Here is a 144,179-nt window from a genome sequence, read left to right as displayed (position 1 = left end):
TAGCTTTTCGCTCCTCTTCTCTGGAAAAATGACTATGGGGCTTCAGACCATCTCTGCCCCACAATTCACCTAAATTAGAAGAACTTTTCACTGCCCGAGATTTTTTTATGCCTTTTGTTTATTATTCCAAATTTGTTCTTTTTTTCTCTCTTCTTCCTCCCCATTAAGCATTAAGCCCTAATAGACATACAATGTCTATAATAAATATTCAACCCCCTTGGAAGTTTTCATGTTTTATTGTTTTACATTATTGAATCACAATGGATTTAATTTGCCTTTTTTTGACACTGATCAACAGAAAAAATTCTTCTGTGTTGAAGTGAAAACAGGTCTCTACAAAGAGATCTAAATTAATTATAAATATAAAACACAGAATAAATGATTGCACAAGTATTCACCCCCTTTAATATGGCACACCAAATTATTACTGGTGCAATCAATTGGTTTTAAAAGTCACATAATTAGTTAAATTGAGATCACCATGTGCGGTCAAGGTGTTTCAATTGATTATAGTAAAAAATACACCTGTATCTGGAAGGTCCAACTGCTGGTGAGTCAGTATCCTGGCAAAAACTACACCATAAAGACAAAAGAACACTCCAAGCAAATCTGCAAAAAGTTTTTTGAAAAGCACAAGTCAGGAGATGGATACAAGAAAATTTCCAAGTCACTGAGTGTACATTTAAGTCAATCGTCAAGAAATGGAAAGAATATGGAATTCTAGTTGTGATTCTCAGGCCTCTACAGATTCATGCATTACAGCTGAGAGTGCGGTTTTGTTCTTCCCAGCTAAATGAAATTTCCCACCATGCAGGATATAACTCTCTTCTCACTGCTGCCATCAGGAAGAAGGTACAGGAGCCTTAGGGTTCACGCCACCAGGTTCAGGAACAGTTATTATTCCTCAACCATCAGGCTCTTGAACCAACCACTCAACTTCACTTGCCCCATCATTGAAATGTTCTCATAACCTATGGACTAACTTTCAAGGACTCTTCATCTCATGTTCTCAATTTTACTTATTATTATTATTTCTTCCATTTTGTATTTGCAGAGTTTGTTGGCTTTTGTACACTGGTTCAATGCTCAAGTTGGTGTGGTCTTTCATTGATTATATTATGGTTCAAAGTTCAAAGTAAATTTTATTATCAAAGTACATACATGTCACCGTATACAACCCTGAGATTAATTTTCATAGTTTCAAAGGTACATTTAATGTCAGAGAAATATGTACAAAATACATCCTGAAATGCTTTTTTTTATAACTATCCATGAAAACAGAGGAGTGCCTCCAAAGAATGAATGACAGTTAAATGTTAGAACCTCAAAGCACCCTCCCCAGCCCCCTGCTCCCACGCATTAAGAGACTGCAAGCAACGATCCCCCTCCCCCCACCAACAAAAAAAGCATCGGCACCCACCACCGAGCATTCAAGCGTGCAGCAAAGCAACAGCGAAGACACAGACTTGCAGTACCCCAAAGACTACTTGTTACCCAGTATTTAACATACCACAGGCTCTCCCTAATAACGGAAGAAGAGGTGTATCCATTTCATAGCGAGCCAGGAAACTTATCAAACAACTCGCTGATTTACGATGTTAAAAGTCCGTTCCATCATTTTTTCTGAGCTCTGTGTCCAAAGATCTCAGGTCTCTGTGCACCCAGCCATAGATCTTCCATCTCCCGCAACATACTGATCTTCTGCCAGTTCGCCGACCTTCAATCCGACAATTTCATAGCCACAAGATCTTGGACCCTCGAAGACAAGCAAAGCTCTTAGATCACATGCTTGGCATGTCGAATAATGGCCAGTTGTGAAACCCTGAGTGCGGGTCCCATTCCTGCAAAGGACCAAAGTCAGCGTGTAACTCCAGGTCAGGGTCTTCAAAAGATCCCTGAAAGTGAAAAATAGAGATGTTAAAGATGGAAATAGAGCTGTTTCTTGAATGCTTGTAGGCATACTCAGCAATTTATAGAATAGTAACTATTCTATAGATTGGGAGGGCTTTACCTGTAATGTACAGGTCCGAATCCACTACATTTTTTAGGATTTTCTATTCAATTGCATAGATGTTCCATACCAAGCTGTGATGCAACCAGTCAATATACTCTCTACTACACATCTACAGAAGTTTGACAAGGTTTTAGATGTCATGCTAAATCTCTGCAAACTCCTAAGAAAGTAGAGGTGTTGCCGTGTTTTCTTCACAACAGAACAATTGGTGGTAATATCTGCTGTACTTGAAATCATGAAGATACCTAATGTTCACTTATAAACTTATTTCTGTCGTAAACCTACAGTATGTGGCAGTTGAATCACTTAAGTCTATAAAAGCACCAGACTTATCCTTTTGTCTTTTATCTTTCATTAGATAGAAAATACATGACAATAGCTATCCAATTTAATTGTTAATGTCTTTTAAAATGAAAAGTTGGACTTCAAACCTAACTTTGGAAAAATTAAATATTTATTTTCCTCGATAGATTTTGGCTGGTTTTGAGATTGGTTGAGCAGAGATTCATAAAATCATTCATATTTTGGGCATATGTTACCTTTTCAAGATCATTGAAGAATCAATTTTTATAGCCACATTCACCTTTACAATCCAACATTCATTATCTACATGGCTCCTCGTCTCTCATTAGGCAAGTTGATGATCCCAGGTTTGTTGATTGTCATTAAACAGGCAAATGAGAATTATTAAGGACCCCCAGCACCTGGGGCATGCCTTTTCACACTGTTACCATCAGGTAGGAGGTACACAAGCCTGAAGGCACACACTCAGCGATTCAGGAACAGCTTCTTTCCTTCTGCCATCCGATTCCTAAATGGACATTGAACCCACAAACACTACCTCACATTATTTCTGCTGTTGCACTATTTTTAATTTCCAATATGCATATACTGTTATTTATTTGTTCTCTCTTCCATATTATGTATTGCATTGAACTACTGCTGCTAAGTTAACAAATTTCACCACACATGCTAGTGATAATAAACCTGATTCTGATAAAACTTGTAAATCTAAAAATGTGTTGTTTCAGTAGTCCAATCCAATATTACATCTTAAACCAAGGACTACTTTTGATTCCCCATTCCTGCCTGACACTCACAGCTGGGACTTGTGACCCCAAGGTATCACACTGCTAACTTTCACTCGATTTTCAAAGGAGGTAATTAATGTTCCTCTACTGGCACGGGGCAGTAAATATGCACCTTAGTTAGGATTGTCAGTTCTGATTGGTTATATTTCTCCCATCCAGTTAAACATCTGTTTAATCACCCAAATCCAATGTTTTTCACTACTAGACAGGATCATTTATAGAAAACAAATTATATTATGGTTTTCAATAATCCCCTGGATTATTGAGCACCTTAAAACTGTGCCCTCTTGTGCTAGTCATTTCAGCCTCTGACTATCCACACAATCAATGCCACTCATCATCTTATACACCTCTATCAGGTCACCTCTCATCCTCCATCACTCCAAGGAAAAAAGGTCATGTTCACTCAACCTATTCTCATAAGATGTGCTCCCCAGTCCAGGCAACATCCTTGTAAATCTGCACTGCACCCTTTCTATGGTTTCCACATCCTTTCTATAGTGAGGCAACCAGAACTGAACACAGTACTCCAAGTGGGGTCTGACCAGGGTCCTATATAGCTGCAACATTACTTCTCAGCTCCTAAATTCAATTCCACAATTGATGAAGGCCAATACACCGTATACCTTCTTAACCACAGAGTCAACCTGCGCAGCTGCTTTGAGTGTCCTATGGACTCAGACCCCAAGATCCCTCTGATCCTCCACACTGCCAAGAGTCTCATAAGAGTCTCTCTTTTCTCTTTCTATAGAATGCTCCTCCTCTTTATTCAACTATTTGGCATCTCTCATCTTATGAGCTTCCATATTAGTTTCATACAAAGGTGTTCCTGTAAAGCAGTTTGGGGTGTTTTATTCTAGCAGGGACACAATAACAATTCAAACTATTGTTTATGGACAATGGCTAGAGATTATGCCTCTATATAATCATTTGTAATTTCTGGAGAATGTTCCAATAATTCAAAACAACTTGCAGAGAAACAGTCTAAAATATTTGTTCATTCATTTCTGCAAGGTCTCCACACATTGTGTGCTTCTACCAGAGGTATGCAATGTGGGCTGTGTAACCTCTACTTCACAATTACTTAACCTTGGGCTTATATATACAGTATGTGCACAATACATCTGAACTTGCTGACACTTGATAGCTGATCAAGTTATTAATGTTGATGTTGCTATAAATACGTTTTTCACTTATGCATAGAAATACTGATGCATGCAGTATATTAATAAACTCAACAGTGACTTTTAACTGTTGGAAAAACTGCAGATAAATGGCATGAGTTTGCTGAAGATACCCTTAATGAGGCACTGCCTTATGAAGGCAACATCTGTCATCAAAGATCCCCACCATTTGGGACATGCCATCATGCCACAGCTACAGTTTGGTAGGAAGTACAGAAGACTGCCCGATGATAACTGTGGAATGGCATGGTCGGAATGGTGGGAATCTTTGATGATAGTTAGCAACACCATGATCGATTTGAACAATTAGTACTAAAATGGACTTCACTGCTTTTGTGTGTTTCTTGTGAATGCTAATGATCTGATTCAATGTGCCTGTGATACTGCTATAAGTAAGTTTGCTATCATACTTATGCATAGATGTACTTGTGCATATAACAATAAACTCAACATTAACTTTGAACTAGTGGCAAAACTCAGTAATATTTAATCAAATGCATGAGCATTTGCACTTCACCAGTCTCAAATCAACATCATGTATATCTTGTGCTTCAGATATCATTACCAACCATTTGTTTTTGAGTGATCGGAAAGCTATCAAGAAATCCCTTCAACATTCGCTGATATCTAAATTATTTTCTCTTTCTTAGTCTCGCACATTCAAGGATGAGAAGCTACCACTCAAGTTTTGTGGTGCTAAAGTGCTCATTGAGGCTAATGTAGAAATCACAGACTCTAACACAGGTGACACAGGAGCTTGACAAGGTGGACAGTGGGCAGTTCCTGAGGTGAAGTTCTCTGACCCATTTCTGTGTATTCCCAATGAATAGATAAATAGCTCCCAACACCTTCCTAACTGCTATAACACACAGAATGCTGGATGAAGTCAGCAGATCAGGCAGCATCTATGGAAAGGATTAACAGACAGACAGACAGACATACTTTATTGATCCCGAGGGAAACTGGGTTTCGTTACAGCCGCACCAACCAAGAATAGTGAAGAAATATAGCAATATAAAACCATAAATAAATAAATAATAATAAGTTAATCATGCCCAGTGGAAATAAGTCCAGGACCAGCCTATTGGCTCAGGGTGTCTGACACTCCTATGGAGGAGTTGTAAAGTTTGATGGCCACAGGTAGGAATGACTTCCTATGACGCTCAGTGTTGCATCTCGGTGGAATGAGTCTCTGGCTGAATGTACTCCTGTGCCTAACCAGTACATTATGAAGTGGATGGGAGTCATTGTCCAAGATGGCATGCAGCTTGGACAGCATCCTCCTTTCAGACACCACCATCAGAGAGTCCAGTTCCACCCCCACAACATCACTGGCCTTACGAATGAGTTTGTTGATTCTGTTGGTGTCTGCTACCCTCAGCCTGCTGCCCCAGCACACAACAGCAAACATGATAGCACTGGCCACCACAGCCTCGTAGAACATCCTCAGCATTGTCTGGCAGATGTTAAAGGATCAGTTGATGCTTCAGATGGAACAGTCTTAGCCCTAAATGTTGACTGTTTTTTTTCCTCTCCAGAAACACTGCCAGATCTGTAGAGTTCCCCCAGCATTTTGTGTGCGGTGCTCTGGATTTCCAACATTGTGGAATCTCTTGTCCTCCAAAATACTTCTTCATCTGTCTGAGTAGCTATGAGCAGTGACATTCATAAATTGGTTGGTATGTTTCAGTTTAGAAGGAGGCTTTAAGAACATCTTTGAATTGTCTCCTCTGACCACCTGCTAACCTTTTGCCACACTGGAGTAGAGAGGAGACTGGGTCTGACAATGTGAACAATGTGGCCAATCCAAAGGAGCTACACAAGTACAACTACCCCCGTAAAACCAGGGACGAAGCCCTGGGAAAGTCACCACCATTGGTTTTGTAGGGACAGCTTTGATGGGGCCTGTCCAATGCTTTGAAGTTCCTGTTGCAGGATGTTTTTGTGTCACTCATGTACTGGAGGACAGGGGCAACTAAGCCTGGGAGAGCTTGATCAATGTGCCAGAGGCAGGACATTGAATGGCTTTTTATGTTGGATACCCAAAGGTCATGAAGGTGCAGTGAAAGTGATGATAAATTTAATCATCTTTGTCTGCCTTCACTGAGAAGTGCTGCCTAACATACAGGAAACGATCCATGATTCCAGGGTCTGGACATAAGACCATAAAACCATAGCATCATGGAATGTAAAAGAAGCAGGCTTGCTGAGGGCCTTTAGTTTTTGTATGTTAAGTGCAAGGATAATTCTCACACTTCAATGTGCTTCTGTGAATGAATCAATGATGCCTTGGAGTTTGGCCACAGAGGGTGCAAATATGTAAATGTCATTTACATTCAGCAGTTTGATGAATGGAGTAGGGGTGACCTTGACTCTGCAGGGAGGGATGAATGAGGTCAAACAATTTTCCATTTGTCCCATAGATTATTTCCACTCCAATAGGAAAAACAAGATTGAGTGATGATGTAACCTTGTTTGACACCATTATGCGGTGAGACCGAGCCAGTCCTGTGCAGCAGACATCAGATGAGATAAAATTCTGTTGGCAGCACAAAATTGTGAAGGTTGTACCAGACTCCTTTCAGTTTTCAATCTAATTAAAAAGGGGGCAAAACGTGGCTGCTCCCTGAATTTCATCTCTTATTGTTCCAGGATAAAGATCAATAAACATTCTGCCCTAGATAGATTGAATCTGCACTATGATTTGGGGATAACATCTTCACTGGGTATGAATCAGATGATGAGGAACCCGGTGATTATTTTCCCCATTGCAGACAGAAGAAAAACCATAGTGGTTACTTCAGTCACTTTGTCCCCATTACAGCAGCTCTGAGGTCCTCCAGTATCTCCAAGTGAGGCAAGGTTATGAACCTGTGCAAGAGGTTTCCCTTCAACAAACAATAAGAAGTGGAGTATTCCTACTGAAGTGCCTAATTCTAAATTTTTAAAGTCCATTTCATAACAGTCTGCTGAGTATAATTTCTACACTTGTTACATTCTAGGATAAGTGTATTTAATTTCCTAGATTAATCAGAATTCAGTTCTCTGCTCCTTCTGAAATTCAAGTTCAAGTACGGGTTTGGTTTATTGTCATTCAGCTGTACACATGAATACTGCCAAACAAAATCATGTTCTCCAGACCAAGGTGCACAACAATGTGTATATAACTCACACACATAACACATAAAATAATATTAACACAAATAAATTAACAACTAATAAGGTGCACATACAATACAATATATAAAGTAAACGGTATAATGCAACTGGTGCTTCATATTTGATGAGATCTGGGTGATGGCAGGGAGTTCAGTAGTCTTACGGCCTTGGGGAAGAGAATGTTTCTCATCCTTGCAGTTCTTGTTCTGTTGCTACAGTACCTCTTGCCTGATTGTAGGTGGTCCAAGATATCGCTGGATGGATGGAAGGGATCATTGACAAAGCTAAGGCTCCTGCGTATGCAGCATTCCTGATGGAAGAGAGATCCTGATGATCCTCTCAGCAATACTCACAATCCTTTGTAGGCAATGATGGTAAGATGTCTTGCAATTTCTGTACCGTATGGTGACGTAGCTGGAGAGGACACACTCGATGGATGCTCCTGTAAAAATTGGTTAAAATGGTGAGGGTGTGGGACCCTCATTCACCTCAATCTCCTCAGGAAATGGAGACGCTGCTGTGCTCTCCTAACCAAAGAGGTGATGTTGAGGGACCAGGTGATATCTTCCAATGTATCACATCATGCTGTTATGTGCCTAGACTCTCCAGTCAACACCACACAGCGGAGAGACAAGAGATTGCAGATGTTGGAATCTAGTGCAATGCACAATATGCTGGAGGAACTCAGCTAGTCAGGGATCATCCAAGGAGGGAAATGGACAGTCAATGGCTCGAGGCCTGAAACATTGACTCTCTATTTCTCTCCATACTATCTCCATGACCCTTTGAATTCATCAAACATTTTGTGTTTTACACCACTGAATTTCTGCATTTGCTAATCATTAACTCAATGATCTGTCATCAGATAAACATTAACTCTGTGCATCTCTTTTCCCAGATGCAGCCTGAACCAGCAGCAATTCCTATAAATATTTCAGAATCAAAGCATCCGCAGCATTTTGCTTTCATGACTTAAAGAATTAACGTGGACCAAAGTAATGTTAGAATCATTTAAATAGGAATTCTACCTGAACATAATGGAAATAAATGTTACCAGAAAACACACTTTAAAAATTCATCTTAATAAATCCTTCACTAGATTTTCACTTCTTTAAAATCTTCACACTACTGGGTTAAATCTACATTGTGGCTTCCAGCTGGTATTCAGTTTACAGACTGTGCTCAGGACCCATCAGAACAGTTTCACAGGGTACTTAATGGCTTTGATGACCTTACAAATATTCCAAAAATGTTCAAATTGTTGTTGGATGAATATTGAAATGTGAGCTAGCTGCTCTGCAACCAAATTAGATTATTTAAGATCCTAATCTACAAAAAAACAGTTATCAAGATAAGTTTGCAAAATCATGTTAGTAGAGGTCTGACAATAAGAGGGATGAAGTACAGTATTATGCTATTTGTTTGCAGCACCCCATGGGTTACTGTGTGGTGAATGTAATGTCTAGTTCTCAGCATTGAAAAAGGTTTACAAGTAGTGTTATTGAAGTTTTTTTTCCTTTTTTATGGTTGCTTGGGTGATTAATCACTAAGGAGCCACTGCTGCAAGGAGGCTTTCAGTTCCTGAGTTATTTGATTTTCTTCTTTTGTCCAAGTGATTTGGGCTTTCAAAGAATTCTTCCTGCATCCACCATAAATAAAACCATTAAGGCCACACAAAGAAAATGCTACAGTTCTCAGGGACTAGTTACTTCTCGATCAGAAGACTGAAGCTTTATAGATCCTACTGATCTTAGAAAACATTTCTATGTCATTATTTCATATGAAAATAAAAGAGAAAGTTCCCACCAGAGGGGAATATAATGAGTTTGTTACAACATTTGCTGAGTCCAAGGGCTAGTGTTAAAAAACAATTTCTTTCAAAGCAATCGACAAATAACCAAGTTGTAGTTTCTCCACAGTAGCTCCTTTATTACAATTTAGAAAGCACTTTATGACATATGATAAGCTACCATTTTAAGCAGATTAAATGTACATTCATACCTCACTGTAGTATTCTATAGCATTCTCCATTTGTCAATAGGATAGGTGTTATTTTAACTGAAAAATTAAGTGAGATGTTTTTACTTATGTGAAAAACTGTTAAGGATATTAATTCTTTCATCAGAATGTTTTTGTACCAGAACCCCCCCCCCCCACCTACTTATAAATGCTTCACTTGTTAAGTAAAAAGTGTAGACCATGACTGAACCTTATGTCAGTGTCAATTTATGGTAAACATTTTAAATTTCGAATTAGAATTGAATGGAAAGGAAACCTTCCTTTTTAAAAAATCCCTGGACAAATCAGCTGGACAAGAGCTTCCCCAAGAGAAGAGGGAGATGCAGATCAGTCAGGACCTGCATTTAAACCAAGATTATCTATGCTGCTTAATTTTTTACAATTGGTAGGCAAAGTTGGAAACCTGCATAAAACAAATATGTGAAACTGAATCAATAAATTATAATCCTTTGCACCCCTCAAGTCATTTGAGTGTTCTCCACCAACTCCTTTTGTTTGTGGTTTACAGTATTATTAAGGCTTTTAATTGCTCAGCATTGGATTTGGAAGAAGTGTGAAAAGGCTCATAATTCAGTAGGAATGAAATATAGGTTTCACATTCCAGCGGTGATCTTAAATGCAGACAATATGGTTATATTGGGAAGGAATACAAAGAAAAGATGACAAGGTTTGGAAACATTTGGATAATAAATCCCAGAGTTTGGGACATTGGAGGGGTCTGAGAATGTTTGAGGATAGAATGTGTAAAAACAGAAGGATTGAACCTGAGCAGCGTGTAAGAATACAAAGAACACCTCGAAGCTATGGGTTAAGTACAGAATGCTGTGAAGTGAGGTGGAAATGGTAGATTGCATCGTCGAGGCTTTCAACTTAATCTGAGTTCATTCTTCATGAATAACAGCCAACCACACCCTCCTTGGTTAACATCGAGAGATATCCATCTCAAAGAATTTATGTTCTATGGAATATATAAACTTTTAACATTAAGCTTACAAACCTGGATGACCAGACTCAAGAACAGCTTCTTCCCTGTTTCCATTAGAACTAATCACCTCTTTCACATACTCTTCCCAGTGCTACTGTTATGTTCTTGAACCGTTAATTGTACCTCTTTCATTATTCTCATTTTGGTATTTCTTTTTGCACTATTTCAGTTTGGCCTTCTATACTTTGCATCATTCTGCTGGTTTGCACTTTCTGCATTTATTGTTTTATTCATTATTACCATGTATATTATTTACTTTCTGAGTTTCATATGAGTGCGGAATTTCATTGCACCCTGATGTATATGATAATAAAATACTCTCTATCTGAATCTGTATTTCTAAAATATAAACTGAACTTACACTTATGTTAGTGGATAGTGGATGAGGAGAACCAATAGATGTGTTGTTTTACACTTCCAGAAGATGTTTGACAAAGTGCTTCACAAAGAGGTTATTTCACAAGTTATGAGGCATGGTACTGGAAGTCACATTGGCATGGATTTCAGATTAGCAATAAGCTGAAAGCTTACTGACTAATCGACGTAGGACTCATCCACAGATGAATCAAGAGTGTCTGATGGGATGGTTGATTGAGTAGTGTGCTTCTCCTGATGTTGTGGAGGATTTCCGTGATTTCTCTATAAATAGACTTGAGCTTCTCAACACTTTCCGGAATGTTCCATCTTCAATTTAAACTGACATGGGCTAGGAATTCCCTTAGTGAGGATGTTGTACATTTTCAAGGATGCTTTCTGAACAGCCTTGACTGCTCACTTCCATCCAGCTAGTAATCGTGTCCCATGACAGGGCCCCATTAAGGAGTCTGGTGTCAGGCAAGTGAATGGTGTAACCTGTCCAGTGGAAACAAACAAATATGACTTTGGCCTCATTGCTGGGGATGTTGTACTGGGGGAGGACTATGACATGGTTCACTCATCGTTCCAGTGGATATAGAAGATTTACAAAGACATCATTAATGATATCTTTTCAATACTTTGAGGTGTCAGTTGCAGGAGATTCAGGTTTCAAAGTGGATCATGAATTTGGTACCCAGCCTGAAATGTTCCCTGAGTTGGCAAAGGCTTGACTGACACATTGAAGGTGAGGTGAATTATGACGCAGATAGCTGCCTTTCCAACCCTTAAATATAGACAATTTTTCAGCATATCTAAAGTCAAATATTCTTTTTAAATTTAGCACTGCTTTTGGGGCCACTGTCTTTGGTCTGCATTAATAGAGTTCATACCATCACCATCAATTCTATCTTCCAACCCACCATCTCTGGGTGACCCAGATTATTCAAAAATAATACTTGACATCCTGTATAAATCTGATTTGAGCTTCTAGTCCCAAATACAAAATGTTTGATCTCAGAATCACAGTCCACTCCTCCCTTCAGATTATTTATTTGCTGCTGAAATTTTTCATTGTGCTCTGATGCTTCTGAAGACATTGAGCTAATCCTCCAATAGCTCAAGATTCTGGATTTAAATCCCTTGATAGTTACATTTGTTCTCTAAAACTATAGCCCCCTTTCCCACATACATTGTATTCCCTTGATTCCAACCTACTGTGAATCCTCTTCCTTTGATTCAAACGTCATTGTGGCTTTAGCTAGTATGACCCTAAATAATGGAGCTTTTGCCTTCTACTGCTTATTTTCATTTACAACCTTCCATAATGTCAAAGTCAGGTTTATTGTCATAAGTACAGTTGATGTTTGCACAGCTGCAATGAAAAATGTATTTGCAGCAACATCACAGGCGCATTCAGTAGCATCATATACACTGTATGACCACTTTATTAGGCACCTAATAAAATGGCCAACAAATGTTTGCTCATGGTCTACTGCTGCTGTAGCCATTCCACTTCAACGTTTGATGTGTTGTGCATTCAGAGATACTCTTATGTACACCATTGTTTCAACACATGGTTATTTGAGTTACTGTTGCTTTCCCGTCAGCTAGAACCAGTCTGGCCATTCTCCTCGGATCTCTCTCATTAACAAGGTGTTTTCTTCCACAGAACTGCCACTCACTGGATGTCGGTTTTGCTTTTTGCACTGGTCTCTGTATACTTGAGGGACTGGTGTGTGTGAAAATCCCAGCTCAGCAGTTTCTGAGATACTCAAACCACTCCATCTGGCACCAACAATCATTCCATGATTGTTGATTAACCAATCAAAGTCACTTAGATCAAATTTCTTCTCCACTCTGATGTTAGGTCTAAACAACAACAGAACCTCTTGACCATGTCTGCATGCTTTTATGCATTGAGTTCCTGCCACATGATTGGCTGATTAAATGCTTGCATTAATGAGCAGGGTACAGGTGTAGCAAATAAAGAGGCCACTGAGTCATTGGTCAGATTGGGTAAGGATGACTGATTTTCTTGTTTAAAAGTACACCAGATGAGTTCATAAATTAATCCAGTGGTGTGATCATGAATATCACTCTGACTATTTTTCCCCAATTTTACTTCCAGATTTTTGTTTAAATATTTTAATTTTAAACTGTCCCACATCTTTGTAAAAAAAATCAAAGATGTGCCACTGGTCTGGAACTCTGGCTGCCAGTCCATTACACCTTGTGCTCATTTAAAGGTTTAACAACAATACGTACCCTGCCAGATTTCTAGTTATGCTAATTATTGAACCAGTTATGGATATTGTGTGATTAATTTAAACGAGGTTGATTATAAAGTCTGCTCAGGTGATCAATTGATTATCTTGATAAATATTCTTGAAATATCTGTCTTTTGACATCAACTTTCTTGAAAACAATTTTAACAAATAGGTGCTGACAGGGAATGGACCATATGGATTCATTGAGCAGCAGAAAAGCAGAAGTCATATTGCAGTTGAATAGTACAGAATGAAAGAGTGTCTTTGTCCTGACATCGCCACAGTTTCTGCATGACCTGCTGTGTATTCAAGCACATTTATTTTCTTCTCCATCTAAATACCATTAAATACGCCTTGATTGCCATTCTTTTTTTCCCCAGTCAAATTATGCTTCATCCTTGTGGCTAACTTCCTATTTTTACACGTTATCTTTCCCCTTCCAGACCTTGGACAGGTTTTGAGGTTTCAACCAAAACACTGTTGCTCCCTCTGGACAGCTATTAGTCATAGATCTTTAGTTTCTCAGCCTCCAACTTGTCTCAGTTTGGTCACAAACCTCTGAGAGCTTTTACTTCTTAAACCTCAATCAGTGCCGGAACTTCCACCAGATAGGGTCCCATATTATCTACAATGTTACCAGATTAAAGCATCAATTAGGGCCTCATCTTAAAACATCTGTGCTTCAGCAACTCTTCATGCAACCTGTGCATCAACAATGCAGTTCTTCCACATCCCAACAAAACCTTCCATTCTTCTAAAATCTTCTATGCCGGATCCTTCCAATTTGCTCTATTTTTTGGAATCTGGCAGCCATAACCACTTCCCAAGCTTGATCCTGGCTTAATCCACACCTCTGCAATCTTCAACACTGTGTATTATAGTCTTCACAGAATCACAGAAACCTCACATTGCAAGGGAGGCCATTTGGCCCAATATATCTGTGCTGGCATACTCTTGCTGGCATCCTCAATAAATCCAATAACCATTGATTCTATTATGGTCATTTGATGTACTGAGTATGCCCTCGCAAAAATAAGTCTCCAAGTTGTAAATGGTGACATATATGTACCCAGCAGTGTTTGGTGTATTGGAGGCATAAAGAGTTGTAGAAACATTTAAAAAGTCAGAATTTGAGATGAGCGAGTGAGCAGTGCTTCAATTGATGGAAATATCGGACCTATCCAATATTTAACCTACAGTGCACCAGATCCTATCTCTTAAAAGTAAATATGAAACAATTCTTAGATGTGATAAAGCTATCTACAGCTATCATCTTTCTACGCAATATCGGGTCCTGTTCTTCTATACACCTTTAAATTAATCACTCCTCTAATCCTTTTATCATTAACTTCAGTGTATGTTAGCAAAGCTTTGATTTCTCAGCTATGGGCAATTATTCTTTCCCAATTACTCAAAATCCTGCATATCCTAATTAGGTCCCCTCAGCACTTGTTTCCAAGAAAAGTAACCCCAGTCTATCTTAACCTTCTTAAAATATCTAAACAACTTCCTCCAACTTCCTCATAAGTTTCTACTACCCCTTCTCCTATACATCACATCTATTCTGCAGTTTAAGAAGTATAATGAAGCTGTGGCCTCACATATAGTGTCTGCAGTTCTATCGTACTTTGCCTGATCTCATATTCTATGATCCTGCTAATGAAGGAAACCATCTCACCTTTCCTTTCAAACCATCTTCTCACTTGGCTATGCTGTCTTAAAATATCTGTACAATCACATTCCACTTTCTGTTCTTCTATACATCTTTAAAAATTTACTTGGAGATACAGCTGTTACAGGCCTTTCCAGCCTAAAGAGCCCGTACCACCCAATTAATTAACCTACAAATCCATAGGTGTCTGGAATATGGAAGGATACTGCAGCTCCTGGAGAAAATCTTTGTGGTCGGGGGAAGAACATACAAGCTCCTTACAGAAAGAGGTGGAATTGAACACAGATCACTGGTGCTGCAATAGCGTTAACTAACCGGCTGGCACAATTATTAACATCAGACTATTTACTGTTTGTCCCTTTCCCTTGATACCCCTCAAATGCATTATAATACTCTTGTCTGGATTAAGTTCCACTTGCCACCTGTCTGCCCACTGATCTGAGATATATTCACCTGAAATCAAATATATTCCTCCTCTTGGTTAACCACGCAGCTAATTACTGTATCATCTGCAAAGCTTTTTCTCCATCTACCTTCCTTTCCTACCTCTTTCAAGAAGGTAAATATTGGGATAGTGACTTTGTATGACAGTTTAATATAGAGGGTCTATTAGCAACTTAAATTGCATCTCTCCAACATTGTTTGTTTCCTTTACAATTTTCCTACCTCTTTTCCTAACTGAAGGTGGAACTAATAAAGTAATGGAATGGTAGCCAACATCTGGACCTACACTGGTTACTTGCTAAAATGGAACTGGGCAAGTTGTGTCATTACAGAAGTAAGGGTCATTTAATGTTAATGAGTGAGAAAAAGGAGCTAAGTGCTTTGCCAATGACCTGAATTGCTGATGCAGACTTAGAGATTATGAGAATTTTTTTTGATTGCATGCTATTTGCTCAGATATTATTTTTGATTCTATACATACTGTATACTCAGAGCAGTACTATCAGTGTGCCTGGGTCTCATTTCCTTTATTTCCCCTTCCCCCCCCCCACCCACAAATTTACCTTCATGTTCAATGTAGTTCACATCAGGAACTAAGCAGAGTTGTGGAACTGAGCCAGTAACCTCCTGCTCCATCGTTTCCACTGGCTCTGAACTACACATCAGATTAACCGAATATGCCAAGTTCACTGTTACAGCAAAAGAACAGAGAGTTAAACAATATGAAATATGTCCAGTGTAAAATAAAAGACCACCGCATGACATTAGCAAACAGATAGCTATTGTTTATCTACAATTCTCTACTCCTCAAGTAATAGCAAATTTAGAAATACAATACAATATTATTGTTGAGAAATTATTCTCAGGGAAAATGCAATTAATAAATCATGTGGCTTTTTTTCCCCCTTCACAGGCTAGAATAAATCCATGTACTGCAAGGTCTAATACAAGGAGCCTCAAATTGGCAGTAAAGCTTGCGACCCCAAATGACCCAAGGTCACTTAACATCACAGAGATTACTTAGGAAGGGAAACCAAACTGCAAATAAAGCACTGGCCCATGGCTGTTTCCGAGCAGTATTACATTAACCACAAGTCAGGACAAATCTGTATACTACTCAGCTGGCTTGTAGAGGAGGTCTATTAGATACAGCTTTGATCAAGCAGTGAAATGTTGCTAATAAAGGACTTTAACCCAGCTGAGCAACTCACATGTAGTCATTAAATCACTTCAAGGGAAAAAAAAATCGGCACTGATTTATACAGGAAAATTAGATAGAAGTCAAAGGAAATACGAATAAAATCAAACAGCTTCTGGTTTGCTGAAGATTTTAATACTTAACTTCCAAATAATATTTTTTGACCAATCTTTTAAATTTGTTGTATAATTTGTAAAAAAAAATTAGGGAAATAGAATGTTACATTTAACATGATTTTGCATACTCTGCTCAGAATTTTTTTTATGATTGCTCACACATACCCAGCTGTATCTTTATCGAAAAATCTCATTTCTATGACATTCAGAATGAAGCTACAGTGCAAGCGGCTTCGAGGGGCTGTTGCAGCACCTAAATTGGTCTCTGATGGCTCACTTGGTGACACCAAAATGAAAAGAGAAAATCGAAACAAGAACATTTTTGCTTCAATTTACACTGTGTGGAAATTATTGCTTTTTTTCCTGTGGTAGAAAGTTGATTGACTTGACCTAAGGGCTTCTGAAATAAGCAGGAAGAAAGTCATTCTGGAAGATCTTTGGTGGACATTTAATGAAGAGAGGATCAGGCTTAGATTTGAGTGCTGGGGCTCCTGTAGATTCAACCACTGTTTTCTGTTTCAGTTTATGCCAAACAAGATTGATCTTGAAGAAAAAATCTCTGCTGGAAACTAAAATGAGAAGAAAATTTTCTAGAACTACTCAGCAGGTCAGGTCGCATCTGTGGAAAGAGAAATTGAGTTAACATATCAGACCAAAGATCCTTTGTCAGATTAATCATGATGTGAAAATATGTTTTACAGTCCCCCGAGAGCAGTCATCACTTCGGCTCTGTTAACTAGTCTGCAGATCATTCAATGCATTAACTTCAGTAACTGAGTCTCTGATGTTTATTTTCCTCTCCCTCCCTTCTTTTTTTATCTTTGTGCTGTCAAGAGCTTTACGTTATCTTTCAGCTTTCCATTCTGAAGGAAACAAGCCAGTGGTCCATCATTGGAACCTGCCCTCTCTCTGCTGTGCTCCATTTCTTTGCTTATGGTCCAGTCTTCCAGTATTTTTTTTACTTTATTCGACTCCAGTCCCATTGAAGCAATTTTACTGTTCCTGAGCCCTACTCTCTAGGTCTCATAAACACTTTGCCAGAAACTAATGACTATCTTTGTAAGCTCTGAGGTCAGTCTATTAGAATGGACTATCTTAGCATCACTTCCTTGCATTAACCTCATATCCCTGGTTTCCTCTTTTTTTGTCTTGTATGACAAGACAGTACAGAAGGTCAGAGGAAAACATGCGATGAAACCACCTTTGGGACTAATCGCCAAACCCAACAACAAGGACTCCTGCATTTAACCTGCTGTAGAAAACATACAAGACACTAAATCAAACCCATTGCCTCTGCTCACCCTGATTAGGGCTTCAGTGGCATGTGGCTGTTGTAAACCTGATCAATATTTGGACCACATAACAACACTTTTCTCCCTTCGCAGAGTTAATTGCCATTGGCCAGGTTAACCAAAGTCAGCTGGGTTTATATTGTTCCAAGTAAACCACTGGGCAGCATCTGGGAAAAATTAGATTTAAACTATGATCAAGAATTGTGGAAATATTATTAATGGCTATGATCACAGTTTAACTTCTCTGATTTTCTGTGTTAATTTCACTAAATCTCTGAACAACCGTGTTTGCTGAAATCGGAAAATTGTGAAAGAAAGAAGCGATCAAAATGCTTGTCACAAACTGTCAGACACTTGGAATTGTTACCTTTGGATACAATCGATGTCCCACTGAGGATTATATCAAAGGATGTCTAAATAAAGTAAGGTGGGAGCCTCATCTTGTAAGCATGTTGAAGACAATTGAAGCTGGAGAGCAGTTTCTAATGTTAAAAGTTAAAAAGAACTTAAGATACTAGGGTACTTTTAGAAGGTGGGGGGGGGGGGGGCTCCTGAAAAATACTACAAGTTGGAGAGAACAGAGCAATGAAAAGAGAATTTGGAACAACACATAAGCAAAACAAGGACAAATTCACTGCGGACAAACAAACTGAAAAAAAAACAAACGTCCAACAAGTTCAATTTAGATATCTGAACCCAAGTACATTTTCTGAACTGCATTTATCCTAAGAGTCATAACATAACTTCTTAACCCAATTCACAGAAAAGAAAATTGACTGAATTAAAGACTGTAGGCTCAAAAACATTCATTTACAGGACTGATTTATTGCTTCTGGCAACAAGTTTAAATTTTGCTCCTGCTGTCACTGACAATAAATTACAGTCTATTTGGGCATTTTCAGGCCAATAGCCTTTATTTCAGAATCAGTTCTTGCCTTTTTAAAATCAAGAAATTGAGCTTATTTATGTACACCAGTCCCTACTGCATTGCTAACATTTGTGTTAACTAATCTAAACCAAAATATGGATGGAAAAGGGAACGTTCCTTCCATAAATAGTCGTCTCTAACGTTGTGATGTACTTAATCCACAGCAGTTAAATTCAATTGACGTTTGTGTTAGAGGCCTGTTGAAACAAGTCTCATGCATCAATATCTGAAATTGATTGCAACAATGACTTGGAGATGCCAACACTGGGAAAACTCTGCAGGTTAAAAGAGAAAAAAAAACAGCTTTGGCTCAATCAAGTGCTTCAGTGGTCATGAAAGGAATTGAGACATCCTGAAGCAGTGAGAAAATTATAAGTATTTTCCTTTCATTCATCCACAGGATGTGAGATTTGCAGATGAAGTATTTTAATGCCCATTTCGAAAGTGCTAGTGGGTCTTCTTTCTGAACTACTAGAGTTCTTAGGGTGCCATTTCTTTTAAATATTAAAACTGTAAATTCAAGCCCCTCTCCAGAAACTTCAGCATGTAGTCTGGTCTGAATTCTAAAGCAGGAGAGAGAGAATGCTGCACTGTCTGAAGTGTTTCCTCCAGCACAAATTGAAGTCGTTCATGCAAATCCTGAATCAACAATGAAGCATCAAGAAAGCCACAACTGATCAGTAATGTATTTTATAATTTCTGTTTTCAGAATCAGAACCAAGTTTAATATCACTGGCATATGTCGTGAAATTTGTTGTCTTTTCTGGCAGCAGTACAATGCAATAAATCATAATATTAAAAAAAGATTTACAGTATATACATAGTTAATTTAAGTAAGTAGTGCAAATATAGAAATAGAAAATGTAGTGAAATAGTGTTTATGGGTTCAATGTCCATTTAGAAAACAAATGGCAGAAGGGAATCACTGAGTTTGTGCCTTTAGGCTTCTGTACCTCCTTCTTGATGAAAATACAGCATGACCAGGGTGACAGGGCTTCTTAAGTATGGATGTCACATTTTTGAAGCATTGCTTCAGTAACATTTCAGTACATTTCTGGCTATTAATTGGCTGCTTGGAGTTTAAGTGGTATTTTATTGGCTGTGATGTGCTTTTGAGACACCATCATTGTGAAAGGGTGCTGTTTGGATTAGAATGCATGAAATATCAGGAGAGACTGAACAAATTTGGGTTGTTTACTCTGGAGCATTGGAGGCTGATCTATGGACAATAATCTATGAATGGAGGGCTCTCTGATCAACAGGCTGTTCCCAGGGTCACACACCAAGACAGACATCAGGTACTGCTGGAGGATCATCAGTCCAATGAAAGAAGGCCCAAACCCTTTAGACCTCTAGCTATCACTGGCATATTCCAAACAACATGAGTACATGCTGAATGATGCACTGAAGGTCAGTGCTGTCGATGTAAATGCTCTGTAAAGGACCTCAATTTAGTGTCTTTCCACTACCACACATGGAGGGCCGGAAGTGGGAAAGTCCGTCAGATATTGAAATGGTGCATCAACCCAGGGCAACATGAGTGGCAATAGTGCAAAGTTAACATTACTGAAAGCATTGACCAGGAACATAAAAGGTTATGTTTATAAGAATAAAGTTAATTTTTGAACTTAAAAGAAAGTCAGAGGCTGAGGAGAAACCTGATAGAAATTTATAAGATTATGAGAAAGAAGTTTACATAGATAAATTCTTTCTCCCAGGATAGAAATGTCAAATAATAGAGGACATGCATTTAAGGTGAGAGGAGAAAATTTAATGGAGATGTGAGGCATACTTATTGACTTAGCTTTTACAAAAAGCATGGCAAGTGTCTGGAATGGGCTGGAATTTTCAGCGGTAGTGGAGAAAGCAGATATGATAGTGGTAGCTATGAGATTTTTAGACATAGTAAAGACATAACTATTCAGTGACTGGGAGAGAATGGAATGTGTGCAGGCAGAAGAGACAGACAGACATACTTTATTGATCCCGAGGGAAATTGGGTTTCATTACAGCCGCACCAACCAAGAATAGTGTAGAAATATAGCAATATAAAACCATAAATAATTAAATAATAATAGGTAAATTATGCCAAGTGGAAATAAGTCCAGGACCAGCCTATTGGCTCAGGGTGTCTGACACTCCGAGGGAGGAGTTGTAAAGTTTGATGGCCACAGGCAGGAATGACTTCCTATGATGCTCAGTGTTACATCTCGGTGGAATTAGTCTCTGGCTGAACGTACTCCTGTGCCTAACCAGTACATTATGGAGTGGATGGGAGACATTGTCCAAGATGGCATGCAACTTGGACAGCATCCTCTTTTCAGACACCACCATCAGCGAGTCCAGTTCCACCCCCACAACATCACTGGCTTTACGAGATTTGGTTTAATTTGGCATCGTGGTTGGCACATGGTTGTGGACCCAAGGGCCATTCCTGCAGTGTATGTTTTCCTATATTCTATGTGTTTGTTAAATTCTTTCTTTTTGTATTTATCATTTGGATGTGCGAATCAGTGAAACTCTTTCACCCCTCCTCCATATTTCTCCTGAGGATGTGCTTATGGCATTTTCTTTGAGCCACCACAGTCCATATGGTGATGGTGCTTTCTCATGGTAAGACATGCACCCGTACTGTTTTATTAGTTTAGACTCTGATCACTAATTTTGCACCAGAACTAATTCAATGATATCGGCAATATTGTTAGATCATACTTTGGTTAGAAAAATGATAAATTATGTAGTTCCATATGAATGAAGGTATCTGTTAGTAAGAAGCTGTTGTGGCGACCCACTTTCTACGCAGGCGAACCGGCTCACAAAATGGCGCGCGCATCGGCAGAGAGGCCAGCCCCAAAATGGCGCTGGGCCTTCTTCTTCACCAGCAAGGGGAGAAAGACCGCGCACGGGAAGAGACTTTTGTAATGCACCTCTGATGACATTTCCATCCGGAGAGGGCGGGAATGGAACTGCATAAAAGCCAGTGCCACGAAGTTTGAATAAACTAGTCCCGAGTGTAACTTACAAACTGCGTGTTGTTATTTCTAACTCTGTGTGTAGCACTGTTCTCTAATTATTTGTTTATTACATAGAACGAGGAACCTTAATATGCTGGCTATAATATATGGATACTAGTAACTAATTCTGATATTATGGTATTATATGTAACATTTTGGTGGAACTGATACTCCCACTGCTGTAAGAAGCTGGAGTTGTATAATATCTTTCACATTCTCTGGAGATCCCCCAAGTGCTTGAAATGGAATTTGTTATTTATGTTTTCCAAGTCAAAACATACCAATAATTAAATGAGTAATCACACTTAACTTAAAGCCACATTTTTCTCAGAAGTACAGTTAACATAGCATGGCCCGAAGCACTTGTGTGACTTGATCAAATCATTTATGATTTAAAAGAAAGATTATAAATGATTTTCAGTAGTATTTGAACAATACTATATACATGTTGTTTGCTTAAGCATTCTTTGTTACTTAAATTATTCATTACAGGTTATATGTAAAAGTACATCAATTGTATACATCATTACATCATCACGTCACATGTGCATATCATGCTAAAATAAAAATGAAGTAGACACGTTTAACCCTGGGCTCCCCATGTTTTTATTTCCCCCAATTAGTTTTGGGGTTAAGAAACACAACAGTGGTGACATGTAAGTTTTGATATGAACCTGGGACAGCTACCAACCTGATGAAGCACGGTGAGATGTTTGAGTTTTTAAAAAAGTGAAAAATGCTTGTCTCTTTGCAAGAGGAAGAGAAAGATGGCAAAGTTAAAAAGAAAGGCAGAAAATGAATGAAACTCAGGGATTCATAAGCAGTGAGTAAAGGGTGATAATAATCATGTATTTGAAAAAAAGAACAGAAATGACTAGCTACATCAGAAAGACAGACGCATATGATTGCACAAGAGATAACTGGATATTATACTGAGCAATTTGAGCAGTATTTTGAAACAAATGAAATAGCCAATGAAAAGTGAGTACCAGTTTTGCTGCGTGCATTGGCTGGAAATGCATACAGTTAGCTTAGAGATTTGAATGCTTCAACTAGACCAGCTCAAATGAGCTTTGCTGATATCATGAAAGTAATGCAGGAACGTTTAGAACTAAAACCATTGTTGATTACAGAATGCTTTAGGTTTCATAAGAGGAATCAAAAGGAAGGGGCATCCATTTCAGGGTATGTGGCTTTAGGTAAGATGGGGACATATTTGATAGCAGTAGCTTCTAGGGGGGCCAACCAAAGGTATTATTGTCCTTTTTAAACATACTTTCTGGACATCAAGAACTTAAAAGTATTGCAGGTCTCCCCATCAGCAAGTTGGTACTTGGCAGAAAAACTGAAGCAGCTGGACTTGGTGCAATCATCAGAGAGGTGTTGGAGGAGTCAGTGCGTGAAGGCTGTGTGCAGTCTAAAGCAAGTGATCATCCAGTCATTGTTCTTGTGATCGCAAGACCCTGTTGGATATTGTTAATGTGAAATGCTGCAAGTCCAGTTCACTGATTTATTGGCGAACAGCTGGGGCACTGCACGGCCTGTGTCAGAGTGAGGACTAGGCCTCGAGCCTGTTTACAGCTTAGGTGTTACCTGTTTACAGCCGCCCAGGAGAGAAGCCTTGGAATCGGCGCATTCCATCGAAGGTAGTGTGGCACGGCATGCAAGCTGGAGTCAGTGCTGCCCCCAGTCTCCACTGAGAAAAGCTGTATTTTGTTCATCTGCAGACTCTGCAGCTTTCAGGGACTCAGGGTCTTGGACTTTTTTTTGTGTGACTACTTATATCATATATGTGCTTGCTATCTTACATGTGCTACATGTGCCTTGTGCTGCGTATGACTGTTGGTACAGTGTTTTGCACCTTGGCCCCAGAGTAAGGCTGTATTCGTGTATGGTTGAATAATAATTAAACTTGAAATTGAACTTGAACTGAAGAAGTTGTCTAAGAATTGTCAATACAGTGATGGGCTTAATAATGCACTGAGAGATCATTTAGTCTGTGGAATCTTACAAGAAAGCAATCAAAAATAGATTCTACACGTACAAACAAGCTTCATCCTGAAGAAGGGTCTCGGACCGAAATGTTGACTGCTCCTTTCAACGGATGCTACCAACCTGCTGAATTCATCCAGCTTGTTTGTACATGTTGATTTGACCACAGCATCTGCAGTGTACTTTGTGTTAAAAATAGATTCTAACTGATACACAACTCACATTTAAAAGAGGAGTTGAAATTGCTGTATCAATGGAAACAGCAGTCAGAAATGAAAGTGAGTGTGAATGAAGTTGCAGTGTGTAAACAGAAACCTGCCAGGCTGAACGAATTGTGTTACTGTGTTGGCAGGGGCTCACATACACCTGACTAATGCAGGTTTAAAGGAGAAATTTGCAGAAAATACAACAAAGTAGGACAAATACACAGACCACATCGAGCAGACCAAACCAAGTGGACTGAACAGGCAAGAGAAAAAGATAAAAAGTCAAGTTGCAACTTCCAAAAAAAGCACTAATCTGCTTGCTATTGATGAAAAATGTGATGATGAAAGTCACACAGGACTGGGTAGGCTTGATATTTACAGTGTGAAAGCTGACAAGCAATAGGCAGAATGGCTTACACCAGAAGAGAAAGGCAAATGAATTGAAATGGAACTGGACACTGGCTCAGCTGTTTCAGTCATTCCACAAAATGAGTTTGAACATCATTTCAAAGATACTGAACTGAAGCCTGCAGATATTCATCTAAGAACTTATATTGGAGAAAAGGTCATTCCTGTGGGAATGATACCCATAACAGTGAAACGCAACAACCAACAAGCCACATTGGGCTTGTATGTGGTATAAGCAGGAGGTCCAGCATTGTGGGATCATGATTGGCTAAGACAACTAAAACTTGATTGGAGATCCATCCATCATTTGCATGCCACATCCCCTGCAATAGAGTCAACTGAATGTAACATAAGAAAGGTATTAGGTGATGCCACAGCAGTGGTCAAGGATACCATTGGAAAACTCAAACATATTGAGGGTAAAATAGTGTTAAGTGGAAATTCCATAGATTTATAAAGCCCATCAGGGTGCATAAACTATCCATGATAGAACAGCCAGTTTGCCAAGGTTGAGTGGAACTCATGGGCAACATGAATGGTCCCTGTAGCCAAAAAGGATGGATCTGTCAGGATCTTTGGTGATTTTTTAGATCAACATTAACCCAGTAATCAAAATAGATTAATACCCTTGCCTAGAATAAAGAACATCTTTGCAAACCTTTTTGGAGGAAAACATTTCAGCAAAGTGGATTTAGCTGTGGCCTACGTACAGATGGAGATGAGAGAAAAGTCCGAAGTGTTTCTCACTATAAACACTCATAAAAGGGCTTTTTTTTCCATGATAGGTTATTTTTGGAGTATCATCTGCATTTTGGAAGTAATCTATGGACTAGGTACGGCAAAAAAGAACACAGTGTTCCCTGGATGACATAATCATATTATCAAGGATGACAAAGAACATCTCAAAAAACTTAAGGCAGTGTTAAAAAGATCTGAAGATTATAATCTCAGAGCACAACACAACAAATATGAATTATTTAAACCAAGCATCACTTACTGTGGTCACACCATCGATGCACAAGATTTACACAAGTCTGCTGAGAAAATTCAAGCAGTGGTGGGTGTCCAAAGGCCAACAGACGCGTCTTAGTTGCAGTCCTTTTTAGGATTTGTCAACTACTATAGCACGTTCTTGCCAAACCTGGCTAGTGTGCCCCACCCCTTGAACTCATTATTATAGATTGGGAAGAAATGGCAATTGACATAGCAGTGTGAGGTGGCTTTCTAAAAGGAAAAGGAAATGGTGATGTCTAATACTGTACTCACACATTGTGAACCACATTGTCTGGAGAAGCTTGCCTGTATTGCCAAGCCTTATGGTATAGGTGCAGTCATATCACGTATTATGAGTGAAGTGAATGCCCCATAGTCTTGCATCATGATCCCTTACTGCTGCAGAGGAAAAATTATGCACAGATTGACAGAGAGGCCTTGACTCTGATTTGGGGTATAAAATGTTCAGTCAGTGCTTGTACAGGAGAGCGCTTACCTTCATTTCATATCGTCAACCACTAGTGTCCACTTTTAATCCACAGAAGTGTGTTCCACTAACAGCAGCAGCATGAATGAAGAGATGGGCTCTGTTTCCTGGAGGACACAATTACAGGATTGAATTCAAGAGGACAACAAATCATTGAAGTGCCCTCAGATTGCCACATTTATCAGTGGAAAGGAAATACCTGTGAAATTTACAAAAGAGGCCATTCCTCAAGGTATTCTCCCTAATGCAAATCGAATGTCTCCCTACAGTAGCAGAGATGATCCAAAGGGAAACCTGAATAGACCAGACATTGTCTCAGGAACTAAGTGGCCATCCAAAATTGCTGGAATGTTGTGGTGAACTACATATACCTGTCTGGACTGCTCCTGTGGCTCCTCCCACAGACCCCTGCTGACTGCTCCTGTGGCTCCTCCCACAGACCCCTGTCTGGACTGCTCCTGTGGCTCCTCCCACAGACCCCTGTCTGGACTGCTCCTGTGGCTCCTCCCACAGACCCCTGCTGACTGCTCCTGTGGCTCCTCCCACAGACCCCTGCTGACTGCTCCTGTGGCTCCTCCCACAGACCCCTGTCTGGACTGCTCCTGTGGCTCCTCCCACAGACCCCTGTCTGGACAGCTCCTGTGGCTCCTCCCACAGACCCCTGCTGACTGCTCCTGTGGCTCCTCCCACAGACCCTGCTGACTCCTCCCACAGACCCCTGCTGACTGCTCCTGTGGCTCCTCCCACAGACCCCTGTATAAAGGCGACTGAGGCCTGTTGCCCAGCCTCATTCCCCAGGATGTAGTGTTGTTCATTTTTCCAGTCAATAAAAGCCGATACCTCGTTTCCTACGTCTTAGAGTGAGTTATCGATGGTGCATCAAATGTGCAGCAGAAATTCCAGCTTCCACATTTCTACCAAAAGCAGGATGAATTTGCCCTTGGTGGGTGTTACTTTATGTGGGGATTTGAGAGTTGTTTTACCATTCAGGCTGAGAGCTAAAGTGTTGGAGGAGCTACATTCAGGTCATCTAGGCACAGTCAAAATGAAAGTGTTGACTTGAAGTTTTCTCTGGTGGCCTGGGATAGATCAACAGATTGAGTAGCTCACCATACACTGTTCAGGATGCCAACACGTCCAGAAAATGTCAAGAGTAGCACCTCTACATATCTGGGAATGGCCTTCATTGCCCTGGTAGAGGTTTCATGTGGACTTAGCTGGACAATTCATGGTCATAAATTTCTTGCTAGTAGTGAATGCAGCTACAAAACAGCCAGAAGTGTTCCCAATAGCCTCCACTTCCGCCTCTTGAAAAGACTGTTCACAAGGACTGGTGTTTCATGACATGTATTCAGTGACAATGCACCACCGTTAGTTGTGGAAGAGTTTCAGTCATTCCTGAAAATGAATGCTATAAGATATATTACATCTGCACCATTCCACCCAGTTACAAATGGCTTGGTGGAAAGGTTTGTCAAGAGTCTAAAGAACACACTGTGATGTCAGAAGAACACATTACACTGCCACTGAATCAGGAACTCACCAACTTCCTTCTTTTATATCACGATCCTGCACCCACCACAGCCAGCAACTCACCAGCCATGTTGTTCCTGGGTTGTCCCTTGCTCTCACACTTGGATCTCCTCAAACCCAAACTCAGAAGCACAAATTGAAGGCTCGTCAAACAAGGAGGTTTGATGTTTCACTCCTGTTCAAGCAGTCCTGGCAAGGGACTACAGAGTGATCAAAAGTGAGTACTTGGAAAGATTAAGGACAGAATGGACCATTCTTCTACACAGTGGAGATTGTGTCTGATGTCATCTGAAGATGACACATTGATCATTTGAGAGCAAAGTCAATTGTTAAAGAAGAAAGGTGACCAGAATTGTCAGAACCACTTCCTGCAGTCCCAGAGTCAATTCCTACTACCACCGCAGAGGAAATCCCAGAATCCAAGATTGTTTCTCAGCCATAAGTTTCACTTGTGAAGAAATATGTTACCCACATGAGTAAGAAATTGTCCATAGTGATTTAGGATAGAATGGAACCATTTAAACAGATATTATAAACGCACACACACACACTGTATATAAGGAGATGGGTAATTCTGTATTCAGTTGGAGTTTATAGGTAAGCTGGGAGGAGGGTTGTGCATTTAATATTTCAGTAATATTTGAGTAGCATTACAAATATATTATTGATTAAGCATTCCTTGTTGTTTACATAATTCATTACAGGTTATATGTAAAAGCACGTCAATGGCATACGTTATTATGCCACCATGTCGTATGTGTCCATCTCGGTAAAAGTAAAAATGAAGTAGACACGTTTACACCCGGGCTAGCTGTGTAATTTCTTTCAAATAGTTTTAGAGTTATAAAACATAATAAGCATGATCTGGCATTAATGTTTATCAATTAATAAATACATCTAGGAGCAAGTAAATCTGAAATGCCTTTGAGTTAAACATTTAACTGAAACCTAACACAAACCAGAGTAGCCATTCTCTTGGTAAACTGACCCATATTTGCTTCTTAGCCAACAGCACCAAACAAAATTCAATGGCATGCACAAAATGCCACTTTGCCAGTGTTTAAGACAATTGCACAGGATTTATTTTTACGCAATGCTGTAGGATAAGATAATTTTCTATAAACTGGAAGCTAGACTATGAATATTTAATTTGATGATGAAAGAATCTATGTTGCTGCTTTTACATTTCCCAGCTGATTGACTCCTTTCCTTAAAATGCCGACCTTGCTGATGTAGAATGTCATAGCTTTGAGTTATTCTGCAATATCTACACTTACATTTGTTGTTCATACGAGCTTTCATGTGGCATTGTAGAACCCACTGGAGGTTAATCTATCAAATCCTTACTCAATACTCACACATCACGCAGGGATAGGTAACATTGAACAATGAGAATCCTGATAGCTTTTTCTGTTCTCTTCTCCAGCAATCCTGTCAATAATTGTAGACTATGTCTACTTGAGCAGAGAGGTCAATGTAGGCAACACAGAGCAGGTGTGTTGTTAAGATCATGCTTGTTATGTTTTGTTGATTGATTTACTTATTTATTATTATTATTTTATTTTTTTTCTCTTTTATAGTATGTATTGCATTGAATTGCAGCTGCTGCTAAGTTAACAAATTTCACGTCACATGCTGGTATTAATAATAAACCTGATTTTGATTCAGAAGTCAATACACTCTTCTCATCTTTCTAATAAAAATGCAGTTTTAGTTGCCTGAGGGAAGAATCTCTCACATTTTGTTTTCTATTATTGATTGAAGTTTATGCTTCTCCCAGGAGATTCAAAGGATTATGTGGCTGAAGAATGCAGTGTGGTGGGATTTGTACCTTCTTTTTGTGTGGGGGTGGGGGAACAGACCAGATGCTTCACATAGAGTAAGTTTGGGGCAAATCCAAAGAACCATTGACATTTTCTACCTATCATCTGACGATTGGTCAGATTAGGAGTTGACAGAGAATGAAAGTGACAGTAAATTCAGTCACACTCAGAGTCGATGACAGTATTTCACAGAGTAGTGAAGTCTTCTCTGTGGTTTAGGAGTCCATTTTTCTTGTGGCCTGCTCCAAAGTCCTCACATGAGTCCCATGCATAGAGCACACTTGTGACATCATGTTCCAGAAAACTTGCACATCACTGTCTTTGAATCCTGATCGAACTCTGACCACGTCTCCCTCTGTCCTACCCATGAGTTGTCATCTTCTAAGCTCTGAGAAGCTAAGAGTCTGAAATCAAATGAGTATATTGCCATCAAACATCATTAATACAACAACACACACAAAATGCTGGTGGAACGCAGCAGGCCAGGCAGCATCTATAGGGAGAAGCACTGTCGACGTTTCGGGCAGAGACCCTTTGTCAGGACTAACTGAAAGGAAAGATGGTAAGAGATTTGAAAGTAGGAGGGGAGGGGGAAATGCAAAATGATAGGAGAAGACTGGAGGGGGTGGGGTGAAGCTGAGAGCTGGAAAGGTGATTGGCAAAAGGGATACAGAGCTGGAGAAGGGAAAGGATCATGGGACGGGAGGCCTAGGGAGAAAGAAAGAGAGAGGGGAGCACCAGAGGGAGATGGAGAACAGGCAGAATGATGGGCAGAAAGACAGAAAAAAAAGGAGGGGGAAAATAACTAAATATATCAGGGATGGGGTAAGAAGGGGAGGAGGGGCATTAACAGAAGTTAGAGAAGTCAATGTTCATGCCATCAGGTTGGAGGCTACCCAGCCAGTATATAAGGTGTTGTTCCTCCAACCTGAGTGTGGCTTCATCTTGACAGTAGAGGAGGACTTATTTTGGTCCTGTGCAGTAGCCTCTCCATATCTGACAGTGATGCAGCCTGTCAGAATGCTCTCTACGGTGCATCTATAGAAGTTTTTGAGTGTATTCATTGACATACTAAATCAGACAGTAGAGTACCATTAATGCAACCTTCTTTCTCATTCCTTTTCCTGTGTACCTGAAAGGAGAAAGATAAAAATGTAAGGAAGTGCTGAAGGCTTGGGGGTCCAAGTAAGAGATGAATAGTTACAGATTGTAAGGTAGAATTGGAACTGGAATTGCAATTAATTGATTTTTATCATATGTACTGAGGCACAATGAAAAACTCGTCTTACATTCAGTTCATACGGATCAATTCATTACTCAGTGCATTAGGTAGTACAAGGTAGAAGTTGTGAGACGAACAGCAAGTGTAATGTTTAAAGTTCAAGAAGTTCAAATTAAATTATCAAAGTACATGTACATCACCATATACAACTCTGAGGTCCATTTTCTTGCAGACATAGTCAATGAATCCATAAAAGAACATCAGCCATAATAGAGTCAATGAAAGACCACACCAACCTGGGCATTCAACCAGTTCAATGCAATATATAATATAGAAGAAAAATAATAATAATAATAAATAAGTAAATTAATTACAGTATATTAATACTAAATAAATTTAAAATTGTGCAAAAAACAGAAATAACATATATTTAAAAAGTGAGATAGTGTTCAAGGGTTCAACATCCATTTAGGAATGGGATGGCAGAGGGGAATAAGTTGTTCCTGAATCATTAAGTGTGTGCCTTCAGGCTTCTGTATCTCCTACCTGATGGTAACAGTAAGAAAAGGGCATGTCATGGGTGCTGGAGGTCCTTAATAATGGATGCTGTCTTTCTGAGACACCACTCCCTGAAGATGTCCTGGGTACTTTGTAGGCTAGTGCCCAAGATGGAGCTGACTAAATTTATAACCCTCTGCAGCTTATTTCGGTCCTGTGCAGTAGCCCCCCCCCCCCCCATACCAGACAGTGACACAGCCTGTCAGAATGCTCTCCATGGTGCATCTATAGAAGTTTTTGAGTGTATTTGTTGATATACTAAATCTCTTCAAACTCCTAATGAAGTATAGCCACTGTCTTGCCTTCTTTATAACTGCATTAACATGTTTGGATCAGGTTAGATCTTCAGGAACTAATACCCAGGAACTTTAAACTGCTCACGCTCTCCACTTCTGATCCCTCTATGAGGATTGGTACGTGTTCCTTCGTCTTCCCCTTCCTGAAGTCCACAATCAGTTCTTTCGTCTTACTGATGTTGAGTGCCAGGTTGTTGCTGTGACACCATTCCACTTGTTGGTGTATCTCGCTCCTGTATGCCCTCTCGTCATCATCTGAGATTCTACCAACAATGGTTGAATCATCAGCAAATTTATAGATGATATTTGAGGTATGCCTAGCCACACAGTCATGGGTATAGAGAGAGTCAAGCAGTGGGCTAAGCACACACTCCTGAGGTGTGCCAGTGTTGATCGTCAGCGAGGAGGATATATTATCACCATTCCACATAGATTGTGGTCTTCCAGTTAAGAAATTGAGGATCCAATTGCAGAGGGAGGTACAGAGGCCCAGGTTCTGTAACTTCACAGTCAGGATTGTAGGACCGAGGGTATTAAATGCTGAGCTATGGTTGATGAATAGCATCCTGGCATAGGTGTTTGTGATGTCCAGGTGGTCTAAAGCTGTGTGAAGAGCCATTGAGATTGCATCTGCCATTGACCTGTTGTGGTGATAGGCAAATTGCAATGCGTCCAGGCCCTTGCTGAGGCAGGAGATCAGTCTAGTTATGACCAACCTCTCAAAACATTTCATCACTGTAGATGTGTTACTAGGCGATGGTCATTAAGAAAGTACACATTATTCTTCTTCGGCACTGGTATAATTGTTTTCGTTTGAAGCAAGTGGGAACCTCTGCCCATGGCAGTGAGAAGTTGATAATATCCTTGAATACTCCCACCAGTTGGTTGGCACACATTTTCAGAGCCTTACCAGGTACTCCATCGGGACCTTCTGCCTTGTGAGGGTAACCTCTCTTTAAAGACAGCCTAATATCGGCCTCTGAGATGGAGATCACAAGGTCATCAGGTGCAGCAGGGATCTTCACAGCTGTAGTTATATTCTCCCTTTCAAAGCGGGCATAGAAAGCATTGAGTTCATCTGGTAGTGAAGCATTGTTACCATTCACACTACAGGTATTTGGTTTCGCTTTGTAGGAAGTAATGTCAGAATTGTGGTACATCAGATGTCGCCTCCAACCTCATTCGAAATCATCTCTTCACTCATGAAATAGCCCTCCACAAATCATACCTGGTTTTCTGGTACAGGCCTGAATTGCCAGACTTGAATGTCACAGATCTAGCCTTCAGCAGACGATGTACCTCCTGGTTCATCCACGGCTTTTGGTTTGAGAATGCACAGTAAGACTTCGTGGGCACACGCTCATCCACACAGGTTTTATTGAAGTTGGTAACAACTGCAGTATACTCATTGAGGTTAGAAGATGAATCCCTGAATACAGTTCAGTCCATCGATTCAAAGCATTCCTGTAGGCACTCCTGTGGTTCCCTTGTCCAAACCTTCTTGGTCCTCACTACTGGTGCTGCAGACATCAGTCTCTGCCTATACTCAAGGCACAGAAGTAGAGCCAGGTGATCAGACTTCCCGAAGTGAGGGCGTGGAATAGCACGATAGGCATTCTTGATGGTGGTGTAATAATGGTCCAGTGTGTTGTTTCCTCTAGTATTGCAAGGGATCTGTTGATGGTAATTGCTGAGTGATTTTTTTCTGACTAGCCTGGTTAAAATCCCCTAAACCGACCGTGAAGGTGTTAGGGTATGCTGTTTCATGCATGTTGATCCCATTGCTCAGATCACCTAAAGCCTGCTTGACATTGGCCTGAGCTGAAAAGCATACTGCTACCAGAATAATCCTGAAAATCTCCCACAGTAGGTAAAAAGGCCGACACTTAACTGGTAGATATTCCAGGTCTGGTGAGCAGAATTGGGACAGCACTGATATATTTGTGCACCTAGAAGAGCTGTTCATGAGGCATACTCCTCCACCTCTGCTTTTGAGGAGATGAATGGCCAGGTGTGGCATTTTGCAGGGATAAGTGCTGGGAGAGAGATTAGTTGGAAGGGATGAATGAACAAGGGAATCATGGAAGGAGTGATCCCTGTGGAAAGTGGAGAGAGGGTTGGGGATAGGTAAAGATGTGTTTAGTGGAAAGATTGCTTTGGAGATTGTGGAAGCTGTGGAGAATGATGCATTGGGCATGTAGACTCATTGGGAGGTAGATAAGGTCAAGAGGAACTCTATCATTGTTAAGGTGGCAGGAAAATGGTGTAAGTTCAGGAAATGGAGGAGATGCAGGTGAGGGCAACATATATGGTGGGGGAAAGACAACTCTGTTGTCCTGGAAAGGAAAGCTGCATCCTGGAAACAGGTGTGACAGATGTGAAGAAACTGAAAAAAAGGTAATAGCACAGACAGGTTATTTAACATTGGCACATTGCTGTTTACAAGATTGTGCTGTTTACAAGATTAACAATCAGCAGCTTTATTTTTTTACACTAAAACTGTGACCAACATTCACATCATCTGGAAACTTACTAAAACACCCTTTCACTTTCTTATCCAAGTCACTTATAAAATTCACAAAGAGTAGGGTCCCAGGACAGGGACACTACAGGTTTATTAAGTTTGCAGGATATCTTCCATCTACCAATGCCCTATGCCTTCTGGGGGCAGGCCAATTAAAAATCTATACAGCCAAGTTTCCAAGGATTCCTTGGTAGTAGAGATATATAGGATTTTTTTTTTAAAGGTGTTATATAAATGAAAGCTTTACTTTAAAGTATGCCATCAATAACAGGTATAAAATTCTTCCATCTGGTTGTAACATTGTACAATACAAATTCCTGAATAACATATGCAGAATATCAGTATATTGGTAGACTATAATGAATGTGATATCAGAGAATGTGATGCCTGCAACATCACCAACGGAATCTAGTCTCATGGCAACAGTTATATATTAACTTCCAAATATAAGCAACAGCAGTTGCTAAAGAGAGTATATTTTCTTTTTATTGAAGTTTTAATTGTCGCACATTGAATTTATTGACAGTTTTAATCAAAGCGAATTTGAAAGGTACAGTATCAATGAAAAATAATAATATTGATTTTCATTAATGATGCAAGACCTTAAAAGTGTTAGAATTAGAATCAGAAACAGATAAAGCTTTCATCATGCTATGTCCAAATTCATTTACATTTAAGTACAAGAAGCCTTTCTTCATATTGCCACAAACAAATAGAAGCAGCTCTGAAGGGCTAATGGAGGCACTCTTTACAATTGCTTCACGTGCACCATTGCTGGTCATTCAACTCAGTGGGCCCAGCAAGAATTCATTATACAAATGCCTTTCTCATTATCTCGTGATGCTGACCCTGGACTCTGCTAGTGAACGACATCTTGTGATCCTTAAATCCAATATGCTTTTGTCAGCAATCTGGTATGCCTAACTCACATCATCCAGTTCACCCGTAACTCCAATGCTCATTGACTTATGGCATTTCAGAATGGAGCAACACTTCATACTTAAAACGCTGTTTAAAAAAAACAAGACCCTCTATGTGCTTGTTCTTCTTGTTCCTGTAACCTGCTTGAATCTTACAACCTTCTGAGAACTCTGTCCTCTTCCAATCCCATCCTGGGGCACTGCCACTTTTAAATTGTGACATTACTAGGAAACTTGTATTGGGAACTTTCTTGGCTCTCACCTGGGAAGAATGTATATGACCTTATACGATTTTCCTCTTCTCATATGATGTCAAATATCTCACCACAAACTACATTTTCATGGACTGTGCAACACGAAAACAGGCCCCAAGGCCCACTGAGTTCATGCCAACCATCAAATACTCTTTTTTGCACTCATTCCACTCTAATCAGTTTGAGATTCAGATTTGTTTTTATTGTCACTTGTACATCAAAATATATGGGCAAATGCATTAACAACTAACACACCTAAAAATGTACTGGGGGCAGCCCGCAAGTGTTGCCACATATTCTGGCATCAACATTGCAGGCCCACAATGTTCAGCAGAACCACAACAGTTACTCTCTCCATATTCCCATCAATACTTCCCCACTTCCTATCATTACTTCGCAGGGTCTATTACTCACTAATATACTAGGGGCAATTTACAGTGATATTTTTGTGATGTGGTAGAAGACTGGAGCAGGTGGAAGAAACTCCACACAAATAGTCAGAGTAGCACAGAAATAGGCCCTTCAGCCCATCTAGTCCATGCTAAATTAATAATATGCCTTGCCTGCACCCAGACTAGAGTTCTCAAAATCCCCTTCCATCCAATTTTTTTCTTAAGTTTTGAATGTGGTTTTGATTTCAAAATTTTCGCTGGCAGGTCTTTCTACATTCTCACTGTTGTGTACAGATTAAATAAAAGCACACATGCAGATATGAGGTTAACTGATGTATTCACTTTGCAGAGAAAGAAGCACAGATCAATCCGCTTGGGTAAGTTATCAGTCAATAAATAGAGCTGGGGGGGGGGTCATGGCTCGAAAAGAAATAGACCCATACATTACACTTCCTCTACCTTTAGAGTAATGTAACATAAAACAGTACATATAACAAAACATTCATTTCCCTTTAATATGCCATAACTCACTTCACTATGTTAAAGATTCAGTCTTTTGGGTGGCGCTCTGTTTCTTTCAGGAAAGTGCCTCTGGAGGTGACATCAGGTTTGGTTGGTGTCTTGTCAAAGGCAACTTTCTCTGTTGCATTGATCGGTGTGGTGACTGTAGTGTGCCCATCTTGTTCGATGCAGTCAGTTCAGGTGTGTTCTTTGGCTCGGTATCCAGTATCTGCTCCACATAATGTCTCCATGTACGATCTCCAACATCTACTGTATACATCAGCGGTCCGATCCTTGTAGCTATCCTATCGGGTGTCCACTTGTCTGCTCGGTAATTATACGCTGCGACTTCCTGTCCAACCTCGAAGCTCCTTGCTGATTTACTTGGCAACTGGCTGAACTATTTATTTTGAACATACAGGCAGTTGGTCTCACCTCACCTCTGCAATCATAGGATTATCATGAGTAAGCCATCCTTGTATGGTGAGGTCATAGACTTTTGAGAATGTCGGGTCATTCCTTGTTCCTCTTTATTTCTGAATTTGTTACCGGCAGCTGGTTCACCAATGCTGTGTGGAATGCATCTGCTGGGTCAAAAAGTGAAGACTTTTCTTCTTCAGTTGACAACAATGGAAGACGTGACAAGCCATCAGCATTGCTGTGTTGCTTGGTACCATTGAACTCTATGTAATAAGAGTGAACTCCTAGGAAAAGTGTCCTACATTGTAACTGGGTAAGAGCCATCATGTGGATTGCCTTCCTGGGGTTGAAAATGGAAACAAAATGCTCGTGGTCTGTCACTGGAGTAAACTTTTATCTGTAGAAGTAGTGGAGGAACCTCTTTATCCCCTGTGGTGAACTACACATACCTGTCTGGACACGCCCCCTGCTGACTGCTCCTGTGGCTCCTCCCACAGACCCCGGTATAAAGGCGATTGAGGCCTGAGCCCGGCCCTCATTCTCCAGGATGTAGTATGGTGGTCAACTACTGCTTGTTCTTTCTTCCAGTCAATAAAAGCCGATATCTCGACTTCACGTCTCAGAGAGAGTTATTGATGGTGCATCATCCCCCATACCAGATTAAAGGAGTTTCAGTTGATCTCTGTGTGCATCAGTGATCTTGAAACAAATGCAATTGGATGCTCAGATGCATCTTTCATAATGTGTGACAAAATGGCACCAATGCCATACTGGGAGTCGTTGCACACCTGTCTGATAGGCAGAGATGGGTCATAATGGGTGAGCAGTTCATCTGATGTTATTGGTCTGTTTACTTCAATGCTCTTTCACATCTTTCTGACTATTCCTACTTTGTTGCTGTCTATAACCATGCATTCAATGGGTGCAACACTGTAGCAATGTTTGGGAGAAACCAGTAATAGTAGTTTACAAGACCAAAGTATGACCTGAGTTATGACACATTTTCCAGGTTGGGTGCCTATAGCACTGCTGTAGTCTTCATTTGTGATTTGTGTAAGCCATGGCTGTCAATGACATGTCCACAATATGAGATTTCATTCTGGAAAAACTGACATTTCTCTCTCTTTGCACACAGACCGTACTCTTAGCCAGGTAAACAGTCTACCAAAGTAATGGAAGTGTTCTTCATCATTTTTTCCAGTCACAATGGTGTCAGCAAGGTAACATTGTGTTCCTGGGATATCTTGGAGCATTTAGCCTGTTGCTCTTTGCCAAACTGCTGTAGCTGATGCAGCACCAATGATGAGACGATTATGCTGGAACTGTCCCTGTAAGTGTTGATTGTGCAAAACCTCCTGCTTGATTCATCAATCTCCATTTGCAGATGGGCTCGTGACAAGTTAATTTTTGAAAACTTTTCCCTGCCTGCCAGAAAAGCAAAAATGTCTTCTATTAGAGGCAGGAGATACTGCACAGTACACAGCACGGGGTTGATGCTCATGTTAAAGTCCCCGCATGTGTGAACAGCTCTGGTCATCCCTTTCTTGATCACTGAGACTATGTGCATGGCCCAGTTGCTCTATTCAGCCTTGGAGAGAATATTCCAGATGCTTGCAGGCTTTGCAGTTCAGCATCCATTGTGTCCCAGCATCCGTTGGGACATAGTGCCTAAGACACTGGATGTGCTTTATGGAATCTTGGAGTTGCTGCTTCATTCAGTTCAATTCTGGACTTCATGCCATTTGAGTTTCCCAATACCTTTCTCAAAAACCTTCTCATTAGCAGTAAGCAGATGTGTCAGTCTCTGGTTAGTTCTACCATTAAGCTGCAGTTGCCTGTTGATGACATGTTAAGAGCATCAATTGTGTGCCAGTCCAGTTGGAATTTTCTCAACCATTCCCATCCAAAAAATGCTGGCCCTCCACTTTTCAACACATAAAGCTTCAACTGCTGTGTTTTACCTTCATACTTCACATGTTTTTTCAAATTGCCTTTGGGAGACATTTTCTTGCTTGTGCTGGTCTTTAGCACCATTGAAGTCCTCTCTAATGGTAGCTTAGAAAACAGTCTGTTGTAATCAGCCTTGGAAATTACAGACAAATCTGACCCAATATCCAGCTCCATTATCGGTTTTATCACCAGACATATTTATTGTGATCCATATGATTTTGCAATCTGCTTCAGTAATACCATTCAGTTCTATGCATGACAGCTCACCTTTATCAGACTCTGTGTTGTCTGATTCAGTTTAAAATTCAGTCATGTTGAGAATTTGTTTAATTTTGTATTTGAAACTTTTCACCGTGTGGCTTTTCTCTTTCGTTATGTTTTTTGTCTGACTTGCACACTCTACATGGCCTTGTCTGTGACACTTTCTGCAAACTTTTTCTTTGAACAATCATTTGCATCATAAATGGATTTGCCTCATTGATAACATTGTTGATTTTTTTTTGCATCATTCATGGACAATTTGTGCATTTCACATTCTAAACTCTTTTTCTGTAGTTCTGCACCATCCTTTTCTGTAGTCTCTAATGAAATTGCAATGATCATTGCTCGCTCTAAGATTAGGTCTCTTTCTGACAGTAGCCTCTTTTGAATGCTTTGACTATGCGTGCCACGTACAAGCCAGTCCATTACTGCATCAGAAAGTGCATCTCTAAAGCCACAGTATTGGGAAAGTTTGCGCAGTTCTGCAATATATTCAGAAATGCTTTCACCCTTTGACTGGTTCTTTTTTGTGAAATCTAAATCATTCAGTTATTACTAGCAGTTTAGGGTTTAAGTGATTTTGTAAAATTGCAACAGTTTCATCGACTTTCCCGGCTAAGGCCATCGTCATGTTATTTTCACTTTAACTTTGCTAGTTATGTGTCGCTCACTGTGTACCACACACAATTACACACACATCCCTTTTGTTAGCAAACATGACGGCCTTCTCTGTACTGATTCAGTCTTTCCTCTCACTGCCCCTTTCCCTTCCTCTGAATTCTGTCATTTCACAAATGTTGCTGCAGTTGGTGATATCTGTTGGCATTCAAGTACGTAGTTTTTGCCAATTTTTTGTATTTGTACAACTACATATCAATTAACTAAAAGCATGCACATGGAGATAAGATCAGCTGGTGTATTCACTTTGTAAAGAGAGAACCACAGATGAATGCGCATGAGTAAGTTATCAGTCAAAAGAGTAGTGATAAGGGGAGTCATTGTGCTTAAAAAAATAGATCCTTACATTACACTCACCACCCTCAGAGTGAAGAAATTCCCTTGTTGGTCCTCTTAAACATTTCACCTTCCAATCTTAACCCATAACCTCTGGTCTTGAATGATTACCATCCAGTGGCCCTGACCTCTCACATTACAAAGAACCTAGAGAGGCTAGTCCTGGCTCATCTCCATCCTCTGTCAGATCAGCACTCAGCACATTGGAGTCAATGATGTTTTCATCTCCCTGCAGACCAGAAACTATTTTCATTTGGATATACAGGACATCTCTATGAAGATCATGTTTTTTGATATCTCAAGTGCCTTCAATACCATACAGCCTTCATTGTTGGGGGAAAAACTCTTTCACTGCATCCTGGATAATGGACTAACTGACTGGCAAATCACAGTCTGTGCACCTTCAGAGCTGTGAGACAGACATGGCTATAAATAGCACTGGGGCTCTGTGGGGGACCGTATTGGCTCCCTTTCTGTTTACCCTGTATACCTCAGGCTTCAGATACAACATTCAGTAATGTCATCTGCAGAAATTCTCTGATGACTCAGCAATAGTTGCATGTCTAAAGGGAGGACAGGAAAATGACTACAGGGCCACGGTGAAGGAATTTGTCAAATGGTGCAAGCTGAATCATCTGCAGCTCAACACAAGTAAGACAAAGGAGTTGGTGATGGACATTTGGAAGACTAAGCCTGCACTGCTCCCTGTTACTTTTTATGATGAAGACATGGATGTGGTGAGGATCTGTATGTACCTGGGGGTGCACCTGGATGATGGACTTGAGTGGAGCACCACCACAGATGCTGTGTACAGTAAGGGCCAGAGTCACCTGTACTTGCTGAGGAGACTGAGGTCCATTGGAGTATGCAGGCCTTCTTTCAAATGTTCTACCTTTCTGTTGTCACCAATACAATCTTCTATGCAGTGGTGTGCTGGGGAAATGGCATCAGCACAGGAGATGCCAACAGGTTCAATAAACTGATTAGAAAGACTGGCTCTGTTACAGGAGTCAAACTGGACAGACTGGAGGCTGTGGTAGAACAAAAGACACTACGGAAGATCCTGGCAATTCTGGATAATGTTTCGCACCCTCTGCACACCATCTTGGCTGAACAGAAGAGAACTTTTAATAATAGACGAAGGCAACTGTGCTGCTCCAAAAAGTGCTATATAAGATCATTCTTACTCTTGGCCATTAGGCTCTATAATGAGTCTACATATAATCGGGGAAGTGATGACCCTTCCTGTCAGACTGCTTGAGGTAACTTATTTTCTTATTCTTTCTTACTTCTTGTCTATTATTTGTATATTTGTGCACCGTGACATTGCAATATCCTTTGGGATCAAAAAAGTATCTATCTTTCTATATATCTATGTCTAGTCTCACCCATCCTCAAAGGAAAATGACTATTTGTATTTACCCTTTCTCTGCCACAGAAGATATCGAAACATAGAAAACCTACAGCACAATACCTACAGCCTCTGCAGATCCTGGAAATTTAGATACACAATGTGCTGAAGGAGCTCAGCAGGTCAGGCAGCATCAGTGGATGGGAATAAACAGTTGACTTTTCAGGCCAAGACCCTTCATCAGGACTTGACATTGGATTTCTTCATGATGTTGAACATACCAAGGAAATTTTGTCTTTCTACCATAATAAATACTCCCAATTTCACTTCTTGACTGTTCATAGACTGCTTGGCAGGATCAGAATCAGGTTGAATATCATCGCCATACTTTGTGAAGTTTGTTAACTTTGTGGCAACAGTGTAATGCAATACATGATAAATATAGAAAAAAACTGAATTAAAGTATCTATTTTTTTATTAAATAGTTAAGTTAAAAATAAGTAGTGTAAAAACAGAAATTAAAAAATAGTAATGAGGTAGTGTTCATGAGTTCAACGTCCTTTCAGGAATCAGATGACAGAGGGAAAGAAACTGTTCCTGAATCACTGATTGTGTACCTTCTGGCTTCTGTGTCTCCTTCCTGACAATAACAATGAGAAGAGGGCATGTCCTGGATGGTGGGGATCCTTAATGATGGATGTTGGATTACTGAAGATGTCTTAGATACTACGGAGTCTAGTACCCAAGATGAAACTGAATAATTTTACAACTTTCTGCAACCTACTGTGCAGTAGCCCCCCCACCCCCACCCATACCAAAAGGTGATGCAGCCAGTCAGAATGTACTCCACATCTGCAGAAGCTTTTGAGTCACTATCTAAACATGGCAGGGATCAACTATTTGAAGATATGATTAGGCTTATTTGATAATATTCTGATGAAATGCCTTTAGGTGTTTTGCTATACTAAAAGGTGCTATAGAAACATAAGCTTTTGCTATATGGTGCAAATTCAATTTGTGATGAGATTTTCTTGTAATAATAAGCCTGAACAGATCAGCTATTTAGATGCAGGTATTGAGATTTTATTGTGTTAGCAGTGTTTATCTATTTTTGTAACTGATAAATTAATTCTGACAAATATATCAGGAAGATAATTTGAAAAAAATTACATTAATATAATTCTTCATAGAGGAAAAGATGGTGTTTATGCAAATACAGAAAATGTACTCTATGACAAATATGTAGAGAGCAATGCAGACAATAAAGGTGGCTGATGAAAATTAAAGAGAAGATTTAGTGGTGCAATTGTTGATGTCTGTAAAAATTCTTATGCCCCCTCCCTTGGCTACTTACTGAATTCCACACATGGCTGTAATTTTATGCAGATTGCTCATCAGTTCCTCCGGAGGTAAACAGAGTAAATGGCTAGGTTTTGTTATTACACGACTATGACAACTGCTTGCATCAACAAACAATGGGCTGAGAGTTCCACAAGATAAGTAGAAGAAAGACATCTGTTAATGTCCCTCTTTTGAAATTCAAGATAGCTCAAATACAGAGGAGAAGCAATTCTTCATTGCACATTGTCTACAGCGAAGGAACAATCTATCTCTATTGTACTACCTTTCTGGCCTTTATGAACTTAGTGCATTCTGTTCAAATAAAAACAAACATTCTGTTTATTTTATTTTAAGAAAAGATATTGAGAGTAATCTGTCTTTTTGCAGTTTCCAGTCGCAAATTTTCAACTTAAAAAAACGCATAATGTTGGTCAATGGTGTGAATTATCTAACTCATTTAATTTGACCCTAAGAGCAGCTCTAATGTCAACAATAAAATGACAGAGCAGATAATGATATTTATATAATGCTTGAATAGTAATCATTGATATTGTTATGTTTTGACCAGCTGGTGAATGGGTCAGCCACATGTTTTGTTAATTACACAGCTTATTGAAACCAGTTTTACAGTCACTAAGTTTTACTCTGTGTGTGCTCTGAAGCTTCACTCAAAAAGTAATGAGGCAGAGTATTACATAAGTCACTTGAGAGTGCAGAGCACAAGACATTTTAAGATTGCATAATACCCTGATTCAGTAAGCTACCTTTAAAACAAAATATTTTTGATGTACGCGGTCCGGCTGCAGAAAACAACTAAATTCAAGTCACGCATCAGTGATAATATTCTGATTCTGATCCTGTTCTATTTTATTCCCATTGCTAAAATGACTATAATTGAGTGCTAATATAGGATATATGATTCTAGCAAGTATGAAAAGTAATAACCAATCATGGTCAAACACTTTTGATGATTGAATATGTGGTCATTTAATGATAATATTCAGTTGTGAGGGCAGTTAACTGCCGGTTAACTGTCGGCTAAATAATACTTGGATTGCACTACTTATATGTATAATCTATATTTTCATTTATATTTATCATTATTATTGTTATGAGCAGAGAGACAACATCTGCCGGAAGTAAATTCCTTGTATGTGCATAGGTACTTGGCGATTAAAGTCTGATTCTGATTCTGATTCTGACATTGCGGTATATCAACACTTTAAGAATAGTAAGCATTTATTATTATCATACTCTTTACAAACACAAGTATTACTCCATTTAAAATTACACTGATTTGATCTAATTCAAAGGAAAACTGTGGAAAAGCTGTTAATTTGATCAACAGAGAAAGAACAACAGACTGGAGAGAACAAAACACATCTAATTTTTCAAGGTAAGGAACTCCCCAAAGGATGAATTAGTAAATATTAAGTGCCAAATTATACAGATCCAATTTGATTCCCAGTTTGTGCTTAGGCAGTGCTTTCAATATGCATTACTTTCCATTGGCTTTAGTTGATTTTTTTGCTCCATTAATTGAAGAGTTTTGCTTCTAATTGCTATTCAATGATCTTCACTGGATGAGCAGATTAAATGCAGCTGTAGTGTGTGTGTGACATTGAAATCCTGGTAACATTGATGGTTTTGTCTCGGACAGGACATTATACACTTCATTCATTTGGAATGAGATTCATTCAGTGACTCAGGCTTTGAGTGAGTGGGTCTGTGAAGGGGTGATGGGTGGGCATGATGCAAAGGTTGAGACAGATAATGCAAAGGTGACCAAGCTAGGCAATGTGACAGGATCACTCAGATCATTTGCTGCCCTCTCCTAAACATGTGGTTATAAAAGTAATATTACTTCTTGATTTCAAAATCCTGTCCATATTTCTGATTTATGAAATGAGGCATCTAAAATTATATTAATTTGCAGAAAAAGGTGTAGTTGTCCCCCTGCTTACATACTCTTGCTGTTTCTGAAGGTTGTGTTTTGAAAAAAAAACATATGCTCCAATTGTTGCGTTTTGCTTTTTAAGAAATTATTTCAAACTGCTTCTGATATTTTTTATTTTAGTTGACTTGCCCCGAATCTTCCGAGCTGCCTGAATTCTAGAATTCCTCTGCCTATGTTTCTGAAGATAAGCTTCTCACATAGCCATTAATAATAAAAACAAAAAATTCTGGAAACCTTCAGCAGATCTGGCAACATCGGCAGCAGGAGAAAGAGTTCCAGGTGCTGGACCTTCCTTGTGTCACTAAATCCTTTCAACCATTTGGATATAGCCAATCTAAGTGAAAGTGCAATTCCATCTAAACAGGTTACAAATGAACAACAGTCACTGCAGCTCTGAAGTAGCAGTACTACTTGTTGTGTCAGCACCAGCGCTCGATAAGAAAGGACCACAGAATAGTATGAGGGGGGCCAGGTTGGGTGTGAAAGTCCCACAATTATTGTAGCAGTGTACCACCCCAGGGGCCACATGAGTGACAACAGTGCTGTTGTTTTTTAAACAATGTAATAGAAAACGACTAAGTGCATTGTCTAAAGGCTGATTTATACTTGGGCGTACAGGCTACGCCGTAGCCTACACCATAACCCTGATTTTCACTTCTGTGTCGCTCTACGCCGTAACGAGCATGCGTTGGTGTGTGCAAAAATGCTAGTTGGTGGTGGGGTTTCTATGCCACTGTGTTGAGTTTCTTCATGAGAATGCATTTCAAACATTTTCACATGTCGGCAGGTAGATTTGACGATTTGGTTCATCTATTTCGCATCGGTGTACGCACATCCTACAAACATGGCGGAGAAGAAGCAACCGGGAATGGGTAGGAGGAAATGCGATGCTACCAAGCGGACCAATCACAGTTGTTGTGGTCTGCGTCGCAGCGACGCGTGAGAAGCTTTTCTGGAGAGATGCATGTCACCCTAATGTGTAGGGTACAGTGTAGTTACGGCGTAGTGTACGGAATATCTATGGCATTGATGCGACACACAAGTATAAATCAGCCTTAAGATTGTAAAATTGACCTTGTCATGTACATGGCCCTGACACAAGTAGAACACAAGGACACTTATTTTAGAATGCTGTTTATGGATCTCATTTCGGCTTTCAACACTATTGTTCTACAGACCTTGAACAAACTCCTACACCTTGATCTAAATACACCACTGTTTTTATATTTGTACTTAATAAAGACAAACCTGGTGTGGGTAAATGCAAGAACATTTTATTTACAGAACGACTTCAGTTCAACACTGAGTGCATGGGACCAGGTCACCGTGTCCGGTTCCAGGGATGGATCACCTGCACTGCTCAGGGGGAACTGAAGTTCTTCATTATGTACACACATGATAACACATCTTCCCCTTTTAAAGAAAAAGCAAGCACAATACTATGTACTCATAAACCTGCAAGAATCAATAATACTTTCCAACAAAGACACCTACATTACCTTCAATTGTAATATGCAAATGAAGTCCTTTATTGATTCGTCAACTTTCAATCAGTCTCTGAGGTGGACTAATGATCCCTTTTGGTCTGTTATTTGTTTCCAAAGATATATTGCTTTCATTTGCTGTATTAATATTAGTGTCTTTCTGAGAATGCTAATGAAGATGTTCAATTTTTACATCTGCTGGCCTCTTTGGAATACTGCCAGGTGACGTGTCACAGCTATGGGTTGGAGCTTGTGGTCATAAATCCACATGGTTCCTTCTCAGAGGTGGCCCTCACACCAGCTGGATCTGGTAGGAATGTGGGGCACATATCCTTCCATGGACCATGTACTGCAATCGTGATCTCGTATTCACACTTGATCTCCGGGCTTCAGGACTGATAGGCTTTTTGCAGTTTTGTTGTGATACTGTTTTATTATTCTTTCCCTTTCTCTTTAGTCAACTTGATCTTGTGTTCCTCTTTAGGTGAGAACAGGTTTTTGTGCACTGGAAGGTTAGTACGTATGCGTTGATCCATCAGCATTTTGGCTCGTGAAAGACCATCCTTCAGTGATGCACTTCTTTAAATTATTAGACTTTTGTGGAAATCTTCTTGTCCATCTTGCACTTTTTTTATGAGGTCCTTCACTACTTTAACCAAACTCTCCACGAAATGTTAGATTTTTAGTGATGTTGGCTGTTATATGTTGAAACACTCCAATCATTGGCAGAGGACTCAAATTCACAGCTTGAAAATTGTGGACCATTGTCTGATCCTACTTCACATGGAACTCCGTACCTCTGTACCTCACAAACACAGCTTTCAGGAAGGGGATGACCACTTTGCTGGATGTTTTTTGCAGTGTTGCAACCTCTGGATAATTTCAAAAGTAGTTTGTCAAAACAAGATGACTTCCCATTACAATCAAACAAATACACTCCAACTCTAAAGTACAGCTTGTCTAGTACAGGGGGTGATGTAAGCAGTTCTACTTGCTGCTTGTTCTGTAGGTAAGGCATATTTCACATGAAGGGGTGGTCTGGCTGATGGCTTGGTTCATTTTTGGCCAGTCCATCTTTTCCTGAGTTCTTTGTTTACATTTTTCCTCAGCAAGATGCCCTTTATGTATCTTCTGGAGCAATTCCTTGCATAGCGGCACTGGAATCACAACCTGTTCCTTTGGAAGAGCATATCTTCCACTACTGATAGTTCAGCTCTGCATGCCCAATAATCCTTGCACATTGCACAGTTGTTCTCATTGTCCCTTGGCCATCCTTTTTGTATTGTCTCTTTGAACACTTTCATTCTTCCATCTGTACCTGCTGCTATCCTAATCCTCTCTTTTCTATCAGGAGATACTGGAATGGAGGAGACTATCATGTCAACATAGGCCTGTATATCAGCATTAATCTCTTGGTCACTCTTTTCTTTCTGGTGACTGCTCGAGACAATGCATCATCAGCAAACATATACTTTCCTGGTGTGTATATTTCTGCAGCCTTATCAGCATACGCTGTATACTCATGGCAGAGTCATTCAGTGGTTTGGATATAATTGAGACTAGAGATATATAGACTGTCTCCACTTCAAAAGCTTATCCATAGATGTGCTAATGGAACCTCTGGCGTGCATATGGCCTGGTGGGAATCTCTTTCTCTATCTGTGCATCATTGACTTCCACACTTGTTAAAGCTCTTGATGCATAGGCCATAGGTTGCCACATGTCATCCAGCTGCTGCAGTAGTACTGCTCCAAGGCTGTATCAGAATGCAACAGCTGAGATCCTAGTACACCTATTTGGATCACAAATCTTCAGCACGGGCTTTTCAGTTAGGGCACTTTTCAGCATCTGGAAACACTCTTCTTGCTTGTGAGACCAAATGCACTCATTTCGCTGCTCAACAAGTGACCTAAGTGGTTCTGACACAGTAGACAGTGAAGGGATGAAATTCGCAAGGTAAATCACCATCCCCAAGAAACGTCTCACCTCTTCCTTGTTTTGGGGCCTCTCTGTGTTTTCAATAGCTGACGTCTTTCTTGGGTCGGGCTTCATTCTTTCTTCCAATATAACATTTCCTATGAAAGTCAGTGCCTTAACACCAAACTCACACTTCTCTTTATTTAATTTCAAATTGACAATCTTTGTCACATCTAGCCAGTTGTGCATCATGTTCATCCTTGTTGGACCCCCAGATGATGATGTCACCCATCATGGTCTCAACCCAAGGTATTATGTGAATGGTTTTGGTGCAGACAGGATCCCATACAGTAGCCAAAGAAAGCAATATCTTCCCTGTGGTGTGTTAAAAGTACACAGTCTCGTACTTGCCACATCAAACTGCATCTGCTAAAACCCAGACAATGCGTTGAGTTTGCTAAACCACTTGACACCTGCAAACCAACCATCTCTTGGTGGCTTTTGTTGAGATCTCTTGGGTCTAGACATACATGCAATGCTCCATTTTTCTTTTGCATAATGACCGGTGAGCTCACCCAATCTGTTGGTTCTTCAATTTTTGTATGACATTTACCCGTTCCATGTATGCTTGTCCCTAAGTGCAAATAGGACTTCAATAGATGCATTTAATGTCAGAGAAATGTATACAACATATATCCTGAAATTCTTTTTCTTCACAGACATCCACAAAAACAGAGTGCTCCAAAGAATGAATGACAGTTAAAACAATAGAACCCCCCAACTCCCCCTCCCATGCATAAGAACCAGCAAGACAATGGCCCCACCAGCAAAAAAGCATCAGCATTCTCTGTCAAGCACTCAAGCGTGCAGCAAAGGATCAATAAAGCGACATACTTGCAGTACCCCCAAAACTACATGATCACCCGATAATTCAACATACTACAGGCTCGCTCTCTCTCTCTCTCTCTTCCTAATAAGGGAAAAAGAGGTGTCCCTGCTTCACAGCATGAGGGGAGACTTAAAAACAACTCGCTGATTTACGATATTAGAAGTCTGTTACGTCGCTTTTTCCGATCTCTGCGCCTGGAGAGACGGTGCCAAAAACGCACAGGTCTCCAGGCACACAATCCCCACCACCTAACCGGCTGCTTCCATGTCCTCCCATGACTCTTCATTCAGGGACACTGGCCTAGAATCAGCACGTCCCTAGAGCCACTAAAACCCAGAACCCTGCAGGAGCATTTGCCTTCCAGGCTGCGTGCTTGGGATGTTAAAAAGCGGCCAGTCATGAGACCCTGAGAGCAGATCACATTCCCGCAAAGAACCAAAATCAGAATGTAACTCCAGGGCTCTTCAAGAGAGCCTCCCACACCCTGATAAGGAAAAAAACAGAGATATCAAAAATAAAAATAAAGCTGTTTCTGAAAATACAAGCAAAGGAGTCGCCATTTAGCACCATCTTAATTTTGACCCACTTTTCCTGCATGCATGGACAACAGGAGCCGCCGTCTGATCTATATGAATTTTGCGTACACTGGGTAAGTATCCGAGGTCCTCGAAGACACCTGTGTACTCTTCCATGAATGAAGTGTGGTCATCGTTGTAGTGTGAAGCCACTAGAAAAACTCCTTTCATCAGCTTGAGCTTTTCACATGCATGGCTGTACCCTCTTTTCTGCAATCTGTAGCTCTACCTTTAGGTGCTGCCCCTTGTGCTTGAAGGTCACAATACAACCCCCTTTTGCTGGAACGTTCTTTCCAGTGTAACCTGTCACTTTTAAATTCACTGGGTAAATCTTGCTCTTTTCTTTGTGTGTCTTACAAACATCCACAGACAACAGATTCACCTGGGCTCCAGTGTCAAGCTTGAATGTAATTACTGTCTTATTTACAGTCATTGGAACAACCGTTCTATTTTACTAGCACCAGCAGTCTGTAGAGAATCCACAAAGATTTCCTCCATTTCCTCAGCAACCGTGTGCACCTTTCGCTAGGTAAACCCAGCTTTGCAGCACTTTGCAAAATGATTCTTCTTCCCACAAGCTAATTTAAATGCTGTTATAAATGTATAAAGCATCTTCTCCAATTACATGTCACAAAAAAGATGCTTTCTATTTTTTGTCAGTCCCTCCCACTCCACTAGCCACCAAATACGTATTGAATTACTCTTTGAAGTGTTTCCAGTTATCTGTTAGATTGCTGGTAAACTGCATAAGGAAATTATGACGGGGATTTTCAGCCTCTTGCCTGAATTCCTTGGTGAATCTGTAACTGATGAACTTCAGGCCTTCTTGCCTCACTGGCCATCTTTATTTTCATCAGAAGTAATGTCTCTCTCAGTCGCTCACGGTATTCATTTACACTCCCTGTTTAGACATCACGTCAGCTTCTGACATCATGCTATGTTTGTTCTTAATAATGACAAACCTGGCGTGGTTAAATGCTGCAACATTTTTATTTACAGAACGACTTCAGCTCAACATCGAGTGCATGGGACCAAGTCACCATCGAAGCTTCTGCTTCTGGGTGAACCACCCGCATTGCCCACTGGGAACTGAAGTCCTTTATTATGCACACATGTAATAACACAACTGTACAACTGGGTATTGAACTTCCGACCAACAGTCTTCAGACAGTCAGGATGGACAACCGCTCCTCGGTCCCTACATGCTCCAAACAGGTACTCCACAGGACGCTTTGCAGAGTCCACTGCAGTACATTCTACTCACAAATAACTGCATGGCCAAACACTTGAGCAATTTCATTGTCAAGTTCGCCAGTGATATGACAGTGATGGGACTCATCACCATGAACAGAGAGGAAGTGGAAGGGCTCGAGGCCCAGTGCCAGACAAATAATTCTTCTGCAATGTCAACAAGACAGAGGAGATGATTACTGACTTCAGGACAAACCCACACCACTCTCACCCCTCTTCATGTTGACAGCACAGCAGTGGAAACCAGGTCCTGGGAGTGCACACCTCACTCAGCCTCTCAGGTCTGACAGCACGTCCTACACAGTCACAAAAGCTCATCCATCCCTCTGCTTTCTGAGAAGGCTGCAGAGAGCTGGCCTGTGCACACCAATACTCATGACCTTCTGCAGATGCACGGCGGAGAGCATCCTAACATGTTGTATCACTGCGTGGTACAGAAACAGCATCACAGAGGACAGAGGGCTCTTCAATGAGCAGTTAAAACTGCCCAGTGTGTCACTGGCACTAGACTACCTGCCATCAAGGACAGATATGCAGAAAGTTACCAGAAAAAGGCCAACCATACCATAAAGGATCCCACCTATCCTGTTTATTGGCTACTTGTCCTATTCTTTTCAGGGAAGAGGCTACGCAGCATCCCTACCAGGACTAATACACTCATAAACAGTACTTTCCACAAGCTATCAGACTGGTCAACACAGTCATTATCCCACCTCATTACCCCCGACCACCATTACATGCACATCACCTAGTGTCACTTTATATACATACAAATATACATTCAATCAGTCTTTCTATATAAAATATAATATGTAGTATACATCTTGATTTCCAGCATCTGCAGAATCTCTTGTTTTATTTATTTAACAGTCACTTGTACATTGCATTTTATAGGTTTGTTTTTACATTTCTATCTATTGTGTTTTTTATTGTACTTTATGTTTATTCGACTGTAAGTCCATAAGACATAGGAGCAGAATTAGGCCATTTGGCCCATCAAGCCTGCTCCACAATTCAATCATATCTGATCCTTTTTCTTATTGTGATTTTTTATAATGCATCAGATCCCGACTAACCATCATTTTATGGCAACACACACAAAATGCCGGAGGATCTCAGCTGGCCAGCTAGCATCTATGGAGAAGGGTAAACAGTCGATGGTGCAGGCTGAGACCCTTCATCATTCTCTTTTACACCCGGGTGCTAAAGTATGAAAATAAACAATCTTTGATCTTAAAAAGGCAATGCAAAGTCTACGCTTGTAAATATTTTTTTATAATGAATAATGTTCATTTTAATAAAAATAACTGGTTTGTCCCACAGAATAACATACAATGTAATGTAATGCTCAACACAAGACTCATCTCCAAGCTCCCTATGTCAGAAAAGTAACCAGATTTGTTCCAGTATGGTAACAGATGCACAAATCCATATTTGTAGCATGACTCTAGTTGGCTTAAATACTGAAAGGTTTGATGAAGAAGTCAATCAAGTATAGAAAAGGGATTTACTGCCATACTGCCAAATTGGAGCTGAGCACTTTGAGTGTTGTCCAGCTGAGCATGCATTTGGCATCAATTCCTTAAAATTAATTTAAGAGAATCATCTGGTTAATTCTTGACAGAGTTCTACTACCTGTTGCAATGATTTCACAAGGACTTGACAACTTTTGGAGTTTCTTAAAGTTTATACTGGAATATTGGGTGTTGAGGCCTCTTGTTCAGGCTTCTGTATAATGCAACTGCACTTTGAACATGGCTACACGAAGAGGCAATGCAGATGCACTAAAGGACATGTAGCCCGTGGTGTAACATGATTGGTGCAATCAACAGATTTCACACAGGAACAAAGTACTCGAAGAGGGAAGAAGTGGAGGGGCAAAATGCTTCCCACAGGAGGCTGTATAAAAACATAGCATTCAGAAAGCAGATCCAATGTCCTCAAATCTCAATTTTTAAAAAATGTAGTCTACTCATTAAAGTTCTCAACTACATAATCAAAATCAGAATCAAATTTATTATTATTGACTAAGATAACTTGAAATTTGTAGTAATACAATGCAAAGACATAAAATTACTATATATTACAAAAACACATATATAGTACAAACAGAAGATATAGTGAGGTAGTATTGAAATTGACATTAGTATTGGTTTATTGTTATCACATGTAGCAAGTTACAGTGAAAAACTTGTCTTGCATACTGTTCATTCAGATAAAATCATTACGCAGTGCATTGATTGATGTTTTCATGCACCATTCAGAAATCTGATGGAGGAGGGGAAGAAGCAGAGTGTACGCTTTCAGCCTCCGGTACCTCCTCCCGGATGGTAGTAATGAGGAGAGAGCATGTCCTAGATGATGAGAGTACTTAGTGATTATTAAGTCAGCCAATATATATATACTCAATATTTGAATATGAAATGTACAAACCCAAACGCTTGTGATAAGTGAGGGAGTGAAAGGAAGAGACGGTTGCTTAAACCAGCTGCAACTTCCTAAATCTAAAGAGATTGTGGAAAAAGCAGAAACTACAATACAGGATTAAACATAAGCATTCTGTTGTCATCTAATGTCTCTACAATAATTCTAGACGTGTAATTTGGAAAGACCTAATCATTAACCCTGACAACCTCTTTCTCTGTGAGGTGACGCAGAAGTGCCTGCACACCATCAGAACACTAAAGCTGCTTGGTTCATTTGCATGCAGATATATATCCTGCATGTATTCAGAGGTCTGTTTGCCATATCTGTATATCTGGTTCAGAATGTGCATTATGGGTGCCTATACTACGGATTCTGTGAGCAGGATATCTCTCCTCCAGTGCTTCTTCCGCATCATCTGCAGAGTTGTTTTGCAAACGGCAAAGTTGAGGCTCTCTCAAGTTCAGCTGTTCCAGTTAGCTTCCATCCCAGTCCTCTTACCAACAGCTCTGCAACTATAATTTGCACCTCCCCTTTAAGAGTTTCAGGATAAGCCACATTAACCACATCACCAAATTGGAATGCCAAAGTAGGTTAAATGGTCAACACAGCATCGTGGGCTGAAAGGCCCACACAGTGCTGTAGTGTTCTATATTCTATATGTTCTAAGACTGGCTTCTTCGCTTTGACCAGCAGAACATGGAGCCACCTGCACGAACAGCAACAGCTCCTGATGACCTTGTGATTTCAGTCTCTGAGACCAAAGTGAGAGAGAGCACCCTTCAAGCAAGTGAACCCATGGAAAGCATCTGGCCCAGACAGTGTACCTGGCTGAGTACTGAACACCTGTTCTAATTAACTGGCTGCAGTATTTACTGACATCTTTGACCTCTCAATTTTCAGCAGTCTGAGGTATCCCACCTGCTTTAACGGTGCCCAAGAAGAACATGGTAACCTGACTATCATCCAGTAGCCCTTACATTCACTGTGATGAAGTGCTTTGAAAGGTTAATTATGAAACATATGAATTCCTGTCTGAGAAGTAACTCCAGTCCAATTTGCCTACTGTCACAAGAGGTCAACAGCCGGTCCCTTTTCATTGGCTCTTCACTCAGCTTTGGAACATCTAAACATCAGGAGGTTCTTCATTGACTGCATCTCTGCATTCAACACTATCATCTCCTCAAAATTAATTTAAAAGCTTGAAGTCCTAGGCCTCAATACCACCTTGTGCTACTAGAATCTTGCTTTCCTGACTTTCAGACCCCAGTAAGTTTAGATTGTCAACAACATCTCCTTTTGTTACTAAGGATTTCCTTTGTTAATAAGAAATGTAGGAATAAATATGTAGCAGGATTAAGCAAGGTAAGATTTTATTTATTTTTATTTATTTATTGAGATACAGCCTGCAGTAGGACCACCCAGCCTTTTGAGCCATGCCCCCAGCAATCCCTGATTTAACCCTAGCCTAATCATAGCACACCTTACACTTTCTACTTTGGACTGTGGGACTGTGAGAGGATACCAGAGCACCCAGAGGAAACCCACACAGTCCAGTTTCTACCCACAGTCCAAAGATGTACTGGGGAGAATATACAAACTCCTTACTGACAGTGGCAGGAATTGAACCCGAGTTGGTCGTACTATAACCACTACACTACCGTGCCGCCCCAATTTAGTTAAGTGGAGTCTTGGAAATGGGAAATACCAAAGTGCATTAACAATAGATTCAAGAAATCAAATGGTAAATCAATCATTGAGATGCAGTACTCCACTACATCTTCAGCATTAAAGAGCTTATAAAATATGTATCTGAGTCACCATAAATCCACAGATTTAAAATCCTGGTAGGGAATTATTTGGCACACAAATTTAAGGACAGCTCAGTAGTAACTTTAGACAGAGAACTAGCATATCCTTTCACCCAGTGAAATTACATTTGATATATACAGTGAGGGTATTATGCAGTGTGGTGGACCTTGCTGATCCATTTGTCTACTTTGTCTGAGAAGTGAGTGTTGCTATGTCCTTTGTTAATGCAGGTGATGGAGAGGTGTGGAGCAAAGACTAGTATCTACTTGACCATCATTACATTCAGACTGATCAGCACGTCAATTGTATTTATCCCAGATCAGTAATCAAACCGAAACTAAGAATTCACGGCCCCTCTGGTTGAATACAAAAGCTAATATTTCTGCTTTCAAGGTGGGCATCCATTGCTATTTTGTAAATAAAGAACAGGTTCATCCAGGTACGTTTGCATGTGACCTCATCCCAACACTCACTCCCACCCCCCGCCTCTCAAACTGAACCAGGAGCCTCATATACCCTAAGTCTCACTCAACAAGTGCCAATTTTCCATCCTCTGTCCAACATTTGTCTGTAATGATCGAGCCAGTTGTTACACTGATGATCTCAATGATTGTCTGCATAAATAATTTTTCTCACCCACTATGAGCCTCTGTTCTTTGACAATTCCCTTCTTACAGTATAGTAATCTCTACCTCCAAGATAATAGCCTGTTCTTCAAATGGCCAAGAATTGAGATTTGACTTTCTGTCCGCCCACTTTCTGGCTTCAGAAAGTTGTTGTAACCAGATGCATCCAGATGCCTTGAGGTCTAGCTGCATTTTTTAAAAATGGAACCAACATCTGTGGAAAGTGAAGTAGGTCAAAGGCCCTTTGTCATTTTCACAGGTGTTATCTGATCGGTTAACAGCTTCCCTGAAATACCATGGCCTCTTAACTTTGCAAACAGCCTCATGTGTGGAACCTTGTCAAGGCCTACCGAAAGTCCAAATATACAACATCCACTGCATCCCCTTTATCCATCCTACTTGTAATCTCCTCAAAGAATTCCAACAGTTTTGTCAGATGAGATTTTCCCTTAAGCAAACCATACTGACTTTGTCCTATCTTGTCCTGTGTCACCAAGAACTCCATAACCTCATCCTTAACAAGTGAATCCAATATCTTCCCAGCCACTGAGGTCAGGCTAACTGGTCTACAATAAGTAGGCGGTTAAATGTCACCCTCTTAATGAATGCAAGTTCACCTCTCTGGCCACACTGTAACTTGCAAAGAAGCTGAATGTGGTCAGTAATGTCAATAATGGCTGGTCAGTGGGATAACAACCTGGTCTAATTTATACATACACAGTATATACAAATAAAACTGCTGATCAAATTTCAGCGTTCAAAATACATTTATTATCTAAGTACATACACACAGTACACTGTATGTTTCCAAATACTCACTTGAGATGCATTTTCTTGCTGACATTTAGAGAAAAAATGAAATACAATAGAATTTTATGAAAAAACTATCCATAAAGAAAGATTGAGGAATAACAAAGTGTAAAAGAAGACAAACTGTGCAAATAAAAATAATATTGAGAACACGAGCTGCAAAGAATACTTGAAAGTAAGTCTGTAGACTGTAGATGAAATTATCCATACTGGTTCAGGAGCCTGATGGTTGTAGGGTAATAACTCTTTCTGAACTTGGCAGTGTGGGATCTAAGGATTTTGTATTTCCTACCCAATGGTCATAGCGCGAGGAGAGCATGGCTTGGACGGTGGGGGGGGGGGGGGGTCTTTGATGATGGATGTTGCTTCACTCATTGGTAGAGAGAGCTTCACTTGTAATGGACTAGATTTTATCCTTTACTTTCTGTAGACTTTTCTGTTCTTGGCCATTAGTGTTTCAATACCAGACTGTGATATTGTATCTCTGAAGACAAGATACAGGGAAAAAAGCATCTGTGCAAAGACAAACAGGTCACAGGCCCTTTGTCATTTCCTTGGGTGCTGCCTTGATCTGCTCTGTGTTACCAGCATTTCTACATTTGTCTGGAGACTGTGTTAGGCAATTCCTAAGCAGAATTTACCATTAGAAAAGAGATAACAACAGTCAATTGTTTCTCCAAGAGCAAAACTATTTTATCTTTTGGGCAAATGATGAGAATCTTGTTTGACAGCTTTCTATACTGTAGTCTGTGAATGAAGAAAAAAAGCATGCTGTGTGAACGGCTATAATTTTCACCTCTTATGTTGCTAAAAACTTTTCTAATCACCCCCCCTACTGATTTACCACTTATAGGTAACAGATCAGTTAATTGTACAACATGCTGCAATTTGAAGTAGATTTATTCTATTTCAAATATGAATCAGATATTTCCAGTTTATTTCTTCAACCGCTTTTGGATGTAGAGAATGAATAAGTTGGCATGAAAATGAACTGGAATTATGAACATGAAAGAAGGTCTTTGATACTTGTATACTTCTCTCATCTCTTAAAAGCATAATGTATTGCTGGGATGTACTTCTAACAGTATCAACAGTTCCTGTCCCAAGTGACTACTGCAACATGACAGCCTTTGAATTTTACCAAGACATAAAGCCATAAGACATAAGTCATAGGAGCAATTTGGCTCATTGAATCTGCTCTGCCATTCCATCATGGCTGATTTATTATTGCTTTCAACCCCATTCTCCTGCCTTCTTCCTGTAGTCTTACTAACCAATAACCTATCAACTTCCCCTTTAAATGTAACCAATGACTTGGCCTTCACAGCTGTCTGTGGCAATGAATTCCACCGATTCACCACCCTCTGGCTAAAGAAATTCCTCCTTATCTCTGTTCTAAAGCAGTGGTTCCCAAAGTGAGATGATATTGCACCCCACCCCTGACCCCTGGTGCGGTGAGAGTTTCTAAGGGGGTGATAAATAGAACCATAGAACACTACAGCACAGTACAGGCCCTTCAGCCATCCATCCCTCCATGTTGTGCCAACCCATATAATCCTTTAAAAAAAAAGCACTAAACCCACACTATCCAATAACCCTCCATTTTTCTTTCATCCATGTGGCTGTCCAAGAGGCTCTTAAATACCCCTAATGTTTTAGCCTCCACCACCATCCCTGGCAAGTCATTCCAGGCACTCACAGCCCTCTGTGTAAAAGACTTACCCCTGATGTCTCCCCTAAACTTCCCTCCCTTCATTTTGTATATATGCCCTCTGGTGTTTGCTATTGGTGCCCTGGGAAACAGGTACTGACTATCCACCCTATCTATGCCTCTCATAATCTTGTAGACCTCTGCAAGTCCCCTCTCATTCTTCTAGGCTCCAAAGCGAAAAGTCCCAGCTCTGATAACCTTGCTTCTTATGATTTGTTCTCCAAACCAGGCAACATCCTGGTAAATCTCCTCTGCACTTTCTCCATAGTTTCCACATCCTTCCTATAATGAGGTGACCAGAATTGAACAAAATACTCTAAGTGCGGTCTCACCAGAGATTTGTAGAGTTGCAGCATGATCTCTCTACTCTTGAACTCAATTCCCCTATTAATGAAGCCTAGCATCCCATAGACCTTCTTAACTACCCTATCAACCTGCTCAGCAACCTTGAGGGATGTATGGATTTGAACCCCAAGGTCCCTTTGTTCATCCACACTCTTTAGTAACTGACCATTAATCCTGTACTCAGTCTTCTGGTTTGTCATTCCAAAATGCATCACCTCACACTTATCCAGATTGAACTCCATCTGCCATTTTTCTGCCCAACTCTGCAGCCTGTCTATATCCTCTTGTAACCTTCGACAACCTGCAGCTCCATCCACAACTCCTCCAATCTTCGTGTCATCCGCAAACTTACTCACCCATTCTTCCACCTCTACATCCAGGTCATTTATAAAAATTACAAATAGCAGGGGTCCCAGGACAGATCCCTGAGGCACTCCACTAGTCACCGACCTCCAGGCAGAATACTTTCCTTCCAAAACTACCCTCTGCTTTCTTCCTTTAAGCCAATTTTTTTATCCAAACAGCCAAGGGTCCACTTAACCCATGCCTCATGACTTTCTGGATGAGTCTCTCATGAGGGACCTTGTCAAATGCTTTGCTAAAGTCCACGTAGACCACATCCACTGCCCTACCCTCATCAATTTCTTTTGTTACCGCTTCAAAAAACTTAATCAGGCTTGTGAGGCATGATCTTCCCTTCACAAAGCCATGTTCTCTATCCATGAGTAGACTATATTTCTCCAAATGCTCGTAGATCCTATCCTTAAGAATCCTTTCTAGTAGTTTGCATACCACCGACGTAAGACTCACTGGTCTATAGTTCCCAGGTTTCTCCCTATTACCTTTTTTAAACAAGGGAACTACATTTGCTATTCTCCAATCCTCTGGCACTTCCCCTGCAGCCAAAGAGGATTCAAAGATCATAGCTAATGCTCCTGCGATCGCTTCTCTCAATTCCCACAACAACCTGGGGTGCATCATATCCGGCCCTGGGGATTAATCATTCTTAATGTTTTTAAGAAGATCCAACACTTCTTCTTTCTTAATCTCCACATTGTCCAGCACGCAGGCTCGCTCTACCATTTTGCATCAAGACAAAGGGCAGTGGGGGTGTGCTTGATAGCAAGGGGGTAGCAGATGGATTGCAGGCTTAATTTAAGAAATCAATTATTTATTCCAAGCATTTGATCCTTCGTGCCTCATATTTGTTTACAATGATCACGTAATCACCCCTTCTCATGCTAACCCACTCTTAGACTTTCCTCGAAGCACATTATAGTTGTTGAAAAGCAATGTGACACTTCTGTATTTGGCATATCACGAGAGACGGGGTCTGAATTGTGTTATTTCCAGGCATGGCCAGTGCATTATTGCTGTTCACCACTGTAGCACATTGCTTCCTGGTACAATTCCTATACTCTAATCATACAGTGATGTAATTCCTGTGAATTAGGCTATGGTGTTCAATGGGGTAAAGTTCAGAAGCTAGCATTTTGAATGGTCTTGACTGCATTTCACTCACCCATGGCCCAACTGAGATATTGCTGCCCTACTTTATGTACATTCAGGCAGAGAGCCAGATTTTGCCTGATCTGTGATGGCATCATAACTTTTCCCTTTATTGATCACTGCATTGGACTAAACAATTGGCAACTGAATTTGGTAGTTAATCCATAACTGAAATGGCTGAAGCAGAACAAACAAAAAGGAAGTGTTGACAGTATAGTGTGGAGTATCTGAAATATGCATACACCAAGTAACCAATATCCAGGCTCCTTGAACATTTGAAAAGAATATCATCTAATAAAAAGCAAAGAAGAATTTGGCTTCTTTTCAGTTTCTTCCTGAAAACTTTCAGAAATGGGAAATACTTCGAAACATGTTTGCTAGCACTTCACAACAAAACAGTGAAACAGTAGTTTACAAACTTCATACAACATTTCATTGCTCATTGCTAAATCTGCAAAACCCCATACAAAGGGAGAAGAATTGATTCTGCCAGCATTAACGGAGGTACTGAATATAATTTTATTCTGGAGTTATGCGAATATCTCAGATAATAATTCAAACAAGAACTAGGTTTCAGTTTATTGTAAATATAAATAATTTCAGGAAGCTTGCAATTAGTCTTCAGTTTTTTTTAAAATTGCAAGCAGAATATTGAAATTAAAAGCACAGTCTGTTCTATGGATTATGAGATTGCAAATGCAATTGCCAAACATTAAGACATCGGGGTTGGGTTAATTGGCATGAATCAAACCAGGCAACATGGGCTAAGTCATTTGCACGATTGTGACTAAGTTCAATCTGGCAGACCAGATGGATGGTCACATAGTCACAGGTATAGGCAATCAATAGATTTTGTGTACTTATGACATTTGTACACTCAGAGACAGCCCAGACAACATTAATTTTGGATGTCTGGGATTTCTGTTCCCAGAAGCCTTTAATGTGAATTACTTTGGGACAAAGGTGTTTGAACATTCAGAGATTGTCGCTGTAGGAATGTATTTCAAAAAGGATGTATTGTCAACCCAAGATATTGAAGGAAACAATGTTATTGTAACAATGGAAATTGTATTGTATCAGCTACTGTTACCTTTGATATTAGGGATATAAAAATGTGATGCACCATTGGATCTGAGAGCCTCTATTAAGAGTGTCTCCATGAGAACGCCTGTTTGTTGTGATGAATAAAGATTTCTGTATCACCAGCTTCAGTGTTTCTCCAGCGACTTCAATCACAGTCACCACATCTGGGGGCTTGTCCTGGACACATTTATGACCCACTGTATGGCTATTGATCTCAGCAGTATGGGGGGGGGGGGGCTAGTATTTTCGAGAGTAGCACCTACACTGATCTGTACAGGTCAATGGTCGTGGGATCACAAGGTATCATTGAACATTGTGGAGAGCTGAACTGGTAGATATAAAAGTGTGGTGTGTGTGAGAGTGCATAATGTGTTTGCATAAGGGACTAGCTATCAGACAGGTTTGGGTAGCTTGGTGAGACAAAACTACCAAGCTACCCAATGGGAAAAATGGTTACTGACCATTCGGGATGCCAGAAGGGTGTATGTATACTTGTTCAGGGGAATGTATAGTGGCATACTTGTTTGTGAGTGTGTTTGTCTGTTTTAGAATCAATTTGAAACCTTGGTATCAGATTTTACATGGAAAGGAATACAACAGGCATCATGAGTTTGGAGGCACAGAAGTGGAAGATTGCAGAGTATATTCTCTGTGTCCAGTTTAATTTTTATCCATCCTTTACATTTTGCTTAGCATAGGAATTAGTGTGGAAATATTGGAGGGAGAGGTTATAAGTATATCTGTTGGGATATCAAGGTGCACCTATTAAGGTCAGACAACATCAGGTCAATAATCTTGATGACCCCAGCTAGCCCTTGACCCTGATTACCACCACTCATAACCCCAGGGAGAAGAAAAGTGTTTTGTCTGAGCTGCCCTCACTTAAAGTGACTTGTGGGAATTCAGAATTTTGGTGCAAACTCAAGGAAATGATTGAAATTCACCAAATGCTCCCCAAAAGATGTACAGTACGTGTTGGTTAAGGCATAATATCCAAGGAGTATGCAGGACAGTATGGCCCAGGGAGTGTGGGATGGTACATGAGCAACAACTAGGTATGCCAGTAATGAAGAGAGAGAACAGTTCTTTAAGGGAGAAGTTAGGCAGCAACTGGAGGTGGGGGGAATGGTGATGAGAGTAACTGGGTAATGATAATGTCAATGGTTCAGAGAGCTGATGTGTCAGCTATGAATAATGGAGAAATATTGAACAGTATACAGGGTTGGACAGTTTAGGGAAGGGTGATCTACTGTTCCTGAAAGTGTTGAAGGAAGACTTGAGGTCAGCCCACCAGGAAGTTTCAGATTTGAGGATAGCAGTGAATTGATCTACACCGTGATAGTATCATGGACTGGTGAGATAGACCAGAGGAGGAGGAAGAAAATTCGTAAAGTGGCTGTAGCCGCAGCAATGACACAGAGGACTTGCTTTGTGTGCCAGCAACCAAGACACTGAGTAAGAAACTGCCAGACTAGACACAGAATGGTGAAGGAGATGATTCGCTTCAGGCTGTGGCCTCTCAGGCCATAGTTGGAGGTTGTGTCCTAAAAAGGGAATGTGGTGTGAGATGAGAGTCATTCACCAATGCAGGCCCAATCCACAGTAGCGCCTTCTCTGCTTGATTTGACTGCTGACCAGATTATTGAGCTGGTGAAGTCAGCATCCAGGTCAGACAAGTGGCTGGGGCAGTCTCTGTTGTCAGAGGTGGTCACCCACGAATATACACAAGAAGTTGATTTGGGAGCCCACAATGCGAAATGTTAGTGACCACAGGATCATCAGTATCAATAACTGATCTACCCTTGCCCATGACTGGAGAGTGCAGGAGGGCAGAGAGAAATGAGCCTCAGGTTTTTGAGATTGACAGATTGTAATTTCCTGTAGATTTTTAGGTGTGTCCAAACAATGAAGGTAACATCTTGGGGATTGACACTAAGTAAGTCAGGTGCTATCATAGACTCAGGAAAGGGAGAAATAACATGGACAAGAGAGGGACAGTACATGTGTGATCACCAGAGCAGGCAATATGACTCATAGAGACACAGCAGCCCCAAGCAGGGGTAGGAGACTGGAGAATGATCATGAGTCATTTCAAGAGGTCCCAAGGGTAGGGACAAACACAATGGAGCTGGTAGAAGTAGTGCAGCTGTCTACAGAGGTAGCAGCAATTAAAGACACACCAGAAGTGGGAAAGAAAGTAGCAGAAAGAGAATAAATGTGCAGGCTACAGAACAAAGAGAGGAAACAGACAGACAGATATACTTTATTGATCCCGAGGGAAATTGGGTTTCGTTACAGCCGCACCAACCAAGAAAAGTGTAGAAATATAGCAATATAAAACCATAAATAATTAAATAATAATAGGTAAATTATGCCGTGGAAATAAGTCCAGGACCACCCTATTGGCTCAGGGTGTCTGAAACTCTGAGGGAGGAGTTGTAAAGTTTGATGGCCACAGGCAGGAATGACTTCCTATGACGCTCAGTTTTATATCTCGGTGGAATGAGTCTCTGGCTGAATGTACTCCTGTGCCTAACCAGTACATTATGGAGTGGATGGGAGTCATTGTCCAAGATGGCATGCAATTTGGACAGCATCCTCTTTTCAGACACCACCGTCAGAGAGTCCAGTTCCACCCCCACAACATCACTGGCCTTACGAATGAGTTTGTTGATTCTGTTGGTGTCTGCTACCCTCGGCCTGCTGCCCCAGCACACAACAGCAAACATGATAGCACTGGCCACCACAGCCTCGTAGAGCATCCTCAGCATCGTCCGGCAGATGTTAAAGGACCTCAATCTCCTCAATAAATAGAGACGGCTCTGACCGTTCTTGTAGAAGGAATACAAGTTGATGGAAATTGTAAGTGTACAGGAAGAAACTACTACAGCCAAGTTAGTAAAATTATATTGCAGAGTGAAGAACCGCTATAACCAGATTAACATGACAGTGTAAAACAGCAGCTACATAGTGCTGCTCAGAGGGAGCTAGAGGGAAATAAAATCATCCTTGCACAACTGGGTGACCAAGTCATGGTAAGGGCACTGCCTGAAGAGGCAGGGGTGCTCCCAGGTGGATAGGACCACCAGTGGTACTTCCGATAAATGACACTTGAGTTATGTACAGACTTGTCACCTCACAGACAGAACAAGGGATCAAGTCCACCCATTAACAGTGTCATTACAGAGAATCTATGTGATGAGCAGCAGATTACTGTGTCACATCTGACCACACCTGATGACCCAGAAGAAAGAGAACAGAAGTGCAAATGTGGAAGACAGAGATAGAGAGATAAAGAGATGGAGAGATGGAGATAGTGAGAGATAGAGAGAGAGAAAGAGAGAGGCAGAGAGATAGAGATAGAGAGAGGGAGATAGAGCGATAGATAGAGATAGAGTCTCAGCGAACAGTGAATAACGTTTAAAGAATAATAGTGACTATTCTTTGTAATGAATATTGTTCCTTGGACGATTCCTTGGAGGTACAGATCAGAATTGAAAATTATTGAGGAAAATAGATGGGAAAGGATCAGAGTTAAGGAAGAGACATCAGTTCCACAATATTGATGGCAAGGCAGACCAAGAAAGAGAAGAAATCACACTTTGCATCAGAGGGCAGCCAACCCATCTCAAAGGGAAGTGAATAAAAATGAGTTGGGCCCAATCAGTGGTCAGGACAGCAAACAAAAGGACAGTCCAGGAGAGATGCCACAGTGGTGAGTTCCTTGCAATCATTCAAATAGAGACCAGTAGATCGATCAAGAAGACTGGCTATCAACGTCAGTCTAATAATCTTCTATCATGGCATGGAATGTGAACTGTTGCCTGTAAACCTGAAACTAAGTTACCTTTCTGACAACCTGACCACAGAATAACTACTGACAGCCACTACTGATAGTTTGAGTTTTCAGGGATTGAAGGGGTGAAGAGGATGTGATCAAGTTTCTATACCAGAAAGTTTTCAAGTTTTATTGTCATCTCTGCACAATCTTGTAGACAGCTGTTAGGGATGTCAGTAGTCAAATGTAGGCCCACATAGGGACATGATAGGTTAGTGATAGAAGGGATCCAGAGTGAAGGGCATTTTCACTGCTCTGCTTAATCACATCCTCCTTAAAGAAATTTTGACCTTCCTGGGGAAGATTTCTGTCCAGGGGCCAAGAGGAAGGTTATGTTATTATTTGGAAGTTATGTGAATACAGCAGATTTTTTTTTCACACAAGAACCTAGCTTCTGTTTTTATTGTACAGTAAATCTAAATTAGTTTAAGAAGCATGTAATAAGCCTTCAAGCCTTCAATTTTTTTTTGTAAAATTGCAAGCAGTAAATTAAAGTTAAAAGCACAGACTACTCCACAGACTAAGATAATGCATATGCAATAGCCAAAATTTAAGACAATGGGGTTGTGTTAATTGTCCTGCATCACACCAGGCAATATTTGCAGCATTGTGACTGAGTTCAAGCTGGCAGTCCAGATGGATGTTATCACTTAGCATATCAAACATGGTCACAGGTATCGGCAATCAATAGTTTTTGTGCACTTACCATATTTGTTTATGCAGAAACAGCCCTGACAACATTAATTTTGGGTGTCTGAGATTTCTGCCCCAAGAAGCTTTTAGAATTTGTGTGAATTACTTTGTGACAAAGGTGTTTGAACATTCAGAGATTGTCACTGTAGGTATGCAATTCAAAGGAAGCATTGTCAACCCACAATAAGGAAGGAAAGAATGTTATTGCAACAATCAAATTTGTATTGTATCAGTTACCTTTGATATTAAGGATATAAAAATGTGATGTACCATTGGGTTTGAGAGCCTCTATTAAGAGTGTCTCCATGAGAATGCCTGCTTGTTGGGATGAATATGACTCTGTATCACCAGCTACAGTGTTTCTCCAGTGACTTCAATCACAGTCACAACATTGCCCAACTTCTTTCAAAGCAACAAAACAGATTGCAAGTTACTGATCGTGGGGATCTAAGACTTCTGAGTGACATTCAGCTTGATGTTGAGAAGCTGATATCACTGCACCAAGCCCACCCATCTCACCGAAAGGTGAAGAAACAATGAAGTAATGAATAGTTGGACTACTAATATACACTCTGAAGTTGCTGATGAAAATTGTGTTTACTGTAATTAAAATAATTTTATTCGTAGCTTTAAATAGATTTGAATAATTTTGCAAGTTTTTGTCGCTGCTTTGAAATAGCAGTTCCTATTTTCTTTTCCTGGCCATCATAAATCAAAATTCTTTATAGTTTTTATGTAATGGCCGGAAAGTGAAAGGGGGTGCTGGATATGTGAACTGGGAGCCAAGGGGTCGGTATCCCAAAAAAAGGTTTTGGAATTACTGTTATAAAGTTAGAACAGTGTTCTACCACTATTCCTTCTATTCAGAGGTTGTGCTCCCTAGTCCTAGATTCACTCTCCACTATAGGAAACATTCTCTCCATATCCATGCTCTCTAGGCCTTTCTTCATGGACTCTCCTCACAAATAATGTTTTAACAAGGATCAGAATAAAAGGAACCAATGACAAAATCAAAGTCAAGTTTATGTCAAAGCAGAATTTATTGGCATACAAAAAAGTGGACAAATGCACAGATGCAGTGAAAAACTTAATTGCAGTAGCATCTGAAGCACATAACATTGGAGACAGCATTCACAAGAAAAACATGTGAAACATAAATTAAACAATGAGAAATAGACTTAGAATAACAAAAATAGTCCATTGTAGTGTAAAGTGGTCATAGTGTTGCTATACTGAGGTAATGATTAGGGTGGTGCAGACACTACCTCATTCTTTCTAGTTGTTTAACTCAGTAAAAGATAGTATCAAATTAAAAGCTTGTGTGTAAAAAGTCACAAAGTGTAGTGGGAGACTGGAGGATTAGGTAAACTTTAAAAAGCAACAAAGAACAACTAAACAAGAAGTAAGGAAAGCAAAGATAGAGTATGAAAGAAAACTAGCACAAAATATAAAAACAGATAGCAAAAGTTTTTATAAATATATAAAGCAGAAGAGGGTGGCTAAAGTCAACGTAGGTCCCTTGGAAAATGATAAAGGGGAGATGCACCATCAATAACTCACTCTGAGACGTAAAAGCGAGGTATCGGCTTTTATTGACTGGAAGAAGGAAGAAGCAGTGAGTGACCACCATACTACATCCTGGAGACTGAGAGGCCGGGCTCTGACCTCCATCACCTTTATACAGGGGTCTGTGGGAGAAGCCACAGGAGCAGTCATCAGGGTGCGTGTCCAGACAGGTATATGTAGTTCACCACAAGGGGAAATTGATATTGGGTGATAAGGAAATAGCTGAGGCATTGAATGACTATTTTGTGTTGGTCTTCATGGTGGAGGACATGTCTAATATGCCAAAGAATGATGTTATGGACGATATGAGAGGTGAGGACCACTGTCACTAAAGAGATAGTGATGAACAAACTAGAGGTCCTGAAGGTAGATAAGTCCCCTGGTCCTGATGGGATGCATCCCAGGGTGCTGAAGGAATTGGTGGAGGTTATTGAAGACATATTGGTAATCATTTACCAAAATTCTCTAGACTCTGGGCAGGTCCCAGCAGATTGGAAGACAGCAAATATCACACCACTTTTTAAAAAAGGATGTAGGCAAAAGATGGGCAACTATAGGCCAGTTAGCTTAACATCTGTAGTTGGGAAAATGCTTGAAGCTGTCATTAAGGAAGAAATAGCAAAACATTTAGAAAGGAGTGGTTCCATTAGACAGATGCAGCATGGATTCAGAAAGGGCAGGTCCTGTTTGACAAATTTACTGGAGTTCTTTCAGCACATAATGAGTGTAGTGGATAGAGGGGAACAGGTGGATGTTGTACACTTGGATTTCCAGAAAGTGTTCGATAAGGTGCCGCACAAGAGATTTATAAGTAAGATACAGGTGCGTGGAGTTGGAGGATGTGTATTGGCATGGATAGTGGATTGGTTAACCAATAGAAGGTAGAGAATTTGTATAAATGGGCATTTCTCTGGTTGGCAGTCTGTTCTGAGGGGGTGCCGCAGAGGTTGGTGCTGGGCCCGCAGCTGTTTACCATTTACATTGATGATTTGGAAGACGGACTGAGTGAAGTGTAGCAAAATTTGCTGATGATCCTAAACTAAGTGGAAAAGCAAATTGTACAGAGGATGTGGAGAGTCTGCAGAGGGATATAGATAGGTTAAGCGAGTGGATGAAGGTCTGCAGATGGAATACAACGTTGGTAAATGCGAGTTCATCCACTTTGGAAGGAATAATAGAAGAGCAGATTATTATTTAAATGGTGAAAGATTGCAGCATGCTGTTCTGCAGAGGAACTTGGGAGTGCTTGTGTATGAATTGCAAAAAGTTGGCTTGGAGGTGCAACAGGTTATTAAGAACGCAAATGGAATGTTGGCCTTCATTGCTAGAGGGATTGAATTCAAGAGCAGGGAGGTCATACTGCAACTATACAGGGTACTGGTGAGGCCAGACCCGGAGTACTGTGTGCAGTTCTGGTCTCCATACTTGAGGAAGGATATACTGGCTTTGGAGGCAGTGCAGAGGAGGTTCACCGGGTTGGTTCCAGAAATGAAGGGGTTAACCTATGAGGAGAGATTGAGTCGCCTGGGACTATACTCTCTGGATTTCAGAAGAATGAGAGGGGGGATCTTATAGAAACATACAAAATTCTGAAAGGGATACATAGATAGCAGTAGAAAAGTTGTTTCCATTGGTAGGTGAGACTAGAACTAGGGGACATTGTTTCAAGATTCAGGGGAGAAGACTTAGGACGGAGTTGAGGAGAAACTGTTTTTCCCAGAGAGTGGTGAATCTATGGAATTCTCTGCCCAGGGAAGCAGTTGAGGCTTCTTCACTAAGTATATTTAAGATACAGTTAGATAGGTTTTTACATAGTAAGGGAATTAAGGGTTATGGGGAAAAGGCAGGTAGATGGAGCTGAGTTTACAGACAGATCAGCCATGATCTTATTGAATGGCGGGGCAGGCTCGATGGGCCGGATGGCCTACTCCTGCTCCTATTTCTTATGTTCTTATGTTCTTATTGTGGAAAGGTGAGAAGTGCTTAGTTTATACTAACAAATCATCTTCTCCACTGTACTTTAGTACTGAAGACAATGACACATTCTCTGCCTATATACAAACATAGGAGAAAGTGAGCCGAGACCAGGGCAGCATGTCCAAATGGTAGCTTAAGACCATAAGACACAGGATCAGAATTAAGCCATTCAGCCCATCAAGTCTGCTCTGCTTAAGAAGTGCATTTACTCAATAGGCCATTTAGAATCTATATACTCTATTTTTCTGTAAGGCAAATATTTTTTATTGAGGAAAAGCTGAGCCTTTACTTAAGACTGTCATTACCCCCTCAGCTTAATGCAGCTTGCTTAGGTCCAAGGAATAGCAGAGTTTCCATCCCTAAATTCCTTGGAAGTCCGTTGTGAGTGTAGTGGTCATCCCACCTCCCCTTCCATGATATCTAGCTAGTAATCCTGGTAAGGGCCTTTGAGTTAAGCTAACCTGCTCACATAAAATGGAGGGCTTGTACGGAAATAGATCACAGCACAAACTGCTGGATGGAAAAGGGTGATGCAGTGAGCACAAAATCTCCATCATTCATGAAATGTTGCATTAAAACACAAGATATATAAGCAGGAGAAGGATGTTTTCTCTTATCTCTGCTCCACCATTCAGTAAAATCATAGCTGATCTCTTGCCTGTGCAACAATTTCCTGTATTAAACTCATATCCATGTAGTACCAGAACATCCAAAATTATATTGATCCTTGCCTTGAATATATTCAATAATTGAATATTCACTGTCTTCTGGAGTAAAGACCAAGTATTCACTCTTCCCTGTGCAAAGTTTTTTTTTCTCCTCTCTGTCCTTATCTCAAGACTGGGATCCCTGGTATTATTCACTCATGCATTCCCTACATATATGCTGCCTCACCTGCTAAATTAATCCAGGGCTTTGTGTATTGCTCCATACTCCAGCATCTTGAGTTCCCTGGATCTGAAATCAACATCTCCACAGCTAAGCTGTGTATGAATTTTACACATTTCTCTGAGATCACCTCTCATTCCTTTAAATGGAATACAGATATATTCTGCTTAATTTCTCCTCATAAAACCCTGGAATCTAGGAATCAATCCAGGGAATCTGCCCAAAACTTGTTCAATAACAACAATAATCATTATTTAGATAGGGAAACCAGACTCATACACATTATTCCAGGTGTGGTCTCATTTCTCTATTCTTGTATTCAAGTCCTTGGCATTACCTTCTTAACTGCTTTCTGATCATCAGTTAATGGAAATATGAAATATATAAAAAGGTTCTGAAAAATTTGAGCAGGTCATCAAGCATCTGTGGAAATAGAATCAGTCAACATTTCAGTTCTGCTATACTTCACCAGAATGCTTCATCAGAGTTCCAATGAAAGATGCAGACCAGAAACATTGCCTGTTTCTCTTTGCACAGATGTCACCTCACCTGCTGTTTTTCCAGCATTTTCAGTTTTTATAAAACTAACATCGTGGTTTTTTACAACTTCCATTATACATCAAAACCTTCCAATCTCTCTCCATTTGAAAGAATAATCTATCCTTCTATTTTTTTCTACCAGAGAGGAAACTAAAACATTTTTCCGCAATATGTTCCATCTGTTTTGCCTTTGACCATTCAAGTAGTCTGTCAATATCCTGAATCCTTCTCACATCCCTCCTTACCCCTGCAATGCCACCTCTCTTTGCTCACTTTGTGCACTGTTGAAGGTGCTGTTTTTTTTTACTATACATCCAACAGCCTCTCTGTTCTCTTAGATGGTCATACAAGAACTTATGAAACTATTTGGAGAATGAGTAGGGGAATTCTAATCAGTGTCTTGGTCAATGTAGAGTGGAATCCGGTTAATAATTCGATCGGTTAATCAGTGCTTATTTGGAACAACTCTTAAAAGACAAAAACGAATTGAGAAAATAGCCAGAATCCCATTCATTTATTTGGAACATTATGCTGCCTAACTAGGACAGGAAATTGTTGCTGAACAGCTTGTAACTAGTGCTACTTGTGTGGCTGTTAAACACAATAGTGTGCTTAGAGCAAATGATCTTTAAATAGCTTCTGTTACATGCGCTGGTGTTCAAAAGCAATGATTTTTGTCACTGAAAGTTGGTGAGAAATAAGAAGTAAGACAATTTGGAACTGATTTGTCTATGCCGGTTTCAAGAATTCAGGGTTGGAGATCCCAGAAACGGCCGGGAGTGAAAATGCAACGATTTCACTACTGTAGCAAGTTAGGAACTATTACACAGTTGAAGGTATTGACAATCATCATGAATGTTACAATGAAAATGAAGATTTGGAAGAGTCAATAATCAAAAATGTTATATGAAGGCAGTCCATTATTTGCACTAGGTGTCTGCACTAATCTTGTTCCTTTACAGTCAATCTAAAGAACACAACAGCATTCTGGTTTTCTGTCATATCCAACGATGAGAGTGAAACATATGCGGGAGAGTTTTTGAAGTAGAAAAGCCGTTGCACTAGGACAGTTCTACTCTCTCGACCTCAGAAGTCTGGGTCCAGTGGTACGAGCAGTCATCACAAACCAGGGTCTTCCTTGGATAACCATGACTTCTTCTATGCTTTATCGTGCCCTTCGCTCTCTACAAAGCATTGCAGAATTGCCTTCTTGGCCATTGAATCTTACTGTTGATCCGGTCCATTGGAGCTGACTTCACATGCTAGTTCAGGCATGTCCCTATTTTACGGGGGTATGAGGCCTCCTGGCTACCCTCACCTGGTTTAGCCTACCTGTTGAAGTGGTGCACTGGGGTGTGGCTGCTATCACAGGCAGACAGCTAATTGGAGCCACCGGTGAGAGCTGAATGTCCGGTGGGGACCACAGGTGAGTGAACTGCCCCACAATGGACATTATAAGCCGCTTCACAAGAGGTGCTACTCCATCCTGGACTCTCCATACACTGCAGCGTACACTGGATGAAATCCTCTGTAGATAACTGTTAGGAACTAATATATAGTTTTATAATACTGTAGTAGCATTGGGAGTGTTCTAAGTTGTTCAGTATTTCATTTAAATACATAATTTGTTACTCGGTTAAATAGCAGTTTGTGTTTTTATACCCTTTAAACCATTTCCATGGAACTTTGGCTAATTGGGGCAGCTGCTTAATTGGGCCAAAATGTACTGGTCCTGATGTGTCTCAATTAACCAGAATTCACTGTATATCTTTCAATCAATATTACTAAATCATTTCAATGATCTTTATAAAGCTGCTCCATATTGGTCTTCTTGTTTCTTACAATGGAATAGTGATTCCACTTCAAAAGCACTTATTGCACTTTGAAGTGCTTTGACACTTGGAGTCGCCCACCTTTTTCGGCTATATGGAGACACTTGGAAACATCAACTGAAAACATGGTCTGTTTCCACATGGATACTGATTAATTCTTGAGCCCACCACTCTCTAAACTAGAAATGGATGATCAAAATACTCCTTCCTTAAATATTGAGAAGAATAAAACATTTGTCTTTGGATCCTGAGTGAAACCATTCCTTAGTAACTGTCTGCCTCCTTCATAGCTATTACAGTATAATTACTCATTAAGATGTTGGCTCATGGTTGACAATTTGAAGTAGCAAAGGTACTTCCAAATAACTTATATTATGCAAAGCAACATTTCTTTGAGGCTTGTTCCAATAGAGACTTTCAAGCTCTCTCAGAATTTCTGTGTGAAAACAATGCATCAGCAACAAGGAATGATTGGTGACATGCAACAATTCTTAAAGTGGACCAAACATTATTATATATGCTACACAAGTAACAGACTGGAAATGAACAGGCAATTTATAACCTTAATGCTTACTGACCTACGTTGATCTCTATTTAAGTAATCATTCAAATTAAAACTTCTTTTCCTTGTTTCTAAAACATTCCTCCAAATCTCTGTAATCTTTATCCAGTCCAATAGTATCCTTGCTTAACCAGTTCTGGACTCCTGCTCATTCCCTTATTGAGATTTCCATTATTGCCCTCAGAGGGTCAAAGTCCTTTGCTTTGGAATTTCCATTGATACTAAACATGGTAAACAATAACAGTGAGTATAGAGGAATTCAAATAGTTGGTGAACACAGAAGAATTCACCTCCCACTGTCGTTTATGAAATAACTAATTTTCTTATTTGATCCTTTAATGGAACAGTCCTGTTGAAATATTACAGGCAGAAAGATAGTTCCATCTTAAAACATATTTTTGGAATTCTGAAAGCATTGCAAATCTAATATGTTAATTTGAAATGCAGTTTCTATTATTAGAAGTCATAAGACTATAAAACATAGGAGCAAAATTAGGCCACAAACAAGAGAAAATCTGCAGATGCTAGAAATCCAAGCAACTCACATAAAATCTGGAGGAATTCAGCAGGCCAGGCAGCATCTATGAAAAAAAGCACAGTTGACGTTTCGCACTGAAACCCTTCGGCAGGACAGGGCCTATTGAGTTTGCTCCACCATTTGATCCTGGTTGATTTATCTTCCCCCTCAACCCCACTTTCCTGCCTTCACCCCATAACCTTTGATGTCTTTAGTCATCAAAAATCTATCAAGCTCTGATTAAAATATGACTGGGCTTCCACAGGGGTCTGCAGAAATTATAAAGTTATACATTAAAATCCCAGCTTTAATTCCCGCAAGCATTGAACAGATGGAAACTATGAGGCAACCAAAATGGCTGCCTTCCTGTAATGGGAGTCCCAAAGGATTATGGGAGCCCCAGCTTCCACCTTCATAATACCTATCAGCCTTCTTTTGCGCAACAACAGAGGTGTGGAATGCCTGAAGCAGAAGACTTTAACACTGGCTTTGAGGTCATCAAATAAATTAATCAGTCTTTCTGGAACCCCAGGCTTTTTGTTGCTAATTTGACCAAAATTCTGCATCTAGGAGGCTCTGTGAATCCCCATGATCTGAAACTTACATTCCACCACTACTCACCAGACGAGGAAAAATCATGGATCAATGGGAAGCACAGGATGTGATAGGAGAAGTATCAAGTTTACCAAAAGCAACAGATATTAGAATGTCAGCATTCTGCTCTTGGACTACAGTTCAGCATGCAACACCATAATTCCCCCAGGCTTGACAGAAGCTCAGAGACCTCAGCCTGCAGGCCACCTTGTGCAGCTGGATCCTGGACTAGTTGTTGGATTGCTGGCCGGTGGTAAGGATGGGCACTCTGATCTCTGCCCCTCTGACCCTCAACACAGGAGACTCCCCCAGGGTCATGACCTGAGCCCCCTCCTTTACTCCCTATACACCTATGACTGTGCTGCCACACACAGCTCCAACCTGCTGGTCAAATTTGCAGACGACTCGACATTGATAGGCCTTATTTCCACCAATGATGAGACAGCCTACAGAGATGAAGTAATTGCCCTGACACAGTGGTGCCGAGAAACCAACCTCAACTACAACACAGAGTCTTTCCATCTTCAGAAGTTTTCTAATGACTCTGCCATAGTTGGATGCATCAGTAAGGGAGATGAGGCTGAGTACAGGGCTACGGTGGGAAACTTTGTCACATGGTGCGAGCTGAATCATCTGCAGCTTAAAGTGAAAAAGACTAAGGAGCTGGTGGTGGACCTGAGGAGGGCTAAGGCACTGGTGACCCCTGTTTCCATCCAAGGGGTCAGTGTGGACATAGTGGAGGATTACAAATACCTGGGGATACGAATGGACAATAAACTGGACTGGTCAAAGAACACTGGGGCTGTCTACAAGAAGGGTCAGAGCCATCTCTATTTCCTGAGGAGACTGAGGTCCTTTAACATCTGTCGGACGATGCTGAGGATGTTCTGCGAGGCTGTGGTGGCCAGTGCTATCATGTTTGCTGTTGTGTGCTGGGGCAGTAGGCTGAGGGCAGACACCAACAGAATCAACAAACTCATTCGTAAGGCCAGTGATGTTGTGGGGGTGGAACTGGACTCTCTGACGGTGGTGTCTGAAAGGAGGATGCTGTCCAAGCTGCATGCCACCTTGGACAATGACTCCCATCCACTTCATAATGTACTGGTTAGGCACAGGAGTACATTCAGCCAGAGACTCATTCCACCTAGATATAACACTGAGCATCATAGGAAGTCATTCCTACCTGTGGCCATCAAACTTTACAATTCCTCCCTTGGAGTGTCAGACACCCTGAGCCAGTAGGCTGGTCCTGGACTTATTTCCACTTGGCATGATTAACTTATTATTATTTAATTATTTATGGTTTTATATTGCTGTATTTCTTCATTATTCTTGGTTGGTGCAGCTGTAACGAAACCCAGTTTCTCTCGGGATCAATAAAGTATGTCTGTCTGTCTGTCTGTCTGTCTGTCTGTCCCTCCTTCATTGTCGAAGAACCAAAGGAGTTGACTGTGGATTACAGGAGAAATGGAGACAGGCCAACCCCTTTTGACATCAATGGGACTGTAGTTGAGTGAGTGGGTAGTTTCAAGTTCCTCAGTGTACACATCACCGAGGATCTCACCTGGACTGTACATACTGGCAATGTGGTGAAAAAAGCACAACAGCGCCTCTTTCACGTCAGACGGCTGAAGAAATTTAGCACGGGTCCCGAAATCCTCAGGACTTTTTACAGAGGCACCATTGAGAGCATCTTGATCAGCTGTGACACTGCCCAGAATGGGAACTACACTACCCTCAACTGCAGGTCACTACAGAAAGTGGTGCGGGCAGCCCAGCACATCTGTGGATGTGAACTTTCCTCTATTCAGGACATTTACTGCAGCAGGTGTGTAAAAAGGACCCGGAGGATCATCAGGGACTCCAGCCCCCCTAACCACAAACTGTTTCAGTTGCTACGGTCTGGCAAACAGTACCACAGCATTAAGACCAGGACCAATAGGCTCCGGAACAGCTTCTTTCACAAGGCCATCAGATTGATCAATACACATTGATCTGATTGCATATCTGACTGTACATACATGTTTACAATCTTAGTGTTTGAGCAATATTTTCCCACATTTTCCTTCCTTATTGCTTGTACATAGTGACAGAGAGGCAACACAGAGATTTTTACTCCTCATGTTGTGAGATGGATGTAAGAAATAAAATTCTAATTTATCAACCCAGTGGTGAAACTACAGAGCAACAAGAAATAGTGCTCAGTTATTTCGCAATCAACACATCAGATCAACGTTCTGAAGGCCTGATGCATCCAATTATGAATGACATTGCTCATCTGAAATCCCCACCATCTAGCCCACGTCTTCTTTTTGATGCCGTCAAAAGGTACAGAAGCTGAAAGAATCACACCACACCTCAAAGTTCAGCAACATATTCTTTCTTACTACCAAGAAGTTTTTGAAACATCCTGAAAAACCCTAAAACCAGATCAGATTATATACCGTATTTTTTCCCTCTCTATGAATTTTGAATGAATGTCATTATGTATATTTTGTTGTGTGCTTTGCATGGGTACGTTATGCATAATTTATGTAAATTAAAGTTAACCTTTTACTAACTCTTTGTCTTGTAATGTATTGTGCTGTTGTCACACAAAAAAAATTCATGAAATTTATGTCCTGAGTATGACAACAAACTTGAACTAGAAAAAATAAGACCCAACATTAAGTCATTAGTTGTCAAGTGAATTTGAATCACACAAGTGCTGGGCAAAGAACATCTTTAACAAGGGTGAGCCTAATAATATACTCTTTGACATTCAATGGCAATACTCTCCCTCTTCATATTAGTAACATCCTGGAAGGAACTTTGAGAAGAAACTTCTCTAAACCAATCTAATAAAATTCTGGCTTCCAGAACAGTTAAAATACTTAGCTGATGTATGATTCATCCATTGATTCCTCAAAGCTTTTTCAAATTCTACATGGCATAAGTTAGAAGTGTGATCTGATTGAATACACTCCAATTACCTAAATATGTGCAGTTTCAAAAACATTCAAAATCTCACCAGAAACCCTGTCATTCATGTTAAACATGCACCCTCTCAGCACTGAGATTGCAGTGTGTGTCACCATTAAAACACATTGCAGCAACTTATCATGTGTCCTTCAACAACACCTTGCAAACCAACAACCTTTATCATTTGGAAAGATACTGATAGTGTGTGTAAAGCAATGCCAACACCAGTTGTTCCCCTTCTAGTCACATGATGACCTATTTCAGAAACACACCTATTACTTCATTATCACTGCTCAGATTTCTGCACTTCCTTAACTATCAGCCATATGGGTAAATGTTCATCATGAAGAAAACAGCTAGGATCAAAGATCAACTTTATTTGCCATCTATGTCTACAGGTTTTAAGAATTTGCTATGATGTGAGGGCGTGACATACAACAAAAATAACAATATTCAACTATTATAAAGAATAAAGAATTATATAACATTAAAATTAGAGGTTAAAGTACAGATATGGAATAAAATGTGCAGAAATACATAAATTCCAGCATATATTTACTTGGTCAACAGCTTTAGAGAAAGTGTTTTATGGTATATACAGTTCAGTGCAGTGATTGAGGTGATTGAGGGAAAAAACTTTTAAAATGACATGAAGTTTCTGTTTGAATAGTTAGCCCTACAGCAATTTTCAGAAGGGAGTTTTCGGAAAAGGCATTTGCTGGGTGGGTAGTGTCCACAATTATTTTCCCTCCTACTTCTTTGTCCTGGATACATACAAGTTCTGCAGTGATGCGAGCTATTACTCTTACTTTTCGGGTATAATTAGAGACAGGCAAAATGCCCTCAATAATAAGACCATAAGATCATGAAATGTAGGAGCAGAATTAGGCCATTTGGCCCATTGAGTCTGCTCCGCCATTTCATCCTGGTTAATCTAATATTCCTCTCGGCCCCAATCTCCTGCCTTCTCCCCGTATCCCTTCATGCCCTGACCAATCAAGAATCTATCAACCTCTGCCTTAAATATATATAAAGATTTGGCATCCACAGCTGCCCGTGGCAAAGAATTCCACAGATTCACCACTCTCTAATTAAAGAAATTCCTCCTCATCTCTGTTCTAAAAGGATGTCCCTCTATTCTCAGGCTGTGCCCTCTGGTCTTGCACTCTCCCACCGTAGGAAACATCCTCTCCACATCCACTCTATCAAAGCCTTTCACCATTCAATTGGCTTCAATGAGGTCACCCCTCATTCTTCTGAATTCTAATGAATACAGGCCCAGAGTCTTCATATGACAAGCCATCAAATTTGGAATCATTTTTGTGAACCTCCTTTGAACCCTCTCCAGTCTCTGCGCATGCTTTCTAAGGTAAGGGGCCCAAACCTGCTCACAATACTCCAAGTGAGGCCTCACCAGTACCAGTGCTTTATAAAGTCTCAACATTGCATTCTTGCCTTTATATTCTAGTCCTCTTGAAATAAATGCTAACGTCGCATTTGCCTTCCTCACCACAGATTCAACCTGCAAATTAACCTTCAGGGAATCCTACACAAGGACTCCCAAGACCCTTTGTGCCTCATTTTTTTGTGTAAGTTGGTAAGCAATTGAATAAAAAGCAAAAAAGCAAAGGGAGTGAATATTTAGCAGTGCAAGAAATGGGAATGTACTGGGGGGTGGGGGAATGGTGGGGGTGGTCGAGAAGGAGATCTTCTATTGTCTCCTATTAATTGAGCAGAAGATGAAACAAAGTCTCGTATACATAGATAGATATTATGTCAAAGTACGATGTATTTGGGATGACATGCAAAGAAATACTTGTTGCTGAATTTTAATAGACAGTCCATGGTCTGCTAGCATATACTGCGGTTGGCAAAGGATATCGTAGGTGTACTGAATTTTCTGGTCTGAAGCTTCATCTACTGGTAACTCTTTCCAGTAACACTGATACCTCACACAGAAATTTGGATGCTTTCAGGAATGTGAATGCAAATGGTATCAGGGACAAGATTTTAAACTATAAAGGGAGAGACGTGTTACTGATTGCAGTGCTGTGAACTAAATGCAAAATTGTCACTTCCTGGCAAGAAGCCTCTTTGTAAATTATACAAGAATTTTCACCTAGCAAATGCCTTATTTCTGGGATTCACATATAATTCTTCTGCCAAATATTGTAAGTGGCTAGAGCAAAATAAAAACCCAAACTGCACGAGAAACCGTGGACAGGCAGCCTCTGTGGAAGGAAAAAGAAATCAATATTTTTGGATCGAGACCCTTCATATGGCCTGTTCATTTTCCTCCAGAGAAGTGCTCTCTTCTTGCTGCTTCCATTGGGAAAAAGGTACAGTAGCTTCAGGTCCCACACCACCAGATTCAGAAACATTTACTGCCCTTCAGCCTTCAGGCTCCTGGAGCAGAGTAGACAACTTCACTCACTCCGATACTGTATTGATTCGACAACTTATTGACTCATTTTCCTGGACTCTTCTACTCATATATCAATATCTATTTATTTATTTGCAGTTTGTCTACTTTTCTACATTGGTTGCTTGTAAACCTGTGTGTAACTTTTTCATTGTTTCTGTTCATTTCTTTGTTCTACTGTGAATGCCTGCAAGAAAATTAACTCAGGGTTGTATATGGTGACATATGCGTACTTTGATAATAAATTTACTCTGAACATTGAACTTTGTAGCAAAGAGAGCATGGTGTAAAGTCTGTAGAACAGAGGGAAGTGTTAGTTATAAGGGAAAAACAGCTTCATTCAATTTGGAACAAACTGACATTTCAAGCACACACAGGCAACATTGTCACCTTAGATATGTATAACTGAGCTGTGAGTCATGAGCTTGTAAAAATGTTAGAGATATTTTAACGGTAGTAAGGTAGAAGACCATTTTGAGTACATTCAGGCACTGAATGCTGTTGTAAGAGGAGAAAATGATTTTACTGAAAGAGATGGTTCTGAATTGCATTGAGTTCCTATGAATCTGGAAAGTTTCCCCAAAAAAACAAAAATGTTCCTTTTATCACAGAAGTTGGAAGTGTACTTTAACCAACGGTTATCTGAGATACCAAACAGCTATAAATCCAGCAGGAAGAAACAGAAAATGAGACCTATCAAGACACTGATACCACAGAAAAAGTATACATGAGTAGAATGAGTATACTGTATCGCAACCGTGTGTAAACACAAACAGAAAGCACCAAACTTGAGACAAGAAGTAGTGAGAACCCTCCTGGCGTCACTCTGAGAATGCAGATCATTACTGACCACTGTGTGATAGACTCTCCCAAGTTCCTCCCAACTCATGGATTCACACCAGGCACAGTATCAGCCACCTTGCAGACAAGACTATATCTTCTGAGTCATCCCCACATCCCAGACACATCCTGATCACCCAAGACAGCTAATCTTCCACTGTTTAAGAGTAGATGGTTTTAGTGCAGTGGCTTGTGCTGCTGCTGGATTTAAAACTCCATCTCTCACATTCCCTAGCTACCCTGAGTACGCAGAGAGCAGTTTGTAGGCCAATGCTTTCAGGAGAGGAAGCACAGGGAATAAAGTGCACGTTTTATCTTGGCAAATATTGCATTGATAAACCTTACTGGTGTAATTTGTGAATACAAATTTTAAACAATTCTGCTTGAATTACGATGTTAAAGGTTAACTTGAAACTAAATTATGACTGTGTGTGGGTCACTTGTCAGCTATTTTAGTGTTTGTTTTCATCCAGCTGAATGCTGCTAGTGCTGGAAACTGTCCACAGCCCACCCAAGTTTCTGAAAATTAGGCCCACTCTCGGTCTTCATGTTACGAGATCAAGAAGAAATCAAAACCAGGAAGCGCCTCTCCATTTCTCTGCTCTTTCCTTGGCTTTTTCTTCTCTGAGAGAGTGACTTCGGCCGCAGGTGGTCAAATTTAAGGTGCTCAGCCATGATTCACAGCAGCAAAGCAGAGCTCAGGGTCGACCTGCATTGACTATCTGGGTGAACGGGACTCAGGTGATGTTGCAGTGGGATCATCACAATGGAGATGAGTGTCCTGAGGTTTGAATTAGTAAATCACATACATCTGGGTGGTACTGTATCGCAGCTTGTAGAGTCACTGTCTCACAATTTGATTTGATCTGGTTTAGAGAGTCTTAGCATGATAGCAGAACCCCCACTCTGGTGCGGTGTGTGGGGAGTTTGCTTATTCTTCCTGTCAATGGCCTGGTTCCCTCTAAGCAGAAACACAAGAGACTACATATGCTGTGATATGGAGCAACAAAACAAATAATCTCGCAATTCCCTATCATTTCCCAGCTATCTTCAATTCCTCCCAGACATCTCGAAGACACGTGTTGGTTGATTAATTGGTTACTTCAAATTTCCCCTGGTGTGGCTGTGTGGTAGAAACTGATGAGAAAGTGTGAAAAATTGGCAACGGGATTAAAATAGGATTAGTGCAAAGGGGATTGTTGATGGGCCAAAAGGTCTTTGCTGCATTGCTTCTCTCTATTTCTTCACGAACATCCTAGTGGCTGTCCAGTGATTCTTGCTTATAAATTTGTTGTTTTGATATGCCTCGAGGAAATGGCTCACATGGTTATTGGTGGGGCAAATGTTAGGGGGCTTACAGTTTAATGATTCTACCTAATACTTCTTTTTTCCTGAATTAGTATTTTTGGAGTGTGCCTGCTTCCCTGTCTTGTACAAGCCCATGGTCCATTAGGGAGGGTGTTGGAAGCACGTTCAGTAGCAGCTTTGAAACAGAAAGTAGATGATAAAAAACCTGCAAAGGGGAAGTACCACAGGCATAGGAGACAAATAATCCCTTTCTGTGCTCCAAACTTTGGACAGACATTGAGTAAATCATAATTTGATATGGATTCCATGATATAATAGCTGTTTGCCTTTGTAATGTGAGGTGTTGTAATCTGGAATGTGATGGCTGAATGAGTGGTGACAGTACATTTGCTGACGGAGGCACACTTTCACGCAAGGCCCCATCAACCCAGGATCAATCCTGGCCTTGGTTGTTTGTGCATGGAATTTGTATGTTCCGCTTGTGATTGTGCAGGTTTTTACTGGGTGCTATAATTTCCTCACATAATCCAAAGACATGATGTTAAGTTAATTGGCCGCTACAAATTGCCCTAGTGTGCCTGAGTTGTTGGAGAATCAGAGGGAAGTTGATCTGCTTGTGTGTGAGAAGAGACTACAGGGAGAGGAAAGGGAAAACAAGATCTATTTGTGGTGAGAGGATTGGTTTCCTTTGGTCTCATGAAAAAGGGATTTTTATAGATACATAAAGAGAAAGTATTTGCATGACAATGTGGGAATGGGAAAAGACTACTCTCAGAAGACAGCTCTTACAGAAGGTCTAGCATGGTTAGGAAAGGCCGAAAGACCTCTTTCTCTGCATATTCATTCAGGATTCCATAATTCTGTAAAATGCAAAATAAGTGCAAATTTTGCAGAAATGCAGCCATGACGAATTGCAATTTAATGCATAAATTCAACAGCAAAAGATTCAAAATTCAAGACTGTTTAATGTCATTTCCAGCACACAAGTGTACTGGTTCTGATGCAACACAAAACTGAAAAAAAAAGATAAAGAACACCATAATAAAATAACATAGTAAATATAAAGACATAAGATAGCATATATACACAGATTGATTGTATGTCCATAAAGTATTGTTAGATACAGACAAACATTAAAAGACAAAGGACAAACATTACTGACAGGTTAAGTATTTTGGAGTTCCTCCATATCTCCTGTTTTGCCCCACCAACCTCTGCTATTATCCAAGGAAGTTAAAAGTATTACTTCTTATAACTTACATCCAAGCCAGTTGTAACTGACTTTCAGGTCAAAAATAGCTAGTTGCAAGATGAGAAAGAGCTTATTGATTGCTCTGTCTCTATGCACCTCCTTAATTCAAAAATATCTGCTTCTGGAGCTTTGTGGGGTTTCATAATTGCTAATGAAAGATAAAGCTGTTGACAGTGCTCTTGATGACTATCATAGAATTGCAGAAATGTTTTGGGAGGTTTGGAACAAAGTCAATACTATCAGAAAATAAATCTACAGAAAATAGTATTGACTATTTGCCGGAGGCTCTGTAATCTTTTACACTGGCTCAAGAATAATTGCCTCATACCAAACCCAAGTACTTATGAAAAAAAGTCAATATATCTGTGAACAGAAGAATTTTCTTTTCACTAGTTTCTGCAAAGAATTTTCTTCCTGCGTTTCTTAAAATCATTGAATTCTAAAAGATTTACAAACCCGTCAGATTCACAAGAATACATTGTAAGATTCATTCCTTTGTTAAATCGGTTTTCATTTTTTGTGTTGCACTAAACTTTGCTGTGTTTAGGACCACTGTCAAAGCAAACAAAAAGATCAAAGCATGAGGGAGGTTTACATCCAGAATGAAGCTCTAACGCAAAACCTCAAAGCGGCTCGGCAGGACCTACAAACAAACCTAGCGTATCCCACTGAAAATTTAATGCACAACGATCAGAGAAAGGCCTCAGAGTCACACTCCTCGTGGTAGTCAGTCAGCAGCAACATACAGAAGAGACAGGGGCTAGAGGGAAGACAGGAAAGCTGTCAGATTCATTAGAAATGTAGAAATCCAGGTCAATGAGACACATGCCCAGAAGGAGATCTGTTTATCAGATTTTTCGGGAGGGCGGGGGAGAGGGGTTGTCTGCCTTAATTGTTAAGGAACAACAAACTCATCAGCACAACTATTAGAAGAGAATGGCATAAAGTGTTTTTCTCTAGAAGTGTGAATCCCCTGTACAGCAACTTCAGAAGGAATTTCATGATCTCACTCAACTACCTGTGAAAAGACTACTTTCTTATTCAGACACCACCTAGACATGACACATATGTACTATATCCACCCTTGAACATTTTAAAATGATGGCCACCTTTGAACATCTAAGCCTGAGAATATATCTTTCAACAGAAAAGTGCCAGTGGACTGTGATTTTTTTGAAAACTTTGTAGACATGGCTCTTTGCACTGTCATGTCCTTCTCTCCCACCTTCAGGTTCCTGGCCCTGTCTATGTGGCCTATCTAGATATCTCTAGTATTAGATCTGCAGGTTTTGTCACTACTAAAACACTCATGCTATGAGTAGCTCATTAGGTTAATGAGCTGTTCTGGTCACCGAATTATAGGAAAGATGTCAACAGTTCTGGTCACTGAATTATAGGAAAGAGGTCAACAAAATAAAGAGAGTACAGAGAAGATTTACTGGAATGTTACCTGGGTTTCAGCACCTAAGTTACAGGGAAAGGTTGAACAAATTAGGTCTTTATTCTTTGGAGCGTAGAAGGTTGAGGGGGGACTTGATAGAGGTATTTAAAATAATGAAGAGGATAGATTGAGTTGACGTGGATAGGCTTTTTCCATTGAGAGTAGGGGAGATTCAAACAAGAGGACATGAGTTGAGAGTTAGGGGGCAAAAGTTTAAGGGTAACACAAGGGGGAATTTCTTTACTCAAGAGAGTGGTAGCTGTGTGGAACGAGCTTCCAGTAGAAGTGGTAGAGGCAGGTTCAGTATTGTCATTTAAAGCAAAATTGGATCGGACTAGAAGGGTCAAGATGGCCTGTTTCCATGCTGTAATTGTTATATGGTTATATAGTTATATGCTTATGTGGGAAGAAGCACTACCAATTGGAGCACAGATTGGAGCTCTGAGAAGGTATTTCAGCAGATTGCACAGGGTGCTGTGGCTTACCAAATAACTCTGCTCTTCTCAGTGGAATTTTACTTTATAAAGCTAGTTAAGAAAAACTGTGGTGTGCTGTCCTATAACAATCACTGGGGAACTTTGAACTCCAGTTTATGTTGATATAAGTGGCAATGTATTCAGGGAGATAGAGTGTGAAAACAGACACTTTATCCCCTGAATTCAGGCCAATCATCAACCACAATTTAGATTAGGCATTCCCAACCTGGGGTTCATGGACTTCCTGGTTAATGTTAGGGGTTCATGGCATAAAGAAGGTTGGAAACCTCAGATTTAGATAATGTCCAGTTTTTATTCAGATTCTACTGCTGTGGGCAATTTACAGTGGTCAATTAACCTACCAACCCAGACGTTTTTGGGATGTGGAAGAAAGCCATAGCTTGCAATGGATTCCACACAACACAGGAGGAATGTGCTAACTACACACAGACAACATCCCAGGTTGGGACTGAACCCAGGTTTCTGACACTTTGCAACTGTGCTGTCATATGAGTAATGGTGTGAGGGCAGCTGGGGTGGGAAATGATTAAGCTCATCCACATGAATCAAAACTAGGAATGAAGGCCCAAATTTGTAATTGGCACAAATTCACTTGAAATTTATTTATAAATCAATTTACCCCATACAAAATTGATTCTGGATTATGTAACACGCACAAAATGCTGGTGGAACGCAGCAGGCCAGGCAGTATCAATCGGGAGAAGCGCTGTCGATGTTTCGGGCCGAGACCCTTCGTCAGGACTAACTGAAAGGAAAGATAGTAAGAGATTTGAAAGTAGGAGGGGGAGGGGAAAATGTGAAATGATAGGAGAAGACCGGAGGGAGTGGGGTGAAGCTGAGAGCCAGAAAGGTGATTGGCAAAAGGGATACAGAGCTGGAGAAGGGAAAGGATCATGGGACGGGAGGCCTAGGGAGAAAGAAAGGGGGAGGGGAGCACCAGAGGGAGATGGAGAACAGGCAGAGTGATGGGCAGAGAGAAAAAAAAGGGAGGGAAAAAAACTAAATATGTAAGGGATGGGGTAAGAAGGGGAGGAGGGGCATTAACGGAAGTTAGAGAAGTCAATGTTCATGCCATCAGGTTGGAGGCTACCCAGCCAATATATAAGGTGTTGTTTCTCCAACCTGAGTGTGGCTTCATCTTGACAGTATGGATAGACATTGGCCATGGGTAGACATATCAGAATGGGAATGGGACGTGGAATTAAAATGTGTGGTCACTGGGAGACCCACTGGTAGTGTTTTGCAAAAAACATCATAGGATTAACTTTCTTGACATGGGCCTCTAATTTTGTTTTTAAAATTTATGATAAAGAAGGGTGGAAATTGCTACATGCCCATCATCATTAGAATGGAGGTTGAATTAGCCATCAAAGATTATCTTTAGAGTTAAATAAATTTCCTTTTTCTCATGAAGAGAAAATGCTTTTAGTAATTTTAGTTTTCTGCATTGATTCTCATTTCTTTTCCTCCTTAGCAGTTAGTACAAAGTCATTCAAGCTATCCAAATTCCAATGGATAAGGAAATAATAGTTTCATGTCTCTGGGCATTATCACCTTTCTGTTCAAATTCAACATCACCACCCACCATAGCAAAAGAAAATTCTGGATCTCCTGTATTTGCACCTCTAATCAGCTGTTTTTTTGAAAAATTAATTTAAATATTCCACCTGCCAGTTTATGTTTGTATATGTCCTAACACAATGCTGAAATAGTCCCAAAAAAAATTAAAAATTGGATTCATAACATGAACACAGCCAGTTTTAATTCAGTCCTAGGACATGATTGATGTCTATGGTAAAACTGGCATTTGTTGCCTATCCGTAGTATTTCTTGAGAAGCTAAGTGAATAGTTTATTTTAACCAATTTAGTCTGTGGGATGAAGAGTTTGAGGCCGACAATGACAAATCAACAATGTATTTCCAACACACACAAAGTGATGGAGGAACTTAGCAAGTCATTTGTTATCTATGGAGGGGAATAAACAGCCGGGGCTGAGTTCCTTTATCAGGACTGGAGGGATTATTTCCCTCCATGGATGCTGTTAGACTTAACTGGCTTCCTCCAGCATTTCCTGTGTGTTGCTCAAGATTTCCAGCATCTGTAGAATTGCTTGTATTAATGTATTATCAAGTAAGGTTGATTCATGCACTGTACTTGCTCTTCAGGTAGAGATTGTGATTGGAGAAGTTTGTCAATGAAGTCTTGAAATGTTTCTATATGTAGAAGTTGCATCTTGTGTGTTGAAAATTGAACTGAATTGAATTGACTTTATTTCTTACATCCTTCACATATGTGAGAATTAAAAATCTTTACATCTCCATCTGAATGTGCAATGTACAGATTATAGTAATTTGCAATAACTGGTATGTACAGTAAGCTATACCACAGAATAGTGAATATACCTTAGAAATACAATTTCGTCAGTGTGAATTAATCAGTTCGATGGCCTGGTGGAAGAAGGTGTCCCAGAGAGACTTGGTCCTGGCTTTAATGTTGAGGTACCATTTCCTGGATGGTAGCAGCTGGAGCAGTTTGTGGTTGGGGTGACTCAGATCTCCAATGATCCTTCAGGCCTTTTTTACACACCTGTCACTGTAAATATCCTGAATAGTGGGAAGTTCACATCCACAGATGTGCTGGGCTGTCCGCACCACTCTCTGCAGAGCCCTGCGATTGAGGGAAGCACAGTTCCCATACCAGGCAGTGATACAAAGCAGCTATAGTTCAACAATATGGAAGAGAATGAATACTTAAAGTAATGGATGGGATGCCAACAAAACTTTGTCTTGGGATAGTATTAGAGCCACACAAATGAAAACCAATATAAATTATTCCATACAGCTACTGATATGCAGCTTGTAGATGGTAGTTAGGGTCTGGGGAGTCAAGAAGTGAGTCACCTACAACAGAATCCTTATGGTCAGTATTGACAAATAGTTTCTAGGCTATTTGTGTTAAAGTGAATCATTTAAAATACACAAATATCAAATTAGTTTATGGATGCATTGGCACTGAGTCATATGAAGGAATAATGGGCAGAAATGGGTTGAAAGGGAAAAAGACAGAACTTTGGAGTGGAACAGAGGTTTAGAGGGAATTCCAGATTGTAGGCCCAAGGTCCCCTAGGCCATATATGATTAAGATCAGAGATGTGCAAGAGGTTATCTTTGATAGAATGCAGAGAACTGAGAAAAAGTCTGAAGAACTATCTCTCATAGACTCTGCTTAATATTTGCTGTAACCTGTGAAACAGTTATCCTCCAAAATGTTCCCTCAAGTGCCTCTATTTGCACTCAGAATGTATTCTGGATTGGGGATTGGGGTTACTCTGCAAGGCGGAAATGTTGCCTCTCTGAACTAACTGAAGATTGCTCAGAGTACTTAGTGCATAGGTCCATTCTGCAGTACGCTCCCAAACCCTCTTCCTCTTTCCTCCACTAAGATTTTCCTTAATACTCAATAATTTAATTAAACTTTAAACCTCCAAATATCACTTTCCTTTCCTTGGCTTAAGTAAACTGTTGTAAACCAACTATACATAACTCCTTCCTATATAAATGCATGCTCTTATACTGGATCAATTTCTTTCAAAATTTATATGGTAAAAGCCTTCATTTTATTATGTAAAGATAAATGTTGAAAATGCAAGCAGTGCAAAATTTAGGTCTTGTGTTAACAGTTTCAAGCTTATATCAAAAGGTTAATTAAAAATCTTCCTATTCAAGAAAAAATGGCCATTTAGGAAAGAGAAATCAAATGCATCATCATATTTATTACGTGTCTGCAGTGTAGAAACTTCCTTACTTTCAGAAATAAACAAAACATAAACTGTAGATGCTGGAAGCTTACCAGCTTAAGAGCCCATGGTATTACATGCAAGTTACTGGCATGATTAGAGCTGTGGCTGATTTGTAGGAGGCAACGAATGGGAATAAAAGGATCCTTTTCCAGTTGACTGCCAGTGACCAGTGGCATTCTGCAAGGGTTGGTGTTGGGACCGCTTCTTCTATGCTGTATATCAATGATTTAGATGATGGAATAGATGGCTTTATTGCCAATTTTGTAGATGATACAAAGGTTGGTGGAGGGGCAGTAGTTTTGAGGAAACAGGTAGGCTGCAGAAGACTAAGACAGATTAGGAGAATGGGCAAGAGAGTGGCAACTAAAATATAAAGAGGTCTTGTACTTTGGTAGGAGAAATAGACTATTTTCTAAATAGGGGGAAAATCCAAAAATCTGAGATACAAGGGGACTTGGGATTCCTTGTACAGCACATCCTAAAGGTTAACTTGCAAGTTGAGTCGGTGGTGAGGAAGGTAAATGCAACATTAGCATTCATTTCAAGATGTCTAGGATACAAGAGCAAGGATGTGATACTGAGGCTTTATAAGGCACTGATGAGGCCTCACCCTGAGTATTGTGAACAGTTTTAGGCTCCTCATCTCATTAAAGATGTGCTGGAATTGAAGCGGGTTCAGACGAGGTTCACAAGAATGATTCCAGGAATGAAAGGGTTATCATTTGGATTTTGACAGGATGAGGGGGTCTCACTGAATCCTTTTGAATGTTGAAAGGCCTAGATAGAGTAAATGTGGAAAAGGAGAATTCCCATGGTGGGGTAGTCTAGGACAAGAGGGCACAGACTCAGGATAGAGGGGTGTCCATTTAAAACAGAGATGCAGAGAAATTTCTTTAGCCAGACAGTGGTGAATTTGTGGAATTTGTTACCACAGGCAGCTATGGAGTCCAGGTCATTGGGTGTACTTAAGGGAGAGCTTGATAGGTTCTTGATTGGACAAGGCATCAAAGGTTATGGGGAAAAGGCTGGGGAGTGGGGCTGAGGAGGGGGAGAAAGACCAGCCATGATTGAATGACGGAGCTGACTCAGTGGGCCAAATGGCCTAACTCTGCACCTATGTCTTATAGTCTTATGGAAATGCAAAACAAAAACAGAAAATACTGGAAATATTCAACAGAGAGGCCTGCATCTGTAAGAAGGGTAAAGTGTCAATGTTTCAGGTTAGAGATCTTTCATTAGAAGGCTGGTACTTTCTATTTTTCAGATTATACTGAAAATACATTTTCTGTTTATTTTTTTAAATTGTAAAATAATCCATTGCAACTTTTAAGGAAACCTGCAAAGCTCTTATTTTGTATATGGTATTAGTCTACCTGGAAATGCTGAAAGAACTATGATCTATGACTTAATGCAGTATTATTATTTAGATTGAGAATGGCCACCTAGCTTCTGTGTTAGCACTTGTAGCAACACCTTAGAAACTCAAAGACAATACCAGTTTTTGTCTGAATATCCTTCTTTAATCAGCATGACCAGAAAGAAGAGTTTATCATCATTCATTCATTCATTTACTGTGTGGACAACTTTAATATGTACAAAATACAATGCTATGTTTTGTCTCAACAGTGATTGTATTTAATTAATAATCTATTAGCAGTAAAGTACTGTGAGATGTCCATAGGAACTAGTGACGCAAACAGTAAATACTTACTTTATCTTTTATTCTATTTTACTCTTTCCAGCCTTTGTGATGACATGGATGACAGACTTTGGCCTTTCATTTTAGTTTATCAATTTGGAAAAACAATCTTTAAACAGTTTGTGTTAGATCCTACAATCAACTGATGCAATATATTTGAAGTTTTAAATCCATTTGCCTGTCAAAAATCAATGCTGACATCAAGTGAAAAAATGGCAGGGGTATGGACAGTAAAGCATAATTTTGGTTTAATATTGCTGAAAATTCTGTAAATAGCGATATTAACACATCTTAAAATTAGTTGCATTTATGTAATCATTTCTATAACTCTTTCAAAATGTCCCAAGGTACTTAGCAATCAATGAATTATTTCTGAATTGTACTCCTTCTAGCAGGGAAATGCATGAATAAATTTACATACAGCAAGCTTTCACAAAGTTTGAATTAAAGTTCAAAGTAAGTTTATCATCATAGTATTTCTTGCACGTTACCGTATACTACCTTGAGATTCATTTTGTTGCAGGCAATTTACAGGGGAAAAAAAGAAAATACAATAAAATTTACAAAACTATACATAAACCAAGATTGACAAACTAGTAGGTTGCAGAATCAGTTCTGCTGAATACTCCCAGCATTTTCTGTGTTTTTAAAAAAATTCGATGTGTTTATTCTGTGGAATCCAATTTTCCTATCACAAGAACAGATTTATAAACTAAAGAAAAATTGGATAATTGATTTTGTCTCAGGGATAAGGATGCTATATTTATTCTGGCAAAAATGGAAAGACCTTGGAATATGTACAGCACCTCTCCCAATCTCAAGATATTCCAAAATGTTTTATCAACAAAAAAACTTATCATTTCTTTAAGTATAGTTTAAGTATAGGGCATTGTTTTGTAGGAAACTAGCAGCCACTGTACTGGCAAGCAAAGACCCCAAAACATAAACAAATAAATAAACAGTTAATTTGCTCTTAATGAAGTTAATTGAAGGATAATTATTGTCCAGTAAACTGGGTGATCTTCTCAGGTGAAAGATTAAGACTACTGTATGTGTAGAATGGCAGCTGAAACAGTCCTATATCGCAGTTTGTTCTTAGCCTGCAATTTGAGTCCTAATTACTAGCGTCAGAAGCAGCCAGTATCTACAAAACAGATGCCTGAAGGTTTAGCACTTACTTGGTCAGGTGGTTTCTATTTCCATTGAAGATATGGACTGCCCTGGCTGTTGTTCATATTTGATCAATGTCTGAATGGTGTTTTGTGTAAGTTCATAGATGTGACAATGGTGGCTCTTGTGAAGGAAGTCTAATGGTGCTGAAGAATTGGATACCCACTAAGATTTTTGTAAACCATCTTGTCCTGTTGCTCTTTCTCTCATTCATCTTATCTGAAGGAGGTGGTCTTGCGTGTGTCTCTTATGCCTCTTGCAGACCTGGCAAAATCCTGAGAACCATACTTCTGGTCATCCTTGCAGGTTTGCAAAAATTAGACCAATCTTTATTCAAGTGAGCTCAAATCCTTAGAAAAGTTACAGTACAAATGCAGATAGATCTGAGTTGATGCATTTTGGAATGTTAAACCAGGCCAGGACTTATACCACAAATGGCCGGGCACCATGGAATGTAATGGAACAAAAAGATTTAGGAATACAAGTTCATTGAAAGTGGAATCACAAGTAGACGTGGTGGTGAAAATGCTTTTAACATGCTGGTCCTCATTTGTCAGGCCAATTAGTGTAGGATAATTACAAGACTTTCTGCAGATGTTGGAGATCTTTAGCAACACTCAAAGTTCTGGAGAATCTCAGCAGGTCAAGCAGTATCTATGGAAAGGAATAAACAGTCAATGTTTCTGGTCAAGACCTGTCATCGGTGCATTGTTGTATTAGAAAGGAAATTGCAACATTAATTTGTAGTTGTATAAGTTATTGTTGAGGCCACATTTGGAGTACGCTGTGAGGTCACGTTGTGGTAGGAAGAATGTAGTTAAACTGGAAAGAATGAAGAAAAGATTTATGGCAATGTTGCCAGGACTAAAGGAATGTTGGAGAATGAGGGCCTATGTTATAGAAATGCTTAAAATTTTGAGAGCTATAGATAAGGGGAATGGTGAGAATCTATTACCCAGAATAGGGGAAACCAAAACTACTGGTCATAGATTTAGGGTGAGGGAAATGGGACCAGAGGGGCAACTTTCTCATGCAGAGGGTGGTGAGTATGTGGAATGGGCTGCCAGAAGAAGTGATCGAGGCAGGTACAATTGTATAATTTAAGAAGTATTTGGATAAGTAGATGGAGGGACAGAGAGGGATACGGTCTGAATGCAGGAAATTGGGAACTAGCATGGTGGGTACTATAGTCTGCATGTTGGGGCAAAAGGCCTGTATCTGTGCAGTAGTGCTCTGTGATTCCAGGGGTCTCTGATGAACCTTCAATGAGTGTTTTTTGGGTTAGCACACAGTAAATAACTTCAGCTATGAATCTTCAAATGTGAATTAGAACTGCGGATCAAATCTAAAATGCAGCTCTGAACAATGGGTTTTTAAGAACTATGGACCAAGTTAATTGGAAGACCATGCAACACTGATTTAAATTATTTATTTGTGTGTATTTGGGTGTCTAATATGGATGTGAAGAAGGAGGTGTGGAAGTGGCATGTAGTTCAAAGGAAGCATTGTAAATATGGAATTGTCCAAAATTTATCTTTGATCTTTAGCATATAAAATGTGTAGTGTTGGGTCAAGCATATGTTTTGCTCTGAAAGTTTTTTTCTTTCTTTCTATCTCACTCTCTTTCTATTTTATGATTCCAAAGGCTGTCAGCTTATTTGTGATATTTCATCAAATAAAGAGACTGCTTCATATCTACCAGTATTTCCAGTGACTTTGTTCACTAAACAACAAAGCCTTTGAGAAGTTTCTCAGGAAAACCACAGTTAACTTTTTCTAAGCTCCAGAAGCAAGTGAAAAAAGATGATTAAAATTGTAAATTAGAAATAAACTGGATAAGAAAAGTAGAAAGTGCTGAAAGTGATCAGCCGATCTTTGTCAGAATTGTTTGCATTTATTTCAGATTTACAACATCTATAGTTTATAACATTTTCTGAATAGGTCATCAACCCAAAGCATTAATCTCTTTACTTAGTCCATAGATGTTACCTGTCCTGCTGAGTATTTCCAGCATTTTCTGTTTTACTTCTTACTTTCAGCATTTTATGTAATTTGTCTTTGGATCAACTTAAAGAGTCAACTTTGCATTCTGCCTTTAGCATTGTAAATCATCTCAAGGTGATTTGTGGGAGAGTTATCCAGTAAAATCCTATTTAGTCATTGCTGAAATATTAGGGCAAAATTTAACTAAAAAGCATGCTTTACAGGAGAAAGAAATATAGAGATGTGCAATGGTTTGGATGGTATTCCCAGAGTTTAAGATCTTGGGATTTGAGGACGCACTTATGATGTTGATGTGATTAACACTGAGGAAGCTTAAAGCAACCTGTTTTGAAAAGTGCTGAAGGTTGGAAGATTGAATGGCTGGCGAAGATTACAGAAGATTTCTTTTAAGTAGCCATTACAGAGATTGCTTCCTCCCAGTAAGCTTGGTGATAACAGAAGGGCCATTAGGTCAAGTGCTAGCCTACATAATGAGTGCAGTCTCTTTAAAAGCAAATAAATTAATTAACAATCAAGCTCTTGATAATTGCATCTTAAACTTAATTTTTTTTCTGATGATATTATAATGCATAAAACATTGGCTAACCTAGTATTTCAATCTTAGACCCTATTTTGGGCACTTTGGATGGTCCTTGGTACCTAAATAATCAAAACAACAACGTGTTATGCTCTCCCTTGATTTAAACTGTCTGGGGAATGGAGAAACTTGTACTTTGGTTCAAATCCCACCTGTTTAACCACAATTTTTTCTAAGAGGGAAGCAACTGCTTTTTGCAGTTTCAGATTTTCATAGAGGGAAAATATCTATTTTCTCTAGAATGTATAAAGGAAAATCAGTTGTACTCTCAGTTTAAGTACAAGTTAACAGTAATTACTGGTTTACAAATTTATGCAGCGTATTTTGTATGGGTAATCCTAGGCACTAGGCCACATTTTTAGGAAGTAATCCATCAGGTTTCATGTTGTCAAATGTTGGCACAAACAGCTACACCCTGAAATGTTGATGTTTTATTTTACATTTCCAGTATTCATTATTATTCACTTAACCTTCACAATCGCAATGCATTTCCAAAACCATGCAACATGCTGTAGGGGTTTGTCAATTTTTATAACCTATTTTGCAATGCACTTGGGACAAACTGAGGATAACACATATTAGGATTGTAAAACAAAAATAAATACTGCGGTTTTTTTTTACCTCTTTCAGTGTCAATGCCCTGTTTGATATTATGCAGTATTGCCATCTTCAGCACAAGGACAGTTCATAAATGAAAGATAATGACATCAAATGAGTGGAACAATATTTTTATGGCCATGTAACAGTATCATGATTCTTCCCTTATCACCAAATATACATTCTCTTAACTTGCTTTGGTCAGCTGGCTTGCTGCTATCAACATAGTTACTGAAACTGATCTGATTTTGTTAATGTATTACCAAAATATTTAAAATATTTCTGTGAATCTTTGGGTTACCAGCTCTTTAGGATTGTCCTAGAGTCTCTGGGAATTAATGATTAATCCTCAGTACAATGCTGGGATTAGTCCAGAAGGTAAATCCCAGAAGCATTCAGAAAGATGATTTAACTTTTAGTATTTTTAGAATCTTTTTGCTAATTAGTAGTGTAAACATTGGAAAAGGCGAGAGGAATTGCTATTGACCGAGTGATCATTTGGCGAAGTTTCCAAGTGTTCATCCATCCTCCAGCCAGGGTTGATTATGCAACATCCCTCAACAGTTCACTTAATAAAAGTACTATTTATCTGACACAATAACGTGTTGAGTCCCAGAATTATTTTCCGATCTGTACTAATCTAATTGACCTTTGTCACATTGGCATCAATGGACTTTCTTATTTAGTTTTATCGTGGCAAATTCATGTACTCATTAAGCCTTTCCGGATGTACAAATTGATACAAAAATAAGCACCTTGATTACGGTCTTCATCATCAATTTCCAAAATGTATATCCTGGCAACAGCATGTATTTTGATGCCAGAGTCAGAAGGAGAGAATAAGTCTTTTGACCCACAATGTTTTTACCAACCAGAAAGATACATCCAAGAGCTATCAGAACAGTATTGTACACACTGGCCTTGAAGTTTTCTAGTTATTTATTCTGAATTATTTGATAGAAAGTATTGACGAATGGAATTAGATAGGCATCTGCACCTTATTTCTGAATTGTTCACTGAGTGTTAACATGATTCCATGAACAATCACTGAGTTCCATGTGATTCAGTAAAAACTTGTTTAGAATTTCAAGGTAATAATTCTTTATCTGTGATGGAGTGTTTTATCTAGGTGCATTCTGGGAATGGATTTTTAAAATTAGATGTGGATCATGATGTACATAATATCACTTGTGACTAGCTGAGGCCTGAATCAGAATTAGCTAAAGGACCGCACCTGATAACTCATTGAGATGTCTCGTGTGCTTATCCCCTCAAGAAGTTCTCCTTTAGGCAGTTTTAGTGTTCATTCTTACTACCTCCACCTTCCACTCTGCCTCAACGCTTTTATTCCCACTGTTTCTCAATCAGAATCAGACTCAGGTTTAATATCACTAGCACATGTCATGAGATTTGACTTTATGGCAGCAGTACAACGAAATACATGATAAATAAATATCACCACTCCATCCGAACCCCCATCTCTAATTGACTCCCTGATGACACCCTCCAATGAACCCAAAATCGTTGTTTGCCCATTCATTGCAGAATTCTTTCATCAATCAAAATTGATCTTTGCCTAATCTTCTCTAACCACCCTTGATCTTTTTCCTCCCTCCTGTCATCTCGCAATTCTCTGATCCTCCTTCACTATCCTCTTCAATTGCCAAAAATCACCAGATTTCTCCCATGCACATCCAACTGCCCAGATCCCACCAGTTTCTTCCTCTCTTTTTGTAATGACAGAAACAATTAAGGGAAATGTTTTATGTGCTCAAAATGCACATCCTGAGACATGAACATGCTAGGTCAATTTGAAATGAGACCACTCCCACTCCAGACCCAGTGTGGCAGAGATTTAACAGGGTTTTTCAGATGTAGTATAAATTTCCTGCTCACAATGTCCACTGCAGCTCTCTCTAAGAATAAGTGCAGACATGAGATCACAAGCCAAAACCTTTCAGACTTGTAATTCACTGAAAATTCCCCATGAAGCTGAACATTACCGCTTCTGAATTTTCATTCTGATGTATGCTGTCACCTAAAGACAAATAATACAGATCAAAATTTGAAACTCTGCACTTACAGTAGAATTAATTATGAAAGCTGAAGGCTGGTTGAGTCCAAATTGCATCATAATTCTCGGAAGAAACAAACATTTAATGATCATTTTTAAAACCAACATTTCTTGAAAATATAGGGTATGTATCTGAAATGTAATCCAACTAAATATTATTATTTTCCAAAATAATATTTTGGAGTTATTGAAGTCTTGAGTAGTGTGTTTTAACCACTGAAGATGTTGGCCTCTATGGTGCTAGTTATTGCAAAGTGCAGAACTGATGATGCAGAGACTAGTGCCATTTTGTTGCAAAATAAGAAATTCAAGAAACTAATCACAAGTGTGCAAATCTCAAAACTTCAAAAGCATTTTTGACTGTGTGAAGTTAGCTTAAAAGACCTGACATTCTTTTGTGGACTATGCTACTTCACAACCCCAATGGATAAAAGGATTTTGTGCAACTGAAGCTTTCATTATCACACTATAAATGAGCAAATGGGGTCTCACCAACGATTTGAGCTAAGGGCACAATAGGTGTATGCAACATGTATGTTCTCTGGACATGCTGTGGAAAAACCAAAATCACATGAAGATGTCAGATGTTGATATGTTTTTTGTTTACTACTCGTTGACTTTCCAATTTTTTTTCCAAAAGATAAATTCACAAGAAGTCAGTTTTATCATCAGTGATAAATCACTTTTTGATGTTTACTAAATCACTTTGGGAGGAAAGCAAAGTAAAAATCATATTGAGTTTGAGGCAAATTTGGTTACTTTAATTAAGTATATTCAATTGAATCTCAATTGAATGCATGGCATTTATTCATACAATGATATTAAACTAAATACTTTGTCTCAATGTTTTAACACATGACAGGGTCAAACAATGATTTAGCAGGTAGTGCTGCTGCATCACAGGTCAAATGACCCAAGTTCAGTCCTACCTCCTATGTTGACTGTGTATGTTCACCTTGCATGTGTCTTGGCGTTTAATCTATGGTTACTTGATTATCATAGTATAGGTGAGTGGTCAGAACCTTCAGAATGGAGATGTTGGAGAGAATATAGTGGATTCTGGTTAATTGGGCCATCGATTAATTGGGGCAGCCATTTATTTGGGATAACTCTTAAAGAACAAAAGGTAAATTGTTAAAAAAGCTGGGATTCCATTAATTTATTTAGCACACCCTGCCACTTAGTTGGGGCAAGAGACTTGCCGAATAGTTTCTATATAATGTTCAGGTTTGTAGATGTCAGAAATGGTTGGTAGACTTTCAGGAGCAAACAGTTTTTAAATAGTGACAGTTGTGTGTGTTAGTGTTAGGTACCATTCTGGGCCAATAGATGCCAATTCAAAATGCATTTAGTTTTGATAATTTTGTTTTTTATTTTGACCTAATGCAGGAAGGCAATTAAGGTAGTTCATTATCTGCACTAGATGTCTGCACTGGTTTTGTTCATTTAGTTCAAAAGAACGTGGGCAGTGATGAATTCTTCCGTTGATAACTATTTGAATTAATACTCAGTTTTATAATACTGTACTAGCATTGGTAGTGTTCTAATTTGTCCTGCATTTTATTTAAACACATTATTTGTTACACAGTTAAATGGTAGTTTGTCTTTGTTTTGCCTTTTAACTATTTCCATGAAACTTCGGATAATTGAGGCAGCCGCTTAATTCAGCCAAAATGAACTATTGTGATGTGTCCCAATTAACCAGGATCCACTGTACATGGAAGTAGATTTGGGAAATGGATCAGTGGGATTTCTCTGAGAATCTTTATAAACTCAATGTGTGATATTGCCTATTTCAGTTTTGGAAGGAAATATGAGAAATATTCCTTCTGGCATTCCAACAGCAGCAAGCTGTACTCTGGATACAAGTGATTCATGTAATATTGCAAATGTTTACTTTGTTTCATTTTGACTGGAGCTGAAAACGGTTTGGATCCTCAGGGTTGATCCATTGTTTTAGAATTAATCTGTATGCAATTTGTAATCTACTTACAAGTCTGGTGCATGTTTTGAGCTCAAATTTGTTAGATTGAGCTTAGAGAACAACTGTGGGGTATTGGAAGCACTGAAATGTGTGCAACTTTAATGTTCAAGCATAGTTCTGCTTTAGGAATAATAAAGGTTCTGAAGACAAACAAGGAGGCATGAAGAGAGTTCACGATTTTTGTAAATGAGTTCTTTTTCTCACAGAAATTATTTTGCAATCCTGGGTTGAGTTCAATGCTGACTGGCAACCCTTGTGATGCTGCTGCTGCCAGACTGTGTCGGTCTCTGCTATTCTTTGGGGCTCATCAGTTGTGTGGAGAGGTGGAGCTTGCTGTATGGACACCAGCTTGATCTCCATATTGTACTGCCCTGGCTTGCGTATCTAGACAGCTAGGACACAACATCCATGAACAACCTTGATTCACGGAGGTCTCTCATTTTGCAGTTTTTCTATGGTTGTGGTATAGAGAACAAGGGTCATAGTCTCAGTTTAAAGGCTAATATATTTATGACTGAAATGTGGAAAAGTTCTCCACTCAGAGAGTGGTGAACCTACGCAAGCTAGAGAGGGCAAGCCATTGATTACTTCTGAGGGGAGAGATAAATTTCTGGATGTGACAGGTGTGAAGATTTAAAGGGAGGAGAGAAGAAATAAGGTATTGAGGTCAGTGATCAGTTATGATCATGTTGAATGCAGAACAGACTTGCATGGTGAATGGTCTTCTCCAATTCTTATTTTCTATATTTTGTAGGAGCATTATCAATTAAAACGACGTAAAAGCCTGCTCTAAGTTGTAGGTTCTAAGGAGATTCCCAAAGGGAAAGTGAAAGAGAGGTAGAGAGGCTGACAGAGCAAAATCCAGACATATCAATGATAGAGTGAGTTGTAATGTACAAAGATTAGTACAATGTGCCCATGTAGAGGGAACGAATGCTAAGGATGGTGCATGAGTTACTTTATCTGTTTGTTCTAGTTATATAGTCAGTCATACAGCATGGAAACATGCCCTGCAGCTTCCTGTTTTCATGCCCACCGTGAAACCCCCATTTGCACTTTACTATTTTTTCCCTTTTGCATTCCCGTTAACTCCCTCCAAATATCCTGACACTCACATGCACAAGGCATGCTTTATGATGGAAGTTATGCGACCAACCATCATGCCCTTGCTATTTAAAAGGAAACCAGGGCATCAGGGGAAATCTCGCACGGTCACAAGGAGAATGTGTAAACCACACGGATGAAGCTCAAGATCAGTGTCAAGCCCAGGTCTCTGAGCTTGTGAGGCAACATTGCTAAAAGCTGCAACTCTGTGTCACCCACTGTTGAGTTCCTTTAGCATAACTGGTTCTGCAATCATTAAGCAGAGAGTTATCCATCGCACTCCAGGTATGTCTGACAGAAGATGGAAAAATTTTGGGGCCAGGAGGTAAATCACTCAAAAGAGAAATTAAAGAAAGAAAGTTATAGGCAAAAGTACCCACCAGCAATCATCTCAAGAACCATGACACCTTCTAGGTAGGCTGAGTGGTGACACTCATTCTTGGGAGTGGGTCATAAAATATAGTTTGTAAAAAGTCCATGGATGCTGGAACTGAAATAAAAGTAGAAAATGCCCAGGGAACATGAAATATTGTTTCTCTTTTCACAGTTTTTCCTTAGAAATTTCTACATATGAAACATACACCTTGGCTGACTATAAAGGAGTACTAAATGCAAAGGAAAGGTGGAATTCTTTTGTTTTTCACAGTGAACATCTCCTGTTCTGAGTAATCAATGTTTGCCAGTGCAAGGCTGAACAGAGTGTTTCCCAATTTCTGCCTGCAACTGCTCCCTAGATATACAGTGGCATGCAAATTTTGGGCACCCCGGTCGAAATTTCTGTTACTGTGAATAGTTAAGTGAGTAGAAGATGAACTGATCTCCAAAAGTCATAAAGTTAAAGACGAAACATTCTTTTCAACATTTTAAGCAAGATTAGTGTATTATTTTTGTTTTGTACAATTTTAGAGTGGAAAAAAAGGAAAGGAGCACCATGCAAATGTTTGGGCACCCCAAGAGATTTGAGCTCTCAGATAACTTTTACCAAGGTCTCAGACCTTAATTAGCTTGTTAGGGCTATGGCTTGCTCACAGTCATCATTAGGAAAGGCCAGGTGATGCAAATTTCAAAGCTTTATAAATACCCTGACTCCTCAAACCTTGTCCCAACAATCAGCAGCCATGGGCTCCTCTAAGCAGCTGCCTAGCACTCTGAAAATTAAAATAAATGATGCCCACAAAGCAGGAGAAGGCTATAAGAAGATAGCAAAGCATTTCCAGGTAGCCGTTTCCTCAGTTCATAATGTAATTAAGAAATGTCAGTTAACAGGAACGGTGGAGGTCAAATTGAGGTCTGGAAGACCAAGAAAACTTTCTGAGAGAACTGCTAGTAGGATTGCTAGAAAGGCAAAATCAAAACCCCTGTTTGACTGCGAAAGACCTTCAGGAAAATTTAGCAGACTCTGGAGTGGTGGTGCACTGTTCTACAGTGCAGCGACACCTGCACAAGTATGACCTTCATGGAAGAGTCATCGGAAGAAAATCTTTCCTGCGTCCTCACCACAAAATTCAAGTCAAGTCAAGTCATGTAAAATTTATTTATAAAGCACATTTGAAAACAACCCATGTTGACCAAAGTGCTGTAGAAAACCTTAACAGGTAGCTCAAATCACAAATACAAGAAACACAGATATAAACAACAAGGCCTCAGCTTATAGGCACAAAATAAACAACACATGAGCCTAGACACAAGCCAAAAATCCGGCACATCAGGAAGATTCAAATGTTAGTGAATAAAGGTAAGTTTTGAGCCTGGACTTAAAAGAGTCAGTGGAGGGGGCAGATCTGATAGGGAGGGGAATACTGTTCCACTGTCTAGGGGCTGCAACAGCGAAGGTGTGGTCACCCCTGAGCTTAAGTTTAGATTGCAGGACAGCCAGGAGCCCCAAGTCAACCGACCTGAGGGACCTGGAAGTAGAATAAGAGGTTAGAAGGTCTGCGATATAGGAGGGGGCCAGCCCATTTAGGGCTTAATAAACGAACAGGAGAACCTTAAAATCAATTCTAAACTGTACTGGCAGCCAATGGAGAGAGGCCAGAATAGAAGTAATATGGTCCCTTTTCTGGGCACCTGTCAGGAGCCTGGCTGTGGCATTCTGGACCATTTGCAGGCGGGACAGGGATGTCTGACTAATCCCAGCATACAGGGAGTTGGAGTAGTCCAAGCGGAGGATATAAGGACGTGGATGACTTTCTCAAGATCTTTGAAAGAGAGAAATGGCTTGATTTTGGCAATAGTATGAAGCTGGAAAAACTGGCTTTTACTACTGCATTAACTTGCATGTCAAATTTAAAGGCGGAATCAAATTATCACACCAAGGTTTTTAACATGGGATTTGACAAGAGTGGACAGGTTACTAAGACTGTTGGTAATCACTTTGATGGAGTCGGGGGGCCAAATAAGACAACTTCGGACTTGCCTTCATTCAGCTGTAGGAAGTTCTGTGCCATCCAACACTTTATGTCCTCAAGGCAGTTCATGAGGCTGGCTAGATTTGACTGGTCGTTTGGTTTCAAGGGGAGATAAAGCTGTGTGTCGTCAGCATAACAATGGAAGGAAATGCCATATTTTTGAATGATTTGGCGGAGGGGAAGCATGTATACAGAGAAAAGAATGGGACCTAGGTTGGAACCTTGTGGGATGCCGCAGGAGAAACTAGCTGGGAAAGAGGAAAATTTGCCTATGTTGACGGAGAAGTTTCTATTTTTGAGGTAGGATGTGAACCAGTTAAAGGCAGTGCCATCAACACCAAACCCGTACTGGAGACAGTCTATTAAAATGGCGTGATCCACAGTATTGAACGCTGCAGTCAAGAAGAATTAGGATGGCAGTGTCACCTGAGTTGGTAGAGAGGAGAGATCATTACACATTTTCAGTAAGGCAGACTCTGTCCTATGATAAGCCTTAAAACCTGAGTGAAATCTTTCCAAGATGTTGTTTTGGTGTAAGTAGGGCAGCAATTGACTAAGAATAACCTTTGACAGGAATGAAAGTTTAGAAATAGGTCTGTCGTTACTAGGTAAGGTAGGGTCTAAGCTGGGTTTTTTCAGCAGGGGCTGGACCACGGTGCGCTTGAAGCAGCTTCGAACGGTACCAGCGGCCAGGAAACTGTTGATAATAGAGAGGATGCTGGGACCAGCTATGTCAAAGACATCCTTCAGGAGGGCAGTGGGGACAATGTCAAGGGGGCAGGTTGCAGGTTTCATGGTAAGGGAGGGTAGCGTGATGGGTTGGAAGCAGTCCAGTTTTCATGAACAGACCTGTGAGATAGCTAGGTCATGGGTGGGGGGGGGGGGGGGGGAGGGAGGGAATGTTCGTTCTAATGTCCTCAACTTTGCTAATGAAGAATTTTAAAAATGTTTTGCACTTAACACGGGACACATCTAAACTAATACTGAGGGCGGGACAAATGACAGGATTTATGGTACTAAATAAGACCTTGAGATTATGAGAGTTGTTAGAAATTAGGTCAGAAAAGTATTATGCTCTTGTAGCCTTAACTGCATCCTGACATTTATGAAGATTGTTTCTCAAAATTTCAAATTATAGTTAGATTCAGCATCAGAAGTTTGCAAAGGAGCATCTAAACAAGCCTGATGCTTTTTGGAAACAAGCCCTATGGACTGATAAAGTTAGAATAGAACTTTTTGGCCGCAATGAGCAAAGGTATGTTTGGAGAAAAAAGGGTGCAGAATTTCATGAAAAGAACACCTTGTGGTGACCCACTTCCCAGCGCACTCGAACCGGCTCACAAAGTGGCGCGCGCTGGCATTGAGGCCGGTCCCAAAGAGGGTGCCAAGCCTGCTTCACCAGCAAGGGGAAAAGCCCGCGCGTAGGACGGGACTGTGAATACTCGCCCCCCTACAGCATTCCCGCCCGGGGAGGGTGGGATCAGGAAGGCTTTAAAGCGAGGCCGCGAAGTTTGAATAAATCTCTTTTTGTAACTGCAGCTCACCGACTCCGTGTCATTATTTCAGCGCTGCGTGTAGCACACCGCTACAATTGGTGACCCCGATGGCCCAAACGATATTTGGGCCGAAGATGAACGACGCCGCATCTGTTCATGCAGTTTCGTTAAAACTGCCAAGCTTCTGGACGCTGCAACCTCACCTATGGTTCCAGCAAGCAGAAGCCCAATTCCACATTCAGCAGATAACCTTGGATGCCACACGTTACTACTACGTGGTGAGCTCCCTCGACCAGGAGACAGCCGCCCAGGTTGAGGAGTTCATACAGTCGCCCCCAGTGGATGGCAAATACACAGAATTCAAAGCCTTGCTCATAAGGACTTCCGGACTCTCACGGCGCGAGCGGGCTGCCCGTTTACTGCACCTGGATGGTTTGGGGGACAGGCCACCGTCGGCTTTGATGAACGAGATGCTCTCCCTGGCCGGAGGACACAAGCCCTGCCTCATGTTTGAGCAGGCGTTCCTGGAGCAGCTGCCCAAGGACATACGCCTGCTGCTGTCCGACGCGGATTTCAGCGACCTCCGGAAGGTGGTGGCCTGGGCAGACATGCTGTGGAAAGCCAAGAAGGAGAGTGGGGCGTCCGTCGCACAGATCACCAGGCCACGCTCCCAGCAGCAAACCAGACCAGGCCCAGCAGCAGAGCCCACTAACCCCAGAGGCTGGGGTGAGGAGGCCAATGAACAATGGTGCTTCTACCACCAGTGGTGGGGCGCAGAAGCCCGCCGCTGTAGCCCGCCCTGCAAGTTCCCGGGAAACGCCAGGGCCAGCCGCCGCTGATGGCTATGGCGGCTGGCCATCGGGATAGTCTCCTGTATGTGTGGGACAAGCGGTCGGGACGCCGCTTTTTGGTCGACACCGGAGCCGAGATCAGCGTCTTACCTCCGACGAGTTATGACACCCGCAACAGAGAGCCGGGTCCCACCCTGAGGGCTGCGAACGGCAGCACAGTAAGGACCTACGGCACCCGTACGGTGTGGCTACGGTTCGGCTCCAGCCAGTTCACGTGGGACTTCACACTGGCCGCCGTAGCCCAACCGCCTCACAGCCTACTGGTCGACCTGCCAAGGAAGAGACCGGTCCACGCCGAGACCTTTCAAACGTTCTCCCTGGGTGAAGCCCAGTTGCCGGCCCCACACCTAGACTCCATCACGCTGTCCAACAACGACTTCACCAGAGTCCTGGCGGATTTCCCATCGGTTGTGGCACCACAGTTCATGGCAGCCATGCCCAGACACAGCGTACAGCACCACATCCCGACACAGGGACCACCCCTCCATGCCCATGCTCAAAGGCTTCCCCCGGACAAGCTCCGACTGGCGAAGGAGGAGTTCAAGAGGATGGAGGAATTGAGGATCATACGGCAGTCCGACAGCCCATGGGCCTCCCCCCTGCACATGGTGCCCAAAGCAACAGGGGGCTGGAGACCATGCGGCAACTACCGCAGGCTGAACGAGGCTACAACACCGGACCACTACCCTGTGCCGCACATTCAGGACTTTGCAGCAAACCTGCATGGCACACGGATCTTCTCCAAGGTAGACCTCGTCCGGGGATACCATCAAATCCCGATGCATCCAGACAATGTCCCCAAAATGGCACTCATCACCCCTTTCGGTCTTTTCAAGTTCCTCCGCATGCCGTTCGGCCTAAAGAATGCCGCACAGACGTTTCAGCGGTTAATGGACGCGGTGGGACGCGACCTGGATTTCGCTTTCATCTATTTGGACGACATCCTCATAGCCAGCAGCAGTTGTCAGGAGCATCTGTCCCACCTCCGTCAACTCTACGCCCGACTGAGTGAATACAGCCTAACAATCAACCCGGCCAAATGCCAGTTCGGGCTCGACACCATCGACTTCCTGGGCCACAGGATTACTAAAGACGGGGCAACCCCTCTGCCCGCTAGGTAGATGCGGTCCGCCATTTCCCCCGACCCAACACAATCAAAGGCCTTCAGGAATTCGTGGGTATGGTGAATTTCTACCACCGCTTCCTCCCTTCAGCTGCCCGAATCATGCCCGAATCGAGCCCGAACTGGCATTTGGCCGGGTTGATTGTTAGGCTGTATTCACTCAGTCGGGCATAGAGTTGATGGAGGTGGGACAGATGCTCCTGACGACTACTGCTGACTATGAGGATGTCGTCCAAATAGATGAAAACGAAGTCCAGGTCGCGTCAGGTAAGGGCAAGGACATTACCTGGGACAAGGAGTCTGCCGTCGCTTTCATTAAAGCCAAAGAAGCCTTGACAAATGCCACGATGCTAGTGCACCCCAGAACGGACGTCCCTACCACCCTCACAGTGGACGCATCCAACACGGCAGTTGGTGGAGTGCTGGAACAACTCATCGAGGGTCGCTGGCAACCCCTGGCATTTTTCAGCAAACACCTACGACCACCCGAGCTCAAATACAGTGCTTTTGACCGGGAACTGTTGGCGCTATACCTGGCAATCCGGCATTTCAGGTACTTCTTAGAAGGTAGGCCCTTCACCGCGTTCACGGACCACAAACCGCTTACCTTTGCGTTCACGAAAGCGTCCGACCCCTGGTCGTCCCGCCAGCAGCGACATCTGTCCTACATCTCTGAATACACGACGGATGTCCGGCATGTCTCGGGAAAGGACAATGTCGTGGTGGACGCCCTCTCCCGCCCTAACATCCAAGCCCTGTCCCAGGGGGTAGACTATGAAGTACTGGCAGAGGCACAGCAGGCAGACGAGGAGATCCCTAGTTACAGGACTGCAGTCTCCTGTTTGCAGCTCCAGGACCTCCCCGTAGGCCCAGGTGAGAGGACCCTGCTCTGTGACGTCACCACCGGCCAACCCTGCCCCGTCATCCCGGCAGCCTGGCGGCGGCGCATTTTCAACTCCATTCACAACTTAGCGTACCCCTCCATCAGGACAACCGTCCGGATGGTAGCCAACAGGTTCGTTTGGCACGGTCTCCGCAAGCAGGTCAGTGAATGGGCCAGAACGTGCATGCACTGCCAAACAGCCAAGGTGCAGCGGCACACCAAAGCTCTGCCGCAGCAGTTCCACCCCACCCACCGGCGTTTCAACCACATTCATGTGGATATTATGGGCCCCCTGCCAGTGTCGTGTGGAGCGCGGCACCTCCTGACTATCGTGGACCGGTTCACAAGATGGCCAGAGGCGGTCCCGCTCACCGACACCACCTCTGAATCTTGCGCCCGGGCACTGATCGCCACCTGGGTATCTCGCTTTGGTGTACCGGCCCACATTACCTCCGGCAGAGGTGCCCAGTTCACCTCCAGCCTGTGGTCAGCTATGGCCAGCCTTTTGGGGACACAGCTGCACCACACAACTGCCTACCACCCACAGTTGAACGGACTGGTGGAGCATTTCCACCGTCACCTGAAGTTGGCTCTCATGGCCCGCCTCAAAGGGCCTAACTGGGTGGACGAGCTCCCTGGGTCCTGCTCGGCATCTGCACGGCGCCCAAAGAAGATCTGCACGCCTCGTCGGCCGAGTTGGTGTACAGCGCACCCCTGGTCGTCCTAGGAGAGTTCATACTAGCCCGAAGGGGGCAAGAGGAAGAACCCACAGCAGTCCTGGACAGACTACGCGAGAGGCTCGGTAACCTGGCCCCCATACCCACTTCACAGCATGGGCAGAACCCTACCTGCGTTCCCAAAGACCTGCAAAACTGTAAGTTCGTTTTTGTACGATGGGGCAGACATCAGGCACCGCTACAGCGGTCCGACGAGGGGCCATTTACGGTGATCAGAAACAATGGGTCCACATTCGTGCTGGACATTGGGGGGAAAGAGGAAGTTTTCACAGTGGACTGACTCAAACCAGCCCATGTGGACTTGGCGCAGCCGGTCGAGATTCAGGCACCGCGGCGCAGAGGCAGACCTCCCAAACAGAGTCCGACCCAGACTGTGGACATTGGGAGGTGTATCGCCTGTTCTGGGGCGGGGGTTATGTGGCGACCCACTTCCCAGCGCACTCGAACCGGCTCACAAAGTGGCGCGCGCCGGCATTGAGGCCGGTCCCAAAGAGGGTGCCAAGCCTGCTTCACCAGCAAGGGGAAAAGCCCACACGCAGGACGGGACTGTGAATACGCGCCCCCTACAGTATTCCCGCCCGGGGAGGGTGGGATCAGGAAGGCTTTAAAGCGAGGCCGCGAAGTTTGAATAAATCTCTTTTTGCAACTGCAGCTCACCGACTCCGTGTCGTTATTTCAGCGCTTCTTGTAGCACACCACTACAACCTCTCCAACTGTTAAGCACAGGGGTGGATCCATCATGCTTTGGGCTTGTGCTGCAGCCAGTGGCCCAGGGAACATTTCACTGGTAGAAGGAAGAATGAATTCAATTAAATACCAGCAAATTCTGGAAGCAAACATCCCACCGTCTGTAAAAAAGCTGAAGATGAAAAGAGGATGGCTTCTACAACAGGATAATGATCCTAAACACACCTCAAAATCCACAATTGTCTACCTCAAGAGGCACAAGCTGACGGTTTTGCCATGGCCCTCACAGTCCCCCAATCTAAACATCATCGAATAGTTGTGGATAGACCTCAAAAGAGCAGTGCATGCAAGACCATCCAAGTATCTCACAGAACTAGAAGCCTTTTGCAAGGAAAAATGCGCGAAAATCCCCCAAACAAGAATTGCAAGACTCTTAGCTGGCTCCAGAAAGCACTTACAAGCTGTGATACTTGCCAAAGGGGGTGTTACTAAGTACTGACCATGCAGGGTGTCCAAACTTTTGCTTCGGGCCCTTTTCCTTTCTTGTTATTTTGAAACTGTAAAATGAGGGGGTGGAGGGCAGCTCATTTTTAGTCATGCTGGGACACAACATATGAAAGCTAAAGGCAAAGCAAATCCTTTTGCAAACACTCTAGGGAGTTCTAAGGGTACAATTCATTTCGGTATTTTCCTGAGATCCCCACCATCAGAGAGTGGGACCAGGTTACAAACCGACTGCACTCTAAAGGCAAAGATGTACAAGTTGGAAACAAGAATCGGTAACCTACAGTAGCCACTCAAGATGGCTCAACATTTACTAAGTAAAGGGAATTGCAAAGGCATGAGATAGGAGCTGGCTAATGTTGATTGGAAGGGGACACTAGCAGGTATGACAGCAGAATAGCAATGGCTTGTGCTTCTGGGAGAAATTCAGAAGGCGCAGCAAAGATGAAGTAGTATTCTGAAGGCCGGATGAGGCAACGGTGTCTGACCAGGGAAGTCAAAGACGGCATAAAAGCTAAAGGGAGGGCATATAATCTAGCAAAAACTAGTGTGAAGGTAGAGGACTGGGAAAATTTTCAAAACCAACAGAAGAAAACTGAAAAAGCCATAAGGAGAGAAAAGATTAACTATGAAGGCAAGCTAGCCAATAATGTAAATGACAATATCAGAAGTTTTGTTTTCAGATATACAAAGAGTAAAAGAGAGGCGAGAGTGGATATCAGACTGCTGGAGAGGTAGTAATGGGGGGGGGGGGAGGTGGCCAAGATATTACAGACATACTTATTAAGTATTATTGCATCAGTGTTCACTGTGGAAGATACCAACAGTATGCCAGAAATTCAACAGTATCGGGGGCAGAAGTGAGTGTAGCTGCTGATATTAAGGAGAAGGCACTTGGAAGGTTGAACGGTCTGAAGGTAGATAAGTCACCTAGACTAGACTAGATGGACTTCACTCTAGGTTCTGAAAGAGGCAGCTGAAGAGATTGTGGGGCCATTAGTTAATGTTCTTTCAAGAATCACTAGATTGGCCATTTACTCTGACTTCAGTTCAAAGTTTATTATTATCAGAGTACATACTGGATATGGTTGGGAAGTTGTTGGAGTCCATTATTAAGGGTGAGGTGTCAGGGTACTTGGAGGCACATGATAAAATAGATTAAAGTCAGCACGGTTTCCTTAAATGGAAGACTTACTCAACAAATCTGTTAAAATTCTTTGAAGAAATAACAAGCAGTATAGACAAAGGAGAATCAACGGATGTTGTTTACTTGGATTTTCAGAAGCCTTTGACAAGATGCCACACATGAGGCTGCTTAACAAGATAAGAGCCCATGGTATTATAGGAATGAATCTAGCATGAATAGAAGATTGGCTGACTGGCAGGAGGCAAAGAGTGGGAATAAAGGGGGCCTTCTCTGGTTGGCTGCCAGTGACTAATGGTGTTTCACAGGGATCAATGTTGAGACTACTTCTTTTCATGTTATTTGTCAATAATTTGGATGAAGGAATTGATAGCTTTGCGGCCAAGTTTGCAGATGATGCAAAGATAGGTGGAGAGCAGGTAGTGTTGAGGAAGCAGGGAGTCTTCAGAAGGACTAAAACTGATTGGGAGATTAAGCAAAGAAGTGGCAGATTGAATATAGTGTCAGGAAGTGTATGGTCACTCACTTTGGTTGAAGGATTAAAGGTGCAGACTATTTTCTAAATGGGGAGAAAATTCAAAAATCAGAGGTGCAAAGAGACTTTGGGAATCCTTGTGCAGGATTCCCCAAGGGTGAACTTGCAGGATGAGTCAGTGGCACAGAATGCAAATGCAATGAATCTCAAATTCATTTTGAGATGTCTAGAATATGAGCAAGGATGTAATGCTGACTGTCTATAAGGCATTGGTCAGACCACACTTGGAGTATTGTGAGCAGTTTTGGGTCCTCTTTCTCAGAAAAGATGAACTGGGATTGAGGAGGTTCAGTAGAATGATTCTGGGAATGAAAGGGTTAACATACGAGTTGTGTTTGGTGGCCCTGGGTCTGCACTCGTTAGAATTTAGAAGAATGATGGGGGAGCTCACTGAAACCTATCGAATATTGATAGGCTTAGAGTGGATGTGGGGAGGATGCTTTGTACCATGGGGGAGTCTAGGACTTAGAACAGAAGGATATCCATTTAGAAAAGAGATGAGAAATTTCTTTAGTCAAAGGGTAGTAAATTTGTGGAATTTGTTGCTACAGATGGCTGTGGAGGCAAGTCACTGAGTCTATTTAAAGCAGAGGATGATAGTTTCTTGATTAGTCAGGGTGTCAGACATTACAGGGAAAAGACAGGAAAATGGGATTAAGAGGGATAATAAATCAGCCATGGTCTTATGGTCTTTAGTCTATTTCTGAAAAGTCTCAATATTATCTGGGACAAAATTCACTGTATGGTTGGTATCCTGTCCACCAATCTGAACATTCATTCCTTCACCACTAGTGCACAGTAGCTGTACTGTGTATTACAGTTACTCTGATAGCACCTCACAAGCCATAATCTCTACTTCCAAGGACAAAGGCTTCAAGTAAATGGGAACATATTTCAGTTCACTTTCAAGTCATACACAATCTTGACTCAAAAACTTGCTGTTTTTTCATTATTGCTGAGTCTAAATCTGGTAATTTTCTCCCCAGAAGCATTGTTGGAGAATTGAAAGAACTTCATAGTTCAAGAAAGTAACCTTGCACTACATGCCAAGGGCAATTAGAGATGGGCAACGTCCAGATTCCAAAATATTGAATAGGTAGTAATAGAAGATTTTAGTCAGAAGGAGATGGAATAAGAAACATTGATCAGATATTCAAAAATGTAAAGTGTGTTCATTATGAAATAAAATAGAATGAAAAACAGGAGAGCAAAGTATTAACAGCAGCATACATGTAGTAAACGTAAGCTCTTAATATTTGAGCAAATGAACCAATATAAAGTGCCAAAACCACAGAGTAACAGAAACAGTACAACCAAGAACCAAATTCATGTTGCATTGTCCACAGGAAATGATAATACACACTGCAAGGTAGCTGACTACAACTGCAAATTCCTAATGAATTAACTAACTCATGGTCGCCATAGAAAGGCAATCCTAAATAGGTGATTGCATAACTCTTAACTGGAAAGTCAACAACGTTATCTGTTACATCATACATGCTAGCACTCACAAGTTTGCATACTTTGCTATAAATAACATTCAAGCAACTTTCTAAAGTTGTTTCCCAATTTCCTGCCTTCTGCTCTTTCTGAGAGAAACCCAAATCTTGTTCTCTGTTTTTCAGCACTCCTGCCAGAGGCACTCCCTGGCTGTCTTTGCCTGCTATGTGCTTTACCGATTGTAAAAAAAAACATGGACTGAAATGGAGAAATTCCCCATTTTTTAATTTAGTCTCTTAAATGGAAATAGTCAAGCTGTAGAGGTGATGTTAGAAAAGGCTTTTTGAGATGATGTATGAATATATGTGTATATATTACACATTACTATTAGAAAAACTGAGAAAAAAAATCAAAGACTAAGGAATAGTCAGCATGATTCTCAGAAGGCAGTCTTTCATGAACGATCTCAAAACTTCCAAATGTCCACTCAATAATAAATTAATGAACGCCAGGGTGTGCAGAATTGGAATGACTGGTGGAATGGAAAACTAGCTGGCTTCAAGACAAAAAGCCATGTGTAAACATAAAGATGTCTAGTCCAAATTGCCAAGGGTGCTAAATGAGGTCTGATAAGGATCAATTGTGGACTTATTGTTGTGCACAATTTAAACTTTGGAATCATAGATATAATGTTTAAATTTGCAGATCACACACATGTTGGAAGGTAGACTGAGGAGGACTGCAATAGTTACTGGGAGACATTAACAGACTTTTAAAATGAGCAAATGTTAGTTATTTTTCAACAATGATTACATTTTTTTATTGGAAAATGGGAATCTAAATAGGATATGGAGACAAAGGATATACTAATGTATGAATAATAAATCACAGAAAATAACAATACAGCTTAATAAGAGATATGTAACTGAAAATAGAAAAGTTATGGTAACACTTGTATTTAACTCCCTTTAGACATTTCGATATTTGGAATTGGTATGTAAAGACCTGGTCACTATATTGTACATGGATATAGAGGTAGTGGAAAGAGTGCAAAAAGGATTTGCAAGATAAACCAATCAGAAAACTGACAGGAGACAGGAGTTAGAAGACATGTTCAGATTGTGTTTACTGAATATATATTATGAATAAAGTGTATTGTATTTTTAGGAATAAAAAATGAAACTGTTTCAACAAGATTCCACCATCAAACATGTCTTCCTCTCTCTTCCCCTTTCAACATTTCTCTTTACAAATCCTTGGTTCATTCTCCTGGCCCAACCTTCCCTTCCAATCACAATCAAGAGAAATTCTGCAGATACTGAAAATTCGAGCAACACACACAAAATGCTGGACGAACTCAGCAGGCCAGGCAGCATCTGGGAAGAGAGTAGTTGATGTTTCAGGCTGAATTCTGCAGGACGCTTCTTCATGCAATTGCAGGGAATGCAACATCTGTTCTTTCACCTTTTCTGTTCCGTTAGTCAGCGACCCAGATACTTCCTTGCAAGTTCACTTGCAGTCCTTCTACTCTAGAGTACTGCTATCAGCTGTTGTCTCCTCTGCTTTGGTAGAACCAAACCCAGATTGTGAGAGTGATTGCAGTGCATCTGCAGGGGTGACTCATATCGACCACCACACCCCCAAACCAAAGCATTGCCTGCCACTTTGATTCCACATCTCACTTGTACTCTGACATGTTTGTGATCTCTTGCACGCTACGATGAGACCCAACAAAAGCTTGAAGAACAGCACCTTATCTTCTGTCTGGGCCTTCTAGACCTGCTGTGGAATTGTATAAGTTTAGGTTATTCACTATTCCTCTGTATCAGAAGCGGCAACTTCTGCTGCAAGTCTGTGACATTGGTTTAAAAGGCTCTGCATTCTCACATCCCTCTGTTGATATTCTCAGTCTCCAATTACACCCATTTTATGGCTTTTACTCATCTTTTTTTCTTGCTAGCTGCTGTCCCCATTATCTTTCATCTTTCTGAAAGAGATTTAAAAGAGAGGTAACTTCTTTACATAGAGCATAGTGAGTATCTGGAATGAGCTGCCAGAGATGGTCAAGGCGGGTACAATGGCAACTTTTAAGAGGCATTAGGACTTGTACATGGAGAAGAGGGGCTTGGTGGATTTTGAGCCAAATGTTGGCAATTAAGAGCAGCAGGGTGGAAGCTGTGGTCATTATGGACCAGATGGGCCAAAAGGCCTGTTTTCATGCTGTATTACTCTATGACCATAAATATCTTTGACATAATTCCATAAGACCATAAGGTATAGGAGCAAAATTAGGCCATTTGGTCCATTGAGCCTGCTCCAGCATTTCATCATGGCTGATCCATTTTTCCTTTTAGCCCTAATCTCCTGCCTTTCCCCCTATATCCCTTCATGCCCTGACCAATCAAGAATCTATCAACCTCTGCCTTAAATATACATAAAGTTTTGGTCTCCACAGCTGGCTGTGGCAACGAATTTGACAGATTCACCACTCTCTGGCTCAAGAAATTCCTCCTCGTCTCCATTCTAAAACGACACACCTCTATCCTGATGCTGTATCCTCCAGTCTTGGACACTCCCACCTTAGGAAACATCCTCTCCACATCAACTCTATCAAGGCCTTTCACCATTCAATAGGCTTCAATTATTTCACACCTCGTTCTTCTGAATTCTAGAAAATACACTCAAACACTCATCATATGACAAGCCATTCAATCCTGGAATCATTTTCGTTAACCTCCTTTGACCCCTCTCCAGTTTCAGCTCATCCTTATTAAGATAAGGGGCCCAAAACTGCACACAATAACTCGAGTGAGGCCTCTCCAGTGTTTTATAAAGTCTCAACATTACATCCTTGCTTTTATATTCTCATCCTCTTGAAATGAATTCTAACCACATTTGCCTTCCTCACCACTGACTCAACCTGCAAATCCTGCACGAGAACTCCCAAGTGCCTTTGCACCTCAGTTTTTTGTATCATCCAAATACAGAAGCCTGAAGGCACACACTCAGCGATTCAGGAACAGCTTCTTCCCCTCTGCCATCCAATTCCTAAATGGACATTTAATCTGTGAACACTACCTTATTTTTTAATATACATTATATCTGTTTTTGCATGATTTTTAATCTATTCGATATACATATGCTGTAATTGATTTACTTATTTATTATTATTATTTTTCTTCTTCTTCTAGATTATGTATTGCATTGAACTGCTGCTGCTAAGTTAACAAATTTCACGACACATGCCAGTGATAATAAACCTGATTCTGATTCATTGACATATAACGTAAAAAGAATTGGTCCCAAAACAGACCCCTATGGAACACCACTGGCCACCGACAGCCAAACAGAAAAGGCTCAATTTATTTCCATTCTTTGCCTCATTCATCTGGTTGTTAGTCGATACTCGGCTACACCAACACCTTCTGTAGCTACAACTTAACGTTGCTCCTCTTAACTTGACGCCCTAACTGATGAAGGCCAGCTTGCAATTGTGACCTATTATCTGGCTGCTTTCACCTGTAGTTCCAGGTACCTCTGTTCCATAACACTTATCAGTACTATGCCACTTACTGTACAAGTCCTACACAGGTCTGATTGTTTATTTGCCATTCCTCAGCCCAGCTCCCTAACTGATCAAAGTCTCTGTGCAATTCTTTGGAATCTACTTCACCATTAGCAAGTCCACCTAACTTAGTATCATCAGCAAACTTGCTAATCTTCCCATGTACATTCATATGCAAATCATTTACATAAACATTAAATAACAGAGGCTCCAACACTGATTCCTAAGGCACCCCACTAGTCACAGGCCTCCAGATGGATAATCAATCTTCAACCATCACACTCTGCTTCGTACAAAAGCCTGATGAACTCAGCAGGTTGGGCAGCATCCGTTGAAATGAGCAGTCAATGTTTCAGGCTGAGACCCTTTATCAGGACACCTGGACGAAGGGTCTCGGCCTGAAACGTTGACTGCTCATTTCAACAGATGCTGCCCGACCTGCTGAGTTCATCCAGCTTTTGTATGTGTTGATTTGACCACAGCATCTGCAGTGTACTTTGTGTTTACACTCTGCTTCGTATTGTTGAGCCATTTCTGAATCTACCTCGTCAGCTTCCTCTGTCAGAATCAATTGCTATGTAGCACAGTGTCAAAGGCCTTACTAAAGTACATATACTCCTACATTTATCTATCTGCTTACTTACCTCTAAAAAACTCCAAAAGATTTGTCAAGCAACTCTCCCATACACAAAACCATGCTGATTTCCTGATCAAACCTTGACTATCCAAGTAATGGTAAATATTGTCCCTTCAAACTTGCTATTATATCTTCTATCCCAAATGAAGTCGGGCTGTCCATCCTGTAGATGCCTGACCTCTCCTTGCTACCCTTCTTGAAGAATGAGACATCCACCTTCCTGTCTTCTGAAACTTTTCCAGTGACTAACAATGAAGCAAATATCTCTACCAAGGGCCTCGGAATTTCTCTCCTGGCTTCCTGTAAGGCCTAGGGGTGCATTTGGCCAAGCCCAGCAAATGTGCTCACCTTAATGTGCTTCAAATCTGCAAAATGCCTCTTTCTTCATAATACGAATATGATCAAAGGTATCACTTCTTAATGCTCTCATTTGTTTCGCATTCATGATATTCTCCTTAGCAAAGATGAAAGAGAAACAGACCTTAAAAAACCCGAACTGTCTACCGCATAGGTGGCCCTGATTGTCTTTAAGAGGACCTAGTCTCTCCCTAGCCACTCTTTTATCGTTAATGTAACTGAAGAGCCTCTTGAAATAATCTTTAACCTTGCCTGCCAAATTCATCTCATATCATGCTCCTGATTTCTCTCTTCATTGTGATCTTAAACATTTTATATTCATAGAGGGATCAATTTGTAACCTGCAGTTGAAATAACCTTTTTCCTTTCTAGAGCCTCAATATTTCTCATCAGCTAAGGTTCCTAGAACTTGGTATGTCTACCTGTCACTCTAACAGGTGTGTGTTGCCCCTGGACAATAGGTTGTGGTTACTAGATCCAATGCACTCCCCAACTGCCACTTTGTTTACTTGGTCTGTCTTATTCCTAAGAGGAAGTCCAGTATTGCTCCATCACGAGTATTGTTTCTCTATATATCGTTGGAGAAAGATGTCTTGGTTACATTACTCAAGTTCCACCCTATCCAGGCCCTTTGCACTCTGGGCAGAAATATATAGGAATTTGCTGCAGGAAAGGAAGGCAATTACCAGTAATTAATGGGAGTATTTATTCAGGAGTTAGATATTTGAGTGCTGGTGTTCATCTGTAGACAGCCCTCAGCAAACATTTCAAAGTACTGGGGCGATACATCTCACACTCTTTATGAGAAATCTACCCCATCCATTAGCAGGATAAGTGAGTTAGCTTCTCGGGGTCATTGCCTCCATTTTTGGTTATACTCTGTTAGTTATGGTGGGTAGGCCATGTTTGTATGCCCAACACCCTGATGCATAAAACAGATACTCAGAAACTCAGCAGGTTAAGCAGCATCTATGGTGGGGGGTGGGAGGGTTAGAAAGTGGATGGAATTGTTTACTTTTCATCAAAACCCTGCATCAGCATGAAGAGCGGAAAGGGGAGATATCCAGTAATAAAGAGAAGGAGGAATGGTAAGACAAGGGCCAAAGATAATGATGTTCTGTTGTGATCTCCACCACAGGAAGAGATTACCAGGAGGACAGCAGAAACTCTGTGTAAGGTAGGACATCCCCAACTAATTACAGGAATGCCTGGCCCATGGCAACTCAAAGAGGAGAGGAACCTTTTGGGATGGTATAGAGAAACTTGGCTCTATTTATCAGAACATGCAGAAGAATAAATAAGATAAAGAGAACACCCACTATATTCAACACCTCCTAGTTTGCTTGTATCAGAGCCAGCAGCTGCCACATTGGCTTCATCAGGCACCTCCGAATCTAGTAAACTGGACTGCAAACAAGGTATCCTCTATCCCAAGGGAGAAGAGAAAGAGAGAACTGGAGTTCAGGTTTCAGGTTAGATCACAACAACTTTTAAAATCACAGCCTTGTTTACAATAGAAATGCAATCAGCCTTTGTTCAAAGATATCAGGTTCTGCAGCCAATCTATGGCTCAGCAAGGCAAGACAGTATCATCTCCCCACTTCCCTCCATTTCCCCAGCCCCCTCCCCTCCTTCTTCCTCCTTTCCACAGCCCTCTCCCCTCCCCATTCCCCAACACCCTCCCATCTATCCCCTCTTTCCATTTCCCTACCCCTCTCCTCTTCCCTTCCTATGCCCCCATTCCCTCACACCTCACTTCTCCGAAGGAATATCAACAAAACTTATAACTACTTCTGCAAATAAAACAAATCAAACATAAGACAAATTGGAATAAATAATGTATACTCAAAATGCCAACAATTAGCAGGTATGTGTAATAGTTATCATTCAAACATGAGCTGAAGTGAAGCAAGGTTAGAGGGCAGTGCATAATTGGATAATGTTCCACAGCTGTAATGCACTACTTACTTGGTCACGCTGCAGCACCTCCCCTAGGTGAAAGAGTACAATTTAACCATGGCAAGTTTAAGTGAGCGGTTTTCATTGTTAATTTATGCACAAGAAGTTACAAGGCTTTAAAGTGACAGGAAATAAATGCAGACCTAAAGTTTTGAATATATTAGTATTTTTATTGACTTGCATCTCTTTTAACTTCAACAAACTGAAACGTTACCTGGAATCTGTCATATTCCTCCATTGAGTTACACTGCCCAAATCGATGGAAGCTACAAGGGTAAAATTACAAAACTATAAATCAGACTTTCCTTCTCTGGAGCTTCATCAGTTTTCATCAGCTGCAAGAGTTTAACATTTTGTAGAATTTACCTGTTTTACAAATTTGCCTGTTTTCCTTCTGGGGGGAAAACATTGCCAGGAAGTGCCTGCAGATAGAAATGTTTTAATATGTTATTAGATGTGTTTGATTGGCATTTTTAAAAGTTCACAGTATGTTAAGGATATGGTAGCATAGTGGTTAAGTTAAGGGCTAAATTCCGGAGGGCCTGCACTATTGATCTGGAGATAAGAGTTCAAATCCTACCATGGCAGCTGGCGAATTTAAATTTAAGTAATTAAATACATCTGGAATAAAAAGCTAGTAGCAGTAATGGTAGCCATGAAATCATTGGGATTATCATTAAAAACCATATGGTTCATTAATGTCCTTCAGGGAAGAAATCTGTCATCCTTGTGGGTATAAATGTAGCTCCAACTCAACCAATGTGATTGACGCTGGGTTCCTTCAGTGAAAAATAGCAAGGCTCTCAGTTTAGGGGTAATTAGGGATGGATAATGTATGTTGATCTTCCAGTCTGGTCCACATGCCAGGAATGAATGAATTTAAAAATTACTTGGTTATATTCACTTCATTGAATGCTCAGTCTTTTTTCATATTGAGAAATCTGAAAGTTAAACAAAGCAACTTACTTCCACATTAGAATACACCAGCATCATAGTTTTAGCAAAGCAATTGGAAACTGTTCATTTTTTCCTTTCTTACAAACACTTTGCTGTTTTGTACTGAGAACAGATAAGTGTTATACCTAGTCACCTGGCGTTTTGCTACTTAATGAAGGTGAAAATGAGGTCTCAGATCAAAGGTACTATGTAGCACTTTCCAAATATATAAAAAAAAACATGATAAAAAACCAACAGCTGGAATTCTTCCTTGTAAAAGCCATTTTAAGGATGCAAAACTTTGTTTTTGTACAGTGCTTTTTATGAACTCAGGATATCCCTGAAAGTTTCAGGGCCAGTGAAATCTAGTTACAATGATTATGTAGGGATCAATTTCTCTATAGATTTGTCCCACAAAGAGACTTGAAATAATAAACAGGGTGCTTGCCAGTGAGCATAAGAATAGGATGATTTGAAAGATGAATGTGTGGCTGAGAAATTGGTGCAGGGGCAGGGTTTCAGATTTCTAGATCATTGAGATTTCTTCTGGGGAAGCTATGACCTATACAAAAAGGACAGGTTACACCTGAAGAGAGGGACAGGTTTGCTAGAGCTGTTGGGGAGAGCTTAAACCAATTTGGCAAGGGTATGAGTACCAACATGATAAGGCAGTCATGCAGCAGTCGGGTGCAAGTAGATGCAGCATGCACTGAGGCTGTCAAGAAGGATAGGCAGTTAATAGGACAACCTTGCAGTCAATGTGTTGGGTTGAACTATGTCTATAAACTAAATAGTAGGGGGTAATTTCAACAGTTTAGAAAAGTGTAAAAGTGAAGGAAGGCTCAGGAAAGGTTACAAAACTCTCCAGAATAAATAAAAAATAGAAAGGGATAAAAATTTAACTTCTAGTAACATGGAGGCAAAATCGAAAAATGTGATGAGTACAGGACTGAAGATGTTATATTTGAATACATGCAGTAAATGGAATGAGATAGATGGTCATGTAGCAGTTAGAAACTGAGAGGTATGACTTTATGGGCATCACCAACTCATGGCTGAAAGTTGATGATAGTTGGGAGGTTAACATCCAAAGATGCAAATTGTATTAAAAGGACAGGTAGGTAGGCAGAGGAGTTGGGATGGCTCTAACGGTAAAAAATTAAATCAAATCCTTAGGAAGAGTTGACAGAGGATTGGAAGATGTAGAATCCTTGAAGGTAGAGCTAAGAAACTGCAAGTATAAAATGACCCAGAGGGGAGTTAGATATAGGCTTCCAAACAGTAGCAAGGATGTGGGATACAAATTCCGATGGGAGATAAAAAAGGCATGTAAAAAGGGCAATGTTATGATAGTGATGGGGGATTTCAATATACTGGAAGAATTGCCTTTTCCGTAGTGGGCACAACCACAAGCCACTCTAAAATGCCTTCCTGTTGGTGCTGGAACCTGAGAGATGGAATTTATAGAATGCCTACAAGAAGGAATTTTAGAGCGGCTTGTCGTTGTGCCCACTAGGGAAAAGGCAATTCTGGATAATAAACCAGATTTGATTAAGGAGTTTAAGCCAAAAGTTCCAAAAGCATAATTTACTTTTTATTATTTAATTATTTATGGTTTTATATTGCTATATTTCTACACTATTCTTGGTTGGTGCGACTGTAACAAAACCCAATTTCCCTCGGGATCAATAAAGTATGTCTGTCAAAAGAACCCTCAGAAGGCAAAGATCATAATATGATGGAATTCATCCTGCAGTTTGAGATGGAGAAGGTAGTCAGATGTATCAGTATTACAGTGGAATAAAGGGAACTACAGAGGCATGAGAGAGGAGCTATCCAAAGATGATTGGAAAGGGATGCCATCAGGGATGATGGAAGAACAGCAATGGGTGGTGTTTCTGAGAGGAAGTCGGAAAACATTCATCCTAAGGAAGAAGTATACTGAAGAGAGAATGAGGCAACTATGGCTGACATAGGAAGTCAAAGAAAGTGTGAAAGAAAAGGAGAGAGCATATAATATAGCAAAAATTAGTGGGAAGCTACTGGATTAGGAAGCTTTTAAAATCCAATAGGCAAACAGAAAAGCAATAAGGATAGAAAATAGGAAATATGAAGGTAATCTAACCAATGATATGAAAGGGTTTATAAAACATATAAACATATAAAACAAAAATATTTCAGATATATAAAACATTTTTAAAAAGGCAAAAGTCGATATCAGATCACCAGAAAATGACACTGGAGAAGTTGTAATGGGAACGAACAAATGGTGGACAAATTCAATAACTATTTTCCATCAGTCTGGGGGAGTCACAACCAGAAGTCTCAACTGCAGAATATAAGGATGTCCCTTTAGAACAGAGATAAGGATTGTAAATTCAGCCAGCTCCGTCATGGGAACTAGCCTCTGCACTTTCAGAATATATTTAAAAGACGTTGCCTCTAAAAGTTGGAATGCAGCATTAAGAACCCCACTACCCAGGATACGCCTTCTTCTCATTACTACAATCAGGGATGAGGTATAGGAGCCTGAAGAGAGACACTCAATGTTTGAGGAACAGTTTCTTCCTATTAGATTTCTGAACCTGAGTCAATGAACCCACGAACACTACCTCACTTTTTTTGCTCTCTTATGACACTAATTATTTAATTTTTTTAAATATATTTTTCTTACTGCAATTTTCAGTATGTATTGCACTGTACTGCTGCCACAAAGCAACACAATTCACTATATATGTCAGTGTAATACGAGGAGTGATTAATAAGTTCATAGCCTAAGGTAGAAGGAGTCAATTTTAGAAAACCTTGCACATTTATTTTTCAACATAGTCCCCTCCTACATTTACACACTTAGTCCAGCGGTCATGGAGCATACGGATCTTGGACCTCCAGAAAGTGTCCACTGCAGGGGTGATTGATAAGTTCGTGGCCTAAGGTAGAAGGAGATGAGTTATACAGCTCTCATTACGTGCACATGCAGTTCAACTCTGTGAGTGATAATGCATAAAGTTTGAAGTTAATAACTCATCTCCTACCTTAGGCCATGAATTTATCAATCACCCGGATGCATTATTAACCAAGATCCAAGATCTATATGCTCCACGACTGCTGGACTAAGTGTGCAAATGTAGGAGGGAACTATGTTGAAAAATAAATGTACTAGGTTTTCTAAAATTGACTCCTTCTACCTTAGGCCACAAACTTATCAATCAGCCCTGGTAAACTTGATTTTGATTCTGAGATTCCACTTCTGAAACAGTTTCAGTGATGATGTTTGGAGGATGAATCTCAGATGAGGATACAGATAAGCACTAATAAGCAACCATAGTTTACACAGAGTTATAGAGGTTTGATAAAACCTTACTCAGAAGGCTGGTCCAAAATGTTAAAGCCCATATGACCCAGATCTAAAATATGATGACGGAGGGTTCTTATTGTCTCTAGAAGCCTGTGACCAAAGATGTACCACAGGGATTGAAACTGGGGTCCTTATTTTTCAGTAGATGCGTTATAATGTGGATCTGAATGCAGGAAGTGTGATTAGTAACTTTGCAAGTTTGTAAACTTGGTTGCATTTTGATAGTAATGAGGACAGTTGTAGGTTATAGATCAATTGGTAAAATAGACAGATCAATGACAGATGGAATTTAATTGTGGTAAATTGATGCTGTTTGTAAAAACTAATTACATTAGGCCAATCACAATGAATAGTAGGACGCTAGAGATTATGAAGGAACAGTGAGATTTCAGTGTACAAGTCCAAGGATCTCAGAAGGTGCCAGTGCAAGTTGATATAGTAGTGAAAAAGTCATACGACATGCGTAACTTCATTATCAGGTTGCTAAAGTATTTCAGCAGAGCGGTTACGGAATAACTTTATAAAATGCCAATAAGGCCATAGCAGAAGTACAGTGCACACCACAATGCAGGAAGGATGTTATTGCACTGGAAAGTCACAGAGGATATTCAAGTTTCAAGTTTCAAGTCACTTTTATTGTCATTTCGACCATAACTGCTGGTACAGTACATAGTAAAAATGAGACAATGTTTTTTCAGGGCCATGGTGTTACATGACACAGTACAAAAACTAGACTGAACTACGTAAAAAACAACACAGAAAAAAACTACACTAGACTACAGACCTACGCAGGACTGCATAAAGTGCACAAAACAGTGCAGGCATTACAATAAATAATAAACAGGACAATAGGGCAGTAAGGTGTCAGTCCAGGCTCTGGGTATTGAGGAGTCTGATAGCTTGATGGAAGAAACTGTTACATAGTCTGGTCGTGAGAGCCTGAATGCTTCGGTGCCTTTTCCCAGAGGGCAGGATGGAGAAAAGATTGTATGAGGGGTGCGTGGGGTCCTTCATAATGCTGTTTGCTTTGCGGATGCAGCGTGTAGTATAAACGTCCGTAATGGCGGGAAGAGAGACCCTGATGATCTTCTCAGGTGACCTCACTATCCACTGCAGGGTCTTGCGATCCGAGATGGTGCAATTTCCGAACCAGGCAGTGATGCAGCTGCTCAGGATACTCTCAATACAACCCCTGTAGAATGTGATGAGAATGGGGGGGTGGGTGGTGGACTTTCCTCAGCCTTCGCAGAAAGTAGAGACACTGCTGGGCTTTCTTTGCTATGGAGCTGGTGTTGAGGGACCAGGATATTCACCAGGATATCAACTGGGTGAGAAGGGATAGATTGACTAGATTTGTTTTTCTTGGAGTTGACAAACCCTTGATAGTGGTATGCAGAAGTTTGAGGCATAGATAGAACTGATGATAGGAAACTACTTCTCAAAAACATAGGCATTTAAAACTAGAGGGCATAGCTTTAGGGTAAGGTTTGAAGCAGATCGCTCAGAGGGCTTTAAATCTGTAAAATTACAGGAGAGGGTCTAGAGCAAGATATTCTCACAACATTTAAATATCTAAACAATGATTTGAATTATTAAAGCATAGAAGCGTATGCTTTCTCTGTGCTGGTAAGTATGATTAGTATAGATGGTTAACATGGACATGGTCCGCTGAAAGACTTGCTGGTGCACTGTGTGACTCCATAGCTTATAGGTGATGGAGTAAAGTTATCAGAACAGGTTATGACCTGACGGGAATTATATAGACAGGGAAAAACAAGGCCATAAAGCAACTCAAAAACAAACGTCTAAGTTTTACTACTTAAGCTGAAGACAAACTGTAGATTGAGACAATACCAGTTAGGATGAGAGTAGCAGATACTTTAATAGTTCAATTTAATTGGAGCTAATGAACTAGCAATTTCATGATCTTCTGAAGGACTTGGCGGATTTAACTCTCAAGCATACAGGTATGGCACTGTTAAGTGGATGAAGGTACATCGCCAATGTCAAAAGAGAGGGAGGAGTAAGGACTCCAATCCAGACTGAAATACTGAGTAATGAAGCTCCCTCTACTTAGCATTTCATCAGCAAATGCACCTTCGCTGGAGAAGAAGACTGCGGACAAAAGTCAGAGGTTCCCAACCTAAGGTCCATGCACCACTTGGTTAATGGTAAGGGTCCATGGCATAAAACAAGATGGGATTCCCTGACCTAAGGGCAAGATTGCTGCATCAGTGAGAAATGAGGAATTGCTGCATTCAGTGTTTCACAGAGACATGGCTCACTCTGGATAAGCCAATAGATTGGTAAGACTCAAAGGATTGTTAATACACTGGATGGACCGAACTGCTGATTCAGAGAAGGCAACACCTGGGGTATTTCATGAAAATGTATTTCATGAAAACATTTTGTGGTGCTTGGACACAGCGGTGTTGTCACACCCTTGTTTCCCCAGCCTGGAATATCTGATGATTAAGTACTGATCATTCTACTTACAAAGAGAGTTCTCTGTAATCTTGACCACAGTTTAAATACTGCCAATAGCAACTTTTTAAAAAACAATCAATGCACTGAATGCCATAATTAACAAACAAGAAACAGCTTATCCCAACACATCTCAAATCATAATCCACTTCAATCAGGTTTGTTTGAAGAAATCTCTGCCTAATTATCATCAACATATCACCTGTGGCAGCAAGGGTCCCAACACACTCGACCACTGTTACACTACAATTAGGAGTGCCAACTGTTCCATGCCTAGACTTTGGGAAATTTGATCAGTTCCCTGTCCTCGTCCTACCTGTATACAGGCAGATGCTAAAAATCAAGGCTCCAGAGATAAGAACAACAAACAGGTGCTTACGGGAGGCTGATGAGAGGCTATGGGATTGCTTTGAGTCAGCAGACTGGGCTATTTAAAAGCACTCATCAGAGAATCTGAGCAAATTCAACACAGTTGCTATGGACTTTATAACACTTCATACACGAGTGTGTCTTCACAAAACCATTCAGAGTCTTCTCTAAGCAGTAGCTGTGGATGAACCACAGTCTGCTGGGGTGCAGATTAGTGCCATTCAGGTTTGGTGATCAAGTTAAATGCAAGAGGACCAAGTATGGCCAATATTGAATCACTGAATGATGCTGGACAGCGGTGGCAGGGCTTGAATGCTATCACCTCCAGCAAAGTGAAACCAAGTGACATTGGTGACAATAAGGCTTCGTTCCCAGATGGGCTCAGTGCCTTTTCTGATCATCTCGACCATCAAAACATGGAGGCAACTTCACAAGCTCTAACAGGCTCCAATGACCCTGTGATTGCAGTCCCTCTGGCAGAGGTGCACCATAAGGCTGTGTGCTTAGCCTTCTGCTCTAATCACTTTATACTTATGACTATGAGGCCAAGCACAGTACTATTGCCAGATTCAAGTTTGCTGATGACACCACTGTCATTAGCCGAATTAAAGGTGTTGTCAGACCAGCATGTAGGAAGGAGTTTGAAAATCTGGCTGAGTGGTGCCACAGTAACAATCTCTCACTCAATGTCAGCAAGACCAAGGATCTGATTATTGATTTCAATAGGAGGAGCAAGAGGTCCATGAGCCAGCCCTCACTCCTTGGTGTTATCACTTCAGAGGACCTATCTTGGGTCCAACACACAAGTGGCCTCTACTTTCTTAGAGGTTTGCGAAGATTCAGCGTGTCATTCAAAACTTTGACAAACTTCTATACAGTACTGTGCAGAAGTCTTAGGCAGCTTAGCTATAGACATATATGTGCCTAATACTCTTGCACAGTACTGTATTTCAGCAAAGATTGTAAGAGGCAACAGTGTATTAAATTCTCATCACTACTCTTCACCATTCACAGTGCAACCTGACGATATTCCCCATTAACTAAGGAATAGATGCAAATGCTGAAGATCTCGTCAGTGTGAAGGCGGTTTCTAGCTAACATCAAGACAAGACAAGGAGATGTTTATATCACTAAATATAGTTTGGGAATGGGATGCTAAGAGTTTATCATCTGTTGTGTTTCCTTTAAATGTGAGAACAAATCAAATAGAATAAAAGATGGATAGATTGGGGGAAAAAAACTAAATGTAAAGTTAGCTGAGTCTTGAGTTTGAGAAAGAAATCACTCACTCACTCTATAAAAACACTACTGTGAAAATAAATGGTCCACCACTGAATTTAATAGCATTGCACATACTTAAGCCAATAAGAGCATCACTCTTCCTGAATTTCTTTTTTTTGGTTTTTTTTTACTTAATTTATTCCCAATCTGCAGTAATGAAAATGAAATCATTTTTGCATTTTAAAATAACAATATGTTTTTATGTGTTGCTTCTGGTTATTTACCCAAAAAAGGCCAATCAAGTGCTTAATTTCTTAACAAATATTTTGAAATACAGATGGTTGCTTTATGCAAACCGTGGGATATAATTAGCAATATCTGAGGTCAGATTTCTTTCTGTCCAAGTAATAAAAACTAACTGAACTTCAACATAAGTCATTGTGAAGGTTTTTGGAATGTTAAAGAGATAAAATTAAATATCATGTAAATTAAAGCCTTCTTTTTACTGAAATATCAATGTAAACATCTTGAGCTGAGGAAAACAATTTTTCATTAGACTTGTAAACAATATATAGCCTTATAAACATAAAACATAGACCAGTCAAGCACCCAACAGGTCATTCAGCCTATGATGATGGATTTCTCATTCAGACTCAGAATCAGCTTAAATATCTCTGGCATACGTCATGAAATGTGTTGATTTGCAGTGGCAGTACAGTGCAAAACATACTTTTTTAAAAAAAACTTAAATTAATGAAAGAGAATAACAAAAATAGTGAGAAAGTATGCATGGGTTCATTGTCCATTCAGAAAGCTAACGGCAAAGGGAAGGAAACTGTTGCGAAAATGTTGAGTGTGTGTCTTCTGGCTCCCCCTCCTCCTCAATGAGGACATGTCCTGAGTGATTAGGTCCTTAATGATGGACACCGCCTTTTTGAGGTATCGCCTTTTGAAGATGCCTCGATTCTGGGGAGGCTCGTGCACACGATGGAGCTGGCCGAGTTTGTAACTTTCTGCAGTCTTTTCTGATCTTGTGCAGTGGCCCCACCATTCTAGGTGATGATGCAATCAGTTAGAATGTTATCCATGCTACAGTTCATACATTCTTCTCGTGACTACTTTTGTTTCTTCCAGGTGCTCTGGTTTCCTCCCACAGTCCAAAGACATATCAGTTGGTAGACTAATTGATCATTGTAAATGATCCCGTGAATTGGGGCTTGCTGGGCTCGAAGGCCAGAAGGGCCTGTTCCGTGCTGTGGCTCAATAAATACAATAAAATAATAATCTGCATAAATTTGCTGGAGTCTTTGGTGACATACCAAATCTCCTCAACCTACTAATGGAATATAGCCACTGTCGTGCCTTCTTTGTAATTGCATCAATATGTTGTATCCAGGACCTATCCTCGGAGATGTTGACATCCAGGAATTTGAAGCTGTTCACCATTTCCGCTTCTGATCTCTCAAGGAGGACTGCTGTGTGTTCCTTCGACCTTCCTTTCCTGAAGTCCACAATTGACTCCTGGGTCTTACAGATATTGCGTGCAAAGTTAAACAAGCTGATTTATTTCACTCCTATACACCTCCTTGTCACCATCTAACATTCTGCCAACAATAGTTGAGCCATCAGCAAATTTATAGTTGGTGTTTGAGCTGTGCCTAGCCACACAGTCATGGATGTAAAGAAAGTAGTATAGTAGGCTATGCATGCATCCTTGAGGTGCGCCACTGTTGTTTGTCAGTGAGGAGGAGATATTACCTCCAATCTGCACTATGGTCTCCCATTGAGGAAGTCAAGGATTCTTCTGCACAGGGACGTACAGAGCCCAAAGTTTTGGCACTTGTTGGTAAGTATGATGGTGTTGAATGCTGAGCTGGAATCAATAAACAGCAGCCTGACATGGGTATTGCTCTTGTCCAGGTGGTCCAAGGCCAAGTGGAGAGCCAGTGAAATTGCACCCCTCCCCCCTAGACATATTGCAGTGGGTCCAGGTCTTTGCTTAGGCAGGAGTTGATCCTGGCCATGACCAACCTCTCGAAGCACTTCATCACAGTAGATGAGAGAGCAACTGGGTGATAGTTCTCTCTGGATTTTGTAATAATTATATTCCTAACATCCGAAAACATTTGCTGGAAGTGAATGTGTAAACTTGCTCAGCAGTGATGTCACTTGAAGTTGAACAGACTTCCATCATTATTAAATTAATAAGTGAATAATAACTACTCGGATAAGAAAGAAGAAAATGAGTGGTAAACTTAAATTTATCAGTAGCTTTAAAGAAGAAAATGAAAAGTTAGCAGAAGAAAATAAAGTTGTTTTTTTAAGTATTGAAGATGTTTAATTCATTGAAGAGAATCCACAAGTCCAGATACTTCAGTGTAAATAAAATGGCTTCTCTCTGAACAAATTTAATATAAACACGTGTCTTCTTCATTAAACCAGATGCTCAGAAAGTCCTAAAGAAAAAATGAACTCAGTCAGGAATTCCTCAAAAATGCAAACACTTGATTGATGATAGCATTAAAAAAAAATCACATGCTTCATTTGAAAAACAGACACTTGCAAAAGAAGAACAGCGAGGGAGATGGTTAGCAGATCACACTATAATGCAAACATTTGAATATTGGGCAACAGATGTTAAGCATGAGAAAGAAAAGGAGCTTTGCTTTTCACTGTTGGCTGTTTTCTCCCAAGGAGCCAATTGTTTGGTTGCCATGACAAAGCTAATAAGAGTTTATAATTTTCCCATGCTCAATCCATGCAAATGTGGGAATGGGAATTTTACCTGCACAGATGAATAGGTTCAACAATTACTGGTGCCCAGTAAGAAGAGCTGTTAACATGGTACACAAATATTCTTGCTGCATTTATATTTAAAGAATGTTGCTAAGTACAACTGAGCAAATAAGGATTAATTATCTAACTGCATGATTTCACTGCAAGAGACATGGAAATGCCTAAGACTATCACTAAGGTAATAATGATGATTTGTTCTTTCATAATAATTTTAAATATGATTCCCAATGCAAAAAAAAAGACGAGTGCTATTGTATACATCTGAAAGCAGTGCAAGTAGTTCCCCTCACAACACAAAGCTCCATTTACATGACCAGATGGGATTCAATTCAGTCTACAACAAAGCAGATTTGCTTGAAGAGAAGTTGCAGTTTGTTGTGCTGGGCTATTTATGACAGGGTGTTTGACCACACAATCCTCCTGCACTGATTCTCTGCCATCATCCATTTAGGTGGAACTGGACTGCCTGCTGAATTCACAGAAGCACTTGCAATGCCTCCTTCTCTAGTGTCTGCACTGTTACCTATAGCATTTCCCTCTTAGTCCATTCTTTTCCTGTTTCTCACCTATAGGTTGCCCCTTAGCCATATCATCTAAAAATGCCGTGTTGATCTCCACTCTTTCTAGTGTCTATGTGCACTGTTGATACTCGATTCCCCCTCCCCATCATAGTTCTTGTTACAGTTTGTAACTTTGCCTGAACTAGGATTTAATGAGTGAAAATTTCGTCCAGCTGAAGATTCCAGTTCTCTTCCGAAACTGAAACAACAATGAAGCAAAATTCAACCGTGAGATTTCCTTCAGACTGCAGTATGTCTCATCAGGGTCTCAGCAAGATCAGTAGCTCCACCCTTTCATCAGGACACTTGTGGTTGAAACTCCCAGCTATGCTTTATTTCATTCAGCCTTAATGATGTAAATACAAGGCAAAACACACAAAATGCTGTATGAACTCAGCAGGTCAGGAAGCATCTATGGAAAAGAGTAAACATTCAACTTTTCATCAGGACTGACTGGGAAAAAAAGATGAGAAGTTAGAGCAAGAAGGTGGGGGGGGGGGGGGAGGAGAGGAAGAAGCCCGAGGTTGCAGGTGATGGATGAAGCTGGGTGTGGGGGGAGTTAAGTAAAGAGATGGAAGTTGACTGGTGAAAGAGGAGGAGGAGGAGAAATCTGATAGGATAAGATAGAAGATTATGGAGGAAGGGGAAGGAGGAGGAGCACTAAAGGGGGTGATGGGCAGGTAAAGAAATAAGTGAGAGAGGGAAACAGGAATGGAGAATGGTGTTGCTTTTCCAACCTAAGTGTGGCCTCATCTTGACAGTAGAGGAGGCAATGGAGTAGCATGTCATAATGGGAATGGAAAGTGGAATTAAAATAAGTAACTCCCGCTTTTTCTGGCGGATGGAGCGTAGGTCCTCAGTGAAGCAATCTCCCAATCTACGTTTGGTCTCACCAGTACACAGGAGTCCACACTTGGAGCTCAGGATACAGTAGATAACCGCAATAGACTCACAGGGGAAGTGTCCCCTCACCTGTAAGGACACTTTGGGGGCCCTGTATGGTAGTGAGTGAGGAGGTGTAGGGGCAGGTGTGGCACATGTTCTGCTTGCAAAGCTAATTACCAGGAGGAAGATCAGTGGGGTAGACAAAGGAGTTGCATAGGGAACGGTCCCTGTGGAAATCGGAAAGGTGGGGAAAGGAAAGATGTGCATGGTGGTGGGATCCTGTCGGAGGTGGCAGAAGTTTCAGACAATTATGTGCTGGATACAGAGGCTACTGGAGTGGCAGGTGAGTACAAGAGGAACCCTATCCCTGGTCTGGCAGCAGGAGGATGTGGTGAGGGAAGATGTGCACAAAATGGAAGAGATGCGGGTGAGGGCAGCATTGATGGTGGAGGAAGAATGTCCCTTTCTTTGGACATCTCACTAGTTCTGGAATGAAAAACCTCATCCTGAGAGCAGATGCAATGGAGAACAAGGAGCTGAGATAAGGAGATGGTATTTTTACACGTGACAGAATGGGACAGGTAGCTGTGAGAGTCAGTGGATTTTCAGGTAGCTGTGAGAATTAATGTGTTACCTGATGTAGATTGGGAGACTGCTTTGCTAAGAACTGTCTCCCAGAAAAAGTGGGATCTCTTAGTATCCAACCATTTCAATTCCACTTCCCTTTCTCACTCCACCAGTCAGCCCATGGCCTCCTCTACTGCTATGATGAGGCCACAGTCGGGTTGGAGAGGCAACACCTTATATTCTGTCTGGGTAGTGTCCAACCTGATGGCATGACCATCAGTTTCTCTTACTTCCAGTAATTCCCTGCCCCCTTCTTCACCATTGCCCATTCCTGTTTCCCTCGCTCTCCTAGCTCCTTACCTGCCCATCACCGTCACTGGTGCTCCTCCTCCTTCCATGATCTTCTACCCTCTCCTATCAGATTCCCCCTCCTCCAGCCCTTTATCTCTTTCCAGCTCTTCACTTCACCACTCCCCCTCTCCAGATTTCACCTATCACCAGCCACCTTGTAGTTCTTCCTCCCCTCCCCTCACCTTCTCACTCTGACTTCTCATCTTTTTTTCTAGTCCTGATGAAGGTTCTCGGTGTGAAAGGTGAACTGTTGACTCTTTTCTATAGATGCTGCCTGGCCTGCTGAGTCCCTCCAGCACTCTGTATATTTTGCCTTGGATTTCCAGCAGCTACAGATTTTCTCGTGTTTGCTATGTCAATACAGTCCTGCACACTCTGTGTTTTAAGTTCAAAGCTCAAGGTAATTTTTTTTAAATCAAAGTATATATATACAAACCTGAGATTCTTTTTTTTTTGGTCAACAACAGTAACTACAAGAAACACAATGGAACCAATGAAAGATTGTACCCAACAGGTCGGACAACAACCAATGCACAAAAAATAACAACTTGTGCTAATACAAAAAGAAAGAATAGAAAAAGAAATAATAGTAACAAATAAATAAATAAGCAAGCAATAAATGAAGGCATACGGTGCATTGGCCTTCATCAATCATAGGATTGAGTTTAAGAGCTGAGATGTAATGTTGCAGCTATATAGGACCCTGGTCAGACCCCACTTGGAGTACTGTGCTCAGTTCTGGTTGCCTCACTACAGGAAGCACGTGGAAACCATAGAAAGGGTGCAGAGGAGATTTACAAGAATGTTGCCTGGATTGGAGTGCATGACTGATGAGAATAGGTTGAGTGAACTTGGCCTTTTCTCCTTGGAGTGACGGAGGATGAGAGGTTACCTGATAGAGGTGTACAAGTCAATGAGACTCAGTGATCATGTGGATAGTCAGAGGCCTTTTTCCAGGGCTGAAATGGCGAGCACGAGAGAGCATTGTTTTAAGTTGCTTGGAAGTAGGTACAGAGTAGATGTCAGGGGTAAGTTTTTTACGCAAAGAGTGGTGAGAGCTGCCAGCGGCAGTGGTGGAGGCCAAAATGGTAGGGTCTTTTAAGAGACTTCTGGATGGATACATGGAGATTAGAAAAGTAGAAGGCTATGGGTAAGCCTAGGTAGTTCTAAGGTAAGGACATGTTCAGCACAGCTTTGTGGGCCTAAGGGCCTGCATTGTGATGTAGTTTTTCTATGTTTCTATGTTTCTAAATATTGAGAACATGAGATCATGAGATGAAGGGTATTTGAAAGTGAGTCCATAGGTTGTGGGAACAGTTCAGTGAACGTGCAAGTGAAGTTGAGTGAAGTTATCGCTTCTGGTTCAAGACCCTGATGGTTGAGGGGAAATAACTGTAGACAAAGGAGCAAGTTTCCAGAATATTTTGCAAATTTTGAACATTTTTACAAAATTTAAAGTTTTCTTCTCCTGATTTCACATAACCACCAGGGTCCCTTGTCAGGCAAGAAATCCTGCAGGAGGTGGATTTATTGGAGCAATGGCTGGAGAGGGATTACTGCACGAGAGATAATGATGAATTGCGAGTGATTGTAAATGGGTAAAAATGCTAGATGTCAAGGCATGTTCAATCATGGAGTAAGGTGGCGTTGCTGGGGTGGTTCTGGTATGCTGGAGCAAGCAGAAAGTTTGCAAAGAGATTTATAGGTCTGTGTACTGAATCTGAAGGAAATATCTGTGTTCCTCTTGACCCACAAACCACTGATAGTTGTTAAACTTTCTTATCTCCTTTTATCTGCCATCTCTCTCTTGACTCAAGTTTCTTAAATCTTGTTGAGTTCAGCAGTTATATTTAAAAATAGATAGATACTAAAAATCTGATAAAATTTCCCTATTGAAAATATATTTTTAAAATCTCATTTAAAATAGAGATTTCAAGACTGACTGGCCCCTGAGCACTGATTTTTTGCCTGAAATCAGGGGAGAGGTGAAGTGCAAATGGAAGCAAATGCGGGCAGTGGAATCCAATGGATAAAATATGTGGATAGTAGGTAGACGAAATCAGGAAGGGGAACAAAAATGCTGATGGGAATGAGGGCAGGGTTAGTTGCATTATGGGAAAGTGAACACAAAAGAGATGACCACAAATGCATCAGATGGAAGGACACAAAAGGGTTATTTGAAATTGGAAAATTCAGTTCTCACACCATTGGGTTGCAGTCTGTCCTGGGGGAATGTGAATTGTTTTTGCTCTGGTCTGATTGTGCCACACCCTAGCACGGACAAGGCTGAGGATGGACAGTTCAGTGTGCGAATGGGAAGGGGGATTGAAATGGCTTAGAACCAAGATTATCAGAATGGCTACTGTGGATAGAACCCAGGTGCATTACAAATCAGTTTCCTAGTCTGCACTTGGTCTCATCAATGTCGAGGAAGCCACATCAAGAACGGGCAAATGAAGTGGGCAAGGTTGGAGGAGGTGCACCTGAATCTTTGCCTCACCTGAAAGTGTCAGGGGTTAGTGTGAGGTGGGCAGATCTCTCATGGAAGGATTGTTCTATATAGAGGGCAGAAAATGGAGATGGGGAAAAGATGTGGCTGTTAGTGGGATTTTGTTACAAATGGTGGATATAACAAAGGATGATGTATTGCATGAAGATGTTATTACAGTGAAACATAAAGACTAGGGGATCTCTATCTCCAATTAGGTTGTATTCTTATTTACATAATCAATTAAGAGAAACACATCTTTGATCAGGGAAATGAATTGAGGTAGTCCACATATTTTCCAGGGAGCTTTACTAGTCCCACATTTACTACTACTTCCAAATAAATGCGATATAAATACTAGTAGAATATACTGGGAATACCAGCAGTATCTAAGGTGTGAGTATCTATGGTAGAGTAATGACCTGAACTATTAGTTCCGAGATCCAATCTGCTCTAACTGGATTTGACTTGATGCTCAGCTTTAATTCTTCCTACTATTCTCTGATTTCTCACCTTCACCTCCTGCTCCCTCATCTTTAGAATACTTTTGAGGTGCTAAGCCATTGCATTCTTTTACAAACCCCATTTCCAAAAAAAATTGGGATATTTTCCAAAATGCAATAAACACAAAAATCTGTGATATGTTAATTCACGTGAACCCTTATTTAACTGACAAACGTACAAAGAAAAGATTTTCAATAGTTTTACTGACCAACTTAATTGTATTTTGTAAATATACACAAATTTAGAATTTGATGGCTACAACACACTCAACAAAAGTTGGGACAGAGTTAAAATAAGATTGAAAAGTGCACAGAATATTCAAGTAACACCAGTTTGGAAGACTCCACATTAAGCAGGCTAATTGGTAGCAGGTGAGGTATCATGACTGGGTATAAAGGTAGTGTCCATCAAAGGCTCAGTCTTTGCAAGCAAGGATGGGTCGTGGCTCACCCCTTTGTGTCAAAATTCATGACAGAATTGTTAGTCAGTTCAAAAGGAACATTTCCCAACGCGAAATTGCAGAGAATTTAGGTCTTTCAACATCTACAGTACATAATATTGTGAAAAGATTCAGAGAATTCAGAGACACCTCAGTGTGTAAAGGGCAAGGTCGGAAACCACTGTTGAATGCGCGTGATCTTCGAGCCCTCAGGTGGCACTGCCTAAGAAACCGTCATGCTACTGTGACAATTATAGCCACCTGGGCTCGGGAGTACTTCGGAAAACCATTGTCACTTAACACAGTCCATCGCTGCATCCAGAAATGCAACTTGAAACTGTATTACGCAAGGAGGAAGCCATACATCAACTCTATGCAGAAACGCCGGCGAGTTCTCTGGGCCCGAGCTCATCTCAGATGGACAGAAAGACTGTGGAACCATGTGCTGTGGTCAGATGAGTCCACATTTCAGCTAGTTTTCGGAAAAAACGGGTGTTGAGTTCTCCGTGCCAAAGATGAAAACGACCATCCTGATTGTTATCAGCGAAAGGTGCAAAAGCCAGTATCTGTGATGGTATGGGGGTGCTTCAGTGCCCACGGCATGGGTGAGTTGCTTGTATGTGAAGGTACCATTGACTCTGAGGCATATATTAGGATTTTAGAGAGACATATGTTGCAATTAATTTTTCCCGGGACGTCCATGCTTATTTCAGCAGGACAATGCCAGACCACATTCTGCACGGGCTACAACAGCATGGCTTTGTAGACACAGAGTGCGTGTGCTTGACTGGCCTGCTGCCAGTCCAGATCTATCTCCTATTGAAAATGTATGACGCATCATGAAGAGGAGGATCAGACAACGGAGACCACGGACTGTTGAGTAGCTGAAGTCTTATATCAAGGAAGAATGGACAAAATTTCCAATTGCAAATCTACTACAATTAGTATCCTCAGTTCCAAAACGATTAAAAAGTGTTATTAAAAGGAAAGGTGATGTAACACAATGGTAAACATGCCTTTGTCCCAACTTTTGTTGAGTGTGTTGCAGCCATCAAATTCTAAATTTGTGTATATTTACAAAATACAATTAGGTTGGTCAGTAAAACTATTGAAAATCTTTTCTTTGTACTTTTGTCAGTTAAATAAAGGTTCACGTAAATTAACATATCACAGATTTTTGTTTTTATTGCATTTTGGAAAATATCCCAACTTTTGTGGAAATGGGGTTTGTAAATTTTGAAACCCCTTGATAGACTTTTGTCAATTATGGACAATAATGGCCAAAAAGAATTGAATCACAGTTTAGTCATTACATTAAATTGTGGAATAAGCACAAGGACCTCTTGTCTCTGTGCTCCTAATCATAGCTGACTATGTCTTGCTCGCTGTGATAGTGATCGAAGTCACCAGCCAGACACTGAGGTTGGTGGATGTGGAAGTCTTCATCCTGCACAGTAAGCAAGCATCATTATGGAGACGCTCCTGGACGGAGGCCCCCTGACCTGGTGGTACATCAGACTTTTATATGTTAAAGAACAAAGATAACAACAGAATGATTTCTATAGTTACATTGATTCATAAAGCTTCCTCTGAGTTACACACAATTTTCAGATACACACCACCACACCCAAAATGATCGTTAATCACTCCTGTCTGAGTTACATTCAGGCACGTGCAGACATCTCAGGTGAATGGGGTGTTTTCTGATCTGCAATTAAACCCAAAATGCTCCAGGAAGACCCGAACATTAAATTCAATCTACAATCCATATTCAGATCTGGTTCCTGTTAGAGTATTTGCTATATTCCATATCTCCAGAATATTTGTTTTTATATGTATATTTATTTTATTTCTTATATCTAAAGGAGTAAAAATCTTTATATTGAGTCTCCGTCGCAATGTACAAGCAATAAGGAGGGGAAATGTAGGAGGATTTTGCCCGAACACTAAAATTGTAATGCGTACATGTACAGTGAGATACATAATCGGATCAATCTGCAGTCAGATACACAATCAGATCAATGTGTATTGATAACTCTGATGGTCTGGTGAGAGAAGCTGTTCCGGAACCTATTGGTCCTGGCCTTAATGCTGCGGTACCATTTGCCAGACCATAGCAACTGAAACAGTTTGGGGTAAGGGTGGCTGGAGTCCCTAATAATCCTTCGGGACTTTTTTAGGCACCGACTGCTGTAAATGTGCTGAACAGAGGAAAGTTCACATCCACAGATGCGCTGGGCTATCTGCACTACTCTTTGCAGTGCCCTGCGATTGAGAGTAGTACAGTTCCTATACCAGGCAGTGACACAGCTTGTCAGGATGCTCTCAATTGTGCCCCCGTAGAAAGTCCTGAAGAGTTGGGGATTTATGATGAACTTCTTCAGCCATCTGAGGTGAAACAGGCGCTTTTTTTTCACCACCCAGCCAGTATGTACAGTCCAGGTGAGCTCCTTGGTGGTGTGTTTACTGAGGAACAGACCAGGCAGCTGTGCCATTCACTTAGTCCGACCCTGCTGCCTTGTGGCTGGTGACACATTGGAATGATCTACGTGCCTCAGCCTCAGAGATGACCAATGTGCAGGTCACTTCGATGGCTCTCCTCAGGGGTTCAGTGCCCCCTAATACCACCTATCCCACTAACATCGCACTTTTAAAAAAATATCCAGCAAAATCAACTTCTTGATATTTGCTCCTGGTTATCCTTCTTGACATCCTAACCAACTGCTATTATGTTCCCTTGCACATGTTGAGGAGCCTTTCTCTACCTTAAAATATATCAAGTGCATTTGTTTCATACCCTTCCTTGAATCATGCCAATGCTATTCTTCAATAAGCCAAAAGAATTGTGATGATCTGTACTGAAACCGGAAGCATGACATCTTCCTTTCTAAGTGAATTTTTCCATAAGTGTCCAATCAGGTTTCCAGTACTTTGCTTTTGCACTTGTATTCCTTCCATGTGGAATGATATGGCAGCACAGAGGAGCTTAAAAATCCAGTGACCTTCCCTTCAAACCTACATACTATGATTCCATGGTATTTACCTGGACTTCCAGTGTTCTATTATTCCACAATCGTAAATGCCTTGCTCTTGTAGTTCTTTAAATATCAATGCATTTTATATAAACATTATTTAAGGATCTAGAAGAACAAACTTTTAATTTGAAAATAATAGTTTCCAGCAGAAATACATGGTGCCAGTGCAGAACACTACTGTCAACATCCTAGTCTGGTAGAGCAGCTTTTAGCATTTAAGTACACATGTCTCATCGAGTTATGAATGGTATTAAAGCTAATCACCACTGTAAGTCTCTTAAGTACTCACTTACCATTTTCCTCACCATTCGGATAACAGAACTAGGAGTAGAGTGTGGAAGCGTGCCAAGTGGCTACAGTCCAAATATTTTTGTGCTTTCACAAAGCTTGGGAAAGAGATTCAGTTAAATGTTTTGTTCTGAAGGTCGATGAAAATGAAACGTCTAGCACTTCTGAAACGCAAGTGTGGAGCTATTTTTTTAAGTAGCACCAAGTTTTTACCCCCTCGGAAATTTTCATATTTTATTATTTTAGAACATTGAATCACAGTAGATTTAATTTGGCTTTTTCTGACACTAATCAATAGAAAAGACTCTTTCATGTCAAAGTGAAAACAAATTGCCACAAATTAGTCAAAATTTATTACAATTAGTAGTAGTAGTAGGCAGCCGTCAATCTCAGGGGATCATGGATTTGCGACTCTGGTGGACTCTGCAGGGCGCAAGCCTGGGCGGGAATATTTGAAGAACCAGCTGTTGCCCACGCAGCAGGTTCCCCCTCTCCACGTCACTGATGTAGTCCAAGGGAAGGGCAAGTGCCAATACAGCTTGCGTCAGAGAGGTTGCCAAAGTGAAGTTGTGAACAACACCAGACTGCCTCAAGGACCGCAGCTCCAGATTTCTTCCTTGGGGTTTATTCCTGAAGCCTTTCCCATGGGTGGGTATGGCTGCAAGGCAGTGGAGGTTTAAAATCAGAGTTTTTCTTCTCCTAGGCGGGCTGCCGTCCAAGGCTAACGAGCCCCACCTGCCTGAAGCAACTGGTTTTGAGGTGCCAATGGTCCACCTTTGCCCCTTCTCTTGTCAGTAGAAACAGTCCACCAGGCCTAGTAGCTGAGCACATGTGAAGGCCAAGAGTTGGCCTTGGTTGTCAGAGGCTGTTAGAGATGCACACTGATCACAATTATTAAGCACAAAATAATTGATTGGATAATTGCTCACTCCCCTTCAAGTCAGTATTTAGTAGATGCACCTTTGGCAGCAATTACAGCCTTGAGTCTGTGTGGATCGGTGTCTATCAGCTTTGCACATCTGGATACTGCAATTTTTCCCCTATTCTTCTTTACAAAACTGTCAAATTGCATGGGGATCATGAGTGAACAGATCTTTTGAAGTCCAGTGGATTGAGATCTGGACTCTAAGTTGGAAACTTGAGACATTAACTTTGTTGTTTTTAAGCCATTCCTGTGTAGCTTTGACTTTATATTTGGGATCATTGTCTTGCTGGAAAACAAATCTTCTTCCAAGTCGCAATTCTCAGTCTTCCCTCCAGGATTTCCCTGGATTTTGCTGCATTCATTTTACCTTCTATCTTCAGAAGCCTTCCAGGGCCTGCTGCAGTGAAGCATCCCCACAGCATGATGCAGCCATCACCATGTTTCATGATAGGGATGGTGTAACGTTCTCGCTCGGGTGTGAAGTAACGCCGAGGTAAACGTCGAGATAAACCAGAATCAATGCAAACGAGAACGCAGTAAGATTAACCATTTACTGTTCACTCTTCACATTAACGCATGGTGAAAACTGTTGAAAAACAATACAAGATTGGTACAGTGTTTGTTCCCTTCTAAATATCACATTTACATTGTGAATACTTGCAAAGGTAAAACTACAATACATTAAAGTGCAGCATACAGTCAGAATCTAGCTGCTCCATTGGCTGCTTTAGATACACTTCAATACAAACTATCCCGACTCTTTAACTGACGAAAAGGTAAACCTTACCGACCGTCGTTACTTTTAACAGAATCGGCGTTAACATTTTAACTCCAAATACCGATTATCTAATGACTTACAGCGTTGCTTTCACTGTGTCTTTGGTGCATAGAGAGACCCTAGTCAGCGTTATGGTCGCACATGTGAGTGACCCCCGCCCTTGCGTGAATCTCAAACCGGTAATTCCCCACAAGACGCGGCGAACCCGGATGTGACGTCACCGCAGCCGCGATGTATTACAGACAAATCAATTGACTTAAACAATCCTAACTTTAACTAAAAAATGCTAACAAATTACTATGCGAAAATATTATAAACTAAATAACTGCCATAAAGGCAGCACACTCCCCGCTTGGCCTTCGTAAGGTCACAATGAACATAATACAAACTTCAGTCTCTAAATCAGTCGTTAGGTAGAAGTAGAATGACTTCTGTAACAGGCCTTTGGTAAATTTTCCCATCGCCTTGGTCAGTAGTTTTCAACTCGACTTCCCTGACATGTCCATCCCTACTAGGGAATGTGGCAGTGATTCTGGCCATTGGCCAGCAGTTGCCGGCGATTTGCTTGTCCTTGAGCAGGACTAAATCTCCAACTTGAAGGTCCCTTCTCCATTGCTTTGTGTACAGGTCCTTATCGGAGAAGTCCCCTGGTGGAGGGGCAGCTCCTGCCTTCTGCATAAGGAGCATTGATGGCGACAGTATGAAGGGGTTTTCCGGGTCAGAAGACACGGGTAGGAGTGGTCGTGCATTCATAATGGCTGTGACCTCTGCCATTGGTGTGCCCAGTACCTCGTGGGTCGATCGGATGCTTTGCTGCATCTCAGGTCTCCTTTTCGTGGTTTTTTGCAAGGGCGTGAACCGCTTGACTGCCTGCTCTTTGTTGTTTGGCAAGCACTGGCGTGGTTCTCTGAAAGGTAGTGGGGCGACCCCACTATTTGCTTTGTCTCTGAAGACCTTGGTGTCCTCCGTTTTTAAGATGGTGGCGTCTTGAGCCGATGGAGCGAGTTTATTATCATGCTCCTTTTGAGCAAAGACAGACTGACCGAGCGTCTCGTCAGTTACTTTGCGCTTGTTAAAGCCTTGTGGTGCTTCCTGGACGCACATGGAACTTGTGCGGGGTTGAAGAATCGTATGGCGGCTACTCTCTAGCACATTGGTCTTGAGTGTGTTAGCCGTTGATTTGTGTTCGTTGCCAGGGCACACCTCTCCTATCACCACCCAGCCCAGATCCAGGCGTTGGGCAAAGGGGGCGTCGTGTGGTCCATTGACCTGCTGCCTAACCTTGTGTACCCGGAGAACATCCCTCCCTAATAGCAGGAGTATTTCTGCTTCTGGATCCAGCTCTGGGATGTGTTTGGCGATGTGGTGGAGATGTGGTTGGTGTAGCACCGCACTTGGCGTCGGGATCTCAGTGCGGTTATTCAAGATTTTCTCGCACTCTACGAGTGGGGGGAGACAGATGAGGACTTTACCATCCAGGGACTCGATCTGGAAGCCTTCGGCCCTCCTTCCGTAAGTTTTCATGTTGCCTGAGCAAGTTCTAAGGTAGTATGGGAACTGCTCACTCTCAATGTTGAACAAGTTAAAGAACTTTGGACTGACTAGCGAGCGGTTGCTCTGATCGTCCAGAATTACGTAGGCTTTGATGGCCTTGTCTTTGGCTCCCTTAGGGTACACCTTAGTGAGACAGATCTTTGAACAAGAACGGCTTGCGTGAGCTTGACCGCAAACTTCCGTACAGCTCGAGCTGACAACAGTTGTCCTGGAGTGAGCTTCTCCCTCCCCGCCGTCCTGTTGTGGGGGTGAAGGAGCGTTGTCGGTTCGCGGTGACGGGCCAGGATGCATGGCCCAGTCGTGATTAGTGCTATCACATTCCAGGCACTTCACGGCGATCGTACACTCTCTCGCACAGTGAGAGGTCGAGGAACAGCATCTAAAGCATATTCCTTTCTCCTCGAGGAGGGCCTTCCTCTCTTCGAGGGGTTTTTCCCTAAACGTTCTGCATCTTTTGAGAGGGTGGGGTTTGTTGTGCAATGGACAATTCTTGCTAGAGTCGTTGTTAGTTGTAAGGACTTCAGTCTTAAGCGCTGAGACTGGTTTAGTAATGTTGGAATTATTCGAAGTGGATTTATCTGGCTTGGTGTAAATTGTACTGCTTCCTGGACCTATGAGGCTAGGATCGTTTCGCTTCTTCGCCTCCTTGCACACGAACCTGGTGAAATACTCGAAGGGAGGGAATTGACCTTTGTGTTCTTCCTTGTAATCTGAGGCAACGGACAACCACCTGTCCTGCAGCCCAAATGGAAGTTTGTCCACGAGTTGTCTAATCCCGGTTGGAGTGTCTAGGTATACTAGACCAGCTGAGTGGCCATCTTCTTTGGCGCCTTGAATCTCCATGAGTAAATCTCCAAATTCTCTTAGCTTGGTGTGGTCCTTGGCTGACACCTTAGGAAAATTTCCCAAACGTTGGCATAGCGCCGCCTCAATAATTTCGGGGGCTCCGTAGCCCTCCTGAAGTCTCTCCCATGCTTTCTTCAATGCTAGCTCGGGTTTGTTGATGTACACTGAACGCATGCGTCTCACCTGTTCGCATGATTCTTTTCCCAGCCATTTTGCCATAAGATCCAACTCCTGGGTTGCTCTGAGCTGGACTCCGTCGATAGCGTTGGTGAAAGTGGAGTACCATGCACGGTAATTTTCAGGTTTATCGTCGAACTGGTATAGTCCTGAAGTGACGAGATCCCGTCGTGCGAAATACCGTGCTGCGGATTCGTCTGCAAGTGGCGTGCGGGCTGAGGGAACATGTCCACAGGTACATGACTGAGGGCGTACATCTGTTATGGGATTTGCCGGTCTGGACTCAGTCTTTGCCTCTCTTCTCCCCAAATCCGGTAAGTTCGGTGTCGAGAAGTACTTGTCGTGAGCCCTTGCATTCCTGGGCTCATCGCGGAGTTGCGAGGGTAAATTATCTTCCTCGGATGGACGTGATGCCGTCGGGCCTCTCCAAGACTCCTCATGAAGTGGGACGTTATCGAATAAGTAAGGAGAGGAAGAAAGAGTCTTCCATTCCATTTGAGATTGGACATAGTCCCTTGTACGTTCCAATCCGATCTTTTCTGAGGTAGATTTTCCGTCCTTCGGATCATGCATTTCTTCGGCGTCTTCTATTAACTCTGCTTCCACCTCGGCAGCTGCTGCTTCTCGTTCTAGCTTCAGCGCTTCTAACCGTGCCTCTACCCTTTTCCTTTCCAATTCGTTTTCGGCTTCTCTGGCAGCCGCTTCGGCTTCTCTGGCGGCCTTTTCCTTCTGGTTTTCGGCTTCTCTGGCAGTCGCTTCGGCTTCTCTGGCAGCCTTTTCCTTCTGGTTTTCGGCTTCTCTGGCAGCCGCTTTCATCTTTACTTCTAATTCTTCTTTGGCAAAGCGCGCTCGCACCTTGGCGGCTTCTGCTTTCGCTCTTGCTTGGGTGGCCTTACTTGATGCCCTACTGCCCCTGTCGCAGGATGACGATGACTTTGACAACGACTTGATGCTGGATCGGGTTGACATGGCTGCACTTTAAACACCTGATAATGACGCTTTTTCACTGTAACGTTCTCGCTCGGGTGTGAAGTAACGCCGAGGTAAACGTCGAGATAAACCAGAATCAATGCAAACGAGAACGCAGTAAGATTAACCATTTACTGTTCACTCTTCACATTAACGCATGGTGAAAACTGTTGAAAAACAATACAAGATTGGTACAGTGTTTGTTCCCTTCTAAATATCACATTTACATTGTGAATACTTGCAAAGGTAAAACTACAATACATTAAAGTGCAGCATACAGTCAGAATCTAGCTGCTCCATTGGCTGCTTTAGATACACTTCAATACAAACTATCCCGACTCTTTAACTGACGAAAAGGTAAACCTTACCGACCGTCGTTACTTTTAACAGAATCGGCGTTAACATTTTAACTCCAAATACCGATTATCTAATGACTTACAGCGTTGCTTTCACTGTGTCTTTGGTGCATAGAGAGACCCTAGTCAGCGTTATGGTCGCACATGTGAGTGACCCCCGCCCTTGCGTGAATCTCAAACCGGTAATTCCCCACAAGACGCGGCGAACCCGGATGTGACGTCACCGCAGCCGCGATGTATTACAGACAAATCAATTGACTTAAACAATCCTAACTTTAACTAAAAAATGCTAACAAATTACTATGCGAAAATATTATAAACTAAATAACTGCCATAAAGGCAGCACAGATGGTGTTGTTTTGATTATAGCATTTAATTGATGGGCCAAAAGCTCAAATTTGGTTTCATTAGACCATTGAACCTTCTTTCAGCTGATCTCAGAGTGTCCCACATGCCGTGTGGCAAACGCTAGCAAAGATTACATGTGAATTTCTTTCCACAAGACCACAAAATATAGGAGCAGAATTAGGCCATGAGGCCCATTGAGTCTGCTCCACCATTTTATCATCGCTGAACCAATTTTCCTCTCACTCCCAACCTCCTGTTTTCTTCCCTGACCAACCAAGAATCTATCAAACTCTGCTTTAAATA

This window comes from Hemitrygon akajei, chromosome 11 (genome assembly GCF_048418815.1).
Source record: "Hemitrygon akajei chromosome 11, sHemAka1.3, whole genome shotgun sequence".
Taxonomy (NCBI): Eukaryota; Metazoa; Chordata; class Chondrichthyes; order Myliobatiformes; family Dasyatidae; genus Hemitrygon; species Hemitrygon akajei.
The sequence above is the reverse complement of the archived record's forward strand: the minus strand, read 5'-3'. Positions refer to the sequence as shown.